This window comes from Pelodiscus sinensis, chromosome 2, assembly GCF_052426305.1.
Source record: "Pelodiscus sinensis isolate ZL-2025 chromosome 2, ASM5242630v1, whole genome shotgun sequence".
Lineage (NCBI taxonomy): Eukaryota > Metazoa > Chordata > Testudines > Trionychidae > Pelodiscus > Pelodiscus sinensis.
The window spans coordinates 247,501,188-247,623,083 of NC_143053.1; the positions used below are offsets into that span (position 1 = coordinate 247,501,188).

The 121,896-nt window shown below is 45.4% G+C and overlaps 3 protein-coding genes across 9 annotated transcripts; 1 reads left to right on the forward strand and 2 right to left on the reverse strand.

Annotated features, from left to right (window-relative positions):
- The first annotated feature begins 12,790 nt into the window (after positions 1–12,790).
- WDR86 (WD repeat domain 86) lies at positions 12,791–57,243 on the forward strand. 4 transcript variants are annotated; one of them, XM_006115161.5, is made up of 7 exons: positions 12,793–13,297; positions 17,078–17,366; positions 22,832–22,973; positions 25,659–26,082; positions 44,317–44,452; positions 54,992–55,095; positions 55,375–55,545. In XM_006115161.5, exons 2-7 carry the CDS (start codon positions 17,204–17,206, stop codon positions 55,393–55,395), a joined length of 990 nt encoding a protein of 329 aa, XP_006115223.3. In that variant the 5' UTR covers positions 12,793–13,297; positions 17,078–17,203; the 3' UTR covers positions 55,396–55,545. The 4 variants fall into 4 exon arrangements, with proteins under 4 accessions (XP_014425103.3, XP_006115223.3, XP_014425102.2 ...); XM_014569616.4 differs by having other exon boundaries at positions 12,794–13,297; positions 17,049–17,366; positions 55,350–57,243; XM_014569614.4 differs by having other exon boundaries at positions 12,794–13,297; positions 55,350–57,243.
- Positions 57,244–59,416: 2,173 nt separating this feature from the next.
- NUB1 (negative regulator of ubiquitin like proteins 1) lies at positions 59,417–105,093 on the reverse strand. 3 transcript variants are annotated; one of them, XM_075922824.2, is made up of 15 exons: positions 104,975–105,093; positions 93,177–93,294; positions 92,898–93,065; positions 88,063–88,121; positions 86,862–86,932; positions 76,141–76,335; positions 73,526–73,614; positions 72,096–72,202; positions 70,335–70,521; positions 68,670–68,777; positions 68,317–68,469; positions 66,357–66,503; positions 64,208–64,312; positions 62,699–62,891; positions 59,417–60,132 (listed from the first exon to the last, which is right to left on the reverse strand). In XM_075922824.2, the coding sequence occupies exons 2-15, from the start codon at positions 93,291–93,293 to the stop codon at positions 59,951–59,953; spliced, it is 1,881 nt and encodes a 626-aa protein (XP_075778939.2). In that variant the 5' UTR covers position 93,294; positions 104,975–105,093; the 3' UTR covers positions 59,417–59,950. The 3 variants fall into 3 exon arrangements, with proteins under 3 accessions (XP_075778939.2, XP_075778937.2, XP_075778938.2); XM_075922822.2 differs by lacking the exon at positions 104,975–105,093 and adding an exon at positions 104,791–104,943; XM_075922823.2 differs by lacking the exon at positions 104,975–105,093 and adding an exon at positions 104,395–104,700.
- Positions 105,094–109,004: 3,911 nt separating this feature from the next.
- C2H9orf152 (chromosome 2 C9orf152 homolog) lies at positions 109,005–118,784 on the reverse strand. 2 transcript variants are annotated; one of them, XR_012902129.2, is made up of 3 exons: positions 118,541–118,681; positions 112,387–112,512; positions 110,065–110,205 (listed from the first exon to the last, which is right to left on the reverse strand). XR_012902129.2 is itself a non-coding variant. In XM_006120553.5 (2 exons), exons 1-2 carry the CDS (start codon positions 118,767–118,769, stop codon positions 109,628–109,630), a joined length of 807 nt encoding a protein of 268 aa, XP_006120615.3. In that variant the 5' UTR covers positions 118,770–118,784; the 3' UTR covers positions 109,005–109,627. The 2 variants fall into 2 exon arrangements, 1 of the variants encoding a protein (XP_006120615.3); XM_006120553.5 differs by lacking the exon at positions 112,387–112,512 and having other exon boundaries at positions 109,005–110,205; positions 118,541–118,784.
- Between the last annotated feature and the right edge of the window lie 3,112 nt (positions 118,785–121,896).

The following is a 121,896-nucleotide window of genomic DNA, read 5'->3' on the forward strand; positions in this document are numbered from 1 at the left end:
CGGAAGGGGGAGGCTTTCCTGCCAGCCTGGATGGCTGAGGCTGACCACATGGCTGGACACTAAGGTCAGCCCCGCACCGCCGCCATCTGGGAAGCCCAGCGGGGGGCCGTCCGGATCCGGGAAGCCCAGCGGGAGAGCTTCCTGGTGGAGGAGGAGGACTGACCTCTCCCTGTATGCCCCACTGGGGCCTTCTTCCACCCTACCCCCCTTCCCCTTTCCCCTCCCTACCTACTGTAAAATAAAGACACCTGTTTTTGAAACAAAAACGTCTGTTTATTTAACATAAGTGGGGTGGGGGGAGGGAGGGGGGAGGGTGGGAGAGGGGAGGGGGAAACCTGGGACGAGGGAGCTGGAAGGGGAGGGAAGGGAGGAAGGGGAGGGAAAGCTCAGTGGTGGGAGTCCGGCTGCCTCTCCCGTCTCGCCGCACTGCGGGTCCGGGGGCATCGGTGGGAAATGGTTGTGGAGGGGGGGGCAGGAGGGACAGGGGGTGTGGAGGAAGCAGGAGCGGAAGCAGGAGGGGGAGCAGGAGGAGCAGGGGGAGCAGGAGGAGCAGGGGGAGGAGGAAATGGGAAGCGGTCGAGCAGGCTCTGGAGGTGGCCTCGCAGGGCATGGCCCTGCTCCTGCAGGGCCTCCAGACTCCTCCGGTGCAGCCTCAGGTCCTCCTGGACCCAGTGGTCCTGTGTGTGGAGCTGGTGGTCCATGAACCGGAGGTGCCGCCTCTGGTACTCCTCCTCGTTCCTGGCTCTCCTGCTTGCCCGGGCACGGGCAGCTGCTGCAGGCGGTGTGGTGTGCCCTGCAGGCCCACGTGCTGCAGCTGTGGTGCAACAAGACCAGCGGTCAATTACCCCAGGGGCCCGGGTGTGTGAAACCCAGCTCCCCTCTGCAAGGCCAGGGCCCCTGCAGGATCCCCAGCTGCTGCTCCTTGGTGGGCAAGGCCCAGGTGCACGGTCCCGGGGCTCCCTCTCGCCCCAGCCCCCCGTACACATAAGGGGAACACGATGGTACTCACAGGTGGACGCCTCCTCAGCCTCGGAGGACACAGGCGAGTGGCTCTGTGGGGTGCCTCGGGGGTCCTGGGTCCTGGGCAGGCTGGCGGCAGGCTCCTGGCTCTCAGAGCCCTCCTCCTCCTCCTCCGTCTCCTGGAGCGGGCCCTCTGCCCCGGGGTCTATCACGTCCCGGGGGGCAGGGACGGCATGAGCCCCCAGGAGGCGGTCCAGGGCATGGAAGTGGGGGCAGGCCTCCGGGTCGGCCCCTGGCTGGCAGGCCCGGGAGTAGGACTGCCGCAGGTCTTTGACCTTGCACCGGACCTGCTCCCGGCTGCGCTGGTGGCCCCTGGCGGCCAGGCTGGCAGCCATGCGGCCGTAGACGGCCGCGTTCCTGTGGCTAGTGCGGAGATCGTGGACATTGGAGGCTTCCCCCCAAACCTCGATGAGGTCCACGATCTCCGCACTTGACCAAGCAGGCGCCCGCCTTTTGCGCCCCCGGGCAGGCTCCTGGGAGCCACCAGGCTGGTCCTGGGGAGCAGTGGAGGGCTGGGTGTCCTCGGGTGGCTGGCTCATGGTGTGGCAGGTGCAGGGTCTGCTGGCATGGGTGCTGGCAGCCTTGCAACTGTCACAATCTGTGTAGCCAGCCCGTGGCCCTTTAAGGGCTCCGGAGCCGGGAGGGAGGCAATAGAGTTTCCCTGGTGTTGGCCAGAATGGCCACCAGGGAAACCTGGGAAGCCTTAGCCTCCCACTAGTTCGAATTAAGGGTCTACACAGCCCTTAATTCGAACTAGCTAGTTCGAACTAGGCTTAATCCTCGTAAAATGAGGTTTACCTAGTTCGAACTAAGCACTCCGCTAGTTCTAATTAAATTCGAACTAGCGGAGCGCTAGTGTAGCGCCTATTAAGGTTAGTTCGAACTAACTTTGTAGTGTAGACATACCCTTAGGGATTCCTCATTGTTTTTGCAGATACAGACTAACATGGCTACCCCTCTGAGACTCTGCTCTTAACAAGTTTGTAGCAGTCCAAGTATGAAGAGTTAGTGCTCATATGGCTGGGTGGATTCACAGATTCCAAGGCCAGAAGGGGACACAGTGATCATGTAGTCTGCCCTCCTCTAAACCTCAGTAATAGAACTTCCCCTAGAATAATTGCTAGAGCAGATCTTTACGACAAACATCCAACTTTATATATAAATTGTCAGTGATGGGGATCCAGCATGGCCCCTGGTAAATTTTTCCAATGGCTGATTACTCTCATGACTAAAAATGTACACATTATTTTTAATCTAAATTTGTCTAACTTCAATGTCCATCTATTGGATCATATTAGACCTTTCTCTGTTAGACTGAAGAGCCCACAATTAAATATTTGTTCCCCATGCAGATTGTTAATAGATAGTTACCTGCTAGCTTGCCTGCTTTCTTTTTGTTAGACTCAGGGAGCTCATTATCTGTAAGGCATGTTTTCTAATAATTCCCGTGGCTTTTCTTTGAACCCTTAGTCCATTCAACACCCTTGCATTGTGGGCACCAGAACTGGTCATAGTATTACAGCAGTAGTCACACCAATGCCAAATACAGAGGTAAAATAACTCTCTACCCCCTGAGATTCCCTGTGTATGCATCCCAGAATTGCATTAGTTCTTTTATGTCACACTGGCAGCTCATAATCAGCTGATTCTCCACCATAGACCCCAAAACTTTTCCAGTCATTTTGCTTCCTAGGACAGAGTCCCCCAGCATGTAAGTATGACCTACATTCTTTGTTTCTAGACCCATATATTTAAATTTAACCATATTAAAACACATAGGGTATGTCTACACTACAAAGTTAGTTCGAACTAACGGACGTTAGTTCGAACTAACTTTCCTAGGCGCTACACTAGCGCTCCGTTAGTTCGAACTTAATTCGAACTAGCGGAGCTCTTAGTTCGAACTAGGTAAACCTCATTTTACGAGGATTAAGCCTAGTTCGAACTAGCTAGTTTGAACTAACGGCTGTGTAGCCCTTTAGTTCGAACTAGTGGGAGGCTAGCCCTTCCCAGGTTCCCTCTGGTGGCCTCTCTGAGCACAACCAGGAAAACTCTTCTCTCCCCCAGCCCCGGGCCCTTAAAGGGGTAGACTCTGGCCAGACGGCACTAGAGTCAGCCAGCCCTACTAGCAGTCTCTGCCCCAAACCAGTGGCTGCAGGATGAGCCAGGCAGCCAGTGCCAGTGAGACGTCCCCTGCCCAGTCCCCAAGCACCCAGGGACCAGCCAGGGGCCGTAGACGGCGCGCGGCCTCCTGGTCTAGTGCGGAGGTCATGGACCTCATTGAGGTTTGGGGGCAGGCCCCCAACGTCCATGATCTCCGCACTAGGAGGAGGAATGCGGCCGTCTATGGGCGCATAGCAGCCGCCATGGCCAGCAGGGGACACAGGCGCACCCAGGAGCAGGTGCGCATTAAGGTTAAACAGCTGCGGCAGGCGTACGCCAGGGCCACAAGGGGCGGCGCCGCTGCAGGGGCTGCCACCTGCCCCTACTTCGCTGCCCTCCTGGGGGGCAGGGCGGTCCGTGCCAGCCCGGGGGACATCGAGCCGGGACCAGAGGGCCCTGACCTGGGTGCACCAGAAGGGTCACCGCCAGCAGTGTCGTCCAGGGAGCCCGTACCGGGTAATTAGTTTGAATTAAGTAGTTCGGGGGGGGAGGTGGCAGGGAGACCAGAGACTGCGCGCGTGGGCCATGCCTTCCACGGATCATGCAGACACCTGTGCACGTGTGAGCACGTGCCGTGCCACCCTTGGGCAGGTGGCTCCAGCTGCATGACACCCAGGGGCTATTGCCCAATAGGCACATGCTTGTGCAAAGAGACGTGACATGCTCCCGACCCCGGGGCAGGACCCAGCAGGATGATTTCCCTTCACATGTCCCCTCTACACGGAGGCAGGGGACATCTCCCCTTCCCCCCCACCGCCCCGGCCACACTATACATGGCACAGGGACATGGGTGCGGTCTTGGGGCAGCTCCCAGTCCCGGGGAGAGCCAGACATCCTGACCATGGCCTCTGTACAAGCACAGCGGCTGTGACGGTGCAGGACATGGTCACCCTCACGTTGCGGGGTGGGGGAGGGGGCTGGGCATCATCCTCTGCGTCCCCAGGGAGAACTGACCACTTCTCTTCTGTCTCTACAGCTGCACCAGCTGCTCGTGCAGGGCGCACCACCCCGCCCGGGACATGCTCCCGCACCCGCGGCCTGCTCCGGATCGCCAGCACGGAGCAGGAGTACAGGGACCAGCACCTTGGGGCCCTGCGAGCCGTGCACCGCACACTACAGGCCTGGATGAGGGAAGACCTGCAGGTCTGCCACGAGCTGCTGGCTGAGGTCCGAGGGCTGAGCACCAACCTGCAGCTCCTGCTGCAGAGCATGGTGCCCCGTGCTGGTCCTGCAACTGCTGCCCCCCCAACTGCTGTCCCTCCTCCCACTCCTGCTCCGCCTCCCACCTCTCCCTCCTCAACCCCCACAACCTCTTCCTCAATGTCCACACCCCCCACCTCAACCTCCGCACCCTCCACCCCATGTCCCCGGGGACGCCGAGGCCCCCTCCCTCACCGTGCTGGGAGGCGGTTGGCCCGGCGAGACCCCCACCCCTGATCCTTCAGTTTCCCCACCCCCTCCTTTCCCTTGCTTCCCCCTTTCAGCTCCCTCCTCCCAGTTTTCCCCCTCCCCTCTCCCAGCCTCTCTCTTCCCCTCTCCCACCTCCTTTTCCCAGTTTCCCTGAGTTTTGTTAAATAAACAGAGTTTCTATTTTTGAACACACGTGTCCTTTATTTTGTACATCAAGAAGAGGGGCTAGGGAAGGGTAAGTGGAAGGAGGTGAGGGAGAAATGGGGCACGAGCCCCCGATGGGGAGGACTGGGCTGGCTCTGCGGGCTCCTCACGGTGGAAGCTCTCCTGCAGCCCCCCAATTGCCCCCTCTCCCCAGATGGCAGCCTGCGGCACGTGCATCCGGTCTGATGGCCGAGTGGTGTGATGTGCCCAGTGTGGGTAGTCCGGGCACTCCAAGCCAGGACTGGTTTGTAAGCGGGGCACCCCTGAGAACTGTCTGTCCGGGGTGGGGGTCGGGTCCCTTTAAGCGCAGCCCTCGGCTAGCCTGAGACAGCATCTCCACGCTCTAAGTCCTCATCTGATGCCCTGCCGGCACTGCTTCCGGCCATCCTTAAGCCCTGTTCAGGGTCCACTCTGTGTGGACATGCTAGTTCGAATTAGCAAAACGCTAATTCGAACTAGTTTTTTAGTCTAGATCCGTTAGTTCGAATTAGCTTAGTTCGAATTAACTAATTCGAACTAAGTTAGTTCGAATTAACGTTGTAGTGTAGACGTACCCATATTGATGCTTTGTGCCCAATTTTCCAAATGATCCAGATTGTTCTGAATCAGAGACTCGTCCTTCATTATTTACCACTCCCCCAGTTTGTGTGTCATCTGCAAACTTTATCATGGATGCTGTTATGTTTTCTTTCATGTCACTGATATAAGAATTAACTCGTGCAGGAATCAATCCCTGCAGGACCCTACTGGAAACAACTTGCTAGATGGTGATTCCCAATTTACATTTACATTTTGGAACTTCTCCATTAGCTTGTTTTAAACCCTTGTAGTGTGAGCCATGGGGTAGCAGCAAAGTCTTGGAATTTAGCAGGTATATTTAATCATTAAAATAAGGAGCAGGAACCTAGAATACCAGAGATAAAACACTCTCACTGGTTGAGGAGTACTGCTTTAAAGCTTGTCAAAAAGTCAAGGGTCTTTGCTGGTATTGAGAGGAAATCCTAGGATTTGAAATTGTCTCCAACAGAGCTTTACTCTACTACAGTGGTTCCCAAACTCTTTGGCATCACGCCCCCCTTTTTGATTTTTGAAAAACCCTCATGCCCTTCCCCCCCAAAAAAAATAAAACTCGTTGAGCAAAAAGAAAGAAAAAAAAGGAACTGACCATGGAATTTCTTTATGCCCCCCAGTTTGGGAACCCATGCTCTACTAGATTGTGCGTGCAATTTACAGAACCATGCTACTTAAGCAAGGCTGGTGAGGAAGCTGGGGGTATGCCTACCAGCACAGAAGCAACAGAACTGTCATACTTGATCAGATCTGTGGTGCACTTACTCCAGTATCCTGGCTGTCATCAAATGTTTCAGAGGTAAGTACAGGAAATCCTGTTTCCCAAATATGGGACAATATGCTCTGCAGAGGGAAATCCCCCCCTCCAAAAGCCTTTAATAGGTAGTTTATACCCCAAAACATGATGTTTACATTCCTTTTGGTACTTTTAAAAAACATCTTCTAAAACAATTATAAGATATTCCTGCTCTCGCTTTCTCTCTCTCTCTCTGAATTTTGCTACGTTCTGGGTCTCAGCAATGACTTCTGCTTTCTGATTATGCATTGTCTAAAAAGTATTCTTTTTTTCATTTTTAATTTGCTGCTTTTCATTGTAATTGTATGTTTCCTTGTTTTTGTATTAAGCCTCCTTGTATTTGGGAGAGGGATATCAGAAATTCCTGATCTACTTCCCCTATGCCATTTTGTAGGAATGTGAACATTTGCTCCACATATAACTTGAGGTGAGTCCAGACCCTTGACCTACAAATATTTTCAGAGCCTGTTGGGGTTTGAAGGATGAGCAGCTTCTGTTAGAATTTTGATATGGCTAGAGGCCCATAAGGAACTATTAGCATCTCTGTCCTTATTTTTAGTGAACTTAATGCTGGTAGAAGGATCTGAATTGATGGTGCAGGAAACAAGGGTACTAGCTTTTAAAAGCAGATACAGAGTGGGGTTTCCCCTTATTTCCCCACCAGTATGTCTCTTCTCTGGTGTATAAGAGCTGTCTCTATGGCCTGGTCCATGAGAAAAGTTGCACCAGTTTCCCCAATGTAAATTCCTAATGCACTTAAACCAGTTTAGTTAGATCTTGGTGACATATTAAATTAAGCAAAACCAGTTTAAGCAAGGCTTAAGCCAATTTTAGTGAGATAGAAACGGATTTAAATACATCTACATTTGGGGTTTGCACCAGCATAACTGCAAGTTAAACCTCGCTTATCTGAGACTCTCTGGTCTAGCAACATGCCTGGTCTGGCAGGACCACAGATGTAGCTAGACCAGAGAGCTCCAGCTGGGGGTTGAGAGCAGCTGGGAGAGGAAGTGGTCTGGTTGGTGGCAGCCTTCATGGCCCATGTCCTGTGGGAACAGAGCCCCTGGAGCAGCAGCCGCTGTGTGAGGATTGGGGTCAGGGAACCCCGGGAGCAGCTACTGCCTTGCGGGGGGCTGGGGGTGGAGAACTCTGGGAGCAGCTGCTGCCACGCACGGAGCTGGAGAATCCTGGGAGCAGCTGCCACCCTACAGGAGCTGGGGGAAGAGAGCAAAGCTTCAAGGGCAGGCAGGGGGGCAGCAGAGCTAGGAAGGTTGGCCAGAGGAGATCAGGCCTCCAGGTTCTCCTGGGGCAGCAGTCAGGAGGGGAGCCCCTGGAGAGCCTGAACACCTGACCTCCTTGGTCCAGCAAATTCCCTTGTTTGGGACCGCTCAGATCTTGAGAGTGCCTGACCAGGGAGGTTCAACCTGGAGTGATTTAAAATCAATCTAATTCTGATGATGCAACTTTTTCTAGCCTACACCTGGCCTAACCAGTGAGGAGCTATATCAGTGGACACTCTACCTAGACTACCTCAGAAAGTATTTTCATTCACTAACGTGATGTGTCTGATCTCATGCCAGTGGAAGGTGTCATATGCCATTACCAATACCCTGGGCTCCTAGCAGCTGTCCTGTAAGAGATTTACTTGACTAGTGAAGTCTTTTGGCTTGGGGAAGACGGGAAGTAATATTTAAGTGTCCACAGTTCTGACATTGATTTGCTTGTCAGCTTGAATTAGGAAGCAGAGTGATAGGATGCAGTAGAAAGATGTTTTTAGCTGGCAGCCAGACAAGCCTCTCTGCTGGAATGCGGGGGAGAGGGGAGAGCTGGATTGCTGAGGGGGTTAAATCTCTAGGGAAGTGAATTTGCATTGCTAGACACTTTATTCTTTTGTTTTTAAGTGAAGTGAGAGGAGACTTGAGTGCTGACTACTTTACAGCTTTATTGGCTCTGCTTCTTTCATGCAACAAAAGAGCCTTTGTTGTCCATGGTCCTTCCATCTGCTTACACCAGGTCTGGATTTGACTCAAGTAAATCAGGGGAGGGGGCAATAATCTCCTCTCCTCTCTCCTGCTCAGAATAAAAGTGAATAATGTCAACAAAGAGTAGCAGATTGTCCAGCATTATTCAAATCCTGCACAGACCACAGCAAAGGAGGTAAAATTATATTCTGAGTCTACCTCCCAGGGAAGCTCAGGGGGCTGGAAGCCTATTTTGTGTGTTAAAGCAAGCAAGCTCAGACAAGTGAGATCATGCTTTCACATAAGTCAGAAGAGCACACAACTGGAGGGGCCTCCCTACCCCTCCAATACTCTTGTCTTGGGGGTGGGAGGAGACCAGGCAATTATAGTATCCCCTGACACCTGTGGTCTCTGGTTATGAGTGGGGGAGTGAGCCAGTCACAGGCCCTTGAGAGAAATTTGGGGCCTGCACCACCTCTTCCCATTTAACTTCCATTCCACTCCAGTTACAGATGCTGGGGACGGGGAGGAGGGATGCAGGTACCCTGGTACATTTGTCCTCCCTTTCCCCACATTCTTCTCTCTTGCTAACCATCAGGGGGACGAACATTTCAGAAAATGAAAATTTAGAAATTAAAAGTCTTCTCAAGGATTTATATTTCTCGTCCCATCACCAGGGGAGTGCTATGTATCTCTCTATATGTAAATACTACGAGTAGTCCTGTGGCATCTTAGAGACTAACAAAAATATATAGAATCATGAGGTTTTGTGGGCAAAACCCACTTAAAGTTACAGACTAACACAGCTTCCCCTTTAAGACTAAATGTAAATAGTTACAGATCAAGTGCAGCTGATAGTGCTTGGGAATATGTAGACTTGTCATTGTATTTCATAAAACAAACAAACAAAAAAATCTTGCTGCGGCCCAGAAATGGCTTCTTGTAGCAGCTGTTGATAGCCTCTCTTAGCACAGTTAAACTATTCTACTGAAATAATAAATATTAAAAAGAATTGTATTCACGTAATTAGAGTTCCAGAGAAAATAACATTAAGAAACCCTTTTCTAAAGGCTGTCGACATTTCTGATATGCATTAAAACCACTTCCCACTTGGCCCCTGTGCCTTGAGCTCTTTGCTTGAAGAGCTAATGACTTCAATGGAGCTCTGAGCGAGAGGAAGGGAAACTGGCTCATACAAAATACAATAAAATATAATAAATCCTAAAAGCCATACAGATAAAAGCAATAAAAAAAGATGGAAGGAGCTAGAGAAGGTAATAAAAAGAGGGTAAAATGTTCCGTTTTGAACATTTTATCCATCACAACTAATAATGATCACAGGGAAAAACCATCTTTGAAATAGAGTCTTGAAATGCCTTTTCAAAATAGGAAGTGAGAGATCAGTTTCTACACCCAAGGCTCACCAAAATCCAAAACATGGCCACCTGAGATAAACAGAGGGACCCTCTATGGCCCAGTCAAAGCAGGAGATTTACACTTGTGTAATACAAGTGTGTGTTTATTCTTGGCACTTGATTTTATACTTGCATCTAGGGTTACCAGGTAGACCCCCCCAAAAGACAGACACACTTAATCGTAGGCGAGGGAGAGGGACCGGCCTGGGGAAAAAGGGGCGGGAGGCAGGTCTGGGGGGTGGGGGGGCAGGAGCCGCAGGGCTGGCCGGGAGGAAGGGGGGTGGGAGGCAGGACTGGCGGGAGGGGGGGTCGAGGGCTGCGAGGCTGGCTGGGAGGAAGGGGGGTGGGAAGCAGAGCTGGCAGGGAGGGGTGCAGCCACTCGCCGCAGCCGGAGTCCAACAGGCCACGCCACCAGCAGGCACGCCCTTTAGTTGCTAGTAGAAGCCAGGCGGGGGCGGGGGGAGTGGCCAGGAGCCACTCTCCCCGCCCGGCTTCTGCACGCAACCAGAGGCTTCCAGCTGGGAGGTGGGGCCGCGATTGGTGCTGGGAGCTTCTGGTTGTGTGCAGAAGCCAGGCAGGGGGAGTGGCTGGAAGTCCCAGCCACTGCCCCCACCCCGCCTGGCTTTTGCACGCAACCACATGGCTCCCAGTGCCAATCGTGGCCCCGCCTCCCTGTCACTCCCCCGCCCCCTCCAGGCTTCCGTTCGGCGCCCAGCCAGAAATTCAGAAAATACTGGACATGGCACTTGTCTGGTATTTTCTGAATTTTTCTACCGGACAGAGGGTGCAAATACCGGACTGTCTGGTAGAAAACTGGACACCTGGCAACCCTACTGCATCATACTACAGCTATATAGTAAAGTAGTGTTTGTGCATCTTCCCCATAACCTATCTCACAGTTCCTAACACAACAGCCATAAGCAAACCAATGATTTGTAGGAGAACTGACTGATATATATACTGTGGTCAGTGAGGATCCTTCTGTAACTGTACCTAGCTCAAAAGATTTTCAGGCCTAAATTTTCAAATGTAATTAGTGATTTGGGGTGTTTCGAAGTTTGGTTGCTCATACCGAAACACCTTAAAGAGGCCTGATGTTTCAGAGGGCCAGTGATCAGCACTTAAGCTGGGCATCCAGAATCACTGGTCATTAAAAACCCCCCAAACATTTGGGTCTCAGTTTTGGTCCTGGTGAACGTGTTGATGACACACACTTTGGAGAACAGCCATCACAGGTGAGCCATTAGGCTGATTCTGCTCTCACATCAGGCTTACATTGTTGTAACTTAACATTCACTTCAGTGTGTTGCTCCAGATTTACATTGGTGTAACTGAGCAGAAGAAGCAGAAGTTAATCATATGCTCTTTGTGGATGGGAAATATTAGGTTTGTCTTATGTCAGCAATAATGTAGTGCACTGAATATGATTCTTTCTGAAGAATTGGTTTAATTGACACATTTCTTTACAATGGAATAATTATATTACTAGCAACCCTTTGGGGACAGGGACCTTATCTTATACATCTGCAAAATGGCTAGTGTATTTTTGTCACTAAATACAATAAAGTGGGTTGTCTTCAGATCATATCTTGCAGCTCTTGTCTAGCATCAGAAGGATGGTTTTGTGGCTAAAAAAGGCTGGGAGTGAGGAGAAACAGATTCTGTTCCCACTTATGCCACACATTTCTTGAGTGAACTTGGGCAATCATTTGTGCTCTGCCCATCTCAGTTGCCCATTTCTTACCCAAAACTTAGGTTCTGTTCCTGATTGTGTTCCTGACTGATCTGCTGAGTGATTTTTTGGGGGTCAAATTACTTCACTTTTCTGAATCTCTATTTCTCCTCCTCTCCTTTGTGTATTTAAGCTATGTCTACACTTAAAAGTTTTTCAGTGTGATGAAAGTCAGTGCCTGTGGGCTCTGTAGGACTGGTGCAGCTCCCTTGCCCACAGTGGGCGGGTGGGGGGGGGCTGCTCTAGTCCCCACCGTTAACCAGTAATGCTTACTAGTTATGGTTAAGGGTGATACTTCTGATTAACTGGTTAACCAGTCACATCCCTAGTTAGAACATGTGTGTAAGGCAGGGGTTGTGCTGTACTTCCCTGCAGGGTTTCACTGACTAAGCTGCGGGCAGGTAGGTTGCAAGCAGAGAGGAGAGGCTGCTGAACTGTAACCCTGTTCTATGTTCTTTGCAGAATAAAACCTGTTCCTGGCAGTTAGTCTGAGTGGGCCTGACCCGAGGTGCACACATAAGGCAGAGCACACAAAGGAGCCTCAGGCTACTAAGAATAGTGATAGAAATGTAGCCGTGTTAGTCTGGGGTAGTTGAAGCAAAATGCAGGACGATGTAGCACTTTAAAGACTAACAAGATGGTTTATTAGATGATGAGCTTTCGTGGGCCAGACCCACTTCCTCAGATCAAATAGTGGAAGAAAGTAGTCACAACCATATATACCAAAGGATACAATTAAAAAAATGAACAAATATGAAAAGGACAAATCACATTGCAGAACAGAAGGGGGATGCGGGGGGGGGGAAGGGGGAGGAAGGAAGGTAAGTGTCTGTGAATTGCTGATATTAAAGGTAGGGAGAGTGGGATGTTTGTGAGTTAATGGTATTACAGGTGATAATTGGGGAAACTGTCTTGGTAATGGGTGAGAAAGTTCAAAGTCTACTTGCCAACAAGGACTTAACAAGACTTTGAACTTTCTCACCCATTACCAAGACAGTTTCCCCAATTATCACCTGTAATACCATTAACTCACAAACATCCCACTCTCCCTACCTTTAATATCAGCAATTCACAGACACTTACCTTCCTTCCTCCCCCTTCCCCCCCCCCCATCCCCCTTCTGTTCTGCAATGTGATTTGTCCTTTTCATATTTGTTCATTTTTTTAATTGTATCCTTTGGTATATATGGTTGTGACTACTTTCTTCCACTATTTGATCTGAGGAAGTGGGTCTGGCCCACGAAAGCTCATCATCTAATAAACCATCTTGTTAGTCTTTAAAGTGCTACATCGTCCTGCATTTTGCTTCAGGCTACTCACATTGTGTCAAAAGTCACAAGTCTTCTCCTAGGTTGAATAACCTTCTATTGGGCTAGTGAACTGGAGGGGCCACGGAACCACAGTCGGATGGAAAGTGCAAGAGAAGTACCGAAAAAAAAAGTCCTGCTCGGAAGCCAACTTCCTCTAGGACCTAGGGGAAGCCCGAGGGGTGGTGATTGGGCCCCCTGCGCAGCTGATTGACAGACAAGCTGGGCTCCGAACCACCACATTAATGAGAACCAGGGGGAAGGGGATTCCGAGAGCCCGGGCTTGGGATGCCTGCAGAGGAAGGGTGCCCGGAGCCGGACAAAAGGCAGCGCGCCGCGCATGGACTCTCTGCCAGCCGCGTCCCTGGCAGAGCTGCTCCCTGCCTCGCAGCCGCTGCCTCCGGCTCAGCAGCTCATCCCCGCGAGCATCTTCCCCTCGGCAGCCGGGCTGGAGAACGCGTAGGGTTTACGGGCGAGCTTTGCTCCGGCCCCGCAGCCGCCTAGAGGGGAGCGTGGTCCGGGCAGGGCGGCGCGTTTCCCCGCGAGTGGGTGCCCCGAGGACGCTGCCTCCCGGCGCGCTGGGGGCGCGTTCGCTGGTGGGAAGGACAAAACTCGCTGCTGCTGCAGGACCTGGCCGCGGCCCCCTGCACACGAGCCCGCGCGGGCTTTGTTGCTCCTGCGCCTCCCCGCCCGCCAACTAGCCCGCCCTGGAGGGGGAGGTAAGCGCCCGGGCGTGGGGCAGAGCAGGGGGCGAGGGTGTCCTGTGTGGGGCGGGGGAGGAGTGGCGGAGGAGGGGCAGGCTGGGGGGACACGGAGCAGGACAGAGACGGGGGGGGGGGGGTCTCCCCTCTCTTGGTAACAGCGAGCGGGGGCTACGCTGTCGGGGAGTCAGGGCTGCTCTGTTTGGGGGGAGAGATGTTGGGGGCAGCAGCTGGGGGCTGGCTAGTGGGGGGGCTTCTACGTGAGGGCAGCAGGACAAAGGGGGGTGGGAGAGTGAAGGAAGCAGCACAGACGTGGGGGGAGGGAGCAGGGGGACGCGGTACAGACGTGGGGGGAGAGGGAAGTTGCCGATGGGGGGGTATCTGCTGGGGAGAGGCCTGTGGGAGGCGGCACTGGGTGGGGAATCGCAGAGCGCACAGGCGGCGTCTCTGTGCGGCAGATAGCACAGACCCCCTGCTGGGACCCCCTGCTGCCCACCAGAGATCTGGGGGGCGGCTGCTCTGGGAAAGAACGGGGCGTGAGAGGAAAAGCAGCCCAGGCATGGTGGGGAAGAGGTCTGAGGGGAACAGTTCAGATTGGGGCTTCTCCCTGGGGGTTGGGTAGGGAGGGGGCTCTTCCCTGTGGATTGGAAAGGAGAAGAGCACTACAGCTGGGGGGGGGGGGGAGAAAGCGGGGTGGGCACAGAGATGGGCATGGGGAGGGGTGTGAAGGGAGGAGAGGAGCCATTTGAGTTTGCACAGATGTTGAGATTTTTTTGAGAGTGGAAGCGAGAAGACAAGGAAGGACAAGAGGGGAGAGCCCTTTCCTGATTTCTCATCTCCCATCATAGAGGCACTAAATAGGGATAATAGGAACTGCCCCATAGGCAACAATCCTGCTCTGGCCCCAAGGCCAACTCTTGGGGGTGGCAAGTGGGTGGGAGAGGAGGTGATGTGGGCGTTCTCACTGCTCTCTTTGGCATATGGCCCCTTTTTCTAATGTGTCTATTCACAGTTTTGCAGGAAGGTGATGAATAAGTTCTAAAGCTAGAGCTAGTTCACGTTCTAGGGGATGCATCTGACAAAGTGGTTTTTATCCATGAAAGCTTATGTCCAAATAAATCAGTCTTCAAGGTGCCACAAGACTCCTCATTGCTTTTGCAGATACAGACTAAAAGGCTACCCCCTTTGAGAATTAGGGTATGTCTACACTACCCTCCTAGTTCGAACTAGGAGGGTAATGTAGGCATACCGCACTTGCAAATGAAGCCCGGGATTTGAATTTCCCGGGCTTCATTTGCATAAGCGGAGCTCCGCCATTTTTAAAACCCCGCTCGTTCGAACCCTGTGCCGCGCGGCTACACGGAGCACGAACTAGGTCGTTCGAACTAGGCTTCCTAGTTCGAACTACCGTTACTCCTCGTGGAATGAGGAGTAACGGTAGTTCGAACTAGGAAGCCTAGTTCGAACTACCTAGTTCGTGCCCCGTGTAGCCACGTGGCACAGGGTTCGAATGAGCGGGGTTTTAAAAATGGCGGAGCCCTGCTCATGCAAATGAAGCCTGGGAAATTCAAATCCCGGGCTTCATTTGCAAGTGCGGTATGCCTACATTACCCTCCTAGCTCGAATTAGGAGGGTAGTGTAGACATACCCTTAGAGGGGTGTAAGAGAGCGGTGCTTAAAAAGGATGTTTTGTGGAGCCACGCTGAGAGTCAGTGGGTGACATGTCCAGTCAGCTCAGTTTGATAATGCTTCATTGGAATGACAAGATACTCATGTTTCGCAAATTGTAGAAGAGACAGGCCTCTGTTGGGAGATATTGTCCAGGACTGGGATTTGGGCTTCTTTATCCGCTGTGTTAAGTCAGAACTGGCTTTAAACCAGGGGTGGGCAAAATCAGGCCTGGGGGCTGGCTCTAGCCTGCTAAGCATTTCTCTCTGGCCCGCGTAGCTGATTTGCAGACCACAGCTTGTGTTTAACAACCCTTTCCCCTAACCTGCTTCATCCTGCAGCAGAGCTGCTCCTGGGATTCCCTTTCTAGCTGTGCAGAGGGGAGGAGAGGGGAGGGGAGGGGAGAATCCTGAAGTCAGGAAGTCCCCCTGCCCCTGTATCCTATCTCTGCAGAGCCAGGGTTTGGGGTGAGGGGGCGGGAAAGAGACACACAGAGACACACACACACTGTGGAGCTGCTCCAATCTGAAGCGTGGATGGTAAGTGACTCAGAAGTGCCTGTCTTCAGAGGCAGTGCCCTGTTTCTAAGATTTCAGTGCTAGTGCTCTCTTTCACAGTCACACACGCACTCTTCCTCCCCATACCTCATCTCTGCAGGGTGGGTGAGGGGTCAGACAGACAGAAGAGGACAGTTTTCCCTGTCTAAAAGAGAAACTTACCAGGCAGCAGCCAGCACGCATGCTTTCTGTATCACTGTCACACCCCCCCAGGCTGTACCACACTATCTCTGTGCAACACTCACACTCACACTCACACTCACACTCACACTCACACTCACACTCACACTCACACTCACACTCACACTCACACTCACACTCACACTCACACTCACACTCACACTCACACTCTCTCTCTCTGTAGCCCCCAGCCCTATCCCTTCCACCCTGCCACTTCAGGGGATAAAGGGAGATGGACCTGGCCTATGACCATGTTCCAAAATTCATGAAGTGGCCCCTCAGAAAATTATTGCCTACCCCTGCTTTAAACCTTTCAGGGATACGTTAGAATCCTCCGGGATGGTCAGGACACCAGACTGTTGGCATTACACTGAGAGGGAGCAGTGGGAGTTACCAATGCTCTTCACGGCAAAAAATGAAGCCCTTTCTTATAATGAGAATAAAGTGTGTGTGGTCAGCATGGCAACATAGGTCAGCCACGTGCCTATAGCAGTGAGAGTTGCTGCATTTTCCATGTTTACTCTTGCAGGGAAGGGATTGGTTAGTTTAATGTATCCTGGCCAGGGAGGAAAAGACAGTAATTATCCATGTTAACTATCAGTTAGTACAGGTCGAACCTCCCAAATCCGGCACTCTCTGGTTCGGCAACATCCGTGATCTGACAGGGCCACGGATGTTGCCGGACGAAAGAGCCTTGGAGGCGGGGAGCAGGAGCCAGCCAGGAGACCGCAGGGCTGGGGAGCCCTGGCTGCACCAGCAGTGGCTGGGCCAGGTGGCTGCTGGGGAGCCCCACCTTGGCCAGAGAGTCTCCTGCAACAGCAGGGCCAGGCTACGGCCAGGTGGCCCCGGGGAATCCCTGGCGGGAGCAGGACTACCAGGCAACCCCAGCCGGTGAACCTTGGGAAACCCCCAACAGCAATGGGCTGGGTGGCTGGGCAGCCTTGTCTGGGGAACTCCCCATTGTCATGGGGGCCAGGGAACCCCTGCATCAACAGGGCCAGGTGGGGAACCTGGGAATCTCTGGTGGCAGTGGGGCTGGGGTGGCCAAGTGGCCACAGCCAGTGAACCTCTAGCTGCAGCGGGGCCAGGAGGCAGCAGGGGATTCTTGGCTATGGAGCCCTGGGGTTTCCCCAACACCAGAGGGGCTGGTGGTGGCCAGGTGGCCCTAGAAGGGGAATCCTTGTGGCAGCACTGGCAACGGAGTGGGAGCCCTAGCCTTGGGAGCCCTGGGGGTGGTGGTAAGTGCAGCCAGCCTGGGAGCATTGACCTCCCCTGGTCTGGCAAACTCCCTGGTTCGGGACCGCTCAGGTCCTGAGGGTGCCTGAATTGTGTGTCCTGTTGTGCGACCTTTTGCATTTCTGCAGGAGACTAGGCTAGCTTGCTGGTTTTGCAGGACCATCGTGATGGCTGAAGTTGGTCTCGGGGAGCCCACTGCAGGCCCAGAGTTCCTTCCTAGAATGGTGCGGAGCCAGTGAGTCAACCCCTTTCTGGGTCCCCTGCCCGGGCTGGGGCCAGCAGGATGGGGAGTAGTGGCTCCGCACTGAAGGTCTGTGCTGATCACCGAGGAGGCATCAACTGGCTCAGTCTGAGTCCAGATGGGCAGCATCTGCTGACAGGCAGTGAAGATGGCACTGCACGTCTCTGGAGCACTGCAGATAGCCAGTGCCACGGCCACTTCCAAGGTACAGTCTGTGCCCCTTTTCTGTGGGCTCTGAGTCCAAGTACAGCTTATCCAAAGATATGGTACAAGCCACTCAGCATGTTCCATCCTCTCCAGTCTCTGGAGCAAACTGAATGGCCAAATATGCTTATGAATCATGGACTCTCTTTCATCCCAAAGCAAGTTACAAATGTTACAGACTGGGAGTCACTTTGAGGCAAAATACAGAGATTTAACTTCTGCTCCCTCACTACAGTCCTCAGCTTTGCACCCATGTTGTGGGTTTTTTTTTTTATCTTCCTGGTTGTGGGTTTTTTTTTATCTTCACTTTTTCCAGATTTTAGTTTTTTACTTATTCAGAAACAGGCTAGTGAACAATGGGGTTCTCTTCAGTTGATCAAAACATTCTCATGTTCAATTTAAACTGCTGGGCTTTTTATTCTGAAATTGTTTTTACCTGTTTAATGAGATTTACATCTTCCTACACAATCCCTAGACTCATATAAAAATGATTAAAGAATGCAGAATCCTCTGCAGGATGCTGAATTATGCAGGAGGGGACTGTGAATTGAATGGACTTTTTTTGGAAACTCTTAACAGAAAACAATTCTTTTTGCTTACATTAAAATTTAAAGTATTTTTTAAAGTTGCCCTTTGGATAACTTTCTGCATATTCCTTTAGGATTTTATTTATATATAATCTGCTCAACAATTGTTGGGTAACGTCACCATATTGACAGCCCTTTGCCTATGGAAAAAACACCACTGAAAGCTTCCTCTACAACATAACCAAGATGCCTCAATCCTAATCCATCAGGGAAGCTCTGTTTGTCTACAATGAGGCTTTTGTGAATTATTGGCTTTTATTCTAATACCTGATGGTGGGAGCACTGTTTACTCCTGGGGCAATTCTGCTCCAAAACACTAAAAATTCTGCACACAACATTTCAATGTACTGCACATCTTAATTATCAAAATAACACTATAATCATGCCAATTTGTATTAGTTTAATTTATTTCAAAATACCTGTTGGCAAGTATACCTTTAACAATACAGACAACAAGAGATTTAGGAAATGTTTTTGACAAATAGATTCCTTACTAGGCATAGTAATAATTTATTTAAACTACAGTAAAGAGCCATATTTCTTACACCCCTCAGAAGCAGTGAAAATGCTTGAGGGAGTCAGAGGTAATGAAGGAGTTGAGGGAGAGGGAAGTAGTTGGTGGGAGTGAGCCTGGAGGGTTGTTAGGTGTGGGTGGGAGAAGTATGGAACAGTTGGGTATTTTTGGGTGGAGGTAGGGAGTTAGAGAGCCTCTCCCATGCAGTCCCTGGCTGACCCCTAGCTTCTCCCATTCAGTCAAGATACATCTGCTCCCTCCCTGTGTGGCCCTGCACTCCCATTTTCATTTAGCTTCTGGATCAGTGCTTTCACCCGTTAGCTCCTGCGTTTCCACTCTAGTCTATCCCCCATTAGTCCTTCTGAACCTGAGTCTGTGTGACACCCGCCTCCCTTCCCTCCCCCCGGAAGCCCCATGTGCCCTATTCTGTCCATATCCCATGTATTCTGTGTCTCCTTACCTTGCTCCACAGCCTGGGTGCTGTGAGGAAAGCAGCTTTTCCTTCTCATCTGGCTGCTCCTGTCCATGAACCAGCTGCTATTCTGGGCCCACAGCAGCACCCGGTCAGTGGAAGATCTAATTGCAGTGCCTCCCCTGCAGTGAGGAAAAAATCTGCAAGAGATATGAATTCTGCATGTGTGTAGTGACGCAGAATGCCTCCAGGAGTAACTGTTGTGGAGAGTGGTGAAGTGATTCAGCCACCAGGTTTATGTAGCAAGGTGATAAAGATGCTGGTGGATGTCTACACTAACACACTTCCAAATTTGCTAGTATGAGTAGGTTTTCCACAAAACCTCAGCATAGGCACAAGGATTCCTAGTATAGATATATATCAGATCTCCTGTTGCTTCACCAGAGTATTCATGCTGCTTATAAGGGTGACACATTTTGGTGGGGTGGGGGGTTTTTTTTTGGGTGCACATTATAGTGCCTGGGTAGTCGGACTGAAGCTATCAAGCTTTTGGTCATTTGACCTAGGCTGGATTTGAACCAGCAACTGGAAGAGTGCTATATAGCTCATTACTCATTCCCAGAGCTATCTTCCATTTACTTAACATTCATGTCAGTTTACCTTTACTAGTGATACCATCGAGGAGGTCTCTTAGGGTACGTCTACACGGCGGCACTATTTTGGAATAACGTCCATTATCCTGAAATAGCATTCTACATGTCTTAACAGCATGCCTGTTATTTCAAAATACATTAGAAATAATGGGCTTCTTATTCCAGCCTCCTGTAAACCTTGATGCACAAGGATTAAGGAAGATGATGGAATAGTGTTTTATTTTGAAATTAGCGCTGTGTAGAAATTAGCGCTGTGCCAAATTTTGAAATAAGCTACACAATTTGCATAGCTCAAATTGTGAAGCTTATTTCGAGGTACATGCTACGTTGTGGACATACCCTCAGTTTCTGGAAGTCAGACACATTCACTTGATTGCAAAAAATTATGCTCCAGTTGAAAAGATGCACAGTATGCTACAGTAATGTCTAACTGGCTATCTTTAATCACATGCTTTAACTTACATGATTTTAATACTGTCATTTAACTGTGTCTGTGCCTCATTTTTACCATCTAGTCTCCTCCTGGAGTCCTAATCCTTACTTCTACCCTTTCCCATTTCCCTCTTCTGCATAACTCTCTGTACTCTACCACTCCTTTCCCTATGTCTTTGTTCCTTCCTCTTTCCCTCCACATCTGCTGCTTGTCATGTTTTACCTCTCCCTGGCAAAAAACCTCAAACCCCAAAGCTACCTAGAATAATATTATTCATCACTTGTATTAATTAATCACTAGAGGCCCCAGCTGAGAGTGCTGACTCTTGGGGCAACAGCTCTTAGTAAGTGGCTGTACAGTGCCTGGCACAATAGAACCGCAGTCTAAACAGATAACATGAAACAGCGGAAGGGAGAAAGTATTATGCTCATATTTTACAGATGGGGAACCCAGGCCAAATTGGAAGGCTATGGCAGAGCTGGTGGGAATTGAATCTAAAACTCATGAGTCCCAGTAAAAAATACTAAATGGTACAATAAAGTAACCAACTCAATCTAAATGTTGCAGTGCTTGTTCTTCTTGCCTCTATTCCCTCACTTTTGTTTGAGGGTAAATTCTTTAGAGTATATTTTTAATATGACTATAAAGCCCTAGTAAATTCTGGGCACTGTATAAATAGTAATGACAATGCCTTTATTCTTTCTCTCTACTTTATTTGCTAAATATCAATACCATTAAAACATAGTAAATATTACTTCCTGTTATTGGATAAAACAGGAAGGTGGGTAGGTAGGAGGTAGAGAAATACAGCTAACTTTTCATCACTCATGTTCTTTTAGTTATTTGCATTTTACTCATTGGACTATTAACTAAACTTTCCAATTAACCTAATTTATCAGTCAACTCTATTTCAGGGTTTCTTGCACTAGCCTGTTACTGCTGTTTGTCTAAAAAACCAGAAGGTAATGCTGAAATACACTTTTTTAAACCAAAATTTAAAAAAGAGAAGAGAAAAGACATGTATTTATAAAGTGAACCAAATTAATTGCTCGTTTGAATTCAATTGAATTCAGCTGAGTTACACCAAGGATGACAGCTTCTCTCTCTCTCTTATTCATTCCACAATATCCCTTAAAAACAACAAGAAGCTCAGTGATGGGCCTTAAGCAGGGTGACAGTAATCCTTGAAATGGCCCACCATACCTCTGTTCAGTGGTCCTGGAACAATTTTTATAATGGGCTTGCTGAATCACAGAATACTAGAACTGGAAGGGACCTCGAGAGGTCATTGAGTCCAGTCCCCTGCTCTCATGGCAGGACCAAATATTGTCTAGACCAGGGGTCTCCAAACTACGGCCCGCGGGCCGGATGCGGCCCGCGAGGCCCTCTCATCCGGCCCGTGGAGACCGTCCCTGGGGCGCCGCCGAACGGACCCTTCTTGCCGCGGTGGGGGGGCCCTGTCAGGGATGTGCGGCGTGTACTCACGCCGCGCCGGGGCAGGAGAAGCGGGCCGCTCCGCTGACAAGCGGCCGCGCGGCGGCAAACGGCGCAGGGGGCGGGGGTTAGCACGGGCGGCGTTCCCCCGCCCAGACTGACAGGGCAGCCGGCCAATCGGGGGCAGGATGGGCGGTGGTGGTAACGCCCGCCCGGCGACGTGCGGGGGAACGTGAACCCCCGCGGGAACTTTAAAAAGGTGACCCCTGATTTAAATCAATATTAAATTCTTTCAGATCTCTCCTAAAACACCAGATCTAGTGCCTAAAATCAGCTTCTAGGTGAGGAAAAATGTTAATTTTTAATGCTTCATTTGTCCCTTGCTCCTTTTAAGTATTTTTCCCACTCTCTGGATTTCTTCTCGCTGGCCTGAAGGGTGAGTTTTCCCCAGTGCATTAATGCAGTGCCCCATAGCATGTGCCTGGCATGCTGCTAATTTGTTTTTGGAACAAGTACAGGCCAACAACTTGACGCACTTTCAGCAGTGCAAGGTCTTCATGGCTGAAGCAACAGCTGAGTTCCCCACGTCTGAAATATGTGAAGAACAATTTGAGAACAAACTTGTCCGATGATAATCTCAGGTCACTGTTGATGTTAGGGACAACAAATCTAAAGCCAGAAATGTCTGCTATTTTGGCATCCAGGAAACAATTTCACCATTCACACTAATACAGGTGTTCATGTGTAGTGTATCAATGTGTTATTAAATAATAACTGAATAAAATAATATTAAATAAATAATTAAAAACAACATCCATGTTTTAATTGTTTTTTATTTGGACCTCAAGTGTGTAGTCGGCCCCCGAACTGCTGTTTGATAGTTAATGCGGCCCTCGGGCTGAAAAGTTTGGAGACCCCTGGTCTAGACTATCTCTGATAGACATTTATCTAACCTATTCTTAAATATCTCCAGAGATGGGGATTCCAAAACCTCCTTGGGCAATTTATTCCAGTGTTTGACTACCCTGACAGTTAGGAACTTTTTCCTAATGTCCAACCTAAACCTCCCTGTAAGAATGTAGAAACTGTATTTGGATTGTCATTACTACTTCACACCAGGGGTGCAGGAGGACACCCAGCATCCCTAGTGCCAACACCCATGTCTATTCCATTTATTCCTTATAACGTAAAACACAGATGGAGTTCGTGATTTTAAAATCAAAAGTGCCATCAGCTCCTGCTTGTGATGAACTCAATTGTGGATTTTTAAAACTACAGCTTCAAAAGCATTAAGCTCTGGAGTTTTGAATCAGGCCAATTTCAGACTAGTTTTTTTTTTTTTTAATTATACTAAAGTGAGCATGTTGAAGCTTGCTTAATCTGTTCTGTTCGCAATATTCTGAATATTTTTTTATCTCCCTTCTTGTTCCTAGGACATGAAAGCTATATCACCTTTTGCCACTTGGAAAATGAGGTTGCATTCACATGTAGCGCAGATCATACAATTAGGAAGTGGGATGTGATGACAGGCCAGTGTCTGGCTATTTACCGAGGGCACACATCAATTGTCAACAGGTTGGTACTACAAATTCTTCTTTTATCATTTCACTGTGATTCTGTAACTTGACACCAGATACATTGTATGCAGAACTGTTGTAGCCTTGTGGGTCCCAGGATGTCAGAGAGACAAGGTGGGTGAGGTAACGTCTTTTGTTGGACCTGAGGAAGAGCAAAGTATTCTTGAAAGCTTCTTTCTCTCTCTTCAGCTGAAGTTAGTCCAACAATAGATATTTCCTCACCCACCTTGTCTTTCTCCTAGATACATTGTCATTTTACCAGTAATCTCCCCTGCACAACTAATGGGTTGTGGAAATCTTTGATTCTCTGTTACACATGTTCTATGCTATGATAATTAATTATCTTAACAACAATGCTGGCACAACTATAGACAAGATGGGAGAAGAGCAAAAAGGTTCACAGCAATGGGAACTGAATCTGCCCCTGGGAATGGAATTGTAGAAGAAATTGCTCAGTTGAAAGCAGATGCCTGACATGCATAGATTTTAAAAGTAGCATGTCAGCCATTCTTGTTAGCAAAAACGCCATGGTTCTGTTTGATTTATTTCTTATTGTTAAACTAAGTTTAAAACTGTACTGTGACTTCTTTCTGAACTTGCATATTTCCCCGGCTTCCCTGGAAATCCATGAGGATTTCTCATGGTTGCTGGAATATATTTATTTATTTATTTTGAAATAGAACAATTGAAGTGTTCGTTTTGAAGGGGGGAGAAACTAAATATGTAACAGAATCTGTAAACAGATAGGAATGAGGGTGAAAAATACTGGGTCAGCCAGTTTTCATAACATCTTGAATTATAGGGACACCCAATCATTGCCCATTTTAGATGGCTGCCTTCACAGTTTGACAGGTGGCCAAGACGTAAAAGAAGGCAGTTAGAAGAAGCCCCCCATTCTGCCCCATCTTTAATTCGGACATTTGGGTTCTTGATCTAAGTGAACCACCTGCTTTTCCTCATTATGGTGAAAGTACTATGAACTGTAGTGTATAACGTCATGGGCTGCATGCTGTTCTTTGATCAGATCTTCTGTAGTCCAGGTGATGAAGTCCTGGACTGGGTGTCTGCTTCTACATCTGTCACTGACTCCCTTTGAGACTTTAAGGAAGATATGTAGCCAGAGAAACTGAAGCACAGAGAGGTTAGGTATATACTATTGCTTTTGTCAGCATAATTTGTGAGTCGGGGGTGTGAAAAAATCAACTCCTGCGTGATGTAAATTACACTGATATAAGTGCCAGTGTGAACAGCACTGCCAACATAGGTACGGCTGCTTGTGGGGGCTGAAATAGCTAAGCCATTGGGCAAACTTTCTCCAGTTGGCTTTGAGTGGCTACATGAGAGAATTTACAGAGTGTAGCTTTTGTGTATGGCTTTTTAATGTAGCTGTGGCCTCTATCTGTAAAACTGGGATAATGATTGCCTTCTTTTTGTAAGATCCTTGGCTAGGAATTTATTTTAAATGTAGTTTTTAACCTGCCTATTTGTCTGAGAATTGTGTGATAATTAGTTTTAGAAACCATGATTTGTGGTTCCAAGTTCCTGGAAACTAAATGTTCGATTAGTTTAATTGCTATTATTGTTGGCTATCTACTTAGGCCTGCATTTGGACAACTAAATAGCCATAATGAAAAATGAGCTCCTAAATAATATGTTTTAAAAAGAAACTGACAACTAATGAATAACACATGGTAGTGCTGGTGGTCAAGGTTTTTTTAAGGGATGCCCCAGATTAGTCTATTGAGGTGCCTAAATAAGTTACATGACTTCAAAAGGATTAAGCAGATTTTGTTTTGTCTTGTTTTGTTTTTTTGGGGGGATGGAAGAGAGTGAGGGGAAGGTTAGCATGTGATTATGTATAATGCATATGCATGCACAAAGGTCAAATTAAAGCTGCACAAGCAACCTTTAATTCTGGCATCTCCTAACATCCGAGAGCACATATGTGCAATTTTAACATTCTTTTTATGATAGTTTTTTAAAATACAAGTCATATAAGTAATGAATACATAAGCAATTAAGTGAGGATAAAAATTGTAGGTGGAATAAACTCTCATTCTTCGGAGTATAAATAATCCTAATCCATTGCGAGTAGGAAGAAATTTCCTGTATGGGCGATTTTTTTCCATATGTAACTGTCCACTATGGGATTTTTTTCTACCTTCTTCTGAAGCACCTGGTATTAGCAATTGTTGAAGAAAGGATAGCAGATTAGAGAGACCACTGATCAGGTCTGGCAAGTCTTATGATCCTGGGAATATTCCATTGTCAGTGTATCACAAATCTAGTCACTTCCTGCAGGCTCGATGGGGAATTGGCGTTGCTTGCTAACAACATGATGTGCTAAACTGAAAGGGAAGTATTAAGAAGCAGAGAATCAAATTCCAAAGGCCAAAGCATTGGTAAATCCTGAATGGAGTAATGTTCTGCTCTGTGTCTATTTTCACTTGTAACTGCATAAGGCTCTGAAGGACTATGCCATGTCCCTGGGTGTGGCAGTGAGGCGCTCATGCTGATGTTGTTAGTGTATCTGATGGTTGGATAGTTATTTGAGGGACAATTGCTGCTAGTACTTCATTGCACTCTTGGTACAGGACCTTGCATGCAGTCCAGGGTGCAGCAATGAAAAGGCTCAGCATCCATACATAAAACAAGGTCTATTCTAGTTGTTTGTGTTTAACAGGATCCTGGTTGCCAAAGACTATTTATTTAGTGGCTCCTATGACAGAACAGCACGGTGCTGGAGTGTGGACAAGGAGAAGCAAATCCAGGAATTCCGGGGCCATCGGAACTGTGTTCTGACTCTGGCTCACTACTCCTCCAGGGATGTTCTTGATGAGTCAGAGGAGGAGCAGGAGAAACTGAGCAGAGACTTCTTGGTGACGGGAAGCACTGACTGCACTGTTAAGGTCTGGTGGGTGTCCAGTGGGCGTTGCTACCAGACTCTTCTAGGACACACTGGGGCTGTTTTATGCCTTATACTCGATGCTCGGAATAGAGAGCTGTTTTCTGGAAGCACTGATTACACCATCCGAACATGGAATATTGTGACTGGAGAGCAGTTGAAAGTGTTCAAAGAACATCAAGGATCGGTTATCTGTCTAGAGGTAAGAACCAGTGTGTTTCATAATGCCACCGTGAGGGGGATATTCACATCAGACCATTCTTGGCCAGTAACTGAATAAGCCAAGAAGACTGAACCATCTTCTGATACTCAGAAGAGGTTCCTCTGAGCCAGTGTATAAAAATTGCATGCAGGAAACAGGCCCATTTCTTGCCTCATCCATGGCTAAAAAGCTTCAGTACTCAGGCATGGCCTTTGGGCAAGGCGAGAGCGGTGGTTGCCTTGGGCCCTGTGCATTCAGGTCTCCATGGCCTCATGTACTCAGGGCCCCACATTGCTTGGCTCCGTGTACCCAGCTGCTCACTCGCTGCCCTGACTGGGAGCTGTGCGGCTGTGTGGCTCAGACAAACACAGTGTGTTGCCTTGGGCCCTGCGAACACTTTGGCCAGGCCTGTCAATACTGACAAGCCATGAATCAGAAAGTTCTAGTAAGTGGGACTGAAAAGCATAAGCTTTTGTCCTAGACCATGGAGTAGCCAGAATCTGGTGTTTGGGATTAAAAGCCAGGTAGAAGTGAGGCAGGAACTTCAGCTGGAATAGCTGCAGAGAGGCCTACTTGAAAGGTTTTCATTTCCTTGACCAATCTTATGAGAGGAGATTCAGAAAGCTTTACTTCTTTTAACTCTGCAAAATGAAGGCTGAGAGGAGGTAGGATTATTTTCTAAAAGCATTGAGGGACAAGCACCAAGGAGGATGAAAATCTGTTTAAGCCAAAGGACAAAGTTAGCACAAGAACGTATGGGTATAAGCTGGCCGTGAATAAATTTGGGCTAGAAATGAAAAGAAGGTTTCTAACCTTCAGTAGGAGTAACGGGGACAATCAACCAAACTGGTTTATGATGGAGCTTGATACATGTATGAATGGGCTTATGACAGGGTTGTCTGCAGTAGCAGGCAACTTGATTTGATGATTCCAGTCTTATGATTCAATGAAAGATACTAGGGAGCTTTTTATCAAATTTGTTTTTAAGTCTGTGCAATATATTTGCTTAGTAAATGGTGTGAGAGCATAATTTTAACTTGGGGAGATGGCTCTGTCCTTGTCTAGGCTTTAAAATATAAATAGAAATGGAAATAATGTCATTTGGTCACCTTGAAACAACCCTTCTTCCACAGATGCGTTTCTGCCTTTCCTAAGGTTTTATAGTAGCTTCCATATGGCTAAAGGCAAGACAGGTCTGAATTTGCTGCCTCTACTACCTAGATCCTCTAAATTCATAGGGGAAATGACCTCACTGTGAATTGGTTTTGAAGGGAGGCAAGATTAAGGCTCTGTCTGCTCCCGTCAATAGATCGAGCAAAGCAACGTGGGTAAGCATCCTACAGTGCAGTATTGTGGGAAGGCAGAGCTGATCCCTGTACTTCTTGGGATCTCTCCGAGTTCTCCCACAACATTTTCAGCTGCTTGGAGTGGCAGGAGTAGCTTTGTGAGCTCTCTATGCTGAGGAATGTCAAAGCACCACAGCAATCTGTCCCCCTCTCTCTGTAGCAGCAGTTTGCTTGCCACTGTGTTCCTGGCAGGGCAGAAGAGGAAGGAGCTTTCACAGTGATTTGCTCTGTTAGCTATTCCTTTTGGGGAACGAACTCAGCTGTCAGATGCTTCCTGGAGCTTTGAAAGGGGAGGGGTGCATGCCTGCAGGGCTGCAGAAATCACAAAACACTGAGCACAGCCATCAGGACCGGCATTGTGGGATACTAGCAGAAGCCAGTTCTCTCGACAAAACAAACAGTGTCCACACTGGCTCTTTGTTGATAGTAAAGGGAGAGGAAAAGACAAAAGACTCTCACAGGGCTCGAAGCTTTTTATTGCCCAACTGGGCATTTTTCCCTGACAAAAGTCACATTGTAGTGTAAATGCTCTCACTGTTTTTTGTCACCAAAAGGCAGGTTTTGGGAACAAAACATGCCAGTGTAGACAAGGCCTCAGGTGAGAGCAAAAAAATTACATCAAAGAAAAGCAGACTAATGGGCAATATAGAATGAAGACACAAAATTGAATGAAATATTGCTTTTTTATGCCTTTTGCTTAAGCATAGGGAGAAAATAAGAGACTAGAGAGAGACAAGAAGATAGCAAGAGAAAATCAAAAAAGGGAGATGGAGAGAGTGATGGAAGAAAACCAGGAAATGGTAAAAGGGGAGAAAAAAAGACATGGTCAAGTTTTTAGGTTAGCAAAATCCTATTTCATTTGTACATCATGCTGCCTATATCACACTGTGTTTCTATGTCAAATTACACTCTCCTCCCCTGCAAAATGGCAGAGCTGGGGGACCTCTGATGTGAGGAGGCTTGGATAAAATTGCTCCTCACTTGAGTGTATAACTGAGATCAAAAGAAGAAAATCTGTATATTTTTGAAATGTGCGCTGGTCCATCTGTGAGTCCATTTGTTTGTTCAAGAACTTCCCCTAAACAGAAAGAGCCAGGAACGCCAAACTTGCTATGCAGCTTCCTCTTCTCCTAACTTAAAGCAAGGTCAAGGTTTGGATGTGCCTGGAAAGTGATGGCTTCATATCAAATGGAAAGGGAAGGGAGTGAGAGCAGGGACAGTAACTTATAACTCACCCACAGGGGAGCAGCAAGCATGGGAAGAAGAATGACCACGGGAGTGGGAGGAAGCAAGTGTCTCAGTGAGCAGCCACTAGCTGGCAACACCTGCCACACTGGCTTGCCCTGGGCTGGGCCCAGGAAGTGCTGGCAGGAGATCTGTGCAGCCCCCCATCCCTGGGCTGGCTCTATCTTCATCCCTGGATCAAGACTAGTGAGTGCCAATGGGAGGCCTGCACACCCCCCATGTCCAGGCCTGGGGAGTGCTATTGAGTGGGGTGCATGCCCCCCTCCTACCAATCCAGCCCTGGGGGAAGTCAGTGGGTGGGGTGTTTAACCCCCCCCTTTCTTGGGGAGAAGCTAGTGGGTGGGGTGCATGGCCACCTCCAGGGAGAAGCTTTCAGCCATCCTCACTTCCTGCCCTGAGCCCCCACCCATTCCACTGATCTCTCTCTCTCTCTCTCCCTCCCAACCTTCTGCCCTGACTCCTGCACCCCTGCCCTGAGCCTCTCCTCCTTCTCAACCCTGATTTTTCCACCTCACCCACTTCCGCAACCTCCTGCCTTCAGCCCCTCTTCAACCCCCAATCCTGACTCCGGCAACCTCCACGCAGGGCTGCCTTTAGGAAGTGTGGGGCCCAATTCGAGCCACTTTGGCGGGGCCTCCCCACCCCCCCAACCAGGATTTTTTGTTGAGCAAAAAAACCCCACAACCACACACACATATCACATCAGAAGTAGATCTGATCAAAATGTAGTTGAACATTTTCAAAAACAAATGCCATCCTTTATTATGCAAAATTTTACACTAAATTAAATCAGTTGCCTTAAGTGTAGGTCAAATATTTTCAGTTGCAAGCTATCCAGTTTTTTTCAATAAAGTTTAAAGTTTGATTTTTAAAAAGTTACCAGAGGGCTTTGCAGTTTTCTGTTACATTGATTTACTTTTTAAATAGCAAAAATTGAGTCTTTGTTAAGAAAGTGTCGGTTCTGTGGTCAAATTCCAGGCCTTAGTGATTTCAGCACCAATGATTTCACTAGGTAATATGGTACCTCACCACCATTGCCTCCTTTGCACTGCTCTTCAACACATTGCCTCCATGTTGAGTCCAAGATCAGTCTAGACAAGATTTTAACAATGATTTTTGCTCAAGCAATCACTGAGACAAGACAAGGACTCTCAATTGATTCTAGTCAGCTCTGCCTTTAAAGACTGGATGTAAAGTGTCAGATATAATCTAGATTAACTGTGTACACGTTTACACTTTCACATCCCTAACTGAAAGGCCAGCTCATCTGAAAGCTCACATAGTTGGACTTCAGGAACTTATCCTATTAGTGATTCTGGATTTAGCAAGGGCAGTTTAAAGGAGTCTGCTGCTGAAAAGGTGTAGGAATGCAGCCAAGTGAGGTGGTAAGTGAGCAGCTAATTGGGATTGTGGCAAGTGAAGAGACACAGGAGGGGCTGGGGATGTGCACAGATGCATGGACACCAATAAATGTTTATCTAAATGTCTTTGCAGGGCTGAGAAGTGAACTTGTTCCTCTCTGGTGGAGATGTACCTGTGAGAGGAAAGCGCATGTTTATGAGCCTTGTCTTAAGTACCAGACAGGCAGTTGTATTACTGATATTTTTGGCCATCATACAAGGAAAATCTTGAGCTGCTGTATTTTTCAGATCCCCCAAGCTGCTGAGTATTAAGCCGTTTCTGGTCACTTCAGTCTTGAGAGCTACCTGGAGGAAAACAACCAATAGCAGGACCACCAGGAGATGATCACACCATAGCTAAAACTACCATTTTTGCCTTTACGATCTATTTTGCTAGTACTAAACTGGTCTGCCTGAAATCTCTCCTGCAGTAGTACATGTCAAATGGACTGGCATCTATGTTTAGCCCCTTTTGAATTCGGCCCTTCAGTGTCCACTTTTCTCTTTGGTATGGGAGCTGCAAATCCCAGCCCGGGCCCTCTAATTATTAGACGTCTCCTTGGTTTGTCATGCTTTTCTCCAACAGGAGTTCTGTTGAGAAATTGGCCAAAGTGAACAAAGCTTTTCCAAAGTCAGCCAAGGAAAGTACAGCTCTGTTTCCCCCGGCAGTGACAGATGAGAATTCATAACTGCTTCTTCTGTTCACTTATCAACCAGGAGTTGACAGACCTGGGTATATTTACACAAAAACTTTTTTGAAGTTTCTCTTTTCCCCCCTCCCTGATTTAAATCATGGAAAATTAATTTCCACTATTGTCAGTATAAGGCACCTGTATCTTTCCAGGGAAACAAATATAAATAAGGATATTTGACATTTTGTAGTGAAGATATAATTTGGGATTTGTATTCTTGATAGTCTACATCATACAATGCATATCCCAAGCCTGAGGCTGCAGTCATTTCCCCATTTCATTAACCAAATAATTTTTTAGGAGTTTGGAATAAAATACTTTAGGCATATGTTATACACCGGAAACAAATATTCCTCTGAGAAAAAAAATGGACAAAACCTTACTAAATTAGAAAGTTCATTCTCTTTGCTCTGTATGAAAATAGATTTTGCTTTAATAAAGGAACAGGACTGGATCAGTCAAGGGTTTGGAAATGGTATATGGAGTCTTTTATGTCTAGGAAGAATAGACTAATGGTTAGGGTGCTAGCCTGAGTCTGGAGACCCCATGTTCAAATCTCTGCTTCACTATACATTTTCTGTATGCATTTGGGCAAATCATTTATATATATATATATATATTTTTTTGCGTCTCCTTCTTCTCCCAATGTGGGAAAGATATGCACCATCCTTTCTTAACAGAGCTAAGATTCCCAAACACTTCACTGGTTAAGCAAAAATTATGGTGATCATATTTTCTATACCAAAATTAGGGACACATTAATCGCACCCCTTAACCTCCGTTAGCCACACCCCCTGCCCAAGAAGTCCCACCCCTGGAGGTAGTACTCCCGGGGTCAAAATGGACACATGACCAGAAGTAAAGGGTGTCATGTGACCCCTCTAAGAACTCCTCCTACCAATAGGAATGGGTTTGGCCCCCCACAGGATCCCCCCCATGCAACTATTCTCCAGTTGCATTAACCCAATTTGCATTGCATTGACTCAGGGGGAGAGGCTGGGGGAAGTGTTCCCTCTAACATTTTCCTTCCATGAGTGGAGTGAATTTTGTCTTGTACACCAGTATTGCGTTCATGTGGGCATGTTCAGATGTATGGCATTGTGGCACCCAAGTTATTAATAAATATCTTATAAACCTCTCCCTTTTCCCTCTGCTGCCATGTCTCCTCTCCTCCCCGCATCTGCTCCCCTGGTACCTGCTGCCCCCCACATTCTGCTGTCCTGGATTCTGCCCTTCTTCCTCCCTTCAGCCCTTTGGCTGCCCCCTTCCCTGCACCAGCACTTCTCTTGTGTCCACTCCGCCTCTAGGCCCACACTGATCATCTGTAGCTACCCCTCCCTATCCCCTCTCCTAACACCTCCCTTTACCCACCTGCCCTTCCTCTGTCCTCTGATGCCCATTCCTCCTCTCCATTTGTGCGCCCTTCTGCTTCACCCCCACAATCCCCTGGCGCCTGCACCGTCCCTTACCCCTTACCTTCCCGGTGACTCCCCCTTCCCTCACTGCCTCTGCCTTCTTTGCCCTTTCTCTCCCTGGTGCCCATCCCTTCATCACCGTCTACCCCTGTTCTCCTCACATCCCTCTGTGCCCTCACACATGGCTTGCTCTATCCCTTGACTTCCTCATGTCCACTCCTCCTTTCAACCCCTCTTTTCCTGGCACCCACTCCTCCCCTCTCCCAGTATCACCCTGTCCCCTGCCTTCTCCCACTCCCACTGACACCTTCCCTCCTGCTCTTTTCTTCATTGTCTCCTCTTGGCCACCTGGCATTTGTCTCTCCTCCACTCTGCCCCTTGGTGCCTTTCCCTTGCTTCTCCTGCCTTGACCTCCCTCCCCTCAGCACAAGCCCCTTTCTCTCCTCACACCCACCTCCTCCTTAGTTCTCATCCTGCCCCTTCCCTCACCTTCTGCCTTCAATGTGGAAAGCAGTTTGCAGGGGCTAGACCTGGGGCCGCAGTGCTATTTTTAGTACCACAGTGCAGCCTCAGAAGCCCCCACAGCTCTGGCCCCAGTTGCTCCTGGCTGGAATGCGCCTTGTGTGGCTACCGCCAGATTCCAGCTGGAGCCTGGGCCACTCACGGGGACCCAGACTGTGGTACTAAAAATAGCACCATGGGCAGCCTCCGCTCCAGTTCCAGCACCTGCTGAGCATGCCCCTCCTGCAACACCCTCGCTGCTCCTGCTAGGGCTCCAAGTCAGCCTGGAGGAGGAGGAGGAGGGAGAGGAGGAGGTGGTGCCGCCAGACCAGGACCCCACATGGCAAAAGTGGTCCCGCGGAGGGAAAGGGAGGGGCCGCATACCACCAGAAGCCAGTCCGGCTGCCCGCCAACAAAGCTCCAATAGAGCTGCCTATGTGGCCTTCTGGGAGGTGGGAGAGGGGGAAGCTGCTGTGCCATGTGAGGAGCAATGGCATGGCACCATTTCTTGGTCGTTTCTTCGCGCAAGTTGGTGTCCCCATCAAGTAGTGAAATGTCTGGCAGGGCTTTCTGGGACATTTTACTACTTGATAGGGCCCCAGGACAGAGTATTTAAATTTGGGACTGTCCCGGAAAAATCAGGAGGTATGGTCAGCATAGCTAAATCAAAACTCAGGATTATTAACTATAGAAAGATTGTGATTTTGTTTGATTTCCTAGGTCACCTGCTTTGATCTATTTGCTGTCACTTAATCTCAGTCTTGTACAAAGTAGATAGGATTTTAATCAGCAATAGCTCAGCCTGACTGATGATACAAACAGGCTTATAAATTCTGGAGGCACAGGCTGCATTGGCTTTGCATCCTGGGTTCCCCCCTCATCAAAATCCAGAGGTTCTTTCAAATGTTCAATTGTGAGGAGAGTGAAGACCAGTCATGATGTCACTCTGCAGCTTTCATAATTTCTTCCAGCTTGCTGGAAAGACTATAAATGTGATGGGGGGTGGGGGTGGGGGGGGTGGGGGAACGTGGCATTGGCCAAACATTTCCCATTGTCTCCATTTTTCCTTGGTGGAGGGTTTCTTATTCAGAGTTCCTGTATTAGTGAATTCTTCCCTTGATGAGTGTTGTACCTGAAAGGCTAGTTTTCCATGTTTCCAGCCTCATATCCTACTTTAGTAACTCACAGATGGCAAGATTTTGTAACTTCACATACGACAGTGCATGCAATCCATCAAGAAATTTAATATTTAGCAGTTTAAGACTTAGAATGATACTCCACAAGACATGTTTTGTACAAAATATTTCATGATTACTTCATCATGGCAAATATGGGGTGCAGAGTGCTACAGGTTACAGCTTCAAATGCAGTGGGAGTTTGTGAAAGTTACTACCCGCTGAGAGGTGCCCTAGGTGCAGTGAGATGGTGGCTTCCATTCTGCTCATGTTGCAAAAACTTGGGATCTTAGACAGCGATTAATTGAATAGTCATGAAACTGCATCAACTATTAGCAGTTACATGACTATTCGATAGTCCCCGGGAGCGGAGGTGGCAGCCAGTGCACTCTGAGCCTCACTCTCAGGGAGCCTCCTGCCACCCCACACTACTGCCTCTGATAAAGAGGTAGCAGTGCGGGGCAGCAGCAGCCTCCGCCCACAGTGAGCCTCGGCCTGCTGCGGATAGAGGCGGCTCTGCAGCAGCAGCCCCTGTCTGCAGGGCGTTCGAGCTCCCCACAGAACAGTCTCTGTCCACAGTGAGCCTGGGCCCACCATGGACATAGGTTGCTCTGTGCAGCCTCCCCTGCAGCTCCCCTTTCCTGTCTTACTACTAGAGGCAGCAGCATGGGGGGCAGGTGGCTACACAGAGCCGGTGCTCGAACGGAGCAGGCTTTTAAGCTGGCTCGCATCCCCAACATTGGCTCCTGCCTGCCCCCTTTGCTGCCTCTCTGGGAGGAGAGCTTGGAGCCAGCATGTGCCAAGAACCAGCTTAAAAGCTGGCTCCCCATGTGTATTGGTTCCTACCTGTCCCCCTCCCCACTGCTGCCTCTTATACAGAGGCAGCAGTGGGGTGGGCGGAGGGGCAAGTGGCTCTTATACGTCAATATGCGCAGGGAGCTGGCATGAAAGACGGCTTCACGCGTGTACTGGCTCCTGCCTGCCCCCCTCACCCTCTGTGCTGCTGCCTCTCTATCAGAGGCAGCAGTGTGGGGTGGGGGGGACAGGTGGCTCTGCAGATCCAGTGCTTGTGGGGAGTCAGCTTAAAACCTGGTTCCCTATGGGGGGTGGGGAGTGTGTGTAGTTGATAAGATTAACTGTAAGCCCAGGCTTATTGGTTAATCATGTAGTTGACTACACGTTAACATCCCCAGCAAAAACACTGTCAAAGTGAGAAGAATTATATTAAGGGCTGGTGCTTGAGAAATTTGTTCCTGATTTGGTCACAGCCGCCTTGTGTGACCTTTGGCAAATCATTATTTAACATGTTGATACTTCAGTGTCATAGTCTGTAAAAGGCAGCTGATAATAGTTTCCTATATCATGGATACTGTGGGTCTAAATTAATTAGGGTGGTGCGATGCCCATACACTGTTTTTGTGAACTGCATAGAAAAGCTGATAAATTAGTACAGCTGGTACCCTTCTTGGCACAGAGACAGAATAAAGACTGCACTAGAAGACTCTTGGGCTACATCTACACTGCAGGCTTCTTGCACAAAAGGTCTTGCGCAAGAGCGTGTCCACACTGCCATGTGCTTTTGCGCAAGAGACGTGCTTTTGAGCAAGAGCGTCCATGGCAGTGTGGATGCTCTCTTACGCAAGAAAGCTCTGATGGCCATTTTAGCCATAGGGGTTTCTTGCGCAAGAAGCCCCTTATCACACTGTGGATAAATGTAAAGTTATGCACATTGGGAAAAATAACCCCAACTATACATATAATATGATGGGGGTTAATTTAGCTACAGCTAATCAGGAAAGAGATCTTGGAGTCATTGTGGATAGTTCTCTGAAGACGTCCACTCAGTGTGCAGCGGCAGTCAAAAAAGCAAACAGGATGTTAGGAATCATTAAAAAAAGGGATAGAAAATAAGATGGGGAATATCTTATTGCCCTTATATAAATCCATGGTACGCCCACATCTTGAATACTGTGTACAGATGTGGTCTTCTCATCTCAAAAAAATATACTGGTATTAGAAAAGGTTCAGAGAAAGGCAACTGAAATGATTAGGGGTTTGGAACGGGTCCCATATGAGGAGAGATTAACGAGACTGCGACTTTTCAGCTTGGAAAAGAGGAGATGAAGGAGGGATATGATAGAGGTCTATAAAATCATGAGTGGTGTGGAGAAAGTGAATAAGGAAAAGTTATTTACTTGTTCCCATAATATAAGAACTAGGGGCCACCAAATAAAATTAATGGACAGCAGGTTTTAAACAAAAGGAAGTTCTTCTTCACATAGCTCATAGTCAATCTGTGGAACTCCTTGTCTGAGGATAGTGATAGAAATGTAGCCGTGTTAGTCTGGGGTAGTTGAAGCAAAATGCAGGACAATGTAGCACTTTAAAGACTAACAAGATGGTTTATTAGATGATGAGCTTTCGTGGGCCAGACCCACTTCCTCAGATCAAAAATGATCTGAGGAAGTGGGTCTGGCCCACGAAAGCTCATCATCTAATAAACCATCTTGTTAGTCTTTAAAGTGCTACATTGTCCTGCATTTTGCTTGTCTGAGGAGGCTGTGAAGGCTAGGATTATAACAGGGTTTAAAAGGGAACTAGATAAATTCATGGAGGTTAAGTCCATAAATGGCTATTAGCCAGTATAGGTAAGGAATGGTGTTCCTAGCCGCTGTCTGTCAGAGGGTGGAGCTGGATGGCAGGAGAGAGATCGCTTGATCATTACCTGTACGATTCACTCCTTCTGGGGCACCTGGCATTGGCCACTGTCGGAAGGCAGGATACTGGGCTGGATGGACCTTTGGTCTGACTCAGCATGGCTGTTCTTATGTTCTTGCACAAGATCTCTTATGCAAGAGGTCTTATTCCTTGTGGGACGAGGAATAACTCTTACGCAAAAAGCCCTCTTTTTTGATGCTTTACTGTAAATTTACTTCCGCAAGAACGCACGTGCAGTGTAGACACTCTGCAAGGTTTTGCACGAGAACGGCTGTTCTGGCGCAAAAAGCCTGCAGTGTAGATGTAGCCTTAGAGTTCGTCTCTCCATATCCCAGTGAGGACTGTGCAGGGAAAGTTTTCACTGGTGTTACACCATGAAGTCCATAATAGAGAGTCTCTATGCTCTAGTAAAGAGCAGAGGATGGAAGATGATAAAGTATGGGTAAGATCAGATGAGAAACAATCAAATGAAAAAGAGTCTAACACATCAGGAAATGGCAGACAGATGAATAGTGACAAATTTTTGAAGTGCTTATACGTAAGAGCTAGAAATCTAAAAAGATGGGTGAACTAGAATGCCCCGTATTAGAGGAGGATATTGATAAAATAGGCATCACAGAAAGTTGGTGGAATGAGGAAAATCAAAGGTACACAGTTGTACCAGGGTACAAAATCAGGAGGACAGAACAGGTCATGCTAGTGGGGGAGTGGCATTATATGTGAAAGAAAATGTAGAATCAAATGAAGTAAAAATCTTAAATGAACCAAAATGTTCCATAGAATCTCTATGGATAGTAATTCCATGCTCTAAGAATAAGAATATAGCAGTAGGGATATGTTAGTGACCACTATCAGGATAGTGATAGTGACTATGAAATGCTATCAAAATAAAAAAACTGAATAATAGTGGAGGATTTCATCAACTATCCCCCATATTGACTGGGTACATGTCACCTCGGGATGGGATCATAGAACGCTAGAACTGGAGTCATTGAGAGTCATTGAGTCCAGTGCCCTGCCCTCCCGGCAGGACCTTGTACCGTCTAGACCAGTGGTTCTCAAAGTGCAGTCCACAGCGGGCTCTCACCCCCCACCATGCAGAGGGGAGCCCGCGCAGCTGTGAGGCTGCAATGCCAGCTCTGCCAGACGGGAAGGTTAAGAAAGCAACCTCACATCCCCCCTCCCCTTGCGGGCCTTGGAGCTACACATGGAGGAGCACCGCCGCCATGGTAAGAGCAGTGCTCACTTGGTTGGTCCCAGGCAGCAGGTTGGGCTGAGCGGGTCTCGGCCAGGCGGGGTGGGCTCTTGTGTTGCTTGAGCAGCCGGCACCCCCCCCACTTTCCCAGTGGCAGGTTGGGCCGTGCGGCGCTGACAGTGGTGACAGGAGGTGATGCTGGGACTGAGGACCCTGCACATGCAGGATGCAGGTGGGGATCGGGGCCCTTCGGGGCTTGCACCAAAGTTCCCTGAGCCCTGTGGAGAGGCGCAGGCAGGGAGATCAGCTGATCATTGGGGAGGGGCCTCTGTAAACAGGAGCTAAGCGCTGCCTGCAGCTTCTTTGAGATGGAAGACAGTCAGTAGATAAGCAGGGAATGAGTGGCCGGGAGGAGGGAGTAATTAATGGGCTTGGGGGAAAATCCCATCTGCCTGAGGAGAGAGAGGGAGAGGCAGAAACCCAGCAGTGTCTTCAGTCCTCCCGGGCTGGGCAGGGGGAGGTAAAGGGGCTGACTGCATGGGGAAAGAGGGAGTAATGATTGAGTGCTGGCATCTGAGCCCTGAGGTGGAGTCAGGGGGCAGTTTGTTTGGGGTGTGTGACTCACTGCAGTCCTCTGTTAAGGTTGATTTGGAGGGGAGGGGGGAAGCCTGGGGTGTGTGCAGGAGTGGCCTAGGGCTGGCTGCGGCAGCTGGCGCCCTAGGCAGAAGGCGCGATCGGCGTTCCTGCCTGCTCGGCCGTCAATGGCCGTGACGTCATCATCGGGTGCCGGGGCTGGCGACGCCCTAGGCAACTGCCTAGTCTGCCTAGGCTCATGGGCCGCCCCTGTGTGTGTGTGTTTGTGCTAGGAAGATATTTGCATGATTACATTTCAAAGTTTGCACATAGGTGTTAAAAGAATCTTTTCATTCTTATCTTAAGCTGTTAACGGTTTTAGAGGGGAAGTTGTGTTAGTCTGTAGCCGAAAAAACAGTGAATAGTACTAAGATGCTGCAGGACTTATTTGCAAGGTCTTTGAAACATGCAAATATCTACAAACTCTGAAGCCAGGTGATAATTTGTTCTGGGGCTTCTACTCTTCCTCCAGTGGAAAAGGCTAATTCCCTACCTTTGTACAGCACCTTTGTAGTCCCTAAGGGTACCTCACAGCAACTAATCACAGGTGTCTTGTTTTAATATATTTTATTCCACATGTATGGACTGTTTAAAATAATGTATATAAGAGGTGTGTGTGTGTGTGTGTGTGTGTGTTTTGTATTGGTGGTGTACATTGACACACCAATATTGGTAGTGTACCTCAATATTGGTGGTGCACATTGGATAGGGTTGCCAGGTGTCTGGTTTTCACCTGGACAGTGCGGTATTTGTGGCCCCTGTGCAGTAAAAGAAAACTCAAATGTGAAATTGCGGAACTATTAACTGTGGTTTGTAACCTATCCTTTAAATCAACTTCTGTACCTTATGACAGGAAGATAGCTAATATGATTTCAACATTTAAAAAGGGCTCTAGAGGTGATCCTGGCAGTTACAGACCAGGGAGTCTAACATCAGTACCGGGAAAATTAGTTGAAACTGTAGTAAAGAATAAAATTGTCAGACACCTAGATGAATATAATTTGTTGGGGAAAAAGTCAACATTATTTCTGTAAAGGCAAATCATGCCTTACTAATCTACTAGAGTTCTTGGGGGTGGCGGGGGGGTCAACAAGCATGTGTACAAGAGGGATCCAGTGGATATAGTGTACTTAGATTTCCAGAAAGCCTTTGACAAGATCCCTTCCCAAAGGCTCTTAAGTAAAGTAAGCTGTCATGGGATAAGAGGAAAGGTCCTCTCATGGATTGATAACTGGTTAAAAGACAGGAAACAAAGGGTAGGAATAAACTGTAAGTTTTCACAATGGAGAGAGGTAACTAGTGGTGTCCCCCAAGAGTCTGTATACAGTATTCCTGTTGACCAAGATATGTTCAAAAGAAGTGGACGTATAGTAGTGAATTTTTTTCCCTGCAGCTGACTTCCGTTTGCAGAAATTGGTCTTTTTGTTGGTTGGTTGGTCGGTCGGTTGGTCACCCTGTATTGGGACCAATCCTATTCAACCTATTTATAAATGATCTGGAGAAAGGGATAAACAGTGAGGTGGCAAATTTTGCCGATGATGCTAAACTGCTCAAGATAGTTAAGACCAAAGCAGATTGTGAAGAGCTTCAAAAAGATTTCACCAAAATAAGTGATTGGGCAACAAAATGGCAAATTAAATTTAATGTTGATAAATGTAAAGTAATGCACATTGGAAAAAATAGTCCCAAGTATACATACAATATTAATACAATATGATGGGGACTAATTTAGCTATAACTACTCAAGAGAGAGCTCTTGGAGTCATTGTGGATAGTTCTCTGAAAACATCCACTTGATGTGCAGCAGCAGTCAAAAAAACAAACAGAATGTTAGGAATAATTAAAAACGGGATAGAGAATAATACAGAGAATATCTTATTACCTCTATATAAAACCATGGTACGCCCACATCCTGAATACTAATTACAGATGTGGTTGCTTCATCTCAAAAATATATATTGGCATTGGATAAGGTTCAGAGAAGGGCAATTAAAATGATTAGTGGTTTGGAGCAGGTCCCATGTGAAGAGAGATTAAAGAGGCTGGGACTTTTCACCTTAGAAAAGAGGAGACTAAGGGGGATATGACAGAGGTCTATAAAATCATGACTAGTGTGGAAAAAGTGAATAGGAAAAGTTATTTACTTGTTCCCATAACATAAGAACTAGTGGTCACTAAACGACATTAGTAGGTAGCAGGTTTGAAACAAACAAAAGGACGTTTTTCTTCAAACAGACAGCCTGTGGAACTCCTTGCTAGATGATGTTGTGAAGACCAGGACTTTAACAGGGTTCAAGAAAGAACTAGATAAATTCATGGAGGTTCGGTCCATCAATGGGTAACAATGGTGTCCCTAGCCTGTGTCAGAGGCTGGAAATGGGTCACGGTAGAGAGATTGCTTGAAGATTCCCTGTTCTGTTCACTCCCTCTGGGACATCTGGCACTGGCCTCTGTCAGAAGACAGGATTCTGGGCTAGATGGACCTTTGGTCTGACCCAGTATGGCCATTCTTATTAATTAGCTAGCTAAGCCCTCTTCGTTTGCTACATTTTATTTCTAGCAGAGAAATAGAGTGCAAACCAAAGTACATAGCTGTTATTTTGTTTGACTTAAATATTTTCACACCTGCTTAAATGCAGAACTCAAGTGTTATAACTTATTATACTGTTAATGCAGAGTGACATGTACCTGTAACTTAGCGTGTTCTTATCGAGTAGATCCTGCTGCTTGTAAGATGTCTGGAACAGAAATACCAGGAGTTGGCCAAGAACAATCCAGCAGGAATCCCAACTCCAGCCAACCGTTCCCAATTAGTAGTGGAATGTGACAATGTTTTTCCATGCCCACTTAGGTTGGGCTTTAAAGTTAGGGATCAGATTAGCTCTGTCAGGCTATTTGTGTAGCTATAAATCTGTGTTTATACAGCAGATCACTCCCTCGCTTCCCTTCTTGAGATGTACTAATAACGCCACTGCTCATGCATCAGAAACTTAATGAAATATAACATTTCAGACTATTCTTTTGAGCAGTTGTGTTTTAGGAGCTCCTGAGACATGGCCTTGGAAGAGGTCCTATGTACCAAGTTCAGCCTGTATTGAGTTGCATATGCATAATTGTTCTTGAATTCAGTGGGCTTTGTGCATGGGTCTTCAAGGGCATATTAGTCCTCTTTTGTGAGTTTGCCTTTACTCTTGTCCAGTTCAGAACAGCACTGTCATAGACATTTAAAGTACCTTTTCTTAGCGGTTCTCATAGCACTGTACATGTAGTAGCGATGTGTTTCACCATTCTGGTGCAAAGATGACTCGGGACATGAAATGGGATTTTGTGAAGGCAGGGAATCAAATTTATCTGCACAATGCAGAGGCAAGCAAAGAAGGGAGTAGCCATGTGAGTGTGTCTGGACATGGGGAGAGGTGTTTTAAATAACTTTATAGTGAGGGAATGGGTGATTTTTATAGAAAAAGGGACATGGCCTAAGAGTGACGTTGGTGCATATCTTGCAGTCAGTCTCTCTGCCATATTCCACTTGATGTCAGAGTGAATTCGATCAGGCAAGGGGTTATCTTCTGGACAGGGCATAAATTCTCAAGAATATTTCCCAGAGGTTCCCCCTTCCATTCTCATGGGAGGCAGCTTGGCCAAAAGGCCCTCTATGGACCCCCTGAAACCAGCTAGCAGCCTCCCCGAGGATCCTGGACTCCAACTGGGAACCCTAACAGCATCAGACAGGAGTCAAGGTTTGAAAATATTAACTAGAGCTCTGCTTCAGTCAACTCCAGCTAAATATAAGTCCTGCTTCCGGGTATGACTGCCTCTTAATCTGTGTGCTTGGTGGGAAAGTAAGAAGCCGTTATTCCTTGTGCAAATCCTGTTTTTTCTTCCCATCACTTCCTGTTTTCCCCTCTTATTTATGTGTTTAAATCAGTCCTAACATGGTTCCGATCAGCCCTAAAAAACTTGATATCTGAAATTGATTACTTCAGCTAGCACCGGAACTGGAACTTTGATAAGAGATTTTTTTTTTTATGTAGCACCAGCTGCATGCAAGATACTTTACCGATAAGTGCCCACTCAGAGTCCTTGCTCTTGAAGAGTTTACACTCTTAGTATTTTAATGCTGACTGTTTTGCCTTGGCTTATTTTCCTTAGCTGCATGTTAGAGATCTTTTCCATATTAGGGAAGGATGATTAGAGGAAGGATGGCCTTGTGGCTGAGGTACTGGACTATGACTCAGAAAATCTGGGTTTAATTCACAGCTGTGCCACAGATTTGCTAAATGATCTTGCACACACCACTAAATTTCCCTTTGCTTCTGTTCTGTATGATGGAGGTAACTCTGCCCTTCCTGTCTTGTCAGTTTATCATAGAACACTAGAAAGAACTGGAAGGGACCTCGAGAAGTCATCAAGTCCTGTCCTCTGCCCTGTAAGCTCTTCAGGGCATGGACTGTCTCTTGCTATGTGTGGATGGTTCAGAACAGCCGCCCCAAGCCCAGCACTTTGGGGCCCCCGCAGTGGCTGCCTCACACAGCTTATGGATGGGGCCTGGGGATTATCTCTGGGCCTGATGCAGGGCAGGAGTCATTCTCCCCCCACAATCACCATGGCAGTAGAAGCTGGAGTGACTTGGTAGCCTGCTTTGCTCCTCGGCCCTCTCCCAGCCTGCTGCCCCCATGGCAGTGGGCAGCGGAGCACGGCAAAGTGGAGCGCAGGGGGCTGGGAGAGGCCGGTGGAATGTAGCCGAGCAAGCTGCTCTGGCTCCTGCTGCCATGGGATTGGGGCGGGAGTGGGGGGGACTGCTACTGCCCTTCATCAGGCCCTGAGGTAATAGGATTCCCCTGGCTCGCGATGCTTGGAGGAGGGGGCTTTGGACAGGGGGCTGGAGCAAGGGCGGAGCTTGAGCGAAGTAATGGAGCAGGTTTAGGGATGTAGCGGGGTCGGGGGTTGCGGAGGTGTAAAGGATGGTTGCCTTGTGTCCCAGGCCTGTGGCACTGTAGGGGAGTTGTCTCCTGCTCAGTGTCCCATGTCCCCCTAGGAACGGCCCGGACTAGCACAATGAAATCCTGATCTCAGCTGTAGCCTCGAGGTAGTATTGCTATAAAACAAATAATAATAGACACTGTGTTCATTGCTACATTGCAAAGATAATTTATGAAACTGTTCTAGGTTCTCATCTGAAAACAGCTTTTTAAAAAATGTTATTGCGTCATTGAACAATACTGGAAACACATATCCAAAACAGTTACAAAGGAAACATGGGATTTCAAAACATTGACCTTCTCTGTTGTTATCCTATTAGCCTCTGAGTTGGTCTTTTTTTATTGCCTTTTTGTCACTTTGTTCTTAGAGGATTTTTTTAAAATTTGAAATAAGCGATCTCGTAACATATATACCAATTGTTTTTAGTCTTGTGGGTTTGTAAACTGACACACTAGTCCAAAGTCTCTACTCCCGCAAATAGATGCAGCGCCACAAACTTCAGAGATGTGCCCACTTTCATCAGAAGGGGATCTGGAACTTAATCTCTCCCTTTTTAGAAAATTGGAAACTGTTTTTAAGCCCCAGAGGGGGGAGGTGGCTATGCAAAGAATACAGGATCAGACAATGATGTTTCAGTGCTGAGAACTGTTTTGCTGAAAACTTCCTCAAAAAGCTGTTTACTTTTTTTACATAAGAACGGCCATACTGGGTCAGACCAAAGGTCCATCTAGCCCAGTAGCCTGTTTGCTGACAGTGGCCAGCACCAGGTGCCCCAAAGAGGGTGGACCAAAGACAATGATCAAGCGATTTGTCTCCTGAACTGTCTCCAATTTTCAATTGGAAGATGTGACTGAGGATGAGTCACTTGAGTACAATTCTCTGAGTTTGCCCAGGATGCTACTGCCGATGTTCTTTTCTGTTTCTTCCTCAGCTGGTGAATCGATACTTGTATTCGGGGAGTGCGGACAAGACGGTGAAGTGCTGGTTAGCAGACACTGGGGAGCAAGTTCAAACATACAGGACTCACAAACACAGTGTTAGCACTTTGAAATACCACGCAGGAATCTGTAAGTTGCCTTTCCACTAACTCATCGACCTTCTGTCTCATTTTCCCTGCTATTTATGGATGAGATTTGCTTTGATTAAACATAAATAATAAAGGCGTTCAGGGGGTAGCCGAGTTAGTCTATTACAGAAAAAGACAACAAATGGTCTGGTAATACTTTATAGACTAACGAAACATGTAGATAGATGGTATACCATCTACATGTTTTGTTGGTCTGGTAGCACTTTATAGACTATTTGTTGGGTTTTTTTTATCAATAATAAAGGTAACTTTATAGTTGTGAGGAGTGAGATCTTTCTCTGACTCTTCCTCCTGCCCTAGCACTACCAGATTCAGCACCAAATCATGGTGCTTACTCTGCTGATGGGCAGTTGGTAAGAGAATCTTCCCTCTTTCCCAGCAGAATATTAGTGCTGCTTCTACTCCCTGGCTGCAGTGGGATCCTGCTGTTTCTGCAGATCTCAAAGTATATCTGGCTGGGTTGGAGATGTGGCCAGGTTCCATCCTCATATGCACCAGCCAGCACTAGCAGATGCAGGTACAGCAAGATATTTGGCTTTGTGCAATGCACAATTTATTGTTCTCAAACTAAAATATACATCTGTGAATCTTGGTTCTTTCCTCTTCCAAAACATTCTGCCTACTTTGTCCTGAAAGATAAAGCTCCTGTTCAGACCCCCCATGATCTCCCTTACTGATTTCTGCAGATTAAGACCCTGCACTTAGGAACCCCACCTAGGCCTCATTGTGCTAGGCTCTACTAGCAACAAAGATAGTTCCTGCCCCAGAGAGTTTGACTGAGACTTCTCTGAATCTCTCTGTTGGCTTTCTCTTTAGGAATGCCTCACTACGCTGCTTGTTTGTGGCATCAGGATCATGTTTACAAGGGAGCTGACAGACTTGCTGGGCCCTTGGCAAAGTAGGGGTGGTGGAGGCTTCATACTCCCAGAAGGGGAGGGGCCTTGGATGGCAGAAGGGGCAGGGCTGGGACCTAGTTTCCCCCCCGCTAGTCCTTCAGAGCTGCCTGTAGCATGGCACCAGGACTCTGCTTTTGAATCACTGGGCCCCAGGGCAATTACCCTTTTGCCCTCCGGTCTTCTCATCGGCGGGCCTGCATGTGTAACACTGATCCTCGATAATCATCATCCTGAGCTTTTTTTTTTAATGTATCATTCTCTAGTCTCATCTACTGGTGATATAGCCTTTGCAGGGCAGCATGGGGCCAGGGGTCAGTAGGGGACTCTGAGTCCCCCCGCTGACTCTGGGCCCAATAGCTTTGAAATGCTCAAGAACCCCTCACTGAGGACTTGTGTGCATTTCAAAGCAGGCACACCCACGTGCAGCCTGGAGTCAGCGGGAATGCCTCCTGGCCTGCATGCAGAGTTCCGCATTCCTCTTTTGAAATGTCTAAGAGTCCCAGTGGGGCCTCTTGTACATTTCGAAGGAGGAATGCAGAAGTGCCTATCGACTAGTTGAGTAATCAATGGAAATTCTATCGACTAGTCAACTAACTGCAATTTAACATCCTTACTCAGACATACACATTTTGGGTAAACAATAATTAGTTGACATGACGCTGGGTATGATTTTGCCTTGGTCTATATGGACTGCTTGGTCATGATCATAATCAAGTAAGCTAACTTGATTTCATAGTTGTACTTGAGCACTTAAAACATGTTCATGCCTCTGAGCTGGACTACATGATACTGAATGATACAGACTGCTGTCAGAGCCCTCTTGTAACTCCTACTTTCCATTGGACAGGAGGGCAAGAGAGGTGAAGGGATCGGAGGCCAATGTCTCAAAACAATTCTTGCTCTGTAACTCAGCTGGAAAAACAGATTGAGGCTCACTTGAAAGTTTACACGCTGAGTTCAAATAAAACTTCCTTTCCAAGCTGCCGTCCCAGTGGTGTCAGATTTTGTGCACTGTGCCGTTGTTCCTTTCAGCCCCTTCTCTTCCCATAGCACTCCACACTCTGGCACGAAGCACTCAGCATTGCTATCTTTAGCCAGACCTGGGAGAAATGTGGTGTTGGTGTGACGGAGGTGTTCACAAGGGTATTATTAGTGTTTATTGTTGTATTAAAAGCTGAAAGGTGTTGAGAGACAGCTGACTTGTCCCATTTGGGAAATAGAGCATCAAGTGAGCAATGAGGAACATTAGGGACCTGTTTAAGCTTTTAAGATCAATTGCCCCTTAAGGCCAGTAACTTGTTTACAATATGATTTTATTACATTAGAACCAAGAGGCCCCAATGGAGATAAGAGCCTTAGTGTGCTCAGCACTGTATATCTGCATAGTCAGAGACAATGCCTACTCCACAAGCCAGGCAAAGTATTATTTTTACAGGCAAGGACTGAGGCATAAAGAGAGGAAACAGTTTTTTCAGGGTCACCCACAAAGTCTGTAGAAGAACTGGGACTTGAACCCCAGTCTCCAGAAGGTTAGACTTGCAGCATAACCACACAGCCCTGTGTCTTCTCTTTAGGCTAATGATGGTTGCAATGGTGGATTATTAAAACTAGGGTATTTTCCAGTGCAGTTGATCTTTCACTGGTTAAATTCATTGTTTCACTGCTATTTCTGGGCTCAGACAATGAAAATGAATTTAACCAACTCAGATATGTCTGCACTGCATTTTGTGTGTTGCCAAGATTGCAAGGGAATCTTGTTTAAGAGCTGTTTGGTTGAATTTTAACCTCTTTTCCTCCTCCTCCCTCCCACACAGAGTTTCTGTTGGGTTTGCTGATAGTTTTGGATACAAATTTTATTTACATACAATCTAAATGTTGGCCTGGCCCCTTTGTAGCTCTGAGATAAGTCAGCTCTTTAAATGTCACATGATCATTCATAGTGAAATAAAGGATATCTGTCAAAAAGGAAATCCTGAAAGAGAAAACTAAAGTATACCTGCAAAGAGCAATCCAGTTGCTGATCCAACCTGACCTGATTTCATTTGAGATCTGTAACGCTTGTGGCACGGGATGTGTAGTGACAGGTTGCTTGGTGCACCAGTAACTAATACCGAGCTACTCCGTTTGTCCATTTCCTCTCTAGTTTAGTATCAACCAGTGTCATCTGTTTTGAGGGTAAGGAGGCTAGGGACAGAATATGAATCCTTGGATGCACTTCTGTTCATAAACCTTTCCACCCAACTTTTTGATGAGCATGAAATACAAGGATCACTGATTTAATCTATTTCCTATGTTAATTCAGAAATTTCTATCAGCAGGTAAAGTTGACCAGCTGAGGATAGTTAAGAAAAAATTATGCCATTAGAGTATTCCCCCACCGTTCAATCTTTGTGTATTAATAGTCAATGGTACATAATCTGAAATGTTCAAAAATGTCTTGTGATTTGTGTGCCCAACCAGAAACTCCTTAAAAGTGCTGATAAAAACCCTCTGGAAATCAGGCTCCTTTGAAGTGTCTCAGGTGGAGCACCCAATATCACTAGTCATGCTTGAATTTAAAATAACCTCCCATAGTTTATAGAGGATGCAACATACTGTCATCAGGTGGACTCACCACTGCAGCATCCCCTGCTGGATGTCATGGGAATCAACTCTGTATGCCAGTGCACGCTCTTCTGGTGATCACTTCTGCTCTGGGAACCATCCTCTTTATGACACAGCTCTCTGGCTGTGCCCCTTTCCGTTCAGTATTGCAATATTGCAGTTCCTTGGTCCAGGGACTTTCTCATTGGAAAGTGGGTTTGGAGCTGTGCCCATCCACTACCCCATGTTCCAGTTCTGGGACTCTGTAGATAGCCAACACTTGCTGTGTCCCACCAACTCCTCTGAAGATCTCCCTGGGCCATTTCCCTGTAGCCCCAGCACTCTTTGCCCTTGTCTCAGCCTGCAAATTCCCTGCAACTTGCCAGGAGCTGCCTTTATCCTCCCTTTATCCTTCTCCTATAAGCCCTTCTGTGATTGGCTGCCTCCTGAGCAGCCTCCCTAAGACTCTATAGACTCCTGAGAGCCCAGTGTGGGGGCAAATGTGCCCCATCACATATACAACATAGACATTATAGCCCACATTTTCAAGCATTTCTATAAACTCTTGTACTGTAACGGAATACCAGCTATAGCCTGTGGTTTAAATCACTCTAAAGTGTATTGTTTGCAAGGATCCTAAGCTACAGCAGTTAATTGAAAACATCTGCTCTTACGCAAGGAAATTTCTAGAGTTGCTTGAGGATGGATTTCATTGCTGAAGCAAAAGGATTGTGTGATATCTCTGCACAGATAAAATCCTACCTGTTAGTAGTAAGCTTTATTTGGGTGAAAAGCCCGGGCTTTATTCTAAGAGGGGAAAAGCCATGCCTCATATTTTGAGAGAATGTATCAGACTTGTATTTGATTACTGGAGTTTCCAGTTTCTCTTTCAAGATCAGAAGGGTGTACAATAACTTCTGCCTCCCAGTAGGTTATGTACATTGGAATTCTGGACGGGATCCTGAGCTAGACTAAATCAAGGTTGCACCACTGAAGTCCGAAGGAGCTCTGCTGACTTTCATAAGCGGAGGATCTGGCCCTGCACCATTTACCCCTTCTCAGAGCAAGCCTATGTTTCCTAGGCTGTGTCCAGACTCCATGCCTCCGTCGACGGAGGCATGTAGATTAGCCAGATCGGAAGAGGGAAATGAAGCCGCGATTAAAATAATCGCGGCTTCATTTAAATTTAAATGGCTGCCCCGATCTGCCGATCAGCTGTTTGTCGGCAGATCGGGAGAGTCTGGACGCGATGCCCCGACAAAGAAGCCTTTCTTCATCGACACAGGTAAACCTGGTTTCACGAGGCTTACCTGTGTCGATGAAGAAAGGCTTCTTTGTCGGGGCATCGCGTCCAGACTCTCCCGATCTGCCGACAAACAGCTGATCGGCAGATCGGGGCAGCCATTTAAATTTAAATGAAGCCGCGATTATTTTAATCGCGGCTTCATTTCCCTCTTCCGATCTGGCTAATCTACATGCCTCCGTCGACGGAGGCATGGAGTCTGGACACAGCCCTAGTGTTGAAAATACCAGTGACTACTGGTGCATTGTCTAAGTAACTCTGCTCTTAGACAGAGTTCTCAGCAATGCTGGGAAAGGTCATAGAATCCTAGACATGTAGAATTAGAAGAGTCCTTAAATAGGTCATTTAGTCCAGTCCCATGTACAGAGGTTGGATTAGGTATTGTCTAGACCAGGGGTCGGCAACTTTTCCGAAGTGGCTTGCCAAGATTTAACCCTCCTGCTCTGGACTGTGCCACTCTCCTGGGAGGTGGGGAGGGGCTCTCTCCACCATGCACCCCATGGACTACCTGGATCAATGCAAACCTTTCCGCAGACCACCAGTTGCTAATGGAAACTCACCGTTCATTACATATTTACACCCAAGCCATTGTGCTAGCGCTGCAGCTAGGGAGAACAGTTTCGTTTAAATTATGAAACAGATTAAGCATTTTAACTTTCTCATGTTAGTTTATCAAACTTCATTTTAAATAAAAAATTTATGTCCAACACAAAAGGTTTCAATATTTTCTTTATTTGTGGCAGAGATGGGGAGCCTTTTTTGGGTCAGGGCAGGGCTGGATTACCCAATAGGCAGACTAAGCCCATGCTTAGGGCACCAGCAAAGCAGGGGCACCAAAAAAAAAAATCAGATTTTACGGTATTGTATTGTTTTTATTTTGAATTACATGTGGGGGGGGCACCATAATCTTTTCAGAGCTTAGGGTCTCTAAAGGTCTTAATCTGGCCCGGGGTCAGGGCACACTGACTCACAGAGAAATCAGTTGGGGACCACACAAGTGAGAAGCAAAAATACTCTTCCAAAGCCTCCCAACCCTCACTGATGTGGCCCGCAAGGGAGACACCTCACTCTTCTTGTGCTCCAGCCCCCATGGGGCGAGGGGAAGGGACAGGGAGGACTGAGGTTCAGGGTTTCCCTTATGCCAGATTTACTTTTCTGGGGTTCCAGAGTTAGTGGATTTTGTGGACCCCCTTCGGCTCTGGAGTGGGAACAAAAATGAGGGGTTCAATGTGTGGGACAGGGCTGCCGGCGAGTGGAAGAGGGGTACAGGAGCTGGATGGGAGGTGGGGTGCAGGACAGGTCAGGAGGGCAGGGTCTGGAAGAGAGTTTGGTGGCAGGAGAGGTTGCAGGGTTGGGGTATGAGGTAGAGATGTAATAGTCTAGTCGATTAACCAACAGCAGAAGCTTATAGGTTAATTTTTTTAGCAGGTTGGTCAGCAGCCCAGCTCAGTTCTGGCTTGCACTGGGTCCAGAACCTACTCCTGCTGCGGCTCTGCATTTAAAATGTATTAGGAGCCAGGCAGGCAGGCAGCCTGGCTCAGTTCTGCCTCAGACCGGGTCCAGGAGCTCAGACCCACCTTAGACGGGGCTGCTGCCACCCTGTTCTATTCTGTATCAGAGGCAGCAGCATTGGGCAACAGGCAGCTGGTCCACAAGGGGAGCCGGTTTTTAAACTGGCTCCCCTCGTGGACCAGCTCCCACCTGACACCCTTCACTGCTTCTCTGATACAGCGGCTGCCGGTCCGGCCCCCTGGACTATAGAATAGTCGACTAACCGATAAGAATTCATGAGGTTACTCGACTATTCAATTAACCGATATTTAACATCCCTAGTACGAGAGGGGGTTGGGGAAGTAACGCAGAAAAGGTGAGAGCGTGAGAATGCAGCCAAATAGCTAGTTGGGGGGAGGGGGAGGCAAAGAAGTGGGGAGTAAAGGAAAGTGCAACTTCTGCAAAGTAAAATTGTATCCCCCCTCCCCTCACAACTTCCCTCTGCTCCAGCCTCACTCCCCTCAGCCCCATGATCCCCCCACTTTGCCCCATGTCCCTCAGTGCAACCCCTGACCTCTCCCATCCTGCCCCCACATCCTCCTTCAGCCCCCCCCTCCTGTCTCCACATACCTGTGCCCCAGCACACTCATCGGCAGGGCAGCAGCCCCCCGGGAGCAGCACTGGGTGTGGGGGCGGTGGGGCAGAGTCACTTCCCTGCTCAGACCAGCCCTTTGCCGTGGCTCTGGGGCTGGTTCCAGCTCAGCTGGGCACAGCAGATTGCTGGGGAAGGGTCTACCCCCCCCCCACAGCTCGCAGGGAGCAGCACGGCGCAGATTGGGCCCTGGCGCCCCACGTGAGACAGGCTGCCCAGCCCCCATCTGTGGAGCAGGAGCAGCCCCAGCCCCGCCCCTTCCCAAAGCAGGAGGCAGAGCCTGCAGCACGCAGGGGCAGGGGCAGGCCTAAGGATGCGGAGCTCAGTGCAGGGTCTTGCTGGTCCATCCTAGCCCCGTCATGCCTCTCCCGGGCCCGCCCCCCCAGCAGGAAGCCGGAGCTGGTGCTCCAGCCTACAGCTGCACAGAAATCCTGAGGCTCGGGGGGGCTGAGCTTCCACCCCACGTGCCACAGAAAATCAGCTCACATGCCACTTATGACATGCGTACCATAGGTTGCTGACCCCTGGTCTAGACCATTCCTGACAGGTATTTATCTAATCAATTCAGTGATGGTGATTCTGCAGCCTCCCAGGTAATTTGTTCCAGTGATTAACTACACTTAAAATTAGGAAGTTTTTCCTAAGGTCTGACCTAAATCTTCCTTATTGCAATTTAAGTCCCTTAGGGTATGTCTACACTACAAAGTTAATTCGAACTAATGGACGTTAGTTCGAATTAACTTTGATAGGCGCTACACTAGTGCTCCGCTAGTTCGAACTTAATTCGAACTAGCGGAGCGCTTAGTTCGAACTAGGTAAACCTCATTGTACGAGGACTTAGCCTAGTTCGAACTTACTAGTTCGAATTAAGGGCTGTGTAGCCCCTTAATTCGAACTAGTGGGAGGCTAGCCCTCCCCAGATTTCCCTGGTGGCCACTCTGGCCAACACCAGGGAAACTATTGCCCCCCTCCCGTCCCCGGACCCCTTAAAGGGGCACGAGCTGGCTACGATGCCCGTGCCAGGTGCAAGCCTGCCAGCACCCAGCTAGCAGACCCTGCACCTGGCACGGCTTGAGCCAGCCACCCGATGCCCCCCAGCCCTCCCCCTCTTCCTGGGACCAGGCTGGTAGCTCCCGGGAGCTTGCCCAAGACTGCAAGAGACGGGCACCCGCCTGGTCCAGTGCAGACATTGTGGACTTCGTCCACGACTTCCACACTAGGCACAGGAAAGCGGCCGTCTAGGGCAGGAGAGCTGCCAGCCTGGCCACCCCGGAGCAGGTTTGCATGAAAATCAACGTGGTCCACTGAGACCCCTGACCCTGAGCCCTGAGCTTAGAATGGCCGTACTGGGTCAGACCAAAGGTCCATCTAGCCCAGTAGCCTGTCTGCCGACAGTGGCCAACACTAGGGACCCTGGAGGGGATGGACCGAAACAATGACCAAGCCATTTGTCTCGTGCCATCCATCTCCAGCCTTCCACAAACAGAGGCCAGGGACACCATTTCTACCCCCTGGCTAATACCACTCCATGGACCCAACTTCCATGACTTTATCTCACTTCTCTTTAAACTCTGTTCTAGTTCTAGCTTTCACAGCCTCCTGCAGCAAGGAGTTCCACAGGTTGACTATTTGCATTGTGAAGAACAACTTTCTGTTATTAGTTTGAAGCCTGCTACCCATTCCTTTCCTTTCCATTCCTTTCCTTTGGTTCCTTCTATTATGGGAACTAATGAAGAACTTTTCTTTATGCACCCTCTCCACACCACTTGTGCTTTTATAGACCTCTATCATATCCCCCCTCCGTCTCCTCTTTTCTAAGCTGAAAAGTCCCAGTCTCTTTAGCCTCTCTTCATATGGGACCTGTTCCAAACCCCTCATCATTGTAGTTGCCCTCCCTTCTCCCAGCCTCTCTTCCCCTCTCCCACCTCCTTTTCCCAGTCTCCACCAGTTTTGTTCAATAAAGAGAGTTTCTATTTTTGAACTCAATTGTCCTTTATTTTGTACAACAGGAAGGGGGGCTAGAGAGGGGTAAGTGGAAGGAGGTGAGGGAGGAATGGGGTACGAGCCCCCGATGGGGAGGACTGGGCTGGCTCTGTGGGCTTCTGGGGGTGGAACTTCTCCTGCAGCCCCCCAGTTGCCCCCTCTCCCCAGATTGCAGCCTGCGGCAAGTGCAGCCGGTCTGATGGCCGAGTGCTGTGATGTGCCCAGTGTGGGTACTCTGGGCAATCCAAGCCAGGACTGCTTTGCAAGCGGGGCACCCCTGAGAACTGTCTGTCCGGATTGGGGGTCGGGTCCCTTTAAGCACAGCCCTTGGCTAGCCTGAGACAGCAGCTCCACGCTCTAAGTCCTCCTCTGATGCCCTGCTGGCACTGCTTCCGGCCAGCCTTAACCCCCTGTTCAGGGTCCACTCTGTGTGGACATGCTAGTTTGAATTAGCAAAACGCTAATTTGAACTAGTTTTTTAGTCTGGATGCGTTAGTTCGAATTAGCTTAGTTCGAATTAGCACTGTAGTGTAGACATACCCTTACTTCTTGTCCTGTCCTCAATGGTTAAGGAGAACAATTAATCTCCCTTCTCTTTATAACAGCCTTTTATATACTGGAAGACTATTGTGTTCTCTCCTCATCACCCCCATCTTCTCTTCTCCAGCCTGGAAAAAATTGAGTTAATTTAATCTTCCCTTATAGGTCAAGCTTTTGAGACTTTTAATAATTGTCGTTGCTCTCCTCTGGATTTCTCCAGTTTGTCCACATCTTTCCCGGATAGGAGTGCCCAGACCTGGATGGAGTACACCAGTTGAGGCCGTATTGGTGCTGAGTAGAGTGGAAGAATTACTAGTTGGGTGTGTCTAGACTGGCAAGATTGTGGCAAAAACTTGCCAGCTGTCTACACTGGCCACTTGAATTTGCGCAAGAGCACTGACGTTCTAATGTAAGAATTCAGTGCTTCTTGCACAAATGGTTTGATGCTCCCGCTCAGGGATAAGCCTTCTTACGCAAGAATACTTGCACAAGAGGGCCAGTGTAGACAGGCACCTTAATTTTTTGCGCAAGAAAGCCCAATGGCTAAAATGGCCATCGGAGCTTTCTTGCGCAAAAGCGCGTCTATACTGGGCATGGATGCTTTTGCGCAAAAGCATCTGTGCCAATCTAGACGCTCTTTTGCGGAAATACTTTTAACGGAAAAACTTTTCTGTTAAAAGTATTTCTGAAAAATCATGCCAGTCTAGATGCAGCCGTTGTGTTTTGCTAACAACACTCCTGCTTATACATCCCAGAATGACCCGTCTCTCATTCACGCAGGACCAAACTGGAAGCAACCCTTACTGGTGTCCATGAAGCTAAGCTAGTATGAGCAAGTGGAGAGTTGGACTCAGAAAGTGTTTTTCCTTTATGACTGGTCACTTGGCTGTCCTCAAAAGGCCTTGACATTTATTATTTATTAAAAATATTTTTACTCAGCCTCTCTCTTTAAAATAATCGAGGCGGCTTACACAGGTTTTTAAAACACAATATAAATAAATATGAAAAATTAAAATACCAGACCCCAAGGGGGGGCATAAAACCTGCTAAGACATTACTCCTTTGTGTTAGTATTCACAGGATGTGGAGATGCCTGCGCTCGAGCTTTCAATTCAAAGACAGGTGTCCTGCAGAGGATCTTCCGAGGACACAAGTACGTCATCAACTGCATTCAGGTGAGGAGGGGATTTTATTGCGGGAAAAACTCAACATCCAAATAGTATAGATTTCTCCATATGTCCTGTGCAAGCTGAGATGGCCTGTTACCTGGGCATTTGAGTACTTGGAATGCTGTGTGCCGTGACACGAGTTGGGGAATTGGGCCTTCAGTGTTAAAGGGCTAAATGTCCCATTTACTTCCAAGTGGCATTTGGATCTTTGTGACTGTGAAATGTACAATATGGGATTAAGTATGATCCTGTTGTTCCAGATTCACAATGAATTATTGTACACAGCTTCCCACGATGGCACGCTAAGGATCTGGGACGTACAAGGCATCTGCAAGCGAAACCAGCATCGCCTGAAGAAGGAGCGATCTGCCCAGGGCAAAAGCTCTCAGAAGGGAAGCCTGTCTCGTCTTTTCAATAACAGAGTTGGCTGCACAGTGCAACAGGCCAATGGGGACCTTGAGGCCGTCGAGCTGATGTGACTGCCTGCAACAAACTTTTTGTCAAAGAGGAAACACTGAGCCATCTTCTGTGCCACTGGGTGCAGCTAAGCCAGACCCTTGGAAAGAGGGGCGGAAATTAAATTCCCTAAAGTGTTCAATCAAGAGTTCCCGTTTTTCTGAAACTGACTCTTCAGACTATTTTTGACATCTTGCAGCATCTCATAGTGTATTGTAATGGAAAGCAAACTTATGTGGATGATTTACAGGCTCTGAGGCAATATAGGGACAGGACCCATTGTGGAGAGCAGTCCATGTGATCTGCCTTTTCCTATAGGTTTTCCCCTGGGATTGTTTGTAATGATACTTTGCATTTAATACTCTTTTCCCAGCTAACCCATAGACAGTTGGGATTTCACTCCCCTGCTGCCTCATGCTGGTTCCTGACTCGAGGAGAGGCAGGAATAAGTAATAAGCCAATAGGTTCCCTCCCCCTTCTTGTAGCCTGTTACAACAGACTGCAATAGTGTGGAATGTGTAAGCGAAAGCTGCCTTGCAGAATGACTGGATTCCATTTGCTCTGCTCCCATTGGGGTTATAACGTCCTTGCCTCTTGCTGAGCCGAATGACTTTAATGTAGGAGGGTTTGGCTGAGGCAAAGAGGTGCCTGAAGTCTCTTTGGGACATGAGCTTAGAGCAACAGAGCACAGATTTAAAGGGGCTTTAAAAAAAACCAATAAACCTGACTGTCAGGCCGGTTGCTTCCCACACAGCTTGAGTGGAAGAGCAGGATGGCAGTGGACACCCCTGGGGAAGGGGAGAGGGCCTTGATTCTTTGTTGTGGGAATGGGAAAGCCAGTCAACAGGCTGCATATAAGAATGCTAGTTCAGAAGGATGTAATGGAAGGGGGTTGAGTGACTGTAGCCACCCACTAGCTCTCTGGTTTCACTGCTGGGCCTGGGCTCCTTTCTTCTTTCACATCTCACGAATCCATCAGCAGTGCTGCACATTCCAGGTCAGGTGAAATAGGAACCAGACAAAAATCTAGAGTGTGCCTGGAGTCCATATGGGCTTTGAAATGAGGAGCATGTGTTGTGGGAATGTTACCACAGAAGGGGGCGGTGTCTGTTGGAAGGGAGTTGGTGGTGTACAAAAAATCTAGAGTGAAATTGTTAGACCTAGGTTTGTCAGAAGGAAAGGATGCAGTAGGTTTGGATAAGCATCTACATTTAAGGGTTTCTCTCCTCTCTTTCAGGTTCACTGCTCCTTGATAATCACTGAGCCATAAATATTCAAGTGTCCTTGTATTTTTTTGTAGGTCTAGCACACTTTGCAGAGTCAATGAAACAGATGCTTAACCATGTGTTTTTTATTTTTGTTGCTTTATTTATTCTGTACTGTGTCAGATAAATGCTGTAATACTCTCTGTGAGTGGGCAATAAACACATGGCATTTACAGAAGAAACCGAATCCTTTATTTGTAGTTTCTTGCTGTGTATGTACGTAGGTTTGGATTGGCTGTAGACAAATGGTGGTCAGAAAGAGAGAGAGAGGGATAGGGAAAATATGTGAATGTTACAAACAGACCCTCACTTTTCCCTATTCGATGTGCTGGAGTCAAAATTAGGGAAATACAAGCTAGATGGGGCAACTATAAGATTGAGTGCACAACTGGCTGGATAACTGTTTTCAGAGAGTAGTTATTAACAGTTCACAATCCTGTCAGGGTGGTTAAACACTGGAATAAATTGCCTAGGGAGGTTGTGGAATCTCCATCACTGGTGATATTTAAGAACAGGTTGGCTAGATGTTAGGGATGATCCAGATGGTGTTTGGTCCTGTTGTGAAGGCAGAGGACTGGACCTGATGGCCTCTCCTACAATTTGAATACTTCCTAAACCAGGGCAAAGCCTGTGCCACCCTGCACCCCCCCCCCCATGTAGTGTCTAGTCCACAAGGATAACAGCCTACGTGGCTATTGGTCATTCTCTTAGTGGAAGCAGTAGAGGTGGCTACTGGAAACCAGGCCTTGGGTCAAAGCCTGCTGACTCACCATGTGCTCATGAAGGTAAGGGTTGTCATAGATGCATTTAAATGAGCTGCCATAGAGTGGGAAAAAAAATCTAGGGCTCATATATGATGTGCCTAAGGTTTGGCCCAACACAGCTATATTCAGGTTTCAAGGCCACAAGGGACCCTGGATCACTTAGTCTGACCTCCTGTATATCACACGCCCACAGCACCATCCAGCATCCACCTTGTAAACCCATCACCTGGCATCAGGGTGAAGTATTACACCCCAAGGGAGACTAATGGGCTGCAGGGCAAGTAGGAGGGATGGTGGTGCACTAGTGCCTGAGAAATGACTGAGATATACCCAGATAATGCTGGGTTCCCATATACTGCAGTGGAAAGCAAACTCCCAGTCACTGCCATCCTGAGCTGGAGGAAAATTCCTGTCCCACGCCCCTATAGGGCAATCAGTTAAACCCTGAACAAGACCCAACCAAGCACCTAATACTCCTAAAGGAATTCTACACCTAAAAGTTCTGTGCGCAAGATCTTAAAATGCTGCATATTTTCGCAAGACATAAATGTGGAGGTGCCCACAACAGGGCGAAACACAGGGCCCTGGCTTCACAGAGGTAGGAGATCTCCCTACACCCCCTTCCCATCCAGCACGAGGGCTGTTCTTGCTCCAGAAACACCCCCAGAGCCCTGCCCATCATGTCAGGTGCACCCACAGTATGTGAGACAAATGGTATCACTTGCATGTCCAGTCCTGGCCACTGAGCCAGATGTAGGGCAAGCAGCTCGTCCTTGCAGGAGCCAAGCGTGGAAGGGCTTAGTATGGGGGAATCGAGGTGTGGGGGTGGGAGGGTGCTGTATGGGGCCAGCTGGATGTGGGCAGCTCAGTGGGGTGGATCTGGATCCATGAGGGGGTCTGGGTGCAGGGTGAGTGAGAGTGTGTCCAGGTGAAGGTGATTGGGACTCAGGAGGGATACTGTCTGGCTGTGGGAGGGACTGGGGCTTAGCAGAGGGACTCCAGCTGTTGAGGGAGTGAGGCTTGGTGCGGTGGAGGTCTGGGTGTCGCTGACATGGCTCATGGGGTCGGGGCTGGTGAGGGTGAGGGATTTGCATGTTGGAAGGTGTCTGGTGCAGGTGTGGGAAGGTCCAGATATAGGGGGTAGCAAGTTCAGGAGGAGGGGGCTTGGTGGACGTACAAGGTAGGTGAGGTAATAGCTTTTACTGGACAACTTCTGTTGGTGAGAAAAGCTTTTGAGTTTGCACAGAGCTTTTCTTCAGTGTGCCAGACCTGGAGAAAATGGCTGTGTATGCCCCAAAGCTTGTCCCTCTCCTCAACAGAAGAAGGTATTACCTCAACCACGTTATCTCTCAAATTTCATGGGACTAACATGGTACAGCACCACCACAGATCTCAAAATGGGAGGGGGGGCTAAAAGAGGAGGGCTAAGTGTCATAGTCAAAAGGAAGATAAAGAGCACTAGGAAGGAACACTGGTCTAAATTTCTGAAGGCAACAAAGTGACAGTTGAGATGAGCGTGGCCCAATTTCTGTCTTTATCTAAAAACACTGAGCTGCTAATAATTTAAACATGAGGAGAAACAAAAGTGAGACACACACAAGTGTGTCAAATCTATGGTCCAGGGCTCACACTTGGCTTTCAAGGGTGGTTTTGTTCCTAGCTGTGTGATTATGAATTGCAAATGTGCCCCTGCATTATGCCCACCAATTTTTACAGATATGTGTTTAAATCAGCCCCATCACTATGAGGTGAGGATGGGGGCCTGATCTTCCAATGGCTTACAACTGCCTATTTTTTTTAGAGTACTTTTCTATGTAAAGTATGGAAAAATCCCAATAAAAGCAAGATGCGCAGTATGTTTTATTTTTATTAGTAGCTCTTGCAACATCTGACATGAACAGAGACAAGAAAAAGCATCATCATTTAATTGAGATCTCATCTGTAAATGATTTTTGGAAAACAGTACTTCAAAAGAGAAGGAAGTTGGTTTTGTAAACTGATAGCTTTATAAATGTATTAACTAGGTTTCTGATTACAAATGTAGATTTTGTTTTAAAACAGATGATGCAAAATGTTGTAAAATGCTTTTATTTGCTATATTAATTAAATGGGCTAATTTCACACCCATAGAAATATATATTCAACCTCTCTACCAAACAGTGTTTTTCAGAAAAAATATTTGTTTCTGCTTTATTATTATGCTGAATTATGACATAGTTAACCAAAAAGGAGATTTTAAGCAGTTATAATTGATAATTAAATAATTCACTTTAACTGAATGTAAGGCATTTGGCTAAAGATAAGCTTGAGTTTGGATTTAGACGTGATATGTAGCCAAAAGTAATTCCTTGTTACTGAACAGTGGATAATGAAATTTTAGGATTGCTCCTCATGCATATAGGATAAGTATTCTTTAATGACCTCTTCTTCCTCTTCCAGGGTTAAATCTAAATAATCTTCTTCATGTTCTGGAATATCCTCTAAGATTTCATTGACTACATCTGTTTCATTGACTACATCTGTTTCCATGTCTTCGTCTGTTGATGAACTAGAAGTGCCTACAAAAATGGAAAAACAAAAGTGGCAGCTATCATCTCTTTCCATGAATCTGTTTTTTGCCAATACCACTAATTTTATAAATCTTTTGCTGGAGAACAAGTTTAAAATTATTTTGCATCAAAGGGGTGAGAGACACTATTTTTTAAAGCAGTAAGAAAAGCCTTGACGGTAACCTTAGGTAGCAGTGCAATAAGTTGGGGTGAAATTGTGACTACCTCTGAGAGAGTGAAGGAAAAGAAGAAGTGATGTAAGATCTCCCTTCTCTTTTGCACAGGGCCTAGTAACATTTCTGGTCCTTGTACTCCCTGAGACAGGCCACAGCAATGAGCAGCTCTTAGGACTGGTGTACAATGAAAACGTGCACCTGCACTGCTATATCTCTGAGGGCTGTGGATTTTTAACATTCCCCAAGACAGGCAATTAGTCTGACCTAACCCCCACTGTAGGCAGTGGCTGGAGGAATTCTTTCTTCAACCTAACTACTGCTTTTCAGGGACGCAGATTACCTTCAACAGCCGAGGAACCTTTCCTATGGCTATAGCCAGTGTCCACACGGAAGTGCTGCTGTAGCTTTTAAAGTATAAACAAACCCGTAAATAGGGCGTGCCATTTTCATCACACTTCTGACCAGAACTCACATTAAGTACTATTACAAAGTCATGCTGGCCAGCTGCAAAAGGGTGTTCCTGCTCACGGCTAAAGGACCCTCCCATCAGCCTTTGGGGAGGATCCACTGAGCCCGGGAATTCAGATGATTATGGAGCAACCAAAACAAGGAGCAAAGGTCAAAGGGTCAGAAAGTGAGAACCTAAAGGGCACAATGAGCAGAAAGCCAGAAGCAGCTGGAAGGCAGATGTGTAAAGTCTAGGATGCTAAAGGCTCTTTCATATCCACTGAGAAGAGGTTGCCTCAGGTCAATTAAGAACACCTGAATCCAAGGAAGGGCTGCTTGAGACTTTTTAAAGCCCCTCCCTTGTTGAGTGAAAGGAGGAGAGAGAGAGACAGACAGACACAGAGACAGACAGAAAAACAAAAGAACAAACAAGCAAGCAAGCTGTTACTAGGCTGGTGGCAGCAGGGAAATGAGCATCTCCAAGAGGAGAAAAGTGCTCCTTCCCGCAGGGGACAGCAACACACCTGTCAGGGAAGGACAGGAGGATACTCTGCTCCAGTGAGGAGGCAGGGGAAGGTATTTCCCTTTGTGTCTAGTGGAACAGGCCTTTCTATTTGTTGGAGAATCATCTCTTAGACCAGTGATCATCAGCCAGTAGATTAGGATCTACCAGTAGATCTCGGAGCCCCAGACAGGTGATTCTGACTGGTCTGGCCGGGAGGCTATCAAGTGCTGCACTTCAGCTGCCACTCCCCCTGCTGCTCCTGTCCAGAGCCTCAAAGCTGTCCCCTGAGAGCCTCCTGCTTGTTGTACAGAGTGGGGAAGACAGGGGTAAGGGGATGTTGATGTCACTCTGTCACCCTTCCCTGTACCCCATCTTCACAGAGTGAGAAGGGCGGGGCCTCGGTGAAGGGGTGGGGCAGGTATATTTGGATTTGAGATTTTGGACTGACAAATTCAAAAAGTGATCTTGTGCTTAAAAATGTTGGAAACCACTGGCTTAGACCTAACCAGAAAATAGGGCTGAAGAAACACAGAAGAGGGAAGACAAAGCCTGCCAAATACGGCAGATAGGGCTTGATTAACCCCAGGCCCATCTCGCCAAAGGAAGAAGTGCTGAGGCTGGTGAGACATATCAAATGGGTGTAACAAACACTACAATGGAAGAGGGAAAGAGGACAAAGCCTGCCATTGCACCAATGGTTTTCAATGATCAGCTACAGACTCAGATTGATGGTTCTGAGACTTTTTACAAAAAGAAAAGCTTGGTAATTAGACATCAGAAAGTCCCATGGGCCATCCACATAGCTATTAAAAGTTGGCAATTTCCTGTAGGCGCCAGAGAAGAAAGGTCTTAAGGAAGGATTTGGAGAAAGGATAACTGCTTTATGGACTAGTTTGGGAAAAGGTGTTCTTCCATATTTCCCCTTTGATACAGAAGGTACAAATGGATGGGGGAAGCTGGTGTCACAGGTAGAGTGCAGGGGACAAGAGATTCTTTAGCACTAGGATTCAAACACACAAGCATTTCTGAGACTTTTTTTTCAGATGTTTTGCATATAATAAGCTAACACTGACTTTCTGTGCTGAGTCATGGAATATACAACACCAAACAGCATCTTCCCAGACCTTACTAACTCTGTTCCATGGTAGACTGGCTCTTCTACTGGAAAACCAGCATGTCTTTCTGAAGGCTGCATCTTAAATATTGCAAAGCTAAAGAGCTGATATCTTAAAGCAGTCATTTCATTCCCAGCAGCACTGGACTACATTTCTCTCTCTCTCGGTCTCTCACTCAGCTAGCCTGTTCCTAATAACATCTATCTAGTAGACACTACGCTACTAAAAGCTTAAGTGATTCTTAATATATTCAAAGTAATCCTCCAATGTAGTCAATATTCATCCATCACTCTTTTTTCCCCTCCATATCTGCCATACTCAGCCAGTCTTACCTGCAGACTCTGTGGGAGAATCTTTTGATGAAATAGATTCTTCAGATGGAGTAGTCTGTCCTGATGGCAGCTGCAGCTCAGTAGGAAGAACTCCTCCATAGTGAACAAGCGTTTGTGACGCTAACTGAATGTTGCCCTGAAAGACTTTCAGCGCTTCCTCCGCTGACTCAGGAGTAAAACCCATGTACACCAACTAGACAATAAATACACAAATAAATGAATTAAAAACCACCCCTAAGTCGGAGACACCGGCTTGTCTATACAGTCTACAGCACGCTAAACACATAAGCAATCTGAATGTGCCTGTTTATTTCTTCTATTATGGATTCTTTGAAGTGCTGTCCTCTGTTTTGGCATGTACTGATGGATGCCCCAGCATGCTCCCAGTGACATCGCACTAACTTCTGAACAGCACTAGACTAGGGCAGCTGCCTATACAAAAGAAGTGTTTTCTCCCAGACTTGTCTAAATATTGCAGGATATTGAAGGTTTCTTTTAAAAATTCTTATTTTCTATCCCTGAACTAGAACAGCCAGAGAATTTTACCTCCACCCATCAGTGTAATTTGGGGGACCCTAGGGAGTTGCAGTCCACTCCCCCACCCCACTGTAGCAGGATACTATCTCCTGCCTCCCCTCCCTAGCCAGGAGTGAGAGGAACATGGGTATTTTTCTTTGTTTACTCTTCCCCTCCTCCTCCATTTTGCTCACTGAAGCAAAAGAAATGAAGGCTCATCAAGCAGAACAAAAGGACCCACCCATGCAAACTACTAATTGGCTGCCTAAAGTTCCCTCTAAGATGGGTGCCTGCATGGGTGCACACAAAGAATTTTAATCCCGCCCACCTCCTCAGCAGAGTCACATAGCAGCACTTCCCTTTCTTGATGTGGAAGGTAAGCTGGTGGCAGGGGGCTTGGTGGGTGGGAAGCTAGAGCCATACAGCAGTGGCAGGAGCTGGGGCAGGAGCCAGGGTGGCAGCAGCTGGGGTGGGGGTCAGAGTTGTGGCAGTGACCAGAGTTAAGGCCATGTGGCCAGGGCTGGAGCTGGGGCCACGTGGTGGTGGTTGAGGTGGAGGCCACATGACAGTGGTTGGAGCTGGAGCTAGGACAGTGGCAGGAGTTGTGGCCACGTGATGACGACTGGAGCTGGGGCCAGAGCTGGCTTACACATGTAGCTACCTCCCCATACCAAAATCTGAAATGGTGCCCCTGCCTCCACCTCAATACTTCCATATGAGAGAAGAAGCCAAGACCTCTATACTGTGTATTCACATCCCAGGATTACTAACTTTGTTTGCATCAAGTGACAGGTGAAGATGAGTGGGGATTTGACAAGTGACGGGGGCAGAAGGGGAGGGAGTAGAACATATATATGGTTTTGCAAAGGATGATCTAATATGGTGGGTTTAAACAGACAATGAGATGGAAGGAGACTTCAGAATTAAACTGGCTTGATTCTTCAAAAAACAAACCTACACTTTATCTTTAAGAAACAAAAACAGGTAACTTACTTGGTCAATACTTTCCTTAGGAACTGGAAACTGGTGCATGGTCATAGGATCAGTGATACCATCATCATCATTTAGCAACAACAACTGAGGATTATCAAGAAGAACCTAAAGCAGAAAGCGTGCAGTATAAGTTAGAAGGCTGTAGTATTCCTCAAAAGTGACGTACACACAATTACAGAAACTGGAAAAGACTAATTATCTCATGTACAGTAGTTAATACCTTACCATGCTGTTCTCTAGAGTAAATTTTCTCTTAACTATCTTGAGATACCTCATGTCATGTCTTAGTCTTTCACTACTTGCCTTGTAAGACTGTTTCAGTGTCTAACATCTCACTGTTGGAAAGTTAGGCAGATCATCAGCCTGGATTCCTAATACCAGCCCACTTATACTACTCTCAATGAGAGAGGAATTTAAGTTTATACCCTTTGCATACTAAAAGCCAATTGGTTAAATAAATTAAGGGCAGTGTATGTCAAGTTTCAGTATTTTATTGTGCTCTTTTAGTCTTTCAACATAAATCAATCTGACCTGCCTCCAAAATCTTTTTTTGATTTTATCTGACTTCTGTCCAAGTGTGTCTATATGGAAATATCCATAAATTGAAAGTTAGCATCCTACGGTAATTTACATCTAGAAAATAGAGTATCCATGTATATTAGCCTCTGTCTAAACAAAAATGCTACTATTTGTCCTTTCTTCAGAGAGAGAACATGACACTAGTATAATTGGATTAGATGATCAAAGAGACTTCTTCTGTCTTAAGATCTAAGAATTTGTATTAGTTTTTAGGTTGTGTAAGATGTTGGTTATGACTTACATTACACCAGTGTTTCTTAAACTTTTTAAGACCAAGGAACACCAAACAATATTTTTTTATGCGGAACACCAAGGATTTTTTGTTGAGAAAAAAGGGGGGCGGGCATTTTGAATTCTGTTGTTCTCCGCAGCACACCTCTGACTGCCTCGCGGCACACCGGTATTCCTCGGAACACTGTTTAAGGAACACTGCATTACACTAAACAACCTGGGACTTCCTCTTCTAGTATAAGACTATCACAGCAGCACTGGAACCCTTTGCCTTTGCTTTTCATTTTCCCCATTTGTTCAGAATAGCCATAATTTGTTAGCTTTCAGGGCTTTCTTAGAAGGGAAAAAGGCTGAGGACTGGTAAGTTAGGGGCAGAAGTGTGTTTGTAAGTTTAGTCTTTATGTAGATTAATCTTTGATATGTAAGTAAGACTAGTCTGCTGAATTTATTTTTTTGTATCTGTTGTGTTCTAAGTTTTGTCAAAATGTCTAGAAGTTGAGACAGGTGTTGATCTTGGTATATTTATAAAGATGCATTTGTGTTTTAAAAAAGAATTAGTCTGTATGATGCTGGCAGACCAGATGCCAGCTCATGCCAGGGCCCTGGGCCTCACTGAACACTGACAAATGCACAGCTGGAAACCATTTTGGCTTATCTGTGGCTTACTAGGGTTAAAACAGATATAATGATTATAAAAATGTGTTTAGAGTTTAGACTTTATGGAATGCATGTACTTATACTACCTGTATTCCACACGCTAAGGTGCTACTTTAGTGTTTGCTCTGTAACTGTAAAATATCTGATATCTGTTCTGAAACTATGTAACTCACCAAACAGGAGGGAAAAAATCATGTGATTCAAAATACAGGATGCCCACACAAGGGCTATGTCTACACTAGCGGGTTGTTGCGTCAGAAGTATGCAAACGAGGCTAAGCGTGGAATATCGCCGAGACTCATTTGCATGCCTAATGAGCAGTTGATCTTCCAGAGTTCAATTTAGCAGGTTTAGTATAGACCTACTAGATTGAAATCAAAGGGCAACCCCATTGACGCCGGTACTCCTAGTCCTCATGAGGAGGAGGGGAAACCAATGGGTGAATTTGCTCCCATCAACCTCCTGGTGTGTGGGCAGGGATTTAAAATATGTCAACTCTTAGCTCCATAATTTACGTAGCTGGAATTACGTATCTTACTTCCACTCTCCCGTGTAGTGTAGATTAGGCCTTATTAAGTTGTTAATAGAAAAAGAAAAAAAGAATGTTTTTGTCAGCATATTTCTATGGCTTCCAGTGGAAAAGGTATACTGTATGAGAGTACCATTCTTGAAAGAGATTTACCTTAAAGGCTTGGTCCAAGTTCCCTTGTGCCTGGTGAAGTGCTTTTTTAGCAGCGCATTCTGAATAGCCCATACTTTTCAAGGTATTTATGTCATCCAATCTCCTCCTCCTCTTAGCTCTCTCCTCTCTCCTTATTTGTGCCTTTTCCTGTAAAATCAGGGTCATTACAAATCTAAGTATTGTTTAAGAATAGTTTCTACTAGAAAACGGCCCCATTACTTCTTTGATAGATGCATACATGATTTATTCTGTACACTTTTTTAATCTTTACAAGTTTTCCAAGGAGAAAACAAACTTTTTTAAAACAAATTTGTGCTGCTTAATGATCTTTAAAAGAATTTCCTTCTCCAGTATAACTCTGTACCCACACTAACAAACTTTGTAATCTTATTTCACCATTTTGTATCTAGTCTGTGCCCATAGATTCACAGAACTGGTAGAGACCTTGAGATGTCAGCTAGTTCAATCTGTTGCCAGGACTAAGTGTTGTCTAGACCAGTGTTTCTCAAAGTGGGCCGTGGCCCTGCTCTGGGAAAGCCGCTTGTAGGCCCACACCTCTTTGTTTACCTAAAGGGTCCATAGCCAAAGTTCCTCACAGCTCCCATTGGATCAGGTTGGTTGTTTTCAGCCAAGGGGAGCTGCAGGAAGCCGTGGCCCAGGTCACACCACTTCCCATAGTTCTCCTTGGCTGGAAATGGCAAATCGGAGCCATAACCACAAGGCTTCACGGTTATGGATTCTTTAGGGAAACAAAGTGGCACAGGCCCATGGAACACTTTGAGAAACACTGATCTAGACCCTCCCTGATTAACATTTGTCTAACCCTGCTCTTAAAAATCTTCAATGATGGAGATTGCAAAACTTCCCTAGGCATTTTATTCTACCCTGACAGTTAGGAAGTTTTTCCTAATGTCCAACCAAACCTCACTTGCTGCAATTTACGACCATTGCTTCTTGTCCTATCCTCCAAGGTTATCAAGGGCAATTTATCTTCATCCTCCTTGTATTCAGTTTTTTCAATCTTCTCTCATAGGTCATGTATTGTTGACCTTTAATCATTTTTGTCATTCTTCTTTGGACATCCTCCAGTTTGTCTACATCTTTAATGAAGTTTAATACCCAGAACTGGACTCAATACTCCAGGCTGGGGCCTAATCAGCACTGAGTAGAATGGAAAAATTACTGATCATGTCTTGCTCACAACACTCCTGTTAATGCATCCCAGAATTATGTTTACTTTTTTACGATTTGGATTCTCTCAGCATTAGGCCTGAGTTTATCAAGTCTACTAAGATCCCTGTGAGGTAGATATTTTATTATTTTTACAGATGGGTACATAGGTAAGTCAAGTGACTTGCCTAAGGCTGGACAATCAGCATCAGAGTTAGCAAATCAACCAAGGAGTTCAGCTCAGTCTCTTTCCATTTGACTACTGTATCAATGTTTAGAAATATATGGTGCCAAATCCGCATCCCCTGCTTACAAATCAAATATTCCCCTCACCCACATTCCTAATTCAAAGCCAAAATATGCACCAGTGAGAGTTAGCTAATCTGTGGCCACAGCTGCAGCCTCTGAGCGGTCATACCAGCCAACCCTGAAATGGGAGTTTTGGCTGGTAAACCTGTGTAGTTTGGATTCCCGCTCTGTCCTCTCAATGAATGTAGTTAAGAGGCAAAAACTGACACAAAGTATCCTCAAGCGCCTCTTCAATTTCATGGCAGTTCTACTTCTTCAGGCCTTGCACATGTGTGTTAGGTGGGACATAATTTACCCCGTAGACTTTTACATTTCGATTTCATACTTTCAATAACACATGACAAATCATTCAGTTCCACCATGCATACCAACATGGAGTTGATGGCTTGGCAAATACGTAAGATGTACATTCTGGAATATAACTACTCAGACCTGTTTAATACTGTTCAAAGCCCTGTTTAATACTTTCCCAGTACCATACCTCTCTTTTGTTGGTAATAAGACTGGCAGCATTCTCCAAATTCCCATAACAAGCTCGTAGACCAAGACGAGCTTCCTGCGCAGAGAATCCCAGGAGTAACAAGCTACTGATTTTTTCAGGATCTATGGAGAGCTCTTGATACAAACTATTTGCCTATTGTAGAAAGAACAGAACAATCAAAAAAATCCCACCACTGGCATATATATTAAAGGTCTCCTCTAAAATTCCCTGTACATCAGAGGGAGGGGAGTAGCAAAAGGAAGAGAGGAGGATGCAAGATCAAGCAAAACATATGAGCTGTTTTTCCAAAAAAGTTCCTATAATGTGATGTGCTGCTTAGTGCAATGCCTTACCTTCTGAAGTTGTTCAACAGCCTCTTTTTCTCTGCCATTATGATAGTTCCCTATTCCCTGAAGGAGGTAAAGCCTCAGAAATAAAACCTTCTCACTCCCATAACTTCCCTAAAGAAATTTTAAAGAAAGAAAAAAAAAGTCAAATGTGTAATAGTGTGATAGTCTATTAGGTGCACTGTCATGGCACTCAAAAAAGCAGGTGAAAAACCTTACATTATAAAAGGATTCGAGATTTGTGCATGTGAAATTTACAGTGGGACTTCACACAGGTGCAGAAATCCAACAAAGCTATTTAAATCCTACTAGCACTATGCTATAGAAAACAGACCGAGAAGCAGAAAAACAAAACAACCTGACCCCCCAACTTCCTTAATCACACATTTAGAAATCATCTGATATAAATTAAAACCGAAGAAACTTTTAAAAGTTTCAAATTTGATTCTCTTTTGGATCCACTACATATGCACGCACGCATGCACACACACAAACACACTCTCTCTCCCCCTCCTCTTCATTTTTAAATATATTTCTAAACATAAGTATCTTCTCACATCACAGTATTATGTGAAAGATTCTCCTGGTCTTTCCTCCTGCAGGAGGACTTCACTTTTACAGATCTTTAATGTCTATTGGTTCATCTGGTCAGTCCTGCCTCATGCCTGCAAGAACCCCCTTGAAGCCTACAGAATCATTCTCCTGCTTGTGAACTGGGGCTAGTACTTTTCTGAAAAGATTTGTTTGCTTTGTTAATGAGAACTGTGCGGCTTTGTTAATGAGAATTGGTGCTGCAGTGAAAGACTACTCCTTTATTCTTAAACTCATGTTGCAGGCCTCAAATAATTCAAAACTAGAGTAGAAGAAGAAAGCTACAAAATGTGAGACCAAAATTTAGGGTAACAATTACATTTAAAAATACTTTCCTTTGTTTAATACTACTTCAAGCAATACTTTCAGAAGCCTCTAGCCCATTTATACGAACACTGTCTTCTGATTAAGAACTAAGACAACATGTTACTACCATCACCACCTTTTTAGTCAGTAGATTTCAAGGAGGGAAGTATAATTTCCCCCATTTTCCAGACATGGAAACTGCAGTACAAGGAGATGAAATGACTGGTCCAAAGTCACCCAGCAGACTAGTGGTAGAACCAGGAACAGAACCTTGTTCTCCTGTGTCCTAGTCCAATGACTAGATAAGTGTGTATGGTCAAAATGTACTCTGTGATACTATACAGAGGAACTGTGAAAAATCAGGATGGGGGTAACAGTTGCCTATCTAAGACAAATCCCCTAATGCTTGGATGGTTTAGAGACTATTGGGACATCTGGTCACCCTAAATATGTAATAGTTACGAAGGCATTCCAACACGTGATATATATGCTGAATTAGGCAGGTAACACTATTTCCCCATTAGACAGAAATGTGATGCAGTTTGATGAAAATGAACAATACAGTAAAGTGGGAAAAGCAGCTATGTTGAGTTCTCACAAGGCATGTCCAATGCTTTTACAATGTTGATAATTACACATCTGGAAAGAGTGAAAAGTAAAGGTTAAAGGGGACATATGAGAACTTTATAGTCCTAAAAAAGTTATGAAATACTAGAACTAAGAATGAACATTTGCTAAAACAAAACCATCTTCCGTAAAATCATGCCAGCATACTTTTATTGTGACAAGTCTTTCATGGTTTTCCCCATAACATCTCTTGAAGCATTTGTGGGCGGTGGTAAGCTTCTTCTCTGCATCATCAAGGCATTCCAGCTGTCCTAGTTGGAAGTAGCACCATACTATATCCAACTGCAACACTGCATAATTATCAACTGTATTCAGAAGTTCTGAGCCACAGTTGCTGCAAAACAACAATAAAGTAAGTTGCTTTGCATTGCCTACTGTCTTTGAACAACTGGGACAGAAAAATGTGAAAAGGAAAATGTGTGCGCATATACCACGCACATTCCAAAAAATGTCTACAGTCAGATCATCCCACTGATATAAATGTAACATACAAAATTACTTTTTAATTTATCAAAATAATATGCTCTGTTCACATGTTATGAGAGTCCTTGGGATTATGGTATATTTAAAAGTATAATGGAGTTACAACATTCCATGTAACCTTTTGTGAAGGTATAGAAATTAATTATCTTCACTGAGGCATGTAAAGATCCAAGTTGTGCTCCTTGGCAAGTCTGTCAGAATATACTGGTATAGCAGAAACATATGGCTATGTCTACACAGCAGTGTTATTTCGGAATAACTGATGTTATTCCAAAATAACATTATCCATGTCTTCACAGCAAGAAATAATGTCGAGCTGGAGAACTTCTTACTCTGACGCCTATAACCCTCATTTTACAAGGAGTAAGGGAATTTGGAGAAAGAGTGCTCTAACTTGGATTTCCTGCTGTGTAAATAGCACCAAAAGCCAAAATAAGCTATTTCGACTTAAGCTACGCAATTGACATAGCTCAAGTTGCATAGCTTATTTTGGCATTAGCCCTGCTGTGTAGACATGCCCATGGGGAGACCACCACTTTTTTGGACATCAAAGAGGGCTGCATGATACTACCGTCTTTTCCGGCGTATAAGATGACCTTTTATGCTAAAAAACATCCCCAAAAAATCGGGGGTCGTCTTATACGCCGGGTATACAGGCAGTCCCCGACTTCCAGGTACTAACGGGGTGTACTCCGGGGCGAGAAAAGCTGCTCCGCGTCTCCCTGGTCTGCAGACCAGGAAGATGCGGAGCAAAGCCGCGGAGGGGCTCCGGCAGCGGGGCAGCCCAGGCGCTCCTGGGCTGCCCCGCTGCCAGCTTCCCCCGAGGCTTTGCAAAGCCGCGGGGGGGCTCGGGCAGCGAGGCAGCCCAGGCGCGCCTGGGCTACTCCGCTGCCGGCTTCCCCGAGGCTTTGCAAAGCCGCGGGGGGGCTCGGGCAGCGAGGCTGGGCTGCCCCGCTGCCAGTGTCCTCAGAGGGTTTGCTCCCGGTGTCCCTGGTCTGCTGGAGATGGTCTCCAGCAGACCAAAGGTACCGGGAGCAAAGCCGAAGCATCGGCGGGGTGCCATGCTTCTGAGGCTTTGCTCTGGCAAAGCCTCAGAGGCGTGGGACCCCGCCACGGCTGCAGCTTTGCTCCCGGTGCCCCTAGTCTGCTGGGGACCGTCTCCAGCAGACCAGGGACACCGGGAGCAAAGCCGGGGAGGCGGAGGGGCGCTGGGGCGCTGCCGGTTGGCCTCTTAAGGGGGGGTAGTCTTATAAGGCGAGTATAAGACGAAAACCTATCTTTTAACTAAAAAATTAGGGGGTCCATTAATGAAAAAAAGGTCAAAATCCACTAATGTAAAATGTATGTTGCGTGGTATGACTTATGCTGCTCCCATAACTGGTAGGTACTCTAAAAAGCTACATGACAATTCAATAAGGTTCTTACCGAAAGTGTCTATCAGCATCCAGCAAGAATGGCAGTGCTACAGCATACTCTTTTTTCTTCATGAATGCTCTGCCCTTTTCATGATAACCCATAGCTAGTAGAAGGGACTATGAAAATGGATTAAGAATATATTAAACTCTTATTATGTTCACAATTAAAAAGAAATGTCATCAGAAAAGCTTACATTATTTGTTGTCCATGGAAAAACACTCCATCAAGCCATATTATTATGAAAATGATTGTTACTGATACATATTTCAGCAGCCTTATTATTTATTGTTAGTTTACTTTTAAAGTGCAACTCTAAATATATTTTCAATAATTTGCTGATAAACAGGATAAGTATTTCATTGAGCATAAAAGTATAGAATAGCACTCAGCCAGTGCTCACATATAACCAACTAATACCAACTATTTCTATGCTGGTGTTAAAAATCTTGTGATGCAGTTGCCAAAAACTAATCTTAATTTTTTAATTCTACTAAATTAAATGACAGAAATAGTGAATGTTGCTGAATACTTTCTGGTTCTTGCACTAAGACAATGAATCACATCATAAATAAAATTTTATCTAAACATTCTACAAGATTTTCTCAGTTAAAGGCTCCCAAATGTGGTCTACCACTGTGCTGGGCAACCTGTGGTTCCTGGGCTGCATGAGGCTCTACTGGGTAAGTTGCTGGCCTAGGTTTGGTGACTTTCCAGACACAAAACATACCTCTTTAATCAGACGGTGAGTTAACTACAGGCAGTCCCCGGGTTACGTACAAGAGACGGACTGTAGGTTTGTTCTTAAGTTGAATTTGTATGCAAGTCGGAACTGGTACATATTGTAGGGGAAACTCTAGCCAAACATTTCTCCAGAGCTCAGTTTTATTCTCCCACACCTCACTTCCCTCAGTCCTTTATTCTCAAGCTGAGGTGTCTGCTGAGAAAAGCCGCTCTGCATCTCCCTGGTCTGCTGGGGGGGGCGCTAGCTTCGCGTCTCCCTGGTCTGCTGGGTGGAAGCAGGTAGTGCGGGGTTCCCTTACCCCGTTTGTAAGTAGGGATCCAATGTAAGTCGGATCCATGTAACCCGGGGACTGCCTGTATTAGCATTTTCCCTGTAGCTTGTGATTTAGACTGAGATCTAATGAAGAGATTTCTTTATATTGTTGTAACAAAAGCACCCCAAAGCTACAACAGTGCTGTGTAAAATACATAATTAATGTATACCTCCAGGCATGAAGACGAAATGCAAACAGAGTAAAACTTTACATGAATTCACTGCTTCACCTTTATCAGAAGACCACTTCTATTAAGTAACCAGTTTTTGCTAGCCCCTACAGAGGTTGTGTAAGGAACAGTTTTGCCCATTTCAATATAGTACTTAAAGTACCACGTGAAGATTAAAAGGCCACTAAATACTGTCTTCCTTATATGCTACTTACTTTTTTGGCTTTATGAGGAATCTTGATAGATCTTCCAGTTTGATTAGCTATATCTAGATATGGAGTTGTGTCTGGATCTAAGTAATCATCTGCAACATAAACAAAGAATGTCCATTGATTTATTATCAATGCCCCAACAATAAGAACTAAGATAGATTAGAATCTTAAAACCATATCAATAAACCTGTTAAGAAAAAACTGTAAATAATGAAGTAGAAGAATAGTGTATGTGACTTCCAAAGAGTTATTTATTAGGGCACCAATTGTGCAATGAGAACATCTGATCCATGAATAGCCATTATGGAGCTGTTTGCAGGATGTGGGCCTCTCCCTAGTTCAAGCCTGAATTTTTGAATGAAATTCTAAATTGTGTGTTTTGTAAAGAACTTATTCAGGAGGAAAACACATGCATTTTCAACTGTGCATAATGCATTTCATTTAATAGACTGTTTACAGTAAGATAAAATAATGACCTTTATTCTCTATGGTTTTATCAACTAAATATTTTATTTTCCTTGGTTTCCTTTTAGTGCTTGCAACTCAACAATCTGTTTCTTGTTTGCTTTGGTTAAATGTTACCTGAAAAGATGTTTTGCCAACATAGCAATGCCATCCAGGGAAAGCTCTGCAAAGTTTCTGGCCTGTAACTTTCTTCAATGCAGGTAATCAGATTCTCAACTCCATCTTATTCTCTCTCATTCATTGACTTGTCCCAATCTAGCAATGAGCTTTGTGGGTTGATCCTTGAGCCTGCCACTTTATCCAGTGAAGTACCAGAGGGGTAGCCGTGTTAGTCTGAATCTGAAAAAGCGGTGAGGAGTCCTACGGCATCTATGGCATCTGACGAAGTGGGTCTTTGCCCACGAAAGCTTATGCTCCAACACTTCGGTTAGTCTATAAGGTGCCACAGGACTCCTCGCCGCTTTACCCAGTGAAGTCCTCCCACAAATCCTTCATAACTCTAGTGCTGCACCATACAATGACTGTTTGTTGTTACTGTTCTACAAAACTTGCTCAGGACCTTGCTAGTGGCATTTCTGGAACTAAGTTTACAGGGACTGATGCAAAGATCCATCTGCAAAGAGCTTAGTGACGAACTGAAATCTAAGCTGCCTAACAGGTTCAGTACAAAGGGGCATTTCCACCTACTAACATGTTTTGTTCCAACCTACTATTGTTGTAAGAAACTCACTGTAAGAGAAAATTAGAGGAAATTTGTCTATCCTTTTTACATTTGACGGGACTTTGGACTATTCAATATTTAAATTTCCTGTTTGTGGGTTTTTCAAGCAGAAGTTAGGAATTATTTTAAAAAAATAGTAATGATTTAAAACTACAAAATAAGAAACTCACATTTTGAAAATGACTACTTTCAAATTGACTGTTTCTTTAACTTGGCCCATAGTTGCCAGCAGTCTCCATTGAAACTCATGGAGAAGAGAATTGCCACACTATGATCAGAATGATACCTTGCACAGTGAAACCATGGTCCCTATGGTCATAATACAAGTAACTTACAGAGACAGGCACAATTTATCATTCTGGCCTAGCTATTACTGCAGTAACTACAAAACATATTTCCAGAGTTACCAGTATCTTAATGCTTAAGTGCCCCATTTAACAGATCCATACAGTACTTTTCTCAAAACACCCTATGGACTCACTTTATCTTGGATGGTCCCCTGAAATATGTGTTAACAATTTAGGCTAACCAATCTGTTCCATCTTATATTCAGCTATGACTCACTGAGTACATTTCCCAGACCTGAAGAGCTCTGTGTAAGTATGAAAGAAGTTAGTCCAATAAAAGATTACCTCACCCACCTTGTCCCTCTTATTGAGTCACAAGCATTATACAAAGAAGATCTTTTAAGACAGTAAGTGAAGAATACTAAAACCAATCAGAGAAATCAATTTTCAAGTAGGCAGAATGTAGTACCACAAACTGGAATCAGCGTTTACTGGCTTTAACACCCTTAAGAGTCACAAAAAGACTAAACAGAAAAGGTTAAACTGGTTTTACATTTCATCTGCAAGATGGCATCTCTAAGTAGCATAGTGCCTCTGAGGATCAGGACAATGGATTTGTTCAGCATCGATTTAGTAATGAAAGAAAAAATGAACTAGTCCCCTTCCTGCAGCACTTTCATTTTCCTTAGAAGTTTCTCATCCAAGCACAACAAAGTCTGACCTTGTTTAGATATGATTAGGTCACATCCAACGCTGTGCTACTCTCCCTACTTTCTCTTATTTTTTAACATAGAAGGGGTTTTTTAATTCATACTAGGAATGTTAATTTTTTTTGTAAATGTATAACTGCTGAAATTTTCAGTGGTTATAAGTTTATATACGGAGGGGTAGGGGGGTCGAGGGGGAAGGAGAAAGACAGCTCCCCGTGAGCAGTGACTCTCACTGACCCACCTGTTCATCTTCTCTTCCCCCCCCCCCCCCAGCTGCTGCCTCTGATACAGAGGTAGTGGGAGGGCCCTTGCATGTAACCGTGAGGGTTAACTGATGAGCCCAGGCTCATCGGTTAACAATTTAAACAAATACACTAACACATCCCGAATTCATACTGATGTCTTCTACTGCTTGTAAGAGTAAAACTCCCATACCTCTAGTTGCCAGTATTTCTAAACCTTTCTTAGTTCTTCGCATCCTTTCAGTTTTTTCTTTTTCCTTCATGGTCTCTTCCTCATGTTTCATTTCTTCTTCCTGAACTTCTTTTTTGGCTTCCTCCTCACTGTGTTTTAGCTCAAGCACCATGACCTTTACATTGTGTGTCACACCTTGCTCTTCAAGAGTTTTCCCTGCAAAACAGAGCATGATTAATATGCAAAACAAAATACATTTATAAAGACAGTACATTTCATGTTGTACTGCCAAATAACTACATTTTTAAAACAACTATTTCTGCTAGGAAGATTTCAACAAGAACAGCCAATTAAGAGAATGCATTTTCCTAAATACCCTCCATTACTGCAGCAGTATTTCCCAATGTCCTAGCATTTCGAAGTGATTTCCTTCCTCTCACAAGTGTAAAGGGATAACTCATCCCTCTAAATACAGCCCCTCCATATTAACACTTGATCTTAGGCATCTTCCTAACCCAACATTTAGTGATTAGCTTATGTTCTCTAATGTGATAGGTGATACTCCTTATAAATTTATCCAAGTTAGTCTATGTGTATGTTTATTATTCACAGAAATGCCTTATACTTCATGCTGAACTGTTCAAATATTAAACTGAAAGATTCAACTACTGATTAATGCAACGTGTAACTTACGGTCCAACCAAAGAAAATATTCAGCACTCTGTTACCAAAATCTTCAGTGGGAATTAAAGACATTCAGAATCAGAATCAGGCCCTGGGGCCAGAAGCGGCCCCCCACTTGCCTGGATCTGGCCCCCAAGGCTCAGAGATTCCCCCACACTGGGTAGCCCACGCTGGTGTGCCAGCCCCCTGCTAGCCACCCACAGGGCTGGAGAACAAAAAATCTACTAGCCTGGGTCCCCTTAGGCTCTGGTGTGCAAGAGGAATGCGAGGAGTGCCTTTTTCTTTCTCAGTCAGGGGCTTCTCACTTGTGTGCAGCCCCCGACTGATTTTTCTGTGGGTCAGTGGGAAAAAAAAAGGTTCCGTACCCCTGCGCTAAAGCTTCCATATTTTGAAATACCTTGCTATACCTTTTATTCAAAACATGCAGAGCTAATTCCTGCTCCCAATTACATTCATAGTTAATTTAAATGAGGAAAAAGCTGGAACGCAAAATGGGGCAGTTCCCTGTCCATCCGTCTGTGTAGCCAAGATACCTTAATGGCTCCCATTACTCGAACATCAACAATCTTTTTTTACTGTATTTACTCTCATAACACCCCTCTGAGACAGGAAAGTGCTTTTAACCCTGTTTCACAGATTGGGAACTGAGACACAGAGAATAAGTGACTTGCCCAAGATCACACAGGAAATCTGCAGCAGAAGGGGTACAAGCAGGAAACTGAGCCCAGGTTAGTTCCCTAACCATTGGTCCATCCTTTCTCTCTATTTACATCATGATTTCTTCCAAGGCAGTTAAGGAAAGATTACTTGTGCAGTAACTGGAGTTGTTTGAGATGAGTGCCCCTGTGGGTGCTCCAGTTCAGTGTGTCCTGGTGATGATTGGTAACATTGTCAATGTGGGTTGCACATGTGCAATGGGCTTCTTGCAGTGCCATTGGTGCCTCATGTAGTGCACACACAATCTGAGCCATCCAGTTCCTTCTTCACTATGAAGTAGAGGGGAAGAGGGCTGGTAGAAGAGCATCCTCAGGGGACACTCATCTCGAAGAACTGCAGTTACTGCAAAAGATGGCATTTCCTTCCTCTTTGAGTATCATCCCTGTGGGTGCTCCATTTCAGGGGTCTGTAGGATAATGCCCCTCCAAGGGCCAGGGGGACTTAAGGTTCATTTGAATCACTGAGGTAAGCACTATCAGGTCTGGAGTCTTGAGTGGCCTCCTTACACATCTCTAGTATTGGAACTGTACTGAGGAACAGTACTGAAGTTGAAATGGATCTAGCAGAATGTGCTCCAACATGCTCTGGTGGTTCTGTATCCTGAATATGATAGCATATGGAAATCCATTTAGATACTCTCGGATTGGCTATAGTGTCTCTTTTCGAGTCCTCAGTATAGAGGTGAAAAATCTAGGGAATTTCTAGAGAAGTTTGGTTCTTTTAAGGTAGAATGACATCTAACATCTAAAGCATGTTGGGCAGCTTCTGTTAGGAGTACCATGAGGCTTAGGGTAGAATACTGAGAGATGAATAAGTTGGTTCATGTGAAGTAAACTCAGCATTTTTGTATGAATTTAAGGTATGAATGAAGCATGACCTTGTCCTTGAAGAATGTTGTTTATGGGGGGGGGGTCCGCTACTCTACACTGCACCCATAGCTTAAAATAAGCTACGTAATTTGAGCTATGCAAATTGCATAGCTTATTTCAAAATCTGGTGCTGTCTATACAGCACTTATTTCTAAATAAATCGCTATTCCAAAGCATCCCTTACTCCTCATGGAATGAGGTTTACAGGGATGTCAGAATAGCAAGCCTGTTATATTTTGAAATAACAGGTGCTCAAAAGTCATGCAATAGCTATTTCGGGATACCTCTGGTATCCCAAAATTGTGCTGCAATGTAGACATAGCCTTATTATGTTCACCATTCTGGCAGAATTAATGGCGACCAGGAAGGCTATTTTCATCGAAAAGTAGAGTAACGAACAGGCGGCTAATAGTTCAAATGATGGTGTAGTGAGGCATTTTAGTACCAGGTAGAAGTCCCATGTTGGAGTAGGTTGTCATATGTCTGGGTAAGTGTATATTCTGTTTGCTTGGTATGTAAACTATGCTTAGCCAAGCTTGTAGACGTCACATATGGAGTCTTATATGTTGTACCGTGAACATCATGACTGCCATGTATCCAAATAATTGTATGATAGTACAAGCCCAAATTTGAGGACTCACTTGTACCTCTGAGATGAGTTTAAGATTTGTGAATCTGATAAGAGGCAATGACACCATCACTTCTATGGCATCAAGGTGAGCCCTGATGTGGATAGGGATTACAGTTGATTTTTGTTAATTTATTTTTAGACTCAACTCCCAGAATAGTGACACAGTAGTCTGGATTGGATTCAGTGTGTCTTAGAGTTTAGCCTTTGCTAGGATAATTGTCCAGGTAGGAGAAAATCGTTATTCCCTCTTTGCAAAGATGTGCTGCCATCACCACTAGGGTTTTGGAGAAAACTCTTGGTGCACTGGATAGGCCAAATGGCAAACTTTGGCCTGGAACTGTTCTTGTCTTACTATGAAATGCAGAAATTTCCTGTAAGCTGGATGAATGGTGATATGGAAATAAGCATCTTGGAGGCTGAGGACTGAAAACCAGTCCCTCTGATGCAGTGCTGGGAGTATTGTGCCCAATGTGACCATTCTGAACTTCTGGGAACTTATGAATTTGTTGAGATTCTGCAAGTCCATGTTCTTTCCCTGTTATTCTTCTGGTTCAGAAAATAATGGGAGTAGAAACCCTGTTCTTCTGGTTCAAAAAATAATGGGAGTAGAAACCCTTTCCTCTGAACTGTACCAATATTAGTTTAATGGCATCTTGTTATAGATTATGTTTGACTTTTTGTTGTAACAAGTGCTTCGTGTGAGAAGGATCCCTGAAGAGAGACATGGAAGGCGGTAAAGTTGGGGGGCAGGTGGTAAAAAGGATAATGTATCCTGACTTGTTTATTTCTAGAAGCTATTGGTCTGATGTTATGGTGGCCCAGATGTGGTAAAAAGGCCAGAGTCAATGGCCAAACAGTGAAAGGTAAGTGAAAGCACTGTCTCATGATAGAGGTCATTTGAACCCTCAACTAATTTTCAAAATTGTGGTTTTGGAGGAGCTGACTGGGAAGTCTGCGCTTGTGATTGAGGCGGTTGTCAGAGCTGTGATCGCTGACAGTGTGGTTGATTTTCAGACGGTCTATAATGTTGTCTGTTAGTTGAAGAGTCCCTATGTTTCTGATATGGTTGGTACCTTCTTTTCTTTGCAGGGGGATGTAAATCCCCAATGGTCCAAAAGTCTCACTGAATACTGGAGAGATTCCAGAAGACTGCAAAAGAGCAAATATAGTGCTTATCTATCAAAAGGAAATTAAAGACAATCCAGGGAATTACAGACCAATCTTAACATCTGTAGCAGGAAAGATAATGGAGCAAATAATTAAGGAATCCATTTGCAAACATCTAGAAGATAATAAGGTAATAGATAATAAATCCACTTCAGCATGGATTTTTCAAGAACAAATCATGTCAAATCAATCTGATAGCTTTCTTTGACAAGAAAGAATTGAAGAAAAGAATTAGGTTTGTTTAGTCTAAAAAAGAAAAGACTGACGGGGACATAATGGCTTTCAAGTATCTAAAAGGCTGTTACAAGAAAGAGGGAGAAAACTTATTCTCCTTATATTCTGATAAGACCAGAAGCAATGGGCTTAAACTACTGCAAGGGAGATTCAGACTGGACATTAGGAAAAACTTCCCAGCTGTCAGGGTGGCTAACCACTGGAATAAAATGATTAGGGAGGTTGTGGAATCTCCATGATTGGAGATTTTAAAGAGAAGGTTAGACAAACACCTGTCAGGATGGTCTAGATGCTGTTTGGTCCTGCCATGAGTGCAGGGGACTGGACTTAATGACTTCTTGAGGTTCTTTCCTGTTCTATTATTCTATGAAGCACCTCCTTTTCTATGAGAAGAGTTGTTTCTTATCGAAAGATAGGTCTTCTACTTTCATTTGAAGTTCTTTAGGTATTCCTGAGGCCTGAAGCTATGAGACATGGCACATAGTTATGGCTGTGGCTGTCATTCTGGATGCCATGTCTGCTGTGTCCAGTGATGCCTGAAGGGCTGCTTTGACTATCAGATGTTTCTCATTAATGTTGGCCTGAAATTGTACTTGTTTCTCTTCTGGGAGCTCTGACACAAACGGGTTGAGATTCCTACAGCTGACATAGTCACATTTGGCTAATAGCACTGAGTAGTTGGCCACTTGGAATTGAAGAGCGTTGACAGAATACACTTTGCACTGGAACAAGTCAAGTTTCATATATTCTTTGTTGTGTGGTGGATTTTTTTTTAAATGTGGTTGTTTCCTGCGTTGATTTACAGCATCAACAACTAGGGAGTTGGGGGACTAGATGTGCAAACAGAAAGTCTGCCTCCTTGGATGGAGCATAATACTTTCTATCCCCCTTTTTATAGGTTGGTGGAATAGAAAGGGGTGTCTGCCAGACTGTCTTTGTAGAATCCAAGATGGCCTCATTGATGGGAAGAGCAATCCGGGGCATAGATGAGGGTTGTAAAAATATCTGTACCAACTTGTGCTGGTTTGACTTTACCTCTTCTAAAAGGATGTGTTTGCTGTGTGTGTCTCTCTTAAACAGTTCCTGGAACTGCTTAAAGTCATCTGCCAAAGTTGGTGGTGAGGGCTTAATAGCCTCATCTGGGAAGAAGGATGAATTGTGTGCAGGAGATATGTCCTGATCTGTACCAATCTGTGTCCTCTCCCCCATCTTGTGCCTCTGAGATGTTCCCTGCAGAGATGTTTGAGCCCTTCCTTTTGACTTCTCAGAGGGTAAGTATCCTTTTCTATTTTGAGGAGTGCCCAGGAAGGCAGTCTGCTTCTTTGCCTCCAGATGGAGGGTCTTCTCCATCAAAATCATTTTCAGCTGTAGAGCCTTATTTCATCTGGTCTTCGCTGGCTTTTAAATTGCTGCAGTGGAAGCACTGGGGAGGGAGGGGGTATGCCCCTCACCCATACATATAAGTGCTCATCTGAAATGGAGCTGAACATATACAAATGCGAGAAGTATGGGTAATAAGCAGGAAGAACTGGAATTGCTAACCAATAAATACAACTATGATATCATTGGTATTACAGAAACCTGGTGGGATGGGACGCATGATTGGAATGTTGGTATGGAAGGGTACGGCTTGCTCAGGAAGGACAGACAGGGAAAAAAGGGAGGAGGGGTTGCCTTGTATATTAAAAATGTACACACTTGGACTGAAGTGGAGATGAATGTAGGAGATAGCTGTGTAGAGAGTCTCTGGGTTAAGCTAAAAGGGGTAAAAAACGAGGGTGATATCATGCTAGGAGTCTACTACAGGCCACCTAGCCAGGTGGAAGAGGTGGATGAGGCCTTTTTTAAACAATTAACAAAACTATCCAAAGCCCAAGATTTGGTGGTGATGGGGGACTTCAACTATCCAGACATATGTTGGGAAACTAACACAGCGAGGCACAGGCTATCCAATAAGTTTCTGGACTGCATTGGAGACAACTTTCTGTTTCAGAAGGTTGAAAAAGCTACCAGAGGAGAAGCTGTTCTGGATTTGGTTTTAACAAATAGGGAGGAACTAGTTGAGAACTTGAAAGTGGAAGACAGTATAGGGGACAGTGATCACGAAATAATAGAGTTCATGATCTTAAGGAAAGGTAGAAGGGAGACCAGCACAATTGAGGTAATGGATTTCAGGAAGGCAGATTTTGATAAGCTCAGAGAACTTGTAGGTAAGGTCCCATGGGAAGCAAGACTGAAGGGAAAAACAACTGAGGAGAGTTGGAAGTATTTCAAAGGGACGTTGTTAAGGGCCCAAAAGCAAACAATTCCGCTGTGTAGGAAAGATAGAAAATATGGCAAAAGACCAGCTTGGCTTAACAAGGAGATCTTGCATGATCTCAAAATAAAAAAGGAGTCTCATAAAAAATGGAAATTAGGACAAATAACAAAGGATGAATATAGGCAAGCAACACGGGAATGCAGGGGCAAGATTAGAAAGGCAAAGGCACAAAATGAGATCAAATTAGCTACAGGCATAAAGGGAAACAAGAAGACCTTTTATAAATACATTAAAAGCAAGAGGAAGACCAAGGACAGGGTAGGCCCACTGCTTAGTGAGGAGGGAGAAGCAGTAACAGGAAACTTGGAAATGGCGGAGATGCTCAATGACTTCTTTGTTTCGGTCTTCACCGAGAAGTCTGGAGGTGTGCCTAACATAGTGAATACAAGCAGAGAGAGGGTAAGTTTAGAAGATAGGATACACAAAGAACAAGTTAAAAATCACTTAGGAAAGTTAGATGTCAGCAAGTCACCAGGTCCTGATGAAATGCATCCCAGGATACTCAAGGAGCTGATAGAGGAGGTATCTGAGCCTTTAGCTATGATCTTTGAAAAATCATGGCAGACAGGGGAGATTCCAGAAGACTGGAAAAGGGCAAATATTGTGCCCATCTATAAAAAGGGGAATAAGAACAACCCAGGAAACTATAGACCGGTCAGTTTAACGTCTGTCCCAGGGAAGATAATGGAGCAGGTAATTAAGGAAATCATATGCAAACACTTGGAAGGTAATAAAGTGATAGGGAATAGCCAGCATGGGTTTGTGAAGAACAAGTCATGCCAAACTAATCTGATAGCTTTCTTTGATAAGATAACGAGCCTTGTGGATAAGGGAGAAGCGGTGGATGTCATATACCTAGACTTTAGTAAGGCATTTGATACGGTCTCGCATGATATTCTTATTGATAAACTAGGCAAATATAACTTAGATAGGGCCACGATAAGGTGGGTGCATAACTGGCTGGATAACCGTAGTCAGAGAGTGGTTGTTAACGGTTCTAAATCCTGCTGGAAAGGGATAACAAGTGGAGTTCCTCAAGGGTCTGTTTTGGGACCCATACTGTTCAATATCTTCATCAATGATGTAGATATTGGGATAGAGAGTACGCTTATTAAGTTTGCAGATGATACCAAACTGGGTGGGGTTGCGACTTCTTTGGAGGATAGGGACATAATTCAGAATGACCTTAGCAAGTTAGAGAAATGGTCGGAGGTAAACAGGATGAGGTTTAATAGAGAGAAATGCAAAGTGCTCCACTTAGGAAGGAACAATCAGTTCCATACATACAAGATGGGAAGCGACTGTCTAGGAAGGAGCATGGCAGAAAGGGATCTAGGGGTCATAGTGGACCACAAGTTGAATATGAGTCAACAGTGTGACGCTGTTGCAAAAAAAGCAAATATGATTCTAGGTTGTATTAACAGGTGTGTTGTAAGCAAAACTCGTGAAGTCATTCTGCCGCTCTACTCTGCACTAGTTAGGCCTCAGCTGGAGTACTGTGTCCAGTTCTGGGCGCCACATTTCAAGAAAGATGTGGAGAAATTGGAAAGGGTACAGAGAAGAGCGACAAGAATGATTAAAGGTTTAGAGAACATGACCTATGAAGCCAGGCTTCATGAACTGGGCTTGTTTAGTTTGGAAAAAAGAAGATTAAGGGGGGACATGATAGCGGCTTTCAAATATCTAAAAGGGTGTCACAAGGAGGAAGGAGAAAATTTGTTCCTCTTGGTTTCTGAGGACAGGACAAGGAGTAATGGGCTTAAAGTGCAGCAGGGGAGGTTTAGATTGGACATTAGGAAAAAATTCCTAACTGTCAGGTGGTCAAATATTGGAATAAATTGCCAAGGGAGGTGGTGGAATCTCCCTCTCTGGAGATATTTAAGAACAGGTTAGATAGACATCTGTCAGGGATGGTGTAGACGGAGCTTGATCCTGCCTTGAGGGCAGGGGGCTGGACTCGATGACCTCTCGAGGTCCCTTCCAGTCCTATGATTCTATGATTCTATGAACTGTTTGAAGCCTGGAGACCGAAGCAGCTTAACAAGAAAAGGGATGGGATGGAGTTACTAACCAACTCACAACTATTTTGTGTGTGTGACTAAAGCTAACTAACTATATAACTACTTATCTGAATTATCTGAATAACTATTTTCTAAACGTATTAGGGAAGAGTGCTGACACTGCCCATGAGCTCTGTCTTTAAAACAGTTGAAAAGGAACTGGAGGGCACCGGTCATGCACGTGCTACATGTGGCACCAACAACACCACAAGATGCCTTCCGATTGATGGTGCCAGGATACATCACCATGTGAAGTGGAGCACCTACAGGGACAAAACTCAAAGAAGAAATGCAATCTCAGACACTGAATTTAAGACATCAGTGAATGAACCAATAAAGAACAGAAGTAAGTTAATCTGTAAAGACAAATCTGCTGTTCACACAAATGTCTGGCAAGAAAGATGATAAAGATGACAAAGAAAAGTTTAGAATGTGTCATTTTATAGCATGAGGTTTTGGTAAATTATTATTTAAATCTGTGGCACATTAAGCTTTTAGAACACACAAAGTAGTCCTCCAACATAAATTTCTCCCTTGATTTTGACCATCACAAAATCTCAGACCTCTATTAGAATAGAGCCTAACAAGTATGACTGCTGTCACAGTCTATTGTAAGTGTTCTCAAATGACACTGCACAGCAACCCCCTTTTGACACAAAAATTACATGACCCAGGAGGGGAAGGGAGACTAAAGTCTTAGCCTGCCCAAGCCTCGCTGCCTCAGGCAGGAAGGAGGGTCAAATCCTGAGCCCCACTGTACAGGGAGGTGGGGGTGTGGGGACAAAAGTCAAGTAAGGACCGCTGACAGCAATTCTAGGTTCCAGGGCAGAACAGACAATGGGCCACTCTATGACTCAGACTGCCTGACATTCAGATGGTGCTGCACCTGCACTGCTGGCATGTTGCCTTTTACTTTTTTCATCCATGTGAGAAATATATTCTGTTATGTATGTCAAAGAATGTGCAGATGTGCATCACCAGTAGAAACAACATATCTAGATATAATATATATATTTTTAAAAGTGACCATAGCGATAATTACTCCTGTCAGGACAAGTTAGGCATTTTAGAACTCACTACTCAAATAATTAAATTTAAATGTAAGAGAACTAAAGATTATGAAATGCTTAGATAAATCAAAACACTAAAATAGCATACTTTTAAAGAATAACATTACAGAGAATATCTGTGCCTTTCAGGAAGGGGGAGGAAGAAGGCAGTGTATGTGATAAAATAAAAAGTACCCCAGCTGCATTTTTATTTATTAGCAACTATTTATACACTAAATATGGACGAAATGCTTCTGGATTATGAATGTTTAAAAAGTATCTACTTTTTACAGAGTCTATACAAAAATCAAAGTTCTGTGATCTTACACCAGTCGCAGTTCATTTGCAAAAAATTTGGGGCCAGATTTCATGTCGGCACTACACAGATGATCATCTGTGGGTGACAGGAGATACCAGAAATTCTCCTTTCCTTCCCCACCTTTTGAATCTCCTTTTAGCATCAGAATTTCGTTCGCTTTCCAAATATTTCTTTATGGCTCTCATTACTGCACAGTGGGTTATTGTTATCCCTAAGTCACAGCTGGGGAAGTGCAAGGTCACACAGGACTTCAGTGGCAGAGGCAGCACCAAGAACAGAAACCTGATCTCTCAGGTACCACCAAGCTCCCTCACCAACACCATCCTACCATGAGGCAGTTCTTATTCCACTTTCCCATATTCCATGCTCTGCTGACAGCAAGATCTTGCAAGGCTAGGCCTCTATGAGCACAAAAGAGGCTGAGGAGGAGTCACAGCCATGGCCTGCCCACAGGTTACATGCATGGCTACTACCCTGAGGGGTGAGAAGGGGTTGGCAGGCCCTGCTGATCCCATTAAAACAGCACTGTAACCCACTTTGGGGTCCCGATCCAGAGTTTGAGAACCGCTCTAGCTATTATTTCCTGGCTCTTAATATTGTTTCTGTGACAGAAAAAAATACAAGAAAGATGATTTATAAAAAAGACATAATTGCCGAATAAATATCACACATATTCAATTGGTGATACATACCAAGGTCAAGTAGCTTCTTATTTATAATTATTTTGATAAATGTTTCTTGAAATCCATATAGTTGTGCAATCCTGAGAAATAAAGTAGTTAATTCCATGGTATAAATAGCTAGTTGTCCCATTTTCATATAAAATATTTTGACAACATACAGAAATAAAAATTAAAACATTATATATTTGTAACTGGCTTCAAATTTTTACTCTAAGGTTGCTTGAAGATAAAATGACATTACTAGTGGCTGGACACCAACGCACCACATCAAGGCTACGTCTAAACTACACCCCTCTGTCGGCAGAGGGATGTAAATTAGACGTATCGAAAGTGCAAATGAAGCGGGGATTTAATATCCCATGCTTCATTTGCATAATGGCGGCCGCTGCTTTTGTTTCCAAAACGGTGCTTTTTGAAAAAAACCAGCAGTTTAGATGGGGCATTTTCGACAGAAATGCCCCATTTTGAAAGATTCTGTACTCCAAAAAAACAAACAAACAAACAAGGAGTACAGGATCTTTCGAAATGGGGCATTTCTATCAAAAATGCCCCGTCTAAAATGCTGTTTTTTTTCAAAAAGCCCCATTTCAAAAAAAAGTGGCCATTATGCAAATGAAGCACGGGATATTTAAATCCTCGCTTCATTTGCACTTTCGATACGTCTAATTTACATCCCTCTGCTGACAGAGGGGTGTAGTTTAGACATGGCCTAAGTGAGGAAAGGATAGGATACTGATTGAAATCTAAAATCAGAAAACAGCAATAAAGAACCCCCAATAAAAAGAAAAAAGTGTTTATCCAATTAACTGAGGAAAAACACTAAAAATGATTCCTTGTATCCAAGGGAATGGTAATGCGAACTACAGGGATATGATCTCTAAAGGAAAATGTGTTGTGCATCAATTGGTCCATACAGACCACAGAAAATTTCAGCAGTTACACAGTTACATGCATGCAGCAGGTGGCTCCTCATGAGTATTGGCTCCCACCTGTCCCCCCTCATGCTGCTGCCTCTGATATGTTATGCTGTCATGAAAAAGAGGTGTCTCCATGAGTCACACACTCTCAAGAGATACTCCATCCTATGAAAGTTTGAGAACCCCTGATCCACAACATACTGTAATAACGCACTATGTAAAAGGGTGACACAAAACCAAAACAGGACACTGACCATTTAAAAGGGAAAAAAGGCAAAGATTATTGTACTTACTGGGATCTTAGTTCTGTGCCAGTGATGATCAATTTAGTCTCCAGCATGTTTTTTCTGGTCTGGTGTAAATATTTTAAAAAGTTATGGTACTTAAGGCATTTTCTTAATTAACATTAAAACAGCCACAATTTCTTTATTTCCAGACAAAAACTATGGTAATATAGCATTAAGACTGAGAGAACACATAGTGATGATTTACAGGGATGCTGTAATTATCCCCAAAAATTATTATAGTGCCAGGAAATTCAAAGTTAAGGTTAACTCATATCCAAATAAGTTAAGCTACACAAGTGCACAATTAATCACCTTAACATTGCTATTTTTTCATGGCACAGAATATTCAGGTTATAATTAAGCCTACTAAAGTTTGTGGTCTTAGATTAGATAAACGCATATTTGATTGTAGCATCACTACGAGGAAAAACAGAGCGGAGTTAAGGTTGTGTTTTAAGTTTGCTTTTTAACAATTTAACATTCCCCTGCACCCATACCATACACGCTACTGAGCAGAGCTGCTTTAATGCATAGGTTTTTTCAAATTAAATTTTACCATTTAGGTCCCCCCCTCACCAAATATTTTTCATGATTATTTATCTTTCAGCAGAGGCTGGCACATAAAATCTTCTTTAGAAACACTAAGTACAGGCAGTCCCCGAGTTACACGGATCTGACTTATGTCGCAGTTACGAACGGGGATTTTCTCGCCCTGGAGGACTGGAGCTGCGGGACGCCTGATCCCGCCGCCTGCCTCCTCCCAGGCGAGAAAAGCTGCTCCCTGTCTCCCTGGTCTGCTGGGGGAGCCAGCAGACCAGGGAGACGGGGAGCAAAGCCGCGGAGGACCCGGGCCGGACCCGCGGCGCTTCCAGATCAGCTGGAAGTGCCGCGGGTCCGGCCCGGGTCCTCCGCGGCTTTGCTCAGCGTCTCCCATGTCTGCAGACCAGGGAGACGCTGAGCAAAGCCGCGGAGGACCCGGGCCGGACAGCGCCGCGGTCCGGCCCGGGTCCTCCGCCACTTTGCTCCGCGTCTCCCTGGTCTGCTGGGGGGGGACGCAGCTAGTGCCCCCCCCCAGCAGACCAGGGAGACGTGGAGCAAAGCCCGGGGCCTGTGGTAGAGCAGGTAGGGCGCTGCCGGTTGGTCCCGCAGCACCGCTCCTTGGCGCTACTGGACCAACCCAGCAGCACCCGAGCTGCTCTGCCCCAGGCGTCCCCAAGTCAGCCGCTGCTGAAACTGACCAGCGGCTGACTACAGGAAGCCCGAGGCAGAGTTGCTCTGCCCCGGGCTTCCTGGAATCAGCTGCTGATCAGTTTCAGCAGCAGCTGACTTGGGGACGCCTGGGGTTCTTAAGTTGAATCTGTATGTAAGTCGGAACTGGTGTCCAGATTTAGCCGCTGTTGAAACTGATCAGTTTCAGCAGCGGCTGAATCTGGATGACAGTTCCGACTTACATACAGATTCAACTTAAGAACAAACCTACAGTCCCTATCTTGTACGTAACCCGGGGACTGCCTGTACTGCATCTTTCAAAATGGACACCATTGTTCACTATGAATAGGAGTACAGACTGCCTTCACCAGTGATGGAAAATGCCTTCTATTATTATCAGTAGAAGTGAGGTGATAAGTTGCATTTTCACGATCAAGACTGCACTACAGTACTTGTATAAGGAAATGAAAAATACTATTTCTTATCTTTTTACAATGCAAATATTTGTAAATAAAAATATAAAATGAGCACTGTACGCTCTGTAATCTGTGTTGTAACTGAAATAAATATTTGAAAATGTAGAAAACAGCCAAAATGTATCTATATAGTTTAGAAATGTCCACCTGTCTGTCTGTGAGTCCATTTGTTCATGAACTCCTAAACAGTACAAACTAGGACCACCAAATTCGGTATGCAGCATCCTCTTATGCTAATTAAAAGCAAGGTCAAAGTTTGGTTGTACCAGGAAAATGGGAAGTGCCTGGAATGGTAATGTTTTCCATAATATGGAAAGGAAGGGGGCTGCTAGGAGGGACAGTTATATTGCAGAGTGCCCACGGGGAGGGGGGCGGGGAGGGAAAGGGAGGCACACAAGTAAGACACTGGCAAACTGGGAGAGGGGCGCTGAATGTTGCCGGCCACCATCCAGGAAGATTCCTGTGCTGGTGCTGGACAGGGTGGTGTTGGACAGAATCCCCATTCCCTTGAGCCTCTGCTGGGGTCTAGGTGCTTCCCATCCCTTCCGTGCACCTCCTGCAAGTAACCTGGGGCCTCCCTTCTTCTCCCTATGTCACTCCTAATGGGGGCCAGGGGCTTCCCTCTCTCCCTCCCTGCCTATGCTGCTTCCCTCGCCCCCTCCTGCAGCTTACTGATACTTGGGAGGCTTCCGTGGGGCCAGAGCAGAGCTGCAGAGGCTCAGGGCTTCTCTCTGTAGCCAGTCTGGCAGAAGGAAGTGCTCTGCTGGTTGACAGCAAAATGTGGGGGAGGGAACAGAGAGAAGGCCTGCAGCAGCCCTGGACATACAAGTGCACAGACATTCAGCGCAGCCCTCACCACCTCTGCTGGCCCCAGGGAACCAACCCCTTCAAAGCAGAATGGCCCTGGCTATCCCAAGGAGCCCCCACCACCACCCTGCCAGTGCTACCCTCACCACCATGAATGGTCTTGAGGACCTGCTGCTGCCCAGACAGTGCTTCCCCAGCCACCGTGGGTGGCTCTGGTGAGCCCCCCCCCCCCACCTCCCAACTCCCTGCCGTGAACTGGAAGGGATCTCGAGAGGTCATCAAGTCCAGACCCATGCCCTCATGGCAGGACCAAGGACCAAGCCTTGAGCCACTCCTCGCCACTGATCCCTCACTCCGCCTACCTCCATACTAGCCCCCTGCCCTTAGCCCATTCTCATCCCCAAACCCTTACTCGTCCACCCCCCATCTCTCGACCTGATCCCCTCCTCACCCTGATCTCTCACTCCTGTTCCCTGCCCCCACCCCCTGCCCCCTGCCCTGAGACATTTCATATCCCCAGTCCCTCACTTCAACCCCTATGGCCCTAGCCCCCTGCCCTAAGAAGCCCTCACCCACAGGCCCCTGCCCTGATTCCTATACCATGCCCTGATTCCTGCACCCTACATCCCCTGCTTTCAGTATCCCCACACCTTCCAATCCCATGCCCTGACTCCTACACCCTCCACACCATGCCCTGACTTCTGCACCCCTCTTCCCCCGCAAAAAAAGTTAAGGGTACATCTGCTAGTATTTATAATAAATTTCAGTTGGTTTAAAATGTGAATAAGTGTGACTTTTTATTAATCTAGTTAATTTGTTTTGTGATAACTGCTTGAGTTAACAGCAATTAATTGACAGCCCAAGTAAATACATTTGTCAAAGAAATGTCTTTTACATGATAAAAGACAATGTTGTTTTGGGGTTACTAACTGGGCCTAAATAAGGGTTTTGTTTATAATTAAAACTGTGATTAAACAAAACATAAAAAGAACAATATCAATGTATAGGCCATCCTTGCTATAAGTCCAAGATACATTCCAAAAAGTTTAGACTTACAGCAAAATAACTTAAAGTGGGGAACTTTTTTGCTGTGGCTTAAGAGTGGGGAATGGGAGGACTTATAATGCATCAGTTCATACAAGTGTCAACGACTTTAGTGAGGAATGGATGTATACCAGGGCAACTTATAGTGGGGACACCCCGTACAATAAAAGTTTTGTTGTCTGGCATGTTGGAGGAATGGCGCATGCTGGATAGTCAAATATTCTAGTTAACTAAACGTCAATCAGAACAATGTGGGAGGGGTGAGAGGTCTGGGAGGGGGACGGTGTGGACTCCAAGAGATAGTTCAGTGGTTTGAGCATAGGCCCGCTAAACCCAGGGTTGCGAGTTCAATCCTTGAGGAGGCCATTTAGGGATTTGGGGCAAAAATTTGTCAGGGATGGTACCTGGTCCTGCTGTGAAGGCAAGGGACTGGACTCAATGACCTTTCAAGATCCCTTCCAGCTCTAGGAGATAGGCAATCTCCATTAATTTAATTTAAAGGGGGGGTCAGGGATGAGGAGTTTGCAGCACAAGAGGTAGCTCTGGGTTGGAGTGCAGGAACGGTTTGGGGTGCGAGATCTGGGCAGTTCTAACCTTGGGTGGCTCCAAGCCAGCAGGATACCATGTCCCTGCTGCTTCTAGGCAGAGGCATGGATAGGCAGTTTGAGTGCTGCCTCAGCTTATAGGTTCTGCCTCTGCAGCTCCAACTGACCACAGTTCCAGGCCAATGGGAGCTGCGGAGCTAGTGCTCAGAGCAGAGTGGGATAGTGCATGGAGTCCCTGTGGGTGTTCCTCCATCTAAAAGCATCAGGGGTATGTTGCTGCTTCCGGGGAGCGATATGGAGTCAGACAGGAAGCCTGCCAGCCCTTCACCAACTAGATTATAAACCAGACTTTCCAAGAAGATCAGAAATGCTGATTTATAGAGCCTTCAGGTTGGCCAAGTGCTGGACAAAACAGTTTTTACTGTATTGACAACTTAAGATGTTTTATAGAAGTAGTAAAACTGAATGAGCACTATTTTTAATTTGAATGGTTAGATCAGAAAAGATCGTGTTAAATTTATTTGATTTTTCTCTATTCAGAATTTTTTCAGAATGACCCTAAAGAGGGAAAAGCTACAATGTGTTTTATTTTTTTTCTAGAAAATTTTATGGCTGAACTGAATTGCCTCCTCCTCCAACAGATTTAGCTTAACACAAATGAAATGTTTTGCATCACATACAGAATTAATGAAAGTTTTATGGCATCTACTATAGATTTTAGTTATGCTTCTTTTCATAACTTTTATGCACACAGACTTACTTTTTGCAACCTACGAGGTAAAGCCACTTCAAGTGTTGCAACCCCTGTTGCCCTATAAGCTTCATTTCCTGTTCCACGCTCAATTGCTTTACTTCTTATTTCTTCAAGTATGCTCTCTGTTTCATTTTCACTGAGATTCAGCGTGGCTGAATATTTCTGTGCAAGCTCCTAACAAAAAAAGTAACAGAAGATACATTAGAAAAACACACAACAGTAAAATGTGTCATGTGTATGAAATATAGGTGAAAAAACTTCAGAACAGTGAGGCAGAGTACGTACCTTCAATTCCAGACCAGCTTCTTTATTTTCATTTGTGTACGGAGGTTTCCAAAGCTGAATTTTGTCTTCTCTTAAACAATTTTTAAGTTTTGCTGCAAAGTATTTCTTTTGCGCCATTCTTTAATACAAAACAAAACAGGATTTTTTTTAAACTAATCTTTTTATATGGTTGTTTCTCTGATGAATCAGAAGACCTTGTTTAACTCAGGCCCAGATCCTGAAAGTTATTTATGATAATTATGTAATAATTAGGAAAAGTTTTCTGTTTAAATATTTTTTTTCTTTTTATTAAACCAGCTGCATGAGAAAATGGAAATGTGTTGGCAAGTGCTGATTTCAGCAACATAATGACTGCCAGGAAAACATCAGTATTGCAGTTTAATATAAATAGCCAAACAAGTGAAGTATAATGTGAAACCATTAGAAGAGCTGAAAGCATTTCTCTACACATTTCACTTAAATTCGGAGATGGAAATCTGCTGACAATTCTACAATGTTTTCTTCAGTTTGCTTATACAGTAAAACTCCAATGGTCTGGCATCTGACGGTCCAGCACTCCTGATGGTCCGGCACCATCAGGAACCTGGAAGTGCTCCGGGCAGCCGGACCATTGGAGCTGCTCTGCCCCCAGCTTTCCCTATTCAGCCGCTGCTAAAACTGACCAGCGGCTGAATCGGGGAAGCCAGAGGCAGAGCAGCTGGGGACGCTGCCGGGTAAGTCCCCTAGCGCTGCCCCTCGGGGCTGCGGGCCCAACCAGGCAGCACCCCAGGTGTCCCCCATTCAGCTGCTGTTGAAACTGACCAGTGGCTGACTCCAGGAAGCCCGGGGCAGAGCAGCTCTGCCTTGGGCTTCCTGGAGTCAGCCACTGGTCAGTTTCAGCAGCGGCTGACTTGGGGACGCCTGGGGCAGAGCAGCTGGGGTGCTGCTGGGTTGGTCCAGTAGCGCTGCACCTCGGCGCTGTGGAGCCAACCCGGCAGCCCCCCAGCTGCTCTACCCCAGGCGTCCTGATTCAGCCGCTGCTGAAACTGACCAGCGGCTGACTCCAGGAAGCCCGGGGCAAAGCAGCTCTGTCTCGGGCTTCCTGGAGTCAGCCACTGATCAGTATCAGCAGCAGCTGACTTGGGGACACCTGGGGCAGAGCAGCTCGGGTGCTACCGGGTTGGTCCAGTAGCGCCGAGCGGTGCTGCGGGACCAACCCAGCAGCACTCCAGCTGCTCTGCCCCAGGTATCTCCGATTTAGCCACTGCTGGTCAGTTTCAGCAGCAGCTGAATCAGGGATGCTTGGGGCAGAGCCGGACTATCGGAAGGGGGGGCTATGAAGGGTCTGGGGTGGCACCCCCCCGACCCGAGACCCCTCATAGCCCCCCCTTCCGATAGTCCGGTATATTTGATAATCCGGCACCCCCTGGGTCCCAAAGGTGCCGGATTATCGGAAGTTTACTGTATATACTTCTCTAGTGTAATTTCATGGTTTATAAGGAACATTCATAGGTTAAAAATAATATATTTTACAAAATAAAGACCCTGCTCCTGCAACTGGCTCCATGCAGATTGACCTCTGTGTGACACTCTACATTCCAAAGGAGGGCCCTGAAAGCCCCCAGATATTCCCCATCTGTACATAAAATTGTGATATTGTATATGAAGCATGACTTGTGAGGTACTGGGGAGAGGTTATGATTGGCTGAAACTCACTGTTCTATCTAAATATGTGCATCTTTAGTGCATATGAAGTTATGAGATTGGTGCTGTATGGTTGTCACTTAAATCTGCTCTGTAAACTGGAGAATCAGCCAGATATTAACTCCCCAGACACAACAGCAAGAAAATTAACCAGCGCCTGGGCAGGTGTCAAAACAACAATCGACAGCCATTGTCCAGCAAGGGAATCACAATTCAATGACTCATCTGCATGAGGTTTCACCAAGCCACCAGATCCAGCCTGCAGCTCAACCTCAGGCAGTTGTCCTAACTGCCCCACCTTTGCATGCCACCCAGAGCAGCTGGCAAAGGGGGCTGTGTGCTTGTCTGAATGCAGCAAGCTCGGGGGACAGAGAGGGAGAAGCTCTGCACACTGCCCCTGCTTCCAGCACAATCTCGCAGCTCCCATTGGCTAAGAATGTGGTCAACAGGAGCTGTGATCTCCTGCACTTGTAGAGGCGCAAGTAAACAAAGTGTTTCGCAGCCAGCTAGTGGCTTGCCCTGACAAGCTGTGACCCAGAGTTTACTGTATATATCCAGAGTTTGAAAACCTCTGCCCTAGCCTCATTTCAGGGCTGAGTTGTACAGACTGTCTGTAGCAGTGCCCGGGGCTGTCTTCCTATGAGGATTGTCAGCAGTTAAGAAGGATGCTTGAGTGGCATGTGAGTGTTATGGTGGGTAAGTGAAAATATACTGGTAGATGAAGTCCTGTGCAGACCAGTAAGTCTAACATCAGCACCGGGCAAATTAACTGAAACTATAGTAAAGAACAGATTTGTCAGACACACAGATGAACATAATTTGTTGGGGAAAAGTCAACATGGTTTCTGTTAAGGCAAATCATTCCTTACTAATCTACTAGAGTTCTTTGTGGGGAGGGGGTCAACAAACATGTGGACAAGAGGGATCCAGTGGATATAGTGTACTTAGATTTCCAAAAAGCCCTTGACAAGGTCCCTCACCAAAGGCTCTTAAGTAAAGTAAGCTGTCATGGTCCTCTTATGGATTGATAACTGGTTAAAAGATAGGAAACAAAGGGTTAGAATAAATGGTCAGTTTTCAGAATGGAGAGAGGTAATTAGTGGTGTTCCCCAATGGTCAGTAGTGGGACCAATCCTATACAACATATTTCTAGATGATCGGGAGAAAGGGATAAACAATGAGGTGGCAAAATTTGCAGATGATAATAAACTGCCAAGATCATGAAGAACGAAACAGACTGTGAAGAGCTTCAAAAGGATCTCACAAAACTAGGTAACTGGGCAATAAAATGGTAAATGAATTTTAATTTTGATAAATGCAAAGTAATCCAAAATGATGGGCACTAATTTAGCTATTACCACTCTAAGAGATATCTTGGATTGTTCTCTCATTGTGGATAGTTCTCTGAAAACATCCACTCAATCTGCAGAGCCAGTTAAAAAAGCAAACAATGTTAGGAATCATTAAAAAAAGGGATAGAGAATAAGACAGAAAACATTTTATTGCCTCTATATAAAATCATTGTACGCCTACATCTTGAATACTGTGTACAGATGTGGTCACCTCATCTCAAAAAAGATATATTGGCTTCAGAAAAGGTTCCCAGAACAGGGCAACAAAAATGATTAAGAGTTTGGAACAGATGTCATGTGAAGAGAGATTAAAAAGACTTGGACTTTCAGCTTAGAAAAGAGGAAACTAAGGAGGGATATGATAGAGATCTATATAATCATGACAGGTATAGAGAAAGTGAATAAGAAAAAGTTATTTACTTGTTCCCATAACATAAGAACAAGAGTCACCGAATTAAATTAATAGGTAGCAGGTTTAAAGCAACAAAAGGAAGTATTTCTTCACACAGTACACAGTCAACCTGTGGAACTCCTTGGATCAGGACTATAACAGAGTTAAAAAAACTAGATAAATTCACGGAGGATAGGTCAATCAATACTTTTTAATCAGGATGGGTAGGAATAGTGTCCCTAGCCTCTGTTTGTCAGAGGCTGGAAATGGATAACAGGAGAGGGATCACTTGATAATTACTTGTTCTGTTCACTCCATTGGAGGCATATGGTCTTGGCCACTGTCGGAAGATAGGTTACTAGACTACATGGACTTTTGGTCTGACCCAATATAGACATTATTATGTTAAGATGGAGGGGAGGGGATGTAAAATGGATCAGGCTTATGTCTAAGTTGTGACATGCCGGCAATCATTCTCACACAATAACATAGAGGAAACCTGGGCAAAATACAGCCCGTGGGCTGGATCTGGCCTGCCAAACCACCAGAGACCTGCCAAACCACCAGTCCGGCCCAGAGACACTGCTCCCCACTTGCCTTGCCCCACCCGCACACCACTCAGAAATGAGGCTGCAGGGCGGTTGCTTTAGGAGCTGCTCCTGCCCCAAGCACAATCCGATTGGCTGGTTTCTGGCCAGTAACCAGATAATGGGAGCTGCCTGTTTCAACAACAGGCAGCCACAAAGCACAAGGGGCTCCAGAGCACATATCTGCAGCCTGTGTGGGGGCGGGGCAGGCAGCAGTGTTTCCTCTAAACTGAGGGGCAGCACAGCTTCACAGGTGCTTCATCAGCCCCGCCCAGTCAGAGGCTCAGGGCTCCATGCTTGGAGCTGACTAACTGAGCAGGACTGATGAATCACCTGTGAAGCTGTGCTGCCAGGCAGCTTAGAGGGAACACTCCCTGGCAGGGAGGCTGATTCAGGAACGGCTTCTGGATGGTAAGTGTCCTAGCCCGAGCTTGCCTCTGTCCCTCCAGCCCCTCCCTTCCCCAATCCTCTGTTCTCTATTCCTGCCCCCTACTCCACATACCTAAATCCTCTGTCCCCTCTTGCACCCATATCCCCTTCTAGATCTAACGCCCCAATCCCCTACCCCAGATCACAGTCCCTTCCTGTCCAACTCACAAGCAAAATCCCAGCACCCACTCCTGTATCCCAATTCCCTGCCCTAAGTCACAATCCAACCCCCTGCACCCAGTCCTGTGCCCCAAGTCACAAATGCCTCCTTGACCCAAATTCCCTCACTTACCCCAAGCTCCCTTCTGCACCTAATCTCCATCCCAGACCTCCACATCTCCTCCATAAATATCATGGAAGACTGCAGCCCTTGACCACTTTCCAAATTCTTGGAGTGGCCTCCCCCCTATCAAAAATTATTGCCCACCTCTGACTAGGGATGTTAAAATTAGATTAATCAACTAATTGAATAGTTGATGGAATTTCCTCTGACTATTCAATTAGTCGATAAGGGTCTTCCACTTTGAAATGTAGGAAGAGTCTGCTGGGCTGTTGCTACATTTCAAAGGCGGAAGTGCAGCACAGCATTTCGTCTTTGAAATGTACAAGAGCCCCTACTGGGACTCTTATGCATTTCAAATACTGAAATGTGGCACAAAGCCTGGGGCCAGCAGGGGTCTCTGAGTCCCCCACCAGCCCCAGACTCCATGCAACGCTTCCACTTTGAAATGTACAAGAGCCCCAGCAGGGACTCTTGTACATTTCCAAGGTGGAACTCCATCACTGCACCCCTGCTCCTTCCATGGAGTAGGAGCAAACCGGCTTTTAAGCCAGTTCCCCCAGTAGCTCCTCTTCTTCCCCTCCTCTCTGACTTGATGCCTCTTTCTGATAGAGGCAGCAAAGGGGGGGAAGCAACTAGTCGACTAATTGATTAGTCACTTACATACCTACTCCTGACATAGAGCATATAATTATCTTTCAGGAAATACTTAGAGCCTTGTCCAAATTATCTGTACATATTAACAGGACACATTTTCGTAAAGTAAAAAGTCCCTTAACAGAGACAGTAGCAGCATGCCTACAGATCATCAGACTTCTGCCAAGGATAGGGTTTGACTTTACAGCATTTGTTGTGCAGCTCAGCTACAACTGCAGTATGGAGGTGGAGGTGATACAAGGGGGAAACCTCAGTGCACATAAATGCTTTTGGCCACTTGACACTCAACCTTATTCAGAAAAAGAATTTCACAGCTTACATGGAAAGGCTTTTTAAATGTTGGCATTTCACATTAATTACTCTAAGACTGGGTGGTAAAAATATATTAACCAGTTTCTCTTTTGTTTGTAGATAGTTTCACTTTTCGATCTTCCATGTTAGAAGAGTGCCATAGAGTGTTCAAAGGAAATGGCAAAAAAATAGATACATTTCTATTAATATCTGATTTTCAAAAAGTCCTTCTTTCTTAAAAACAAAAGCCAAATTTGTAGGCAAAGGCTACCGTACCAACAGACAGTTTCCCTGTAAACTGCTCAACACTGCTCCTGGGATGAGGCATACCTGGGTGGTCGACAAATGCCTATGATGTCGTCCAGACTACCGCGCTGAGCCGACAAATAGCTGATCGGCTCAGCGCGGCAGCCATGTAAATGTAAATGAAGCGGCGATTATTTAAATCGCCGCTTCATTTTCCTATGCCGGGTAGTCTAACGTCGCCAGAGGCATGTAGTCTAGATGTATCCTAGATCAATTTACACTTGTATGACATTTGGAAGTTTTTTGCATCCACAAAGACAAGAAACTGTTTTGTTTTTAAATAGAAAAGTAAATTGTGTAGAAAATGATGGCGTAGCCTCCTGCTCTTTCCCTTCTCCCCCTGTTTTTTGTAGTGCCCCTTCTGGAGGCTTAAGAGTCAACACACACACATACTCTATTAGTCCCTGGAAATTCCCAGTGCTACCACACAGAGTGAGCAATGCATTCTTTTTACTTTGAAGGGACTATTTTTAGAAAGTGGCAGAATATTATTTACCACAAGAAGAGGAAACAGAATAAACCTATTAAACTTAAAAATAATAATAATAATAATAATAATAATAACAACAAAGCAATGTGGTTATTATTAATAGTCCTCCCTTTATTTTTTTCATCCATTTACAACTTCTTTTAAGTAGCTTTTTATTCATTAATGCTATTATTATTTTCTATTTTTATCTTTTTGTGTATTCTGGAAATCATTTTATAAAAGATATTTTCCTTCACAAATATTGCCTAAAATAATAGAGATTTACAGGAGGTTTGCGTGTAAATACAGTGTAACAATTTGTTCTTTTTGTAACAGTTTCCATTTCCCTAAGTTTACAAACTATACTTGGCACACTGGAGAATATGTTAACGTCAATGTGCAGAACTTTAACTACAAACTGAATCTGAAAATGGATCATACACACAGTGGCTTTGCTATCAACATTTTTGTTATAGTTTTGTAAATCAAGCTCATTTCTGATTCTTTTAAAACTATAACAACAAAACTAAGAATTTTTTCAGTCCCAAGTTAAATGTATTTTACTTTCATTCTAACAAATTGTTTTAAGAATATTTATATAAAAAAGTAGTTTCGTTTTTGTAAATGCAATGGCGCAAGCCACTTTTTTAATCTATAAAAATCATCCGAGTTTATTAAACAGAAATTTCAGACCCACTTTTTAATCTTACTAACAACATTCATTTATGAGAAATAAGCTGCAGTATTCCAAAAATAATCCTTAAAAACATTTAGACATACCTCTCCATCAGCCAGCGACATTAATGTTCCTGCAAAAATTCAACTTTCACTTTAGTGATGAGTCACTAAAAGCTACAGGGTATTTCCCAAAGCTGTTTACAATAAAAGATTGTGGGTATTTCTCACTGGATGTTTTCAATGTAATATCAGGCATCTCTTTATATATTTTAGAGAGTTTGTGCATCTGTCTGTCTATCCATGAGTCCATCTATCTGTCTATGAGTCCATTTGTTCAAGAATTCCTCCTAAATGGTAAGAGCTAGGACCACCACATTTGGTATGCAACTTCCTCTTATCCTCACTTCAAATAGGGTCAGGATTTGGTTGCGCCAGGAAAATGGAAAATGCCTGGAATGGGACTGTTTCCCATAATACATAAAGGGAAGGGGCTGAGAGCACGGACAGTTATGCTCCGCAATAAAAAACAATGAATGGTTCTGCAGCACCTTAGAGACTAACAAATAATGTAGTTAGTATCTCCGCAATGCCCACTGTGGGCAGTGAGCAAGGGGGACAGTTACATTGCAGAGTGACCACAGGGGGGGCCAGTCATACCAGGAAGAGAGTGGCCTGCTATGGCTAGAGTTCTCCATGTTGCTGACCACCAGTCAGTGGTCCCCTGCCCCAAACCCCAGCACTGGATGGGAGGGCATGGCCCTCCTAGGAGCACCAGTGAAGCTAGCCAGTGCAGCCCTGGCTCTCCCTCCCTGAAGGAGATGAGGGATGGGGGAGATGACACAGTGTGTCCCCAGATCTCCTCCTCCTCCCCCAGGAGGAAATGCTGGCCAGGGAGGCTGGTCGGCGTGACCCTGGACCTCCCCCCCAGAGGAGATGTGGACTGGGGAGGCCAGGCCTTGCACCCCTGGAGAAGATGCAGGTGGGGAGTGGAGGAGACAGGACGCATGGCTCTGCCCTCCCCTCCCAGAGGAGCCACTGGCCAGTCAGCATGGCCCTCGGCATCCCAGGGAGCCACCATCTCTGGAGCAGTGCTATTCTTGCCACTGAAGGTGGGCCTGGTGAACTCCTCTGGGCCTTCCATCTCTGACTCCTGCACCTCCGACCCTCTGTCCTGAGCCCCCACAAGGACCCAAGCAATGCTGGGTAAATCTTCTAGTTTATAAATAAAAAGCATTCACAGAATCAGTTGCTTCTCCATTCTAAATGGCACTAAAGTGCAAATGGATAATGAATGAGTTCTGGCAGCCACACAGAGGGAAGGGATCGGGACTATGTGGTGAAAGCTTCCTGAACAAAACATGTAACTTGGGCTTTGCTAGAAGTGAGGAGGCATCACTAAGGGGAACTGGTGTGGTGTGGTCTCCTGCAAGTGGAACTAAAACATTAATGTCATGGTGATTAATGTTAGAAGTTCCCTGATAGGACTTGGACTCATGCACAACAGATTTTCTACCAAGCATGCAGACCTGGACTTCCCTAGAAAATCCTGGCCTGTACAGCCTCTGCTCCTACAAATCCAGTATCTCCTCTTCAGCAAAACGATGCAGCAATGATGGGTATTTCGTAAGTGCAGACAGGTATATTAGATTTTAAAATCTACATGTTTACTTTAGCTCTGTCTTAGATATTTCTAAAATATTTGTTAGCATGGTATGTAAGTACTAAAATAAGTATAGCTGTACATTTTCCTTGTCTGTGGGAGTAGCTAATCTGCCCGTAACCATTTGCAGGTAACCAAATGCAACTTGGTATTTGGGGCACCATTCTCCCAAACCATGTCAAAGAAAAGCAACTCTAATGGAAATAAGAGATTAGTTACTGGAGAGCGGGGGTGAGGGAATAGAACTGTCATTATTTTTAGGCTATGACCACCATGATAAAAAGTGCTACCAGCTCCAGCACTTCGATGTATTTTTAAAATACCCAAATATATTAGTAGTAGGGCAATATGCTATGCTCCATAAGGAGCTATATACTGTAGTAAAATACTGAAGGCATGTCTACACTATCACCAGAGAAGCACCACTACAGCACTGCAGCTGTAGCGCCAAACTGCAGACATTTCTTATAGTGATGCAAAGCACATTTCAATTGACGTAGTTAATCCATCTCATCAAAGGCTTGTCTTTGCTTATGGCAAATGCTCCAGTAACGTTAATGAAGATGCTACAGAAGTCAACAGGAGAGCTTCTCCCATCAGCATGGGTTCTCCACCTCGAGAGGTGGTAGCTATGCAGACAGAAGGAGCTGTCCCATCGACATAGTGTAACCCACACACCTACTGGGTGTAGTGGACTGTCCCCTCTAGTGGCACTGAGAACATAATGGCTGTGTCTAGACTGGCCAGTTTTTCCGGGAAATCAGCACTTTTCCGGAAAAACTTGCCAGCTGTCTACACTGGCCGCTTGAATTTCCGCAAAAGCACTGACTTCCTACTGTAAAAAAATCAGTGCTTCTTATGGAAATTCTATGCTACTCCCGTTCAGGCAAAAGTCCCTTTGCGCAAAGCTTTTGTGCAAAAGGGCCAGTGTAGACAGCTCAGATTTGTTTTCCGCAAAAAAGCCCCGATTGCGAAAATGGCGATCGGGGCTTTTTTGTGGAAAAGCGCATCTAGATTGGCACGGACGCTGTTCCACAAAAAGTGCTTTTGCGGAAAAGCATCCTTGCCAATCTAGACGCTCTGTTCCAAAAATGCTTTTAACGGAAAACTTTTCCATTAAAAGCATTTCCGGAAAATCATGCCAATCTAGATGCAGCCACAGAGAGAATAATGAGTCTGCTCTATACCCTTAGCTAATAGCCCACTGGCTTTTAGCTCATGCAGTAGAGGGTCATATACTAAGTCCTCCTCCTTTTAGGTATGGAAAAGCACAGTAGGTTTTCATGATGATTAACTAGGTTGGAAACAATTCTAGAGGGTGCATCCTGTGTTTGGTCAATTGTGATTGTGTTGGTGTGTACCTGCTGATCAGTGTAGTTCGGTGTAATGTAATTCTGTTGGTTAATGAGGCCACATTAAATCGTTTTCCCCACCCTGGCCAAATCCTGAGCATATTGTCAGCACATTTTGCCTTCTCTGCCTTTCACTTTGATAAACGAATACTAGTAGGTTGGCCTCTGTGGAGGGAAACACCTGGACAATCCCTCCATAGAGCTCTGATGTGGCCGTGCTCCTCTTGGGCTATGTCTACACTCACAGCTTCTTGCGCGAGAAATATGCAAGTGAGGCTAAGTGTGGAATATTGCTGAGCCTCATTTGTGTACCTAATGAGCCACCATTTTTGCTGAAGAGGCTCTTGCACCAAAAAGAACTGCCTACACTGTTCCTTCTCGCACAAGAAAAACCCTCTTGCGCAATGCCGTTACACCGATTATTTTCAGGAATAATGACATTGTGCAAGAGAGTTTTTCTTGCGCAAGAAGGGGGCAATGTAGACAGCTCCTTCTGGCGCAAGAGCCTCTTCTGCACAAATGGTGGCTCATTAGGTATGCAAATGAGGCTCTGCAATATTCTATGCTTAGCCTGAAGCGGCGAGTGTAGACATAGCTGGCATTGGTGGGACTCTGCCTGCCGTGCCATTCGGGGGCACCTTGCTGTCTCATAGCTACAGCCTTGTGAATAAGTTCCGACATACAGCTCAGCACACAGCCCGAGATGCTCCGCTCCAGAGATGGTGCCTGCCAAGGGCTAGGGAAACACATTCTCTGCAGGCCCAATGACACTTCAATCCCTCATCAACCGCTAATGCGCATGAGCACATATTTGCTGAGTTGGGGACTCCAGGGCGCAGAGGGGCCAGACCAAATCCCGGGCGGAGTGCAAGGTGGTACCTAAGCAGGGTTTGCCTGCTGTGTCGTGAACAGGCGCCTAAGCTCCAGCGGTCCCAGGCCGCACTGTGGCTGTCGGCGAGGAGAGCGCCGCCCGGGCGGGAATCAGGCCGGTGTAAGTGCCTCAGCGAGGGGTGTGGCTATTCCACACCCCGAGCCCTGGGCCAAGGGGCGGCGTGAGTGCGGCGGGCGCTAGGCCAACCTTACCCCAGGCTCAGCGCGGCCTTGGCCACAGCCCCGAGCCAGCCGCGCCGGTCACTCTACGGCCTGGGCAGCGCGACGGGCTCAGCGCAGACCCCTCTGCCGGCCTCGCACCACTGCGTGGCCCGGCCCCGCTCGCGCCGACCGGCCGGCTGCCCTGGCGGGCCCCAGCGCTGACAGGTGCCGCGAGCGAGCTGCGTGCCGAGTGGGGGAGGGGACGCCCCGCATTGGCCCCCGCCCCGGAAAACACGGCGCCTGCGCCCCCCCGAGGCGGAAGGTGGCAGAGGTAGGAGGGGGCGGGAACAGTTGAGGAGGGGGAGGGGGCGTGGCCGGGCTGCGCCAGCGCGCGGCCTCCCCCAGGGGCGGAAAGGCCCCGCCCCCACCTTCCGAGGTATCACTCACCTCTGTACTTGCTCCTGCTCGGCAGGCTCTCGGCCGTTTGTTTACGTTGCGTTCGCAGAGTCAGCGCGGGGGGGGCGGGGCAACCGGCTCCCTACGGAAGCCCGGAAGCAGCGAAGTGAGGGGAGAACGACTCCCACGTGTGCAGGACACGTGAAGACTAGCGCCGGCATCGCCACCCTCTTACCTTCATATCCCTGCGCGCCCTCAGGGGGCGCCATCCGCCCGGAAGTGGGGTGACCAGCAAGGTATTCGCCGCCTGTCCCTCAGGCCTGAGCATGACGCCGACAGCGGCGGGGCGGGAACGGGGGGAGGGGCTCCCCCAGATCCAAGGGGGTTGGGGTTTGGACATCTACGTGGCGCTGTCTCCGTTGTAAAGAGGTGGCCGAGGGGACAGGGAAGGGGACACGGGGCAGCCAGACCCTGCAGAGGAGCCGTGTGTCCTGCTTTGCCTAAGTGCCTGCCTGCTCCTGGTGCCTGGGTGGGGGCTATGACACCTTCTTTTCATAGGCTCCAGCTGCACATATTGGAGCCCAGGAAACGGGGATCCCCTCTTGGACAAATTCTCACTGGCCCTGTGCATGGGGGAAGCCGACCAGCCGTAACTATTCCAGGATAATTATGGTGTAATTTAGCTATTCCAGAATAGCTGTGCTTTTTCCCTGGGCAGACAAACCTGGTGGGTAGCCTGTCCGCCCCTGGGGGACTGGGCACGGTGCCTCACCCCAGAATCTAACCCTGGCTATAGTGTCTCTTGGCCGGGCGTTATGGCTCAGCGGCTTAGTCTATCACAGTGTTTCTCAACCAGTGGTGCCTGTATCCTTAGAGGTATGCAAGAGAAGTCTGGGGGGGTACCTCAACACAAGTGAAATTTGGCAAAAAATGTCTGGGATTTTGCCCTGCAAAGGTGATCAGGGAGGGGACAGCAGCATGTGCCTGTCAAATTGAATGTTCAGAGCTGCACATCCAGACGTTAACATCCACTCTGCGCACATGCCCCAGTGCCTGATGAGAAAAGCATGTGGCTGCAGAGGCAGAGGCAGCAGCTCTGGGGAGAACCAGGGCAGTTCTAAATTGCAGGGTGGGTTTGGGCGGGGTGGAAAAAAAAAAGCGCCCAAAGTAGGAATAAGAGCCTCCGGAAAAGGGCGCTTTTTCCGGAGGATCGGGGCCAGTGTAGACGCTCTTTTCCGGCTTTTTTAAAAGCCGGAAAAAAGCGGCGGACATTTCTATTTAAATGCCGCGGGGGATATTTAAATCCCCCGCGGATTTCCCTACTACGATAGGTGAAATTTACATGCCCCTTCCGGAAAAGGGGCCAGTGTAGACGAGCCCAAGGTGACTTACATACACCTAAATTGGTAGTTAAACCAGGCCTCAGCATATTGGGTTGACTAACAAGCGGCACTGAGATTAAAAACTATCTGTGCCTTCTCTCTACTAGGATATTACATTAATAGCTATCTCAATATTAAACAAATTACCTTTTTGAAGTGAGGATCTGACTTTAGGTTTGGTCTACACTTAAAAATTAGTTGACAAAGCTGCATTGTTTAGGAGTGTGAAAAACTCACACACCTGCCTGACAGTGACTTAACCCCAGTGCAGATGAAGCTGTGTCGATGTAGCTATTGGAAGTTGGGGAGGTGGTGTTCCTACACATCTTTTGTTGGTGTAGCTATGTAGTGCTGTGCATATGGTGCTATAGAAGTGTACAGACTACAGCAATGGAAGAGGTTTTTCCTTTACTGTAGGATCTCCAGGGTTGCTGTACTATCAGACAGATAATGTGTGGATTTTTCTACCCTCTGGGTACATCTAGACTGTGAGGATTTATTGGAAAAAGTTATGCAAAATGTGCTCCACACATTATCTTTTTCCGATACTTTTGTCGGAAGAGGCTTTCTGAAATTTGGCCCATCTAGACTGTGCCAGATTTCAGGAAAAAAACCCTCTTTCGAAAGCCCCCCTATTCCTCATGGAACAAGAAATACAGGGACTTCCGAAAAAGCACATTTGCTCTTCTGCAAAAAAAAAAAAAAAAAAAAAGTGGAGGAGCAAACACGTTCCCTGGATTCGGTAGAGTTTTTTCAGGATACCTCTGGCATCCCAATAACCCCCCGCAGTCTAGCTGTACCCTCTGAGATCAGTAGCTGTATCAACCTAAGTTTTAAGTATAGATCAGGCCTTAGAAATTAACCCATGATCTTTACCAACGCCTGATTCAATAACTATACAATATGAATTTATTATATAAATTTATCTCAATGGAGTGTTTGCAGTTCAAAGAGATTGCCTTATTGAGATGAATACAACTTAATATAAAAGCTCTAAAGTATATGAATTGTTCCAGTCAGCTCAAAAGGATATTAAGTACCATAGTAAAGTCTCTAGTTGTAATTTGCCTCTCCTTAAATTCCAAGGAAGTCTACAAAGATTTTAATGTAAAAAGAATAAGTCTTGCATTTAAAATGTATGTTGGCATAGCTATGTCCTCTCATATTATGCTGCATGTGTATTTTATGTGCCTTTTAATTATTGCCTAATTAAAATATATTGACTTAAATTGATCATTGATAAAATCAAAACATTAAAAATAATAAATTACTGAAGATTTCTTGGCTTCCATTGCGTGACCATTGAAATCATTGTGTATCCTATCTTTGACTTTAATGGAAACCGGATCAGGCTCTTAAATCAGAGGACAAAAACCTCACACACTTATTCACTTCCACATTTACACCCATAACTATAAACTGACTGGAGAGCTAGACCAAAAATCACCCCAAAACATCTTGTACAGTTAAAATGATTCTGTTAAAAGTTTGGTACAATTAATTTTGTATAGTGTTCATTAATATTTGTAAAGCAGTTTTAATATCATATTATTATGGTTATTTGGAAACTATATTTCCTTGAAGTTTGTCTTATAAAGCAAGTGCCCCACTTATTCAGATCTTATTTGAAGGCTTGTCTAGAGGGGAAGTTGAATGGCAACTGGTACAGGAAGTCCCCAACTTACAAATGGGTCATGTTCCAAAATTTTGTTTGTAAGTCAGTTATTTGGAACTTGGAATGCATTTTCCCTTAGGCCATGTCTACACTAGGTGATTAGTCTGAATTTACTAGGTTTGACTTCTTTGCACCCAATTTTACAGATTCAAAGTTCTGTGTTCTCACTACACGGAAGAACCAAATGTAGTCTGAGGCAGGCTTCATTAATGTGGACATGCTACCTCAGAATCAATGCCACAGGAAGGACTCTAGGGAACTGCGAGAAACCTCACAGAGGCCAATAAGTTTGATTTAGCAGCACTGGAGCATCCACACTAATGTCATTTCAAACTTACAGGTTTGGGAATAGCATTACTCTTCATGAAAAGCAGGACTGCAGAGTTTGAATTCCACGGCCTTGTATTCTGAAATAAAAGACTCGGTAGTGTGGACGCATCACTTACAAATTTGACAAATTCGGGCTAATTTCGGACTCAGGTACTAGTGTAGACCAGGCCATAGATACAATGTTATTAGAGTCCCAGGGTAGCCTACAAAAGCCTTTTTAACCCATAATGTAGCTGAAATACTATATATTCTGTATATACTTTTATTCTAGAATAGGATATCCCCACGAGGGATTTTTATTGTCGTAGCTATAAAAGCTCTAAAATATATGAAATTCATACTCTGCTAAATAAGTGCTGATCAATTTCCCTGTACAAAGTCCTTCAGTAGCTTTGTCTGTGCAACAAGTCAAATGGAAAGTTTGCATTTCAGTACCAAATCTAATATTGAAGCACAATAGCTTATTTTTGAAACAGAGTATCAAAGAATGAGAAGTAAGACATGGAATTGATGTTCTAAGTTTTCTAGCTCATCCCCTGGCCTTTGCAAAATAATTCCACATAGTGTTCAGTATTTTCTAGGTCTTTGCTCATTCCATTTTTAAATGACCCACAAAATTGTTTTTCCACCATGTCCCTTGGAAAGACATACTGTATATCTGGTTTATTTTGTACATTTGTTAACTAGCATCAGTTCTTTGACTGATAACCATGTGCCATCCTGACTAATTCATCTTACTATGGCAACAACAACAAAAAGATAGGTGCATTTCTAATTCACAGTTGGAAGAAACACAATTAGTAGTATGAGGGACTTATGAAAAGGTAAAGTATTTGGATATTTACTATATTTAATGCCATTAAAAACAGCAACTGAAATATGGTGTGATGGTTTTATTCACTGAATTAGAATACAAACAGGAAAACCAATCAAATAACTTGTGAAAACAAAAAGGAATAATAAAACCAAAGATTAATTAGAATGTATTAATCACCCTTGTTATTGTTGTTCTAAAACCCAATTCATTTTTTGCTTGTTTAGATAGCTAACTGAATTATACAGCGCTGGAATTCAGTCTAATTGCTTCATGAGTTGTTTTTGAATGTGATAATCTTCACTACAGCTTTTTCAATTGATTTGTAATCTCACTATGATAGAATTCTTGTCCCTCAAAAATCAAAAATTTGGATTTAGAAAAAAAATCATTGCAAAATGAGTTAACATTAGTTGTTCCTATATTTGAAGATACAAAATTAGTATGAATAATCATGATAATGCTCTAAGTGTCAATTTTTTATTGTCCAATAAGCTTTATGACATTGCAACTCATCTAACAGACCTTTTACTCTGTAAACCTCTAAAATACATTCCTGGACCCATGCAAATTCTTACTATATAAAGTACAAGCTCCTTAGCAAATAAATCAAAATTACTTTGAAAAATTACTTAACTGAAATTTTATTTTAAATTTTAACTAAACTTTACACATTACTGATTTTTTTTATGGTGAGACATATAATCCCAATCTTCTTGCAGCTTCTGAGATCCTGGGTGTCTTTTTCTGAGGAAAAGGGTAATAGCTTAATTTGCTGGATATTGGTACAAATTTTCTGGATGAAACCTGTTGGTGTGTCCAAATTCCTGAGGAGACTGACCTCAGAGGAGACTTCTGGCAGATGCCTGAAATGGAGTTGCTCTTTTCTTCAGTGGGACTGTTTAACATACTTGAATTTTCCAGTTCATTGAGTGATACTGTGGGTTGTTCCCTTGCTGCTAGTGGTTTTTCATAAGGCAGCATGACGTTTTCTTTCACAGTCAGTCTTTCATTGTCAAAGCTAATCTGTTTGTTTTTGAAGTGGGCAAGATCACATGGAGCCTTCTGACAATCAGTTTGTAGTAGGCGGTGGATTCCCAGGTGAGTACGCCATAGTGAACTGTCTTGTACATTGTCATTATAAGTTAATTCCAGGGTGATCTTTCTGACAGGAATGTGTTCTTTAAATTCTTTTGGTTTCCTTATTTTCTTATTGAGTAAAATTGCATTGACCGTTGATTCCTCATGAACAGGATGATTCTCGCCTGTGAAGAAAATGTTTATTTCTACATTTTTACATTAGCAAAAATTAACAATCCAACTGCATGGTATAAACTCAACTGTAGAGGCTATAAGGAGTCAATGTGTCTAAACTTTTTTTCTGTGTCTGATTGAAGCAGTGGTTCCCAAACTTTTTGGCTTCATGCCCCGTTTTTTATTTTTGAGAAACCCTCACGCCCCCCCACCCCATCCTCCCAATAGCATCAAAACTTGTTGAGAAAAAAAAGGAACTGAATGGGTCAGAAAAACAAAAATAGCAGCAACACTTGGGGGGGGGGGGAGGTTGATGGGGGAGCTGGGTTGCCCTGTGCCCCCCCCCCCCAGCATTTCTTCATGCCCCTCAGGGGGGCACGCCCTCCAGTTTGGGAACCCATGGATTAAAAGATGTGGCTACAGAGGGGAAATGTTTCGGATCTGCAAAGGCCTGAGTACTCAGATGGTGCTCCATCAGTAAAGTAATAATGGAGACTTATAAAGGAAATACTGACATTAGCTATAGCAGAAAATCCAATAAACTAGATGACTGTGATGGGGTGTGGTCACAGAAGATTCCTTGGGGGTGCCTCTCAGTGTGCTGACAAAGCCACTGACACTTTCCTCCTTGCTCTCTGGGGCTTCTCACCACCTTGTCCTGCTGGGCCAGATCTCCTGGTCTCCCCCAGTCAAGGCACAGAGCTGAGATTACCACTCCCACCCCGAAGAGCAATACAGACATGAGTCTTTTCAGATCTGAGGAGACTGTAGTTCTGGGCATAGCTTCTAGGAACCCAACCCAGAAATGTGATCAGAACCCTAAATAAATCACTCAGGAAAGCCCCCTTTAACAATGAAAGAAGGATGTACACACTGATTGCTCCCCCAGGTAACAGTTATGTACACTGGGCTTGATGGTAAATAAAAGTGATTTTATTAAGTGCAAACAGTAGGATTTAAGTGATTGCAAGTGAAAAAAGGCAGAAAAAAACGTGAATTACAAATTTTAAATAACAAAACATGCATAGCTAGTTCTAACATACTAAAGCTTATAACAAACTTAGCCTTGGATCTGGACTTCTAATACTCCTGTCATCTGAAGAAGTGGGTTGCGCCCAAGAAAGCTCATGATATCATCTACATGTTTTGTTAGTCTTTAAGGTGCTACTAGTCTTTTTTTTTTTAATGGACTAGTGTTTATGTGGTTTCCTGCCCTCTACCAGATTGTATTGGAACTACACAACTGCATCATAGACATCATATTACCAAATGCACATTCATCTATATTAGGAAAAAATATATTTTGACCACGTGTTAGCTGACAGGTGAGACCTATCCCATGATAAACTCCTAGTGTAGACAAGGCAGTTGAAGTTTTAACATGTATTAGCTGGTCAAGATAAATAGCTTACCAATGCCAGAGGAATTCCTGCCTGTCCATTTAGGGACAAATTCTATCCACTTTGTGTCATCTGAGGGGCACAAAATAGCTGCAACTGAAAGAATCTACTACCTTGTTTTTTTCTCTCATCGATGACTTTCATTTTTTGATGTTTCCTTACCCAAAAGAAGGAAGCTAAAAATAAATACCTTCCACAGTCACCTAATACAGGCACTTTATTTTAAATCAGGCAGGTGGCAAGAAAGCAGCATTACATATATTGTGACCTCAAGTTAATGAGACAGCTAGAGCCATTTTCTGTCCTAACTTTACTCCTACACATCATCAAATTTAATGATATTGCACAGGGGACTGTAGCCAGACAGGACCCCCCCCCCCACCCCGTAACATCCATCTTTGCTTGCCTGGAGCACACAGAGCATAGAGAGAGCAGTAAGATCAGCATAGTATTTGAAGCCTTGACAGAAGGCCCAGATATGCTGGCTGCTGTGACCCTGGATGGCTGTAAACAGAGATACGCCAATTGCTGACCAAAAGGCTGCCAAGGAGTGCCCTTGACTGAAACCTTTATTGATACGAACACACACTTGTCCAGGGGGAGAAATTTCTCGCCCAGTAAAGAATGTCCAGTACTCACAATTTAGTTATTTCTTTTGCAAGTGTAAATCAAGTTGAAACTCCCTTGTAAGAACTGGCGTCACAAAGACGAACCAACACAATTAGGCATCTTAAATAAAAAAGAGGATACGGGCCCCTATGGGTATAAAAATGGGTTCAGCAGCACACTTACTCTGAGCGTCAATCTACCATATATCTGCTGGTCGGGTTATGTGATTGACCTCCCGAGGTTCCACGGGGACGCCCACCTCATATTCGTCTTTCCTAGGAATTGAGGGACCGGCCCTGGCCTGATACACTGGAGTCGAGAGGCACAGAAGGGGGTAAAAATTGTACCTGAATGTGTCTTTTGTCTTAAGTGTACACATACATTTAGAGCTCTTTAAAGATTAAGCTGTTACTTGATACCATTATTTCTATTTTCTATCTTTATTTTCTTTGTAACCATTTTTAAAATTTATATTTGCTAGCAGTTAAGAAATAGAGCAATAGCCATTGTAGCAATATGATTTATAAGCTTCTTTAATAAACCTGTAACTGTTTAAGCTTTAACCTGACTCCTTTAGTTGCTGTAACAGAACCAAACACAATTTAAAAGAACTCCAGCCGGTCATAAGGGACAGATACAGGCAGAGCTGGGCATTTGAATCGTGTCGTTTCCAGAGGACAGATCCGTAGGGGCATCTCTCAGCCTTCCTTAGGCTGCCCACTGTGAAGGGATCATGTATCCTAGCAGTCAAAATCTGAGGTGTAATAAGTTCTCCCTGTAAATTCTGGGGCGTCAGCCTGTTGGCTGCCCACTGTGAAGGAACCTGGTCCTAGAGGTTAAAGACACGGACATTAAACTCGAGGCGCCCGTCAGCCTCTCTAGGCTGCCCGCTGCGACAGGACTTTGTGTCCCAGCAGTTGAAGACTTGGGTGTAACACACACACACACTGCACCAACCATCGGCTGACAGGGACAAAGGGTAGGATCTGCCAGTGTTTCATTTAAAGCAAAATGATATGGTCAGCCAGGGACCAGGGAATGAGTTCTGTTCATGTGTGCTGCTGACTGAGGCCATGGGCCAATCACGGAACATCAGTGTCTCAATTTTCTTATTTATAAAATAGAGAATAATATTTATTAGCTAATCTCAGAGAGGTGTTATGAGGAAACATTAATAAATATTTGAAGTGTTATGTAACTACTACTACAGTAATTCCTCATTTAACATTATAGATATGTTTCAGAAAATGATTGTGTTAAGTGGGGTCAATTTTCCCATTGAAAATAATGGAAAAGATGGGGGTTGCGTTTCAAGCGGTGGTGTCTGTTGGGACCGGGACATAAGGTTGGGGGAGAAAGAGGACGGGGTTACAGTAGAGAGAGGAGGTGTTTGGCTCTGTGGAAGGGAAGGGGAGAAGAGGGGAGGGGGATTGGGCTGGGAGTTTGCCCCGTGACAGGTCTGCCGGGACCTGCACTGCATCCAGTGAGGGGGGGGGGGGCCTGCAAGCAGGGGCAGAGGAGAGGGGGCAAGGTGTCCGGCGAGGGGGAATCAGCGGGGAACGGCGCGGTGAGTGGCAAACCCTCCGCCACTTTGCAGGGAGGCGGGGGAAGCCCCGCGCAGCCGCCAGCAATGGGCCAGCTGGGGAAGGTAGTCTGAAGGTTATTAAAATAGAAATGTTAGGGACAGAACACAGTAGATTATATTTTGACATAAAAGGATCCAGTCATTTAAAATAGTTCATAGGGCTAGATAGTGCAATGAAACCTGTCAGCCTTGGATTTGAAATCAAAGCAGTGTTGTCAAAAGTGAATAGGATTGTGTTGTTACAAATACTGAAATTGGTTTTCCTTTGGTGTAGCGGTCTTTACAATGAACTACTTGAGGTGTGTCAGATCCATGTCTTTCAATGGCAGCACTCAAAACAGCAACAAAGCCCTCTGATTTTTTTCAAAATTCTTCTTTTAAAAGGTCTGCTCTCTGAACACAGAGAAAGGATATAAAGTTTTTTGCTCTGAAGATAGACATGCCATCCCATTTTCTCACATTCAGGAGCTGCAATAGTCCATAGAACTCAGTAATGGCCTTTTAACAGAACTGTGGAGGTTATGTAGTAAGATATATTAGCAGTTTATTACATACTCCCCACCATTCCAAGGTAAATTCGTTATTTTAATCTTTCTCTTCTTGCTCTGAATGGATATTTTTTGGGGGTCAACAATTGTATATAATGGTTTTATTGCAAGTGTATTTTTTGTTTAGGCCTTTATACTTGCACTTCAATATAAAAGCACTATGATTGTAGGTCTTTACATTTTTCAAGGTTTCTGAGTGACACAGGTTAATTAAATTTCACAGAAGCTTAAGAAGCTTTCTATAGGCATGGCCCACATGGTTAATGTAGATGACTGTCTTCTGTAGTGTACTTTGGGTGCCCCTCCCAGACTAATTCCCAGAGTAAACAATATCTTTTCATTTCCTAGTTTATGATAAATAATGAGTTCATTGACCTATTTTTCCTGAGTGAAGATTTTCAAAGCCTGCCACCTTTTGTTCCTGAATATCATGAGGAGACCGAAGTGTCATTATGTGTGTCACAGGACGGGAGAAGAAGGCTGTTACGTTATCAGATGACTTACTTACTCACAAATTGAAAACCTGGGAGAAAGATAAATCTAGAAAGTGTTCTAAAGATCCCCAAATCAGGGCTGTAGCAAACAGAGGCGGGAAGTGACCATCCAGTACCAAGACTTATCAAGAAAAACCCTTTTGCGCAATGCCGTTACGCTGATTATTTTCAGGAATTATGGCATTGCGCAAGAGGGTTTTTCTTGCACAAAAAGGGGCAGTGTAGACAGCTCCTTCTGGTGCAAGAGCCTCTTCTGCAAAAATCATGGCTCATTAGGTATGCAAATGTGGCTCGGTGATATTCCACACTTAGCCTCATTTGCATATTTCTCGCACAAGACGTTGCGAGTATAGATATAGCCACTGTTACTCTCTGGGATCTCTCAGAGAAAAAGAAACAGAGCCACCTGTGTAACCATCCTCTATAATATAAATTTGCTGCCCTCCCAAATGTTATTCTTTCAAAAATTTCATGTATCTGGAAGATTGTGTTTTGGTGTGCTGGCCAAATTTCAACTCAGATAATTGCACTCCATTTATGTGAAGTCTTTCTGGAATTTCATTTGGATCCAGTTCATTTCACTTCCTCTCCTAAACTGTTTTGTATTGTTGCTGTGTTCTGTGAAACAATAGAGGTGTTTCACTCCAAAAGTAGTTGTAGTTCAGTGTTAGATAAATTGATTTGTCTATATGTGTATACTTTTCCTCTTCATGGAAATATTTATCTTCCAATGCCTTTGGATGAAAAGAGATAAATAACTGCATCTGTTACATATTATTTAATTACATTATTATTTAATGTTTTGGCACTTCTGCATCCAGCTAGAATCCAGAACTGCAGCAAAATCCACAGGAAAATGTAAAGTAAGTAAGGGTATATCTACACTATAGCACTAATTTTAACTAACTTAATTCGAATTAGTTAATTTGAAATAAGCTAATACAAATTAGTGCATCTAGCCCTAAAAACTAATTTGAATTAGCATGTTCACACTGAGTGGACCCTCAACCGAAGTTAAGGCTGGCCGGAACCAGTGCCGGAAGGGCATCAGGTTAGGACTTAGAGTGTGGAGCTGCTGCCTCAGGCTAGCCGAGGGCTGTGCTTAAAGGGACCCGACCCCCACCTCAGACAGACAGTTCTCAGGGTTCCCCGCTTGCTTGTCTAACTCAATGAGGGACAGCAAAGCAGTCCTGTCTTGGAGTGCCCTGAGTGCCCACACTCGGCACATCACAGCACTTGGCCATCAGCCCAGCTGCACTTGCCGCAGGCTGCCATCTGGGGGGGGGGGTCAATTGGGGGGCTCTCAGGCTCCAGGAGGCCCTACAGGAGAGCTTCCACCCTGAGGAGCCCGCAGAGCCACCCCAGTCCTCCCCATCAGGGGCTCGTGCCCCATTCCTCCCTCACCTCCTTCCACTTACCCCTCCCTAGCCCCCCTTCCTGATGTAAAAAATAAAGGACACGTGTGGGCAAAAATAGAAACTCTCTTTATTTAACAAAACTGGGGGTCGGGGGATTAACCTCTGGGGAGACTGGGAAAAGGAGGTGGGAGAGGGGAAGAGAGTGGGTGGGAAAGCGGAGGAGGAAACCTGGGAGGAGAGAGCTGGAAAGGGGAAGCCAGGGGAAGAAGGAGGAGAGGAAGTATAAAACTATGGTACGCTATATGTTCAGTGCTGTGTACAGATGTGGTCTCCTCACCTCAAAAAATATATTTTGGCCTTGGAAAGGGTGCAGAAAAGGGCAACTAAAATGATTAGGGGTTTGGAACAAGTCCAATATGAAGAGAGGCTAAAGAGATTGGGACTTTTCAGCTTAGAAAAGAGGAGACTGAGGGAGGATATGATAGAGGTCTATAAAAGCATGAGTGGTGTGGAGAGGGTGAATAAAGAAAAGTTCTTCATTAGTTCCCATAATATAAGGACTAGAGGACACCAAATGAAATTATTGGGCAGCAGGTTTAAAACTAATAAGCGAAAGTTCTTCTTCACACAGCACATAGTCAACCTGTGGAACTCCTTGCCACAGGAGGCTGTGAAGGCTAGAACTATAACAGAGTTTAAAGAGAAGTTAGATAAATTCATGGAGATTGGGTCCATGGAGTGCTATTAGCCAGGGTGTAGGAACGGTGTCCCTGGCCTCTGTTTGTAGAAGGCTGGACATGGATGGCATGAGACAAATCACTTGGTCATTGTCTTTGGTCCATCCCCTCCGGGGTACTTGGTGCTGGCCACTGTTGGCAGACAGGCTACTGGGCTAGATGGACCTTTGGTCTGACCCAGTACGACCATTCTTATGTTCTAAGCTCAGGGCTCAGGGTCGGGGATCTCACTGGACCAACTTGATTTTCATGCAAACCTGCTCCTGGGTTCACATGGGGCCTTTGGTGGCCAGGCTGGCAGCTATTCTGTCCTAGATGGCTGCATTCCTGTGTCTAGTGTGGAGATTGTGGACGTTGGAGGCCTCCCCCCAAACCTCGATGAGATCCACGATCTCCGCACTAGACCAGGCGGGTGCCCACCTCTTGCAGCCCCGGGCAGGCTCCTGGGATCCGCCAGCCTGGTCCTGGGAAGAGGCAGAGGGCTGGGTGGCAGCAGATGGCTAGCTCATGTTGTGCCAGGTGCAGGGTCTGCTGGCTGGGTGCTGGTAGGCTTGCAACTGGCAGAAGCACTGTAGCCAGACCGTGCCCCTGTGAGGGTTCCGGAGCCGGGAGGGGGGCAGAAGAGTTTCCCTGGGTTGGCCCAGAGTGGCCACTAGGGCAACCTGGGAAGGTCTAGCCTCCAACTAGTTCGAATTAAGTGGCTACACAGCCCTTAATTTGAACTAGGCGTTACTCCTCGTAGAATGAGGTTTACCTAGTTCGAATTAAGCGCTCCGCTAGTTCAATTTAAATTTGAACTAGTGGTTTGTATGTGTAGCCCCTATTAAAGTTAATTTGAACTAACGGCTGTTAGTTCGAATTAACTTTGTAGTGTAGACATACTCTAATAGACTAAATTATTTTGACGCTCACACCAAATTTGGTTTGGAAACAGGTTTGGAGGGTTCAGATCTGCTTCACTCACCTTTGAAATAAACACCAAACTCTGTTAAATCACAATTATTCTACTCATGTTTCAACTATTTAACTAAAGAAGCTTAAATTACTTTGTTTAGTTTCATTGCTCTTCAGATCAGCTTAGAAAGAAAAGAAGCAAAGCAATATAATATTTGCAAACAGTATTCTAATAAAAAATTAAAACATTGCTGATATTGGTTGTAACAAAACCTGTGTGATGTGGCAGCTAAGTGTCACATGTCATTTGTTTTTCCTGTGAGCACATATTCAAAATAATATAAAGTGAAACTACTTCCATGAGGCAAAAAGAACAAAAAGGTACAAGACAATACAGTATTGTTAGGTTAACCATATGGAAGCATTAAGAAAATGCTTATGTAAGTTATGCAATATCAAGAGTTGCATGTAACTTACATAAAACTATTTTAAACTACATAAAACCACCTCAAACAAGCATTGAAAAGTGTTTCAGTGCTTCCTATTATAATTTATTTGCTAACAAAACAAAAAAATACATCCGTGTGAAAACAGTCTACTTTGTACTTTCCTTGCAAGCTATGCATAAGCATTCAAATGCATCTTACGTTAATGAAGAGTTATATGAGTTTCCTTTACCCCTCTACATTTGTAAGTCTTGGTCTATGAATCTGAAGCATACCTGTTTTAAACACAATAATGTGTGTTTGCTGCTTTTGCTTCTGTTTTATACAGTCATATTGCTCCTCAAGTAAAGTTACGTCCATCTTGGTTGGCTGCCTGTTACAGTCTGAATCCTGTTGTTCTGCTGTATGAGTCACTGAGAAAATACCACAGATACATTTGTAAGCCTGCACCATCTGTTTCCACAAGGATGATAAAGTTAGGCAGAAGCAAGATATGTCCTTCATTATGTTTACAAAGAGGAAAATCAAGTTTGCAACATCTAAAATGGTTGTTAGCGAAGCACTAAATTTTTGGTACGTATAGCAGCACCTTTCACTGGCTGGTTCAGTCAGAGTTGTAGATTCCAATCATCTTGCTTCAAGATACATTCAGTGTGTACTGAACTTCAGAAAACATTTAATGACAAGAACTGTTCGATTGAATTTAATGTTTACTCAAGGTTGAGGATATGAACCTTTGCCAAAAAACACAGGGAAGTACAAAACATTATTGAACAAAACAGTCAGGCGAACAAAGGAGTGCATGATATTGGTTTATGTACTAATCTCAAATTTTAAAGGAACAACATCATGTTGATCTGTCATGAGATTGCTTCTATCAAGACTTTAACATCCAGGATTATTCTATTCAGCCCTCCCAATCTAATTTTTGCTGCTTTGCCAAACGTCTTTAAATACTAAGATTCATAGTGAAAAAACTGTGCACATCAGCCTCCTTCCAGTATGTGTACATCCGGGATTGTAAATTGTGAACTAGCAGGGCTGCATGCTCTGGTAGATAAGCATAGGCATGGGAGTCAGGAGGGAAATTCTGGGCTCTCGTCCTGGCTCTCATTTAATTTTCCTTCCTTTCAGTTTTTCTATTTTCTAAAATGGGGGAAATTTTACTTGCTCTCCTTTGTAAAGCATTTTGAGACCTAACTGGATTCAAGTCTGAATTTGGTAAATTTATGGAGGAGATGATATAATGAGACTGCCAGCCAGGGCATACAGCTGGTGTGTGACTTCTAGAAGCAAATATCTCCAAAGGTCAGTGATAGGACACTAGATGGGGAGGGTTCTGAGTTACTGTGGGGAATTCTTTCTCAGATGTCTGCCTAATGGGTCCTGCCTGCATGCTCAGGGTCTAACTAATTGCCATATTTGGGATTGGGAAGGATTTTTTCCCCTGGGTCAGATTGGGAAGGACACTGGGGGGGTTTGCCTTCCTCTACAGCATGGGACCTGCATCACTTGCTGTATTTAAACTAGTATAAATGGTGGATTCTCTGTACCTTGAAGTCTTTAAATCATGATTTGAGGACTTTAGTAATTCAGCCTAAGGTTATGCATCTATTACAGGAGTGGGTGGGTGAGGTTCTGTGGCCTGCAATGTATAGGAGGTCAGAATAGAATAGATTATGATGATCCCTTCTGACCTTAGAAGTGCATGCATCTATGATGAAATGTGTTAGAAGCATGAAGTATTAATACATATTTGTAAACCATTTGCACAGTACCTATGTGACAGTCTTATAAGCAAACTAGGAAAATAGGGTCTAGATGAAATTACTATGAGGTGGATGCACTATTGTTTGAAGGATTATATCCAAAGAGTAGTTATCAAAGATTTGCTGTCAAACAGGGAGGGCATATCTAATGGGGACTCACATGTGTTCTTCCTATGACTGATATTGTATTTAGGGCTGGTACATTAATGGGCTGGTACATTAATGACTTGGATTATGGAATGGAAGGACCCTTATTAAATCTCTGGATGATACCAAATTGGGAGGGGTTGAAAGCACTTTTTAGAACAGGATTAAAATTCAAAGGGACTTGATACATTAGAGAATTGGTTTGAATTCAACAAATGACATTCAAGAAAGATAAATGCAAAGTACTTCACTCAGGAAGCACAAATCGAATGCACAACTACAAAATGGGGAATAATTGGCTAGTTGATAATACTGCTGAAAAAGGCATAGCATTTAGTAGATTGCAAATTGAACATGAGCCAGAAATGTGATGCAGTTGCAAAAAACTCTAATCATTCTGGGGTGTATTAAAAGGAGCATTGTATGTAAGACATGGGAAGTAACTGTGCCACTCTACACAGCATTCGTGGGCCTGAGGTGGAGTAATGTGTCCAATTCAGTGCAACACAATTTAGGAAAAATGTGGACAAATTGCAGAGACCAGAGAAGAGCAACAATAATAAGCCCCAGAGGCGTATGTAGGCCCAGAGGCGTAGCAAGGGTGTTATGACACATGGCTGAGCCCAACTATAGGAGGGAGGGGGGGAATCTTGTATCACATCTTCCCCCACCCCCTCCAGTTTGGGGCCGGGCCAGGCCCCTGCACTAACTCACCAGCAGAGATGGAGGAGGGTTGTGCTGGGGGCAAAGAGGCAAGGAGGAGACTCCAGCCAGTAGCGGTGGGTGGAGGAGGAGCAGGCGAGCTGAGGGATGACAGGGGGAGTGGAGGGGTACTAAATTGGTGCCTCCCCTAGCGTGGCGCCCGGGGGCAACTGTCCTCCCCAACCTCTTCGCTACACCACTGCGCAGACTCCTCCAGGTCTGAACACTGGGTGTATGCACATGCCAACTCCTGAATTAGCTGTTGTTGGGCCATTTGCTGTTGTTATTGGGCCCCAATGTGTTGCAGTGTTTGCCCTAGTTGCTACTGTGGTTGGGCCACCTGCTGTTGCTGGTTCTCTGGCATCCATTTCAGCAACTTTTCTGTATCCATGGCCTCTTTAGGGTCATTCAGTCAATGGCCTGATGTTTCTTTCAACAGGAATTGGGTGATGCTTGAATTCTCCACCATTTGTCAGGGGAGTTTCAGGTTTAGTCCCAGCAGCACTGCCTGACAGTGGACCTCTGTTATATTGCCTAGTGCAGCTAGAGTCAGACGGCCATAATGCCCATTGACAAGAGTCAATGGCTGCCTCATCTAGTGCTACAGCTGATGGCTACCTCACCTAATGGCAAGAGTCAGTGGCTGCATCACCCCATGGCAACAGTCAATGGCTGTTTCACCAAATGACAGGAGTCAAAAGTTGCATTGACCAGTGACAAGAGTCAATGGATGCCTTGCAGAGCAGCTAGAGTCAATAGATGTGTCATCCAGTGGCAAGAGTCAATGACTCTATCACCCAGTGGAGAGAGTCTAGGGCTGCCTTGCCTAGTGGCTGAAGTCGATGGCTATCTAGCCCAAAGTGAAGTCAATAGTCATGTCTAATGCTAAGATTTTGTAACAGTTATTTTTATTAAACATCACAGACAAGTCATGGACAATAAACAAAAATTCACAGAAGCCCCGTGATCCATCTCTGATGTTTACTAAAAATACCTATGACAAAATGGGCGGG

Bases quoted from the DNA above. Each gene is read 5' to 3' on its own strand.
- WDR86 (XM_014569616.4), top strand. From the start codon at position 17,204: ATGGGGAGTAGTGGCTCCGCACTGAAGGTCTGTGCTGATCACCGAGGA. The intron at 44,453-54,991 runs GTAAGTTGCCTT...CCTTTGTGTTAG, and splicing joins GAAATACCACGCAGGAATCT to TATTCACAGGATGTGGAGAT. The intron at 55,096-55,349 runs GTGAGGAGGGGA...CTGTTGTTCCAG, and splicing joins ACGTCATCAACTGCATTCAG to ATTCACAATGAATTATTGTA.
- NUB1 (XM_075922824.2), bottom strand. From the start codon at position 93,293: ATGGCGCAAAAGAAATACTTTGCAGCAAAACTTAAAAATTGTTTAAGA. The intron at 72,203-73,525 runs GTAAGTAGCATA...CCATTTTCATAG, and splicing joins TTCCTCATAAAGCCAAAAAA to TCCCTTCTACTAGCTATGGG. The intron at 66,504-68,316 runs GTATGGTACTGG...CTGATTTTACAG, and splicing joins TTATTACCAACAAAAGAGAG to GAAAAGGCACAAATAAGGAG.
- C2H9orf152 (XM_006120553.5), bottom strand. From the start codon at position 118,769: ATGAAGGACATATCTTGCTTCTGCCTAACTTTATCATCCTTGTGGAAA. The intron at 110,206-118,540 runs GTATGCTTCAGA...TTTTCTTCACAG, and splicing joins CATTATTGTGTTTAAAACAG to GCGAGAATCATCCTGTTCAT.